The following is a 102,485-nucleotide window of genomic DNA, read 5'->3' on the forward strand; positions in this document are numbered from 1 at the left end:
CTTTAAAAATTAGCCTTAGCGAGAACTGAGACGGCCGACTGGCTTCCACCCTTCCTCGACCAGCCCCTGTGCGGTGAGGACGATGAACCCTGAGCTGTTTTCACATTCTGTTTTGAGATTTGCCTCCAAACTCGCATTTGTTTGTTTGGTCCCTTTGTGGAGTCCAGGTGTGTCAACCATCTGGAGTGAGTTAACTTCTGGCTGAGTTACCTAAAGCAACACATTTAGCTTTCATGATTTCGTCACAATCTCTTGCCTCTAATCCCTGAGTCAACATAATTAATGATGCCCAGTATGAAATTAAAATATCTCTGCCAGGATAAAGGATAAAGTCAACAACTCCTATGTGCAAGGTGCCAGGCTAGGGATAGAAACAAATAAGTTAGGTAGAATCTATCATTTCCAAAGGGCAAAGTTACAAGGAGAAAGACCTGGACACGAAGGAGAGATGGCATCTTCACACAAAGAATTCTTGGGACACCAAGGTCAAGTAAAATAACAACATGTCAACATTTTGCAAGGGAACTGTCACTGTCACTGTCCTCCCATTGTTCATCGATTTGCTCGAGCGGGCCCAGTAACATCTCCACTGGAGACTTCTTGTTACTGTGTTTGGCATATCGAATACATCACGGGGAGCTTGCCAGGCTTTGCCATGCGGGCGAGATGCTCTCAGTAGCTTGCCGGGCTAGGAAACTTTAAACACTGACCTGGATTCTCTCAAGCATATGCAGGGAGCCTTGGCTGGCTTCCCGAGCCCCATCCCTGCCCCTCAGCCAGGATGCAGTAGAGATGGTCATGACTTGTCACCAACTCTGAATCCTGAGTTTGTGCCCCACCCGGGCACTGAAAAAAATCCTAAAGACTAACACATGACCTTCCTGTCCTAGGCCTGTGTGCTAGTGGGAGACCAATAAAAACATTGCCATAAACACAGCTGTTATGGAGCTGGAGCAATAGCACAGCAGGTAGAGCGTTTGCCTTGCACGCAGTCAACCCGGGTTCGATTTCCAGCATCCCATATGGTTCCCCTGAGCACAGCTAGGAGTAATTCCTGTGTGCAGAACCAGGAGTAACCCCTGTGCATCACCAGGTGTGACCCAAAAAGCAAAAACAAATAAAACAAAATATAATAAAATTAAATTAAATTTAAATTTAAAAAAAAACACAGCTGTTATGAACGAAGTAACTAGGACCAAGGAACCTGAGATGTTGCACTAAGGAGCAAGAGATCACCTCCATCTGGAGGAGATCAGGTGGGCCTCTCTGAGCAGTGGGCGTTTCAGCAGAGACCTAACGCTGTGACTCAGCACCAATTTTAAATGACATTTGGGAGGGAAACTGGGGCCATTGGTGGTGGGAAATGTACACTGGTGAAGGGATGTGGGTTGGAACATTGTATGACTGAACAACTTTGTATTTGTGTATCTCATGGTGATTCAAAAAAAATTAAAATTAAAAATAAATTTTAAAATAAACAAAATTAAAATGACATTCCTGTGAGAAAACTTTAAACAAATACCTAGTCTGGACACCCAGAAATTCTCTTTTCACTCAGCTGGTCTGGGCCCAGGCATACACAAACGGTCCTTTGGTTATTCTAACATGCTGCCAAGTACTTTAAATGATGAGAAAAAGGAGTCAGGGAGGCAGGGATGGGGGAATCACACTAAGCAGAACCAAAGGGGACAAGGATGTGGCTCAGGGATGGAACTTTGCAGATGTAAGGCCCCAGATTCCATTCCCAGCACCACAAGCTAAACATAAACCCAATACATCAAAAGTGTATGCAAAAGCCTGATGGGTGAACTTGGTATGTTCAAGGGAGTGGAAAAGGACGCAGGGCTATAGTGGTGGCCGAAATGGATGATCCAAGAGGAGCGATCTGAGAGATGGGCCATGATTACTAAGACCCCAGGAGACCCTGGCATGACCCAAGGGTCCTTTTGTGAATGTAGGTGAGACCCTTGAGTCCTCTCTGAGCACATTGCCTTCTAGAACATTCTCTGTGGGAAGCCAGATCCTGCTGTGATATTACTGGGTGAGTGGAACAGATGGCTTGTGGAGACTTTATTTATCTCCGAATTGGATCACCGAAAGATAAAGAGCAGCTTGACAGAGGAAACATTAAAAACGAGAAGTATAAAAAATGAGAATAATAGAAATGAAGATAAAAATAAAGCTAAAAGGAGGGAAGGGGGAAGAGAAGAATTAAGAGGAAGACTAGAAAAAACACAAGGACACTGGTGGAGGGTATTGAGCACTTAGGTGGTAGTGAGTGTATTAACTATACACCAAGACCATAAACATTAAGACACGTTAACAAAAATTAACATGTGGTAAAGTAAACATGTTACCTTAACATCAGCAATATAAAATTAATTAGAAATTTTAAAGGGGGCTGGAGAGACAGTACAGCAGGTAAGATGCTTGTCTTGCATATGTCCAGCCTGGGTTTAATCCCCAGCACCCCATATGGTCCCCTGAGCCCTGCTAGGAGTGAACCCTGAGCTAGAGTCAAGAGTCAGAATTGAACACCATTGGATGTAGCCAAAATAAAATAAAATAAAATTTCACCAAGAAATTAAGTGAAAGGCAAAGATAATATTGACAATCATTAAAAAAAAAAAAGACATTATCATGTGTCTCTAAGGTTGTTGCTACCCAGCATGGAGCAGAAGACAGTCTAAATGAAGCTGATAAAATGCTCCTGGCTTCTCAGGGCTGAGACCAAAGAGAAAATCCTCCCCTCGATTTTCATCCAGAAGAGAGCATGACCCAAATGGAACACCAATCTGACATTAAACACAAGAGACGGATCTTACATTTTTTTCTCACTGTAGAATTTTTTACAATTTTTCTCATTTTTCTTTCAAGAGAAGAAATTTTATTTCAAGGGGAGAGAGAAAAGTTAACACATACAAGAGGGAATACAGGCTTTCCCGGCAAGAGAAGAGCATACTATGGTATTAATGAAAGGACACACACCACAATGGGATGCAGGGGTCTCCAGAGAGGAAGGTGCCCTGCTGGCTGACTGCAGTTCACAGAAGAGCCGATTCCAAGCAGGACAGAGTGGAATGCGCCAGGAATCAAGTCAGTACCAGCGACCCCGAGATGTGCCTTTGATGTATCAATTCAATGCGGAGATGAAAATTGATTTCAAGAATACTTCAGGAAATTCAGGAGGACAGAATTTTTTTTTTAATTGAATCACCATGAAGTAGAAACCATAAGGTAGAAACCATCAGGGTTCTTAAATCTGAATTTTGAAGAAATTTGGGGCAAGCTACCGAGAGTATCTTGCGCGCAAGGCAAAGCCTGGCAAGCTACCCATGACATATTCAATATGCAAAACACAGTAACAACAAGTCTCAAAATGGAGACATTACTGGGCCCACTCGAGCAAATCGATGAACAACAGGAGGACAGTGTTTGTTGTGTTTGTTTGGGGGCAGCAAAGAATTAAAAACTGAACTTCCAGCAAAGCAGTTGGTAGTTTTCTCAATGTCCTGGTGATCCTTAAGAAAGCAAAGGAGGGCCAGAGAAATAGTACAGCGGACATTTACCTTGCATGTGACCAACCCTGGTTCGATCCCCAGCACTGCATAGACCACCCCACCACCAACAACAAAACCAGAACTTACTCCAAAAATAACCCCTGAACACCATTCAGTGTAGCCCTAAATTCCATCACCCCCCCCAAAAAAAAAGAAAGCAGAAGTGCGGTTGGGAGAGTAGTTGGAGGTTGGGGGCATATCCTGAAGGTGGGAGGCCCGGGTTTAATGGCTAGCACCACAACAAAAGCAGAAGAATGGGGTGAGGAGGGTGTCCCTGTGCTCCTCTAGCAGGAGATACGATAAGATTGCTCTTTGGGACTTACAGCAAGGGGCCCCACAAACTCAATTTATGAAGCTCAGGGCCTCATGCCTTGTCTCTTTTCTCTACACAAGGTGATACACACCCCAGGGCAGGAGATGAGGGGTGCATTCCCAGGCCCAAACCCTCCCTCCCCATCCTGAAGGAGCCTGGGAAGGGTTGGAGTCCCCCCCCCACCACCACCACCAACCCCGCTGCTTCTCCTGGGGGACTTGCTCTCTCTGCAGCTTTGGCTGTAGTTTCCGACACTCACATGGTCAGGCCTCTGTGCTGCCTCTGTTCCTGCCCATAAAACATTTTTTTCCCGTGGCCTCCTGCAAGCTCTAAACATCCAGAGTTTCACTTCAGAGGGGGCTTTCTTAGAGGATGGGGGTGCTATGAACCCCTCTTTCTCTTCCTTTGGCTCTTCTACTCCCCACCCCCCCCCCCCACTTCCATTCTCTTAACAGACAGAGGTAGTGGTGAGGGGAGGAAGTAAATGACTTAAAATACATGTGCACACCAGCTGCCTATAGAAACACACACACCTCAGACCTCTCCACATGTCGGTTTTGATGTGTACAGTCTAGGCTTGGGGCAGAGGTGGGAGAAATACGGTCGTTCAATATCGGGGTAAAGGAAGAGACTCCGGATATGGTGTTCTGGGTAGGAACCTGGCCTCACTGTCAATCGTGTTCTGGAAAGTCTTCCACTGCCTATCACCCACGCTGCCCACGGCAAACCTGACTGGGTGCCCTCCTCATGACTGCCACAGTAGCCAACTCTGGTGCTCCCTGCACAGGTCTGAAAGACCCAGCTGGGAGGCCTGGAGCAGACAGTCATGCAGCATCGTGGGCTGAGCCACAGGTTGAGTCTCTTACCTAATGTTTGTACCTAAGACTCTACTAATGTTCACACGATAATCCGGGGCAGCAAGTGTTTTTCATTGTATTTTACAATCAAGGAGGCCTCAGTTGGTTGGTGACTTGCATGAAAGCCAGAAAAAGCAGGACAAAGATTCACCCCCCTCCCTCAGTCGGTCTGTCCCAGAGCTCACAGCCCCGTGCAGAGGGGAGCCTGGAGCACTAGGGGATGACTTAGCCGAAACCCAGAGTCTGAATTCTGTTTCCCAAACGCCCCTGCTCTGGGATCCAGGGCAAACACCATCCCCTCAGGTGCAAGACGCTTCCTCACAGACCCCCTCATTTGAAATATTCAACTTACTTTCTCTTTAGGTCTTTCTCCTGAGAACAAAGACCTATTTTATTGGGGATTTTGAAACGTTGTCACTACAGTACATGGACCCAGAGCTCAGACACTGGTCACAGTGTTCTCACCCCTTCCAAACTTGCTCTGCCCTTTTCACCAGAGAAAACACTTAAAAACAACTGCTATTGCAGATCGCAGCAAATCTTGGAAATGCCGTGATATTGGTCATTTACTGAAGTATATCCTAACCCTGAGCAAACGTGTCCCTTCCCTTTTTTTACTTTTAGCATCTTAAGTGGGATGATTTAGATTTAGCACAGAGTTTCTTCATGTTTACACAGAGAGAGACTTGTTCGTTATGTGCCACCTACTAAAATAAAGTATTCCAGTGGGCTCCAAGACAGGGAATAGATCTTACCTGAATACTTTGAGATTTCAACCCGGGGCATTGGCGATACTGTCATTATTTTCACCCAGTCCACTACTCAATGACAAACCACTGTTTTAAACCAAAAGACACATACTGTTTGGGAGATCTCATGATGGGGATTATAAGGTGTAAATTCATAGTAAGAGAAAACTTCATCCTCCCATACCACTAGTAGTGTACCCATACATTTATATGTATACTAAACATATAAACTTCTAAACTTCTCAATCTTAAAATTTATTACAAATGCCACTAGCAAGAAATCATACGAATAGTTTCTTCCTTACACATTTTAATTCATTCTAGGCAACACCTGCCTAACTAGATCAGGATACTGTTTCGAACAACTTCTAGCTTTCCTCTTAAAGCCAAATTCATTTAAAAAAAAAATCATTTCCCCTACTGTTTTTCTCATTGTCTGTTGTCTCTTCAATTGGCCTGAGTGTAACTTAACATATTGCATTTCCTTCCCAAGGACTACAAGGCCCTCAGCATCTGAGCTGCCTTTCTACCCTGGCCTGGGGATCCTATGCAACTGTTTATCTCACAAACATTTGCATCCTGGTTCTGTTTTGAATTGCACACCTGTAAATCCCAACAGCACAAGGTCTTGTTACAGAAAATGACAGCACCAAAGCAATCAGTCCTTCAAGCCATGAGACTCAACTTTGTTCTTAACTGTCTAAGCACAGACAAGGTGACAAGTGAAGCCTTCCAAGTGTTGCCCTGGTTGTTCAGACATTTCTCCAACACTGCAGACATTAGCCAAAAACCCTTTTAGAAGCAGACACTATGTCATAAAGCACAAAAGAAAACCGGCATCACTGCATTCTGTTTCACAGCCTGGCATTGATGCAAATATCTAACATGATGTGACCACCCACCTTAGTCACTGGATGGAGCTTTCCAGAAAATGTCTCCCAAGATCAAATGTGCCCTTCGCATTCCAGGACTGGCTCTCGTGGCAGGCCCTTGCAGGAATGAGCCTTGAGCTCCCAGAGCAAGATCAGAGGATCAGTTGGGAATGTGACAGAAGTCAGAGCAGCAACCCTGGGCCAAGAACTGCCAAGGGACTTTAGCCTCACAAGCAGCATGGGCTCTGATGCAGACATTCGGACGGGTGCAAAAAAGAAAAAGGCCATTGCAGCTTCTTCATAAACTCACGTTTTGCTCCGTGTCTTGATAGGGATCTTGGGTTTAGACACAAACATCACGGGGTAACTGCAACTCTTGAGCACCTGCTCTCGGCAGGCGCCTGCAGATGTTTCAGTTAGAAGACTGGGCCAATGTTAACTTTCCAGCTTGTCAAAACAACAGAGCTCCCACACAGTTCTTGGGCGGGGGGGACACGGTGCAGCTTATCCCCAGAGGTAAACTGAAATTTAAAAGGAAGCATACATTTGGAGTTAGACAAAGCAAGATTCAAGCCCCAGCTCCACTTCTGAGAAAGAATGAGGCCCCGATCTTTTTATCGAATCATTCTTTCCTTGGAAGTATTTCATTATAAAGCGATATATTGCTTGGAATTTGGGAGATGGTCAGTGGTTATTGTCTGTTAAGGCCTGCATGGTGGTTATTGTCAGTGATTCCTGTCTCGTCTTTTGCTTTCAGGAGTTTTATCATTCACCTCTAGCCCCTCTTTAAGTAACAGCTACTGGATTTCAGTTGTGAGAAGTCTTGTCAGTGGCAACACGCTGGTTGAATCAAGTAAGGACTTATCCGTCACTGGGCTAAATAATACAGAGGCTAAAGTCTAATTCCCATACCCCATAGGGTCCCCTAAGCACCCCCAAGACTGACTCCTGAGCTCAAACTCAGAAGAAAGCCCTAAGTACCGCCAGGTGTGGCCTGAACACAAAGCAAAGTGAACTCGTCTATCATGCACAGGACTCTAACCTCAAAGGTTTATTTTCTTAACAAGATCTCAATGTTTTAAAATCAAGATGCTGGCTTGCTCTTCAAGCCCTTTATTCTGCCTTGAACAGGTATTCCACTTGCTTTTCTCCTTGCTAGCTTTTTTCACTTTGGAAAAGCCCATGTTCTCTCTTGAACATGTACTTATTCATTCTCTCCCCTCAACTCTTAGTAAGTTTGCTCAGTAAAAATTATCTTGCTTCACAGGGCTGGAGATAGTACAGCAGGCAGGGCACTTGCCTTGCATGTGATTCATCTAGGTTCAAACCCTGACACCCCATATGATCCTCTGAGAATCACCAGGAGTGGTTCCTCAGCACAGAGCCAGAAGTAACCCCTAAGCATCTCCAGGTATGGTCCAAAAACAAAAATTATATTGCTTTACACACACAAAATTTTTTAAATAAAATCAAGACGCTATTTTACTCCTTCCATATAATATGAACGACTTCAGAGCGACCTCTAAGACCGTCTTCCCGCTATCCCTGGAGAGAAATGAAAACTGGTCCTTTCTCTTTGCACCTACAAATATTGACATTTGATGTCACACTTATTGAGCACTGGACTAGGCAACAGGGAGATCACAGTGAATACTAATGACCCCAAACTGAAAAGCAGCCTGCAGAAACAAACTCTCAGATACAGAGAACAGAGCATGGTTATCCAAGAGGAAGGAGGTGGGAGTTACTGTGTTAGGAGGATAACTGCATGGGCACAGGTGACAGCTCCATCTTGGGAGGTGGACAGCATGTGGTATATATACTCACTGAGCTATTTAGCTGTACCCCGGAACTTAGGCAATGTTATAAGCCAATGTTGCCTTAGTAAAAAGTTGAGTAAGTAAATGTTTCAGTAGAGGTTAAAAAATAAAAATATTTTATTCCTTCAGGAGTTGCTTGTTCTAGAGAGATAATAACGAACAAACTTGGTGATTAAGTATTGTTACTGTACTGTATTGTTACTAAGGAGGAAAATAAAGTCAAGAGTCTTAGGAAACTTGGGTGGTTGGGTGGGGTGAAACCTCAAATAAGGCTGCCAGGCAAGTTCTTGAGAAGAGACGAGATGAGGGATACTCTCTCTCTCTCTCTCTCTCTCTCTCTCTCTCACTTGCTCACTTGCTTTCTCTCTCTCTTCTCTCTTCTCTCTTCTCTCTTCTCTCCTCTCTCTCTCTCTCTCTCTCTCTCTCTCTCTCTCTCTCTCTCTCTCTCTCTTTCTCTCATGCTAGGGATCCGACTTAGGGTCTCACACATGCAAAGCTACGAAGTCTGTACTATTGCTGAGCCATGCCTCTGGCCCTTTTTATTTGTTTTTTTTTTATGCTTTGTTTGAGGGTACACACCTAGCAGAACTGGGACTACTCCCAACTCTGTACTCGGAGTTGCTCCTGGTAGTGCTCAGGGGAGCTTACAGTGCCTAGAATGGAACCGGGTCTTCTGCAGGCAAGGTATGCACTCAGCCATTGAGCTCTCTGTCCAGCCCTCTCCTTTTCCCATCTTCTCCATCTCCATGCTCAGGTGGCCTTACCATCATCCAACTGCCTCAGTTTCACCATCCTCTGCTGCCTTCTTACTAGGGCAAGGCTCCCTCTCTCCTCTGCCTGCCCCTGAGCGAGCCATTTAACTCTGTCTTTCTGGTCCTTGCGGAGTGTCTTCTCTTTGAAAGTCATTGAGTCATTGTTATGGTGGAAAGCTGACACCTAGAGAGAAACACAGCCAGAGCTAGTGCATACTGGAAAATTCCACAGTGATTGGAGCATGTTTAGACAATGCCACAACCCCTGTTCTTCATCTTAGCTTTCTGGGTTCCCTAGATCTTCACAACCAAGAATATAAGAACAACAATAGCAGCCACACTGGCCCGGGACTTTCTGAGCGTTTCACATGTGTCAGGGCGAGATAAGGAGTCAGTGGTGGGACACTCATCTTGTGTGTGTGGAGCCCTGGGCTTGATGCCCAGCACTGCAAAAATAAAATAAAATAAAATGGTATGGGCCAACAAAACACTACATATTTATTTCCTTACCATCACAACAATAATGAGGAAGGCAAATTGTACATTTGCTAAGGAGGAAACAGAGGCCAGGGAGGTTCAGTGTCTTGCTCACGTTCATGCATAATAAATGGCATGACATGAGGCCAAACTTTTAATAAGTTTCGTCATAGCAATGAACAGGATTTGGCCACTATCTCTGGTGCCTTTGACTCTAGCATCATACATCTGCATCATTTAAGGAAAAGAGTCTATCCTTTCTGGAATTCCAGATGAGTGGCCCAACATACCTCCCCGCCCCCCAGCCACACACACACACACACACACACACACACACACACACACACACACACACCTGGTCCCTAATCCTACTTTCTACATGACTCACTGATAAAGGTGAATTTTAAACTTTGAAAAACTGCCCTGATTTTCATCCAAGACAACAAAAACATTTTCCATCCTGCCCATTCTGTCCTTGGAGCTTTTTCAAAAAAGTTCTTTCTTTGCCTTTTGTGTCTTTCTTTTCTCCCAAGATACCTTTGATTTCCTGCTTTAGCATGGAGGCTCGAATTTTCTACACATTCATCTTAGGTTCTATTTTGATTAACCATTGCCATGGTACAAATAGAAAAAGGAATTTCACCCACGGCTGCATAGAGCTGCTGACAATGTGAAGGGCATGTGGCTTGCATGAGCACTGCTCCTGAATAATGTTCTGGAAGCTGGTACAGGCAAGCACTGATCCACACAAGACACCACCATTCCTATGTCTTGGCAATTCATAATAGGAACAAGGTGGTCTCTGAAATGCATCTTATGGAAACATAAAACTCACACATGGAAGTCAGAGTACGTATGTTCTGGGAGGAAAGTAAGATGTCATTTGGTACTGTAGTTATGTAATAGCACAAATGCTATGTTTTTGCACAAATTCCCAGAATATGCGTAAATTTTTAGATTGGGTGTATGTGAATATTTTTTTTTAAATTCTGTTTACCATATCAAGAATGGACTGGAGCGATAGCACAGCGGGTAGGGCATTTGCCTTGCATGCAGCCAACAAGGCTGACCTGAGTTAGATTCCTCTGCCCCTCCCGGAGAGCCCGGCAAGCTACTGAGAGTATCTTGCCCGCATGACAAAGCGTGGCAAGCTACCCGTGATGTATTCGATATGCCAAACACAGTAACAAGTCTCACAATGTTACTGGGCCCGCTCAAGCAAATCGATGAACAATGGGAGGAAAGTGACAGTGATATCAAGAATAGTTGAGAGGAAAAAAATAAATTCATTGAGATTTGCTCGAGCGGGCCCAGTAACGTCTCCATTGGAGACTTTGTTGTTACTGTGTTTGGCATATCGAATACTCTTGGTAGCTTGCCGGGCTCTCCGAGAGGGGCAGAGGAATCGAACTCGGGTCAGCCATGTTGGCTGCTTGTAAGGCGAACGCCCTACCCGCTGTGCTATCGCTCCAGCGATAATTCAAGGGCTAGAACACATGCTTCTCATACAAAAAGTTCAACTTGATCCTCAGCACTGCCTGGTCCTCCAAGCACTACTGGGAGTGACCACATTTTCCCTCCACATCCAAAGCATCAAGTCAGGAGTAGCCTCTGGGCACTGATGGACATAGTGCAGAAAGTTTTAATAATTGAAAAATAAAGAGACCAGAGTGATAAAACAGTGGGTAGGGGCTTTGCCTCACGTGCAACTGACCCGGATTTGATCTCCAGTATCCCATGGGGTCTTCCAAGCACTGCCATGAAGAATTCCTGGGTGCAGAGACAGGAGTAACCCCTGAGCATCAGTGGGTGCCCCCCAAAAAATAATAAATAAAAATAAATTAAAAATAAAATAAGTGAGAAATTCAAATGGGGACACTTTGAATTCACCAGAAAGTATGATACTTCTTAAGCTGTTGTTTACTTCAATAGAAAATTTTTGTTTCACCAATTGGCAAATCTGTAATAATTTGGTCAGCCAGATTCAGATGAGCTTTGGCAAACCAGATTTAAATGAGCACATCTTTTATTCTTTATCCATTAACTTCTTGCCTTGGGTATTAACACTTGTTCAACTGACAAATATTGCCCCAACTAAATAATACTGTGGATTTTGTTCAGGTTATAACTGATACCTGGAGAGAATTAGCTTGGAACACCTGCATAAAAGTATATTGATGTTTATATATTGCAACTAGGCAAAAAAAATTTTTTTTAAGCAAAACAAAACCAAACGAGTCATACCATTCAGCTGAGACTGGACATGAGCTCTCTTGCTAGTCAGGAGAAATAGCCATAGACTAAATGAAAGAGACTCACATATTGACAAGGCAAACACCTTCTGAAAGGCACTGATTTCATTTCTTTGTGGTTGGTGACTCTGCACTAAGAAGCAGGCAATTTTGTTGAACTATAATTTTTTTTTAATTTTGACATAGGAAAAAGTAGTTCGCAATATACTGTTCAGTGTAAAAAAATTTAAAAAATAAAAAATAAAGAATACAAAACTTTCATTTGAATTCAACCAGCTGTTGTCTGCACAATGCAAATGCCAAAAGAGAAGTAGGTGACGACAGAACACAATGCTTATGTTTTCCATTTTCCTTATTTTTTTTATACCTTAACTTTTCCACAATGGGCATCTATTACTTATCTAAAACAGACTGAAAAAAATTGTTTCTATAATTGCATTGAGCAAGTCTGCCTTCTTCTCATGAATGTTTGTCACTGCTTCCGTCGAAATATGTTTTGTGTAAGAACAAATGTTCTTACAGCAATGGGTTCTCAGCGGAGAATCATTGGCCCACAGCTGAACCATGCAACATTTATCTCCCTGCCACTGAGTCTACATAAGTCACATTTAGATCATTGCAACCAGATGCAAATTCCAATTCCAGATAGAACACCCCCCACCACCACCACCACTTACACACACCCAAATAAGGAATTCCAAAAATTTCTCTGCACTAAGCCTCTTAGAAATCTTGTCTGAATATTCCCATAACATGAAAATCATAGCTGGGAAAGATATCCTAGGTTATTTTAGCTGTATCTTCTCATGGGAAAAATAAAGGCGTATTCAGAAATGAAAGAGTGAGGTTTCCGGGAAACTTATTCGGTGTCTCAGCTCAAAAAGAAAGAGGTAGTGGGAAATGCTTGATGCTTATTAGAGGAAAACATGTTTGTGACAAGTGCAGTCAACGATTACAAGATCTGGTTTCAAACCAAACCTGCCACTTTCTTCTTCTTATCATTATTGCATAACCTGTGCAATTTTTTTAAAGCACTTAGGAGAAAATTAAGCATTTAAAAAATTTTTCCTCATGAACATTTTCTGTTTACATAACATTCAAAATCATGAATTTTCAAGTTTAATTATAAATATGTATTTTTTCTATTATTTTAGCCACAAGGAACTTGAAAAAGCAAAACTTCTTTTTAAAAAAAACATTTTTTCCTTACTACAAATTTTAAGTTATCAAATGTTTATCAGAAATAAATGGTTTACTATATTTGCTATGCAAAATATGGGATTGATTTTGTTCTCTGTAATGCCTTCCTTTAATCATCTAAACTAGTGAGGTTTTGTAATGCTTTCAAATAAAAATATTGAATGACTATTCTATTTTTGTCTCTTATATTCAATTTACCTGTTTGATCCTTATGGGATTGTGTAAAATAGCAAAAAATAAAATTATTATTATCCTCCATGATCTCATTTTAAAATGAGAAATCTGAAGCTCAATAAATAACTTATACAAGACCACACAGCCAGTAAGTGATTAAGGAAAAAAAAAAATTGGCTCCTACAACACTCCCTTCCCAGAAAACAAATTACTTTTTAAAATTGATTTATAAAAGCATAAGTTGTATACATGCACTTAAAGATAAACATGTAAAAAAAGTATAGAAAACATGCTCTTTGCAAAAGGTCACTGATTTATTAAATACATGCACTTAAAGATAAACATGTAAAAAAAAGTACAGAAAACATGTTCTTTGCAAAAGGTCACTGATTTATTAAAATAAAAAATAGTACAACTAAATATCTGTATGGTAAAAAAGACTGAAAATTAATACAATTAAATCTGTCTGATAAATATTTGATATCTGATTTTAAAAAACAATTTTATCTTTGAAAGAGTTTCATATAAACCAAAGATAAATTAGTGGGAAAATTTTAGTTAAAGTCAAAAAAATAATTTTTAAATAGTTCATGTCTAAAAGACTAGATATAATTATGCCATTAGAGTAGCAGTGACATCTTTGAACAATGAAACTGAAGATAAACATCCACTTTTTTTTTCTGCAAACCTTCAATAATAGTAAGGATTAACTTCCTAATTAAAAAAATTAACATTAAAAGCAGTTTTTCATGAAGTACTAAGAAAGTAGTTAATTTTCCTCAGTGATGTCTTAATACATTTAGTTTCACTTCCATTTTTTTTTTTTTTTTTTGTAGAGGGTTAGGCTTTGCTGGGAATTTTTTGTCTAAAAGAAAGGCAGCTGTGGTTTCAATGTGAAAAAACTTTCAGTGAAATCACAGAGCTATAATTTGGAGGGTCAGCCCAGGTAGTAATACAGTAATACAGCTTTGAGAATTTACCTGGAAAAAACCGTTTCTGTGGTTTTTTTCTGTCTCTACAGTAAGTGTCCATGTCTATCTGCCAAACTGGAGAGCTACCTGCCCCATAGTCATTTCTTCCATACTCAAAAAGTCTGTGCTTGGCTGGGACCGGAGAGATGGTGCAAGGGGTTCAAGAACTTGCCTTATTTGGATGTGCCCAACCCATTAGATTCCCGGCACTGCATAGATATTCCACTGAGCACAGCCAGGGGTGAATCTTGAGCAGAGCCAGGAATAGGCCCTGAGCACTGCCAGATATGGTCCACCCCCACCAAAAACAGTAACAGCAAATTAAAGTCCTCTACTTTGGGACTGGAGCGATAGCACAGCGGTAGCAGCTGGCCAGGCTGGCCCGACTTTGATTCCTCCGCTCCTCTCGGAGAGCCCAGCAAGCTACCGAGAGTATCTCGCCCGCATGGCAGAGCCTGGCAAGCTCCCCGTGACGTATTCGATATGCCAAACACAGTAACAAGTCTCACAATGATGGAGACATTACTGGGCCTGCTTGAGCAAATAGATGAACACCGGGAGGACAGTGCTACAGTGCAGTGCTACTGGGATGGGCAAAGTATCCTGAGCCAGGAAAAGAGTCATGATGACTGGTCTAAGACAGTGAAAGAGGGCTGGAGTATTAGCACCGCAGGTAGGGTACTTGCCTTGCACACGGTCGACCCAGGATTCAACCCTCGGGACTCCATGTGCTTCTGCAAGCACTGCCAGGAGTAATTCCTAGGTACAGAGCCAGGAGTCAGCCCTGAGGATCACTGGGTGTGGCCCCAAAATAACAACAACAAAAATGTAAGATTTAAACTAAAATAAAAGGTGCATATGCTGCCCGAGCCCATGTACGGCTTGCGCCCACGTGGCCGAGCACATTTGGTGCCCGAGCACATGTGTCGCCTGCATCTCCACTCTTGAGATGTGTACTTTCGTGCTTTCGTGTCTAATGCTAGAATGTGTGTAGGGGCTCTCTCTCTCCGCCCTTGGAGAAGCCCGTGTTCTCTCTTGAGTATGTTACTCTCTCACTCTCACTCCCTCCATACCTAAAAATCCTCCAAATAAAATCTATTTACTTCACTGTTTGTCTACTCCTGAAATTCGTTTCTGCGAGGCAAGACAAGAACCCAGTAACCCTGGGTCCTGGCTGGCAGATGCGGGTGGGAAGAAAGTGACCGTCTTTCTCCTCCCCACTTCATGTAAGTCACCCATGGGGCCCACCGACATCAAAATGGCACATTGAGAGCCATAAAGGAGGCGGTGACTGGTTTCAAGAGAGGCAGGAAATGGGGTCAGAGAGCTAGTACTACAGGTTAGGCCTGGGGTGCAGTACCCAGTACCCCGAGCACTGCCAGGAGTGATCCCTGAGCATAGTGCCAGAAGTAGGTCGGAGCACAGATACAGGGGGACGGGGGACGGGGAGGGAGAAAAAAATATATTTTTTTAAACTTTCAAAAAGAAAAAAATAGATTTAAAAGAGGAGAAAAGCTAAACGGAGGATGGAGGGGCTGGAGTGATAGTATAGCAGGTAGGGCACTTGCCTTGCATTAAGCCGACCTGGGTTTGATCCCTGGCACCCCATACAGTCCCCCAATCCTGCCATGAGTGATACCTGAGCACAGAGCCAGGAGTAATCCCTGAGCACAGCTGGGTGTGACCCCCAAACCCAAAAATATATGAATCCAGGGTTGAGGCCAGAGACAGAATCCAGTTATGGAGTTGCATGTGCAAGGCCCTGGGTGCCATCATTTGTCACTAAAAACAGGAACAGAAAGAGTTTGGGGGCTGGGGAGGTGTCTCGGTGCCAAAGCACGTGTCTTACATGCTTGAGATCTGGGTTTGATCCCTGACACTACAAAATAAATAAATAAAATAAAATAAAAGATGATGAAAGAGAACCTACCAGTTCCCGGCTGCCCTGCCTCCCTTAAAGCAAAAGCAGCAATGGGTTTCAGACTAGGCCAATGAAATGTTCCAGAAACATTGCTTAGGCCTTTCTGAGGAAGCAGTTCCTCACCAGTTTGACCAGTATGACCAGGGCCGAGGCCTTCCTTTCCTGCTTTGCATTTTCCTATATGTAAATGCGATGCTCAGAAAACTTTGGCAGCCCTCCTGGGCCAAGCAGGAAAGCCAGGAAAGCCAGAAAAACTGCAGAGACAGAGGTCAAAACCTGATACCAATCCACTGGAAGGGTTTGACTTTCATTGAGCTCACTTAATGCCTGCGTTTTCTCAGTCCCAGTAAGTATAATATTGCCGCTGAATGGCTGCCAGCAATGCAGTAGCCAATAATAAAATCTGATGTTGAAGCAATCGATATTTTATAGAATGTAAAAAAATTTACTCAATACCCATCTCAGATACAGACCCACCCCATTCTACAACCATTCAGAATGTCAACAGGAAATGGTTGGCTACACTTAATACTGTGTCAAATATGTCTCAATAAAGCCCTCCCAAAAAATGAATGACTAGGGAAATTGTTTTATGGGGTTGTTGCACAGTATTAAATAATATTTGGAAAATATATTTAGGAAAATCATATGATCGGTGAAGAGATGCTCATGGCATAATAGTGTATTTGAAAATAAAAAACAAACAGGGGCCTAGAGAGATAGTACAGGGATACAAGGCACCTGCAAGTGGTCAACCCCAGTGGGTCTCCAGCACCCTATGGTTTCCCAAGCATTGCAGGGGCGGCCTTGGAAGTCCTGAAAAATCACCAGGTGTTCCAGGTAACACCCAGCACTGCGTCCTGCACTAGCACTGCATTCTCGGGCCCTCGCACTGAACTGTCAGCCTGGTTGGTGGAAAATTACAAGTATAGGTGTAGGGGCTCCTTCCTGGGAATCACATGAGAAGCCCCTCCAGAAAGGAGAAGACAAGGACCCATGATTGTATATACACCATCATGACAGCACTATTTTCAGACTGTGAAGAAATAAACCCAGACCACCAACAATTTGTTTTAGAGTTGTTATCTTGTCACAGAGTTGTGAGAGGATTGCCAATAACCAACTACCTTTAGAATAACCAATGGATTATGTATACATAGGTTCCTCTACTTGCTAAGTATTGGGATTCTAAGGTACAACAGATATGATTTACATGTGATATATAACGTATTATATGCCCCACAGCAATATATATTTTATTAGTATATGTACAGAGCAAATATAAGACTATGTGTTTGATATAAAATATAACAAATACTTTTGTGCATTGGTTTAACGACAGAATGTTTTACTATCTGATATGATACATAAATAAATTTTCCACAAGCGCATGCATTCCTTATTAATGGCCTCAACCTTTCTGCCATTGTATGGGTAAAAATGAAACTCTGTCACTGAAGTTAGAAACTGAAGACGACAAAGGAGGAGAAGAGACACGGAAAACCAAAGAGCAGGCCCAGCTGCACAGAGTCCCCAAATGGCAGCCAGTTGAAGAGCAGCTGGTAGGAATGAGTCTGGCCCTGAAGGCTCTCAAACAGCTGCTGCTACTCTGTCTCCTTCCCTCAAAGCCAAGTATGTCTTTCCACATTCAAAAGAAGTTCACTTTCTACACAGTGATCTGGTCCATTTATCATGTCTCATGAATGACTTTGGTTTCAATTCTTCCATAAGCTCTGTTTAGCCTTGGGCATCTTGACCATATTTTATCACATAGTCATCATGCCTTGTTTTTTAAAAATACAGTAATTTAAAAAAAAAAATTTTTTTATTGATAGAGGGATTTACAATACCATTAATTCTAGGGCTGGAGAGATAGGACAGCAGGTATAAGTGCTTGCCTTGCACGTGGCTGACCAGGATTTAATCTCCAGGATTCCATATGGTCCCCTGAGCACCGCTTAGAGTAATTCCTGAGTGCAAAGCCAGCAATTAACCCTGAGCACCACCTGGTGTGGAGCCTCCTCACCCAAAAAAACAGTTAAGTCTCTTTTTTGTGCGCCCATCATCCCAACACCATGCCTATCACCAAACAGCTGGCTTCCCTCTACCGTTATCCCAAGGGCCCTTCTCTCATGGAAGACCAGTTCTATAGACAAATCTCCAGTTCCAATTCCTTTGGCCATTTCTTGGGCCCTACTACGTGTTTTTTTATATTCCACATGAGAGAGATCTTCTTTTTATTTATTGTGGAGGTGTCTGACTCCATTTTTAAAAGCTTCACATGATGATGGTCCTTGCCCACTTTTTCACACATGCACAAAATAGTCATAAACTCTGTGATAATAATGGGATGAAATACACTAAGTGTTATCTAGAGGGCAAGATCATTCTTCTAGAGCTAGCTGTAGTTGGAAGACAAAGATGGTTCATTATTTTAACAGTGATAAAAATATGCCCATTTCTGCTAATAATCACTGAAATCTACCTGAGACATGCTATGAAACAACTGAAACTACTCGTAAGGAATGTGCTATCTGAAGACCACTAGTTTCTTTTATAAACTTTTTTATCTCATCTATATCTGAGTATGGTTTTCATGCATGAAGCTGATGGGTTTTTTTTAAGTTTTTTTTCTTTTCTTAGAGTCTTGTAAGACTTATAATATTTATATACCTTAAAGAAACAGCCCTTGGTTTTACTTATCAACTCATTACATTCTTATTTTCTAATTCACTCATTTCTTATTTTGTCTATTTCATTTGTGTGGACCTTGCCAGAGGAAGGAAAGATAAAGTCTGCTTTTATACTGTACTTATTTCTGAGCAAACAATCCATCCCTTTATGGCTTTGATTGATTTTGTTATTTTCTAGTTGCTTAAGTTAAAATGCTCGATCTTTTTTTTTTCTGTGACTCTTATTTCAATAAAAGCATTTAATTTGGAGCAATTTTGTTTTTAGTTTCAAAGGACAGGGTGACCCCAGCAGACATTCATGCCGCATATTCTTTATAAAAATAGAGTTGATCGTTTGACAAAAACAAAATGAAAGCCTGTTTGCTAAATGACTGCAGAGAAATGGTAGAACATTAGGGCCAAGAGCAGTCAAGAGGAGCAGACTCATCTGTACTCTCCAAATAAGACTCTGATGACAGATAATGAGCTAATCTGTCTGATATTAAAAACTCAGCTATCCTCATACAGTGGAACAAAAAGTCTAAAAGAGCAATGCAGCAAAGAGCCCTCCCATTCCCTCCTTCCTTCTCTGCCTAATACCAAATTACTGAACAAGTCCACGAAGAACGAGGATGACCGCTCCCTTTTATGAAAACCCAAGTCCAACATCTTCCATTGCTGGTGGGAATGGGGACTCAGTTTTAACTTTTTTTCTAAAACAATATGGACTTCTCAAAAAAAAAAAACCAAACAAACAGGAGTTTCTATATTCGTTGCAACTTTACTCACAATTGCCAAAATCTATAGACAACCTGTGTTCAAGAACAGACGACTAGGGGCTGGAGCAATAGCACAGCTAGTAGGGTGTTTGCCTTGCATACGGACGACCTGGGTTCAGTTCCCAGCATCCCATATGGTCCCCTGAGCACTGCCAGGAGTAATTCCTGAGTGAAGAGCCAGGAGTTTGTGCATTGTGGACCTGTGCATTGCCAGGTGTGACCCAAAAAAAAGCAAAAAAAAACAAAAAAAAAACCAGATGACTAGATAAGGAGATTATGGTAGATATACAATGAAATACTACTTGGCTATAAGAAGAAGTCAAGCAATTTTCTAATACAGGAATGGGTCTGGAGAGTATCAAGCTGAGTGAAGCCAGGTAGAAGAAGCACAGTAAGAGAAAGATGTCAGTCATATGTGGGAAATTAAAAAACAGAGTAGGGGGATATCCAAAAGCAAGAGCATTTGAGAACTGGTGGGAGGGGTGGTACTGTAATGCCTTTTGCATTATCACTAACTTGGAGACCTTATCACTAACAGTGTTGTAAATCACAGTGCCTAAAATTGTCTTTTAATTTTAATACTGTGTGAATTGTTTCAAAATTGAGCTTTAGCCAGGCACAGCCCTAGGCCTCCTTCTCCTGTAGGTTGGTAACTGGAAGCAAATTCTGGAAGGTCGAAGACAGGGCATTCCCCAATTTGCAGCAAAAACACTCTCAGTACCTGCTTTGACTGTGAATTCTAGAGGTAAGCACTGAGAGTTTAATGGAAGTTAATTCAGGAGTGAACATATGTTGTAATCATCTGGGCCTCTATGATGACTCTGATCCTTGCCTACTTTCTCCCAGACACCAAGAAATGATTTCAGAGTCTATTTAACCCTGTAGTTTTTTTGGGTTTTGTTTTTTTTTTTTTAACTTGTTTTTTGGAGGCTACATGCAGTGGTGTTGGGGCCTACTCCAAGCTCACAGCTCAAGAGTCATTATCAGTGATAATCGGGACATTATGGGGTTCCTGCATACAAAAAATGTGCCCAGGAACCCTTTCAGCTGTACCCCCAACCCCTTAATCCTATAGTCCTTAACCAGAGCTGGAATATGCCTGTCCAAATCACACTGGATGTCTTATGGGTCACAGTCATACACCCTCCACTCCTGGGATCAAAAACTCAAGGCCTCACACCTGCAAGGCAAGTGCCCTCCCTCTGAATCACTTTCCCAAGTTCTTCTCTACCTTTGTGCAACACTTTCCTAGTTGCTTCATGGGGGACTGCCCGTTTCCAAACCACTTTTTAAAAAGCCAATGCAATCTTTATAATTAACTTGGCTTGACTGATATTTGACTCTTGACAAGGGAAAGTCTTGCTGGAATTATCCTGTCTCTTTGCCCCTTTGGCTGATCCATCCCAAATGCACAGAACACATTTCCTCCCCCTTCTGTCAAAATCCTGCATCAGCTCCCGGCTTCCTTGAAGCTCTCCGTGTCCGATTCCCCAGACCACCCCACCCCGTATGTGGGATACTAAAAAACAAAGTAGGGGAATATCCAAAAGCAAGAGTGTTTGAGAACTGGTCTATAGAACTGATCTGAGCTGTAGAGGCCAGGGATTTTGTCTCCGCTGACCTTCCCAAGGCAAGAGCACATGTGCACCCTTCTGCAGCTCTGTGCAAAGCAAGGGCCCTCAGTGGTACCGGGCACTTCTGGAGAATGCCAACAGTCAGGGTACCCTGGAGCCCTTCACCTCGTGGAGCTGTGAGTTTGCTCACATTTATGGGACCTGGACAATGTCCTAAGGGAAAAGACCAATCTAGTTTCCCGAGACTGGTCCAGACACTCCAGCAAAGGTGGACCTGATTGTGGACCTGATTGCCAGAGATCAACCTTCTATTTGTGGTAAGCAAGAATGAGATGGCATGGGGGGTGAGGTTGAGGGGCTCTTGTGTCAGAGGAGGGGGTGTCAGGATAAGAATGGAGAGGGAGTTGGAGGAGAAAGTCACCTCTGGGAGAAATACCAGTAACACTAGGAGATGCTTTTACAGATAGCCCCGAAAGTCCTATTTGGGATCATTGCAGATTCAGTATAATGAACTTTTCCTGGAGAGCCAGAGAAATGTGGAAATGCAGGCAAACCTCAAAAAAGAGCTGGCTAGATCAAAATGTCTCTTACAAACGTTTCCCAGCATAAACCATAAAACCACCAAGCTGGACACTGCTATCTGTGCCAGTCTGCTCTCTCACCAAAGTATTGAAATTCACGTCAAGTTCTCTTAAAATAACTCTCCCCCCCAAAAAAATAAATAAAATAACTCTCCCCATTGTAAGCCTGCTAAAGATAATACTTCATGGGGGGTATGGTGCCACCAGCAGGTCAATCTGTACCTGTGAGGCGAGTGCATCAGCAGCCGCATGGCGCCTTCAGACTTCCAGATACCCCAAAATTGCTGCTGTGCCTTTGGCCAGACCCCAAAAACTTGGGGCAAAGTTTACCAAGAAAGTAAACGGCCAAAAGTTAGGTATGTGGGAAACACACCCACAAACCACCTCCGGCTCAGCTATATAATTGGAGGCAAGGTCTCTCTGGTTCTTGATCGAACTGCTTAACGGCCATGATCCCAGAGACTCGGAAAAAAATCTTGAAACCCAACGGCATTTGGCAGAAATGCATCCAGTCCCTGCAATAAGTTACAGGCACTGGGCCACCCCAGGTGGGAATAGGTTTCGTGCCTTGGCCTGTTCCCTCTGGCGGCTCAGTAGCCGCCATCCTTCAGAGGCCACTGGACAGTCAGGTTTGGGCCCACAGTGACGAGACACATGGGGCCTCATGGATGGCCTCTCTGGCTCCTGATCAAGCTGCTTAATGGCCATGATCCCAGAGACTTAGAAACAAATCTCGGAACCCAGTGGCTTTTGGCAGAAATGCATCTAGACCGTGCAGTAGATACTGTTGCAGGGCCATCCCAGTCTGGAAAGGGTGCTGTCCCTCCACCTGCTCCCCCTTGGCAGCTCCGTGGCCGCCATCCGCCAGAGGCCATTGGACAGTCAGGTTTGGGCCCACAGTGATGAGACACGTGGGGCCTCATGGGATGGGGGTGGAGCCGGCCCTTTCCTCCCCACCCCAAAGATACCCCGAATCGCTGCCCACGAATGGCCTCTCTGGCTCCTGATCAAGTCGTTTAATGGCTATGATCCCAGAGACTCAGAAACAAACCGCAGAACCCAGCGGCTTTTGGCAGAAATGTGTCCAGTCCCTGCAGTAGGTTACCAGTGATGCACCACTCCAGGTGGGAATAGGTTTCGTGCCTTGGCCTGTTCCCCCTGGTGGCCCGGTGGCCACCATCCTCCAGAGGTCATTGGAAAGTCAGGTTTGGGCCCATAGTGAAGAGACACACGGGGCCTCTCAGGATGCGGGTGGAGCTGGCCCGTTCCTCCCATCCCTATAAGACCCCGAGTTGCCACCCACAAATGGCCTCTCTGGCTCCTGATCAAGCTGCTCAACAGCTCAGACCCAGGTTTTTGCAGAAATCCCTCCAGATTTGTTAAAATTTCGGAATTTAAAAATCACGCAGCCACTACTGCAGCCATGCGACATCTTATGTTATTCATTACCAGCAATAGAAAACAAATTGTCTACTGTTGCCTTTTCAGCAGATCTGAGTGTTGGGGTAAAATCCCAAATAATAATGGTGAGTCTGGTGTCAAAATATTGAATGTAATCAAAGTAGAGATTAACGTGGAAATCATCTGGCCCACAGGTAGGGGGAGGGTGTGGGATGAGGGTATACTGGGGTTTTTGGTGGTGGAGAAGGGGCACTGGTGAAGGTATGGGTGTTGCATTGTATGGCTGAGACTTAAACCCAAAAGCTTTGTAACTGCTCTCATGGTGATTCAATAAATAAAATTATAAAAAATGAAAAAAAAAGGTGGAGTTTATGCCCAATTCAATCAGTCCTAGAGAATAAAATAGTTACTCCTACATAAAAATTTAAAAAATTAAATTAAAAAAAGATAACATTTCATGTCACTTATTCCCTCTCCTCAAACTCTCTCCAACACATTAAAAAGGAATTATAGTAGAAAGACATCATGAAATCAAATGAGGAAATTTGAAATATAGCTGCACTGTCTTAAATGGCCCATGACACATTAGCCCTATCATTTAGGTTAATGCATACTTGATATAGATTGAACAGGAAATGATCTCATTTGGTAGCAACTCTGAAAGATATGGCTAAAATAATATATATAATCAATAATTTCCAATTAGATACAAAAAATGGCTGAGGCTCACTAAGCTCATAGATGTAACCTTTCTAGAATCAACCTGTTCATACATGATCTTCAAATCTATTACCACAATAAATACTGACATTGAGATGTAACCCCCCCCCCCAAAAAATTGAGGCTAATGTTTGAGAATGGATTAAATAAACCAAGTAATTGCTACTAAAATTAAGTATTAAAATAAAAATAACAGGGTGGTCCCCCCTACCCCAGCACCCATATGGTTCAGAGGCCCACCAGGGGTGATCCCTGAGTTAATTGCCAGGGAGTCTTGAGCACTGCCTCGTGTGCACCCCCCACCCCGCCAAAAAAAAAGTATTAGAACAGAATTATTTATAATATTTTTTAATTTAACTACTTATAAAAATACATGTATTTTTTAAAATTTTATCATCGATTTTGTGGAATTCCAGATTAGTTCTATCATTTCCATGGTAGAGCCACCTCCACTTTTTTTAAGAAAGAGAGATCTATGCCATATATAAGATTTTAAAGAGAAAAAGGAACACGTAAGGGAACAACAAATGATCAAAGTCACTTAAGATTCTGTCTACAAAACTGAGCTTACATGCACTCGCGGGGAAGGGGCCCTTGGGACACTGATTGAGGGAGACAGAGTCTCTGGTAGTGGGTGCTGAAAAGATGGAGGCATGAAAAGTCTGACTAACAGTAATATCCCGGTACCTTAGCAAAACATGGTTTCAAAAAACAGATTAAAAAACAATAAAGATACAGGGGGAGGGGGACAGTGCAGGGGTAAGGCATTTGCCTTGCATGTGGCAAACTCAGGTTCAAACCCCAGCGCCCCACCAGGCGTGATCCCTGAGTGCAGAGCCAGGAAGAATCCTTGGGCACTGCCATGTTCATCATTCATCATTCATTCATCATCCTGTTATTCGTCGATTGCCTCGAGCAGGCCCCAGTAACGTCTCCTTCATCCTAGCCCTGAGATTATATTCAAGGCTCTTTAGGAGAATGGGACCCATCATTGTTACTGGTATTTGGCATATTTGGTACGCCACGGGGAGTTTGCCAGACTCTGCCCTGTGGGCAGGCTACATTCGATAGCCTGCAAGTTTGTTCAAAGTAGGAATGAGATAATAAGATGTCATAAAAAGATGTCCTGTGTCGGCCGCGCGACATCTTATCAGGGCACTGCCATGTGTGGACCAAAAATAAAAGATACAGGCCTCAGTCCTAGAGAACACCAAGGGACTAAGAGCAGGCTTTGCATGCACAATGTCTGGGTGCAATCCCTGGCACCCCAAGGTCCCTGAGCACCACTGGGTGGGGCCCCAAAACAAAACAAAAACTTAGAAGGACTCGAACCTCAACTATACCTGGTAAGTAACGTGAAGCTCCTCAGAAGGACCAAGTGAAAAGTGCCAGACTTCTATCTACCCAAGCATGGTGGAAGTTGTTCTAGATTTACAGGTTTGCTTCTGACCTCTGCTGGTAAAGTTATAATAGGTTCCTCACTAAGTCACTACTAACTCAAGGCCATCACTGGGGACCAAGCTTATCTATCAAGACAAAGAGGCACTCCGAGTTTCAGAGGGAACTGCTCTCTTTGCCCCATGCCCATGTAGTAACCATGGGTGGAGAGGTGTGGGTTTGGTTTTTGTTTCTTCTGTTTTGGTTATTGGGCCACACCGAGTGGTGCTCAGGTCCTACTCCTGCTGGGCTCAGAGGAACTCTATGGGATGTCAGGGATCGAACCCAGTTGGCTGCACACAAGGGAAGTGCCCTACCTGCTGTACTACTACCCTGGCCCCTCGAATTCTTATTTTTAAACCTCAGAAAGAACTTTCACTGAATCTTCTAAGGTTTAGTTATGTTGAATTTTCCTTCTGGGAGTTTATGACTTTAGCTTTAGTTACTCCTAGATCTGCCCTCAGGAATCACTCATGGCAGTGCTCAGGGGACCATATGGGATGCCAGGAACCCAACCGTGGTCAGCTGCATGCAAGGGACGCGTCTTACCCTGTACTATCGCTCCGGCCCCCAAAAGATATTATTCTTGTTTTTTTGGGGGGAAGTCACACCCAGCGATGCTCAGGGGTTACTCCTGGCTCTGCACTCAGGAATTACTCCTGTTGGTGCTTGACGGACCATATGGGATGCTGGCAATCGAACCCGGGTTGGCCGCATGCAAGGCAAATGCCCTACCCACTGTGTTATTACTCCAGCCCCAAAAGATATTATTCTTGTTTGTTTTTTGGGGGGGAGGTCACACCCAGCGATGCTCAGGGGTTACTCCTGGCTCTGCACTCAGGAATTACTCCTGTTGGTGCTTGAAGGACCATATGGGATGCTGGCAATCGAACCCGGGTCGGCCGCATGCAAGGCAAATGCCCTACCCACTGTGTTGTTACTCCAGCCCCAAAAGATATTATTCTTAATTTTGAAATTAGTCAAGAGACTGTGAAAAGAAAAAAATCTAGCTAATCTACTTATCTGGTTCAAAAGAGAATTCTTATTTAAAATGATAATGTAACTTAAACTAAAACCATTGTGGTACAGAAATGAAAATGTTATTACCCTTCCCCCTAAAACTACAAAATTATGTATAAAAATAATTCAAACCACTAAACTCAGATGACATCAAATAAAAGTTTCTCACAAAAGACTGTGGCTAAAGTATTTTATTTAATTATGTAATTTGCAAATGGTTTCATAAGAAATTTTAAAAGCAAAGTTATAAAACATTTCAATAAAAAAAGTACAGCGTTAACAGCAAAATTACATTTCTTTATAGTACAAATAAAAGCATTTTGTTTCTATATACTGTCTGAAAATGTTATAATATATTCACCAACAACAGATGAAATGTTTGTACTTGAATGAGAAATATCACAGTAATTCAATCATTTGTTAATAACAGGTTCATCATTTGGACTATAAAAGTCAAATGCTCAACTTCAAGGAAAATAACAAAACCTGTCAACATCTAACATGAAGTTATAAAAGACTGTTTAGAATGGAGATGTATTTCTAGCCTTGTTACACTATTAAATTCTGCAAAGAGGAATTAATACTGTAAACATGAATTACACTTTAAAAAAGCACCATTTAACATACATTCTACATAAACTTTCAAGTGAAAAACATTTAAATCTGTTTTGTTAATCACGTAAATAAAAATAAGTATTTTTAACCACTACACAGAAAAATTATCAAACTTCACCTCATTGCACAATGGAAAAGCACTTAGAAAAAGCACTTGGAAAAAACAGCACACTTTTTATATGGGCTTTATATATATATATATGTATATATGTATATACATATATATATATATGCACGCACACACACATTGTCATTTTTCTTAAATTGAGAGCAGTTAAAACATTGTCAGAGCAATTTCCTGAGTTTCAAAGTTTTCCAATTCCCAGCGCAGAAATAACCAACCTCACTAATATAGTGTCCTTTTTCTAAACATAATCCCCGTCCCCCTGAAAAGAAACAAAACACACTTAAATTTAGAAAGAAAAAGAAAAACGACTGGAAATAATCCAACAGAATCATTTAACTTTTCTTCTCAAAATGTGTTAAAATACACCAACACTTGTTAAGTCAGGACTTCTACTGTATAATATATTCTTTATTTTAAAGGCCAGAGAATAGCAAATTAAAATGAAAACACTAACACAATGGGGGAATGGATGGGGAACTCAACTTAAAAACTGTCGATAGATATATGAACAACCAGTAAAGTTAAGACAACATCCTTTCATTTCTCACCGCAAATTAAAAGGAAGAATGGATGCAAAGTACTGTCAAGAAGTGACTGCCATGGGGGCGAGGGAGGAAGGGGAGAGTGGAGGGGAATCGGGGCAGGGAGAGAAACTGGAGACAGTGGTGGTGGGAAACATACACTGGTGGAGGGATGAGTCTTGGAACATTGTATGACTGAAACCCCAGCATGAAAGTTTTGTAAACTGTCTATCTCACTGTGATGTGTGTGTGTGTGTATGTGTGTGTGTGTGTGTGTGTGTGAGAGAGAGAGAGAGAGAGAGAGAGAGAGAGAGGGAGAGAGGAGAAAGGGAGAGGGAGAGCAAGAGAGAGCGAGAGAGCGAGAGAGAGAGGAGAAAGGGAGAGGGAGAGCAAGAGAGAGCGAGAGAGCGAGAGAGAGAGGAGAAAGGGAGAGGGATAGAGAGAGAGAAAGAGAGAGAGAAGAGAAAGAGAGAGCGCCCTGGGATTCAATCCTACTTGCCCCAGTTACCACATTAGTTCTCTTTCTCCCTCTGATAGAAAATGGTAAAGAATTATTGAAAGAAAGTAATCATCACTAAAACTTTCCACACATCAAAAGTGTTGTACTTGTACAATAGTAATACTTTTGCAATTCTAATGAGGCATATATTATCTCATTACCAACACATGGAAACTTTGATAATTTCCATAGTCTTCACTTTTATCAGAGAATTTAGATATGAACAGGAGAAAAAAAAATGATGATTCCCAAACAATCTTTGATATATATGGTCTAGAAGGAGTCACAACAGAAGAGATTATAAAATTCTCTTTCATAATTTTGTGTTGTTTAAACTAAGCAAAATAGCAGGGGGGGGGAGGCAGTTTCAAATTATATAACTTCATAAAAACAAATGTGATGCTCAAAATTCACCTATATATGTATGAATAACAATTAAGAAAAAAATAGCAATAGATCTACAAAACTAAGGCATAAATTTAAATTGATATAATATGGAACATAGCTTCTTTCCTTTGGTTTCTTCCCTAAAAATACCTCACCTCTTGTTCTTTTTGAATGTTCCCACCTTAATTCTAATAATACTGAAATAAGTCTAGCTGAAGTACTCAGGTGATGTCCTTTTAAACTGGATAAGAGAATACAAAAAGAGAACATGAGTACACACTTGCATATACTCTGTAACTTCAGATTTTAGTACTATTATTCAAAGCTCTTAAGTCATATTAAGTTATGCATGGAAATTATTTTATTATATCAATTATGGTTTTAGATAATTTCTAGAAATGAACTGCTTTACTTTTAATGTCTGTAATTCATATAAACATCACAAAAGTAAATGCAAAACTATTGGCTTTTCTTCTTTTCAAAAAAAATAATCACAAAATGTGAATACGTAACACAGCAACTAACCATTTTTAAATAATAAATATCTGTGTGTAAATACAAATTACTAATATAGCTCTTTTTTTGCAGCATGCTTTTGTATACATAAAACATCTTTTTGAATTTTACTTTCATTAAAATGTTTGATCTTTGGGGAAAATTATTCTATAACTCAAAATTCTTTCCGTAATAATCAACCTATAAATCCTGACAGAAGTGATTTCTTAGGCCTATCAAAAGAACTGTTTGCTGAAGTTATGTATGTTGAAAGTATTATTCATTTCAAAATCAAAACTGGATCACTGTTGTACACTAGAAATTACAGTTTACAGCATTAAATCTACATTAAAAAATTTAATTGACATACTAAGAATACTTTTTCTTCAACAAAAAAACACAAATTAGTGAAGGATTCCTTTTATAAAGGTGACTCCTTATAATTATTTCAAAAATGGTTTCTATATTTAATAGAATTCTAACCTGTTGCAATTTAAAAATTACACATTTATATAATAGCATCACTTGGTATCTATCTAACCAATTCTATTTCTTTGATGCCTTTTCAGCCCATGGAAGGATAAAACTACAATATAATCTCAGACCCCAACTCTGTTTCCAGAAAATGCAGACACACCAAAGGAAGAAATACCAAAAAAAGGTCAAGATCAAATAGAAAGCATAAGAAAGTACAACAGCAAGCCTTTTTTCCTGTAAGATAAGGCAAAATAAAAGGATTTTGCATGTTCGGTTTCAAAATAAAAGAAACATTCAAGTGTTACTGTTAAATCTTTCTTTCATTACTACTACCTTTTCTTCTGTTTTCAATACAAGCTTCTGAAGGGCATGAACCAGGTCTCCAAGCAAGTTAAATGTCTTTTATAAACACCTTCAGAACTTTGCTGAATGTCAAACAACAATTAATACAAAGGTACAATTTCCTCTGAAAAAGAATCAGAGTAATTCAAGCTTTAAAATGGCAGCTGATCATTTTCTTAAACATCTGTAATCAATAAAAATCTCTTTAATAACAGGCAACATATTTGGCATGTGATTCAGTAAAAAATTAAACTCTTAAATTCTGAAAAACATCATAATGCTTTTCTGTTTTATAACCAGACATTAGTTCTAATACAACACGTTTACAGTAAAGCTGAATTTACTACAAAAACTAATTTTAACCTACAAACCTTTACACTTCTAAATCGAATACATTTATTTTACTTTAGCATGACTTTCAAGCACCCTGGTTTGATTTCAGAGAACCTGCAAAAAGGATTGAAAAAAAAAAGTTATTTTTAAAGATAAAATGTTAAAGCAGTAAAGCAATAAGATTATAACCAATTCCAGGAATCTGATAAATATACTATTTACTAGCCTCTATTTAATATCTCAAACCAATTATCTATGCTTATATTACTTCTAACCTATTGTCAAAATAAGCACAATACTAAAGCTGGGGTTTACTTCTAACTTTAGTAGTTACTCAAGATGCTACAAAACTGTAAAGCTTGAATTTGACCTTCATGAAACAGAAAGAGCTGTGTGAAGAGTAAATATCTGCATTACATTATTTCTGTGCACTACATCAGTACCAAGGCTAACAATCTCTAGTAATACACAGTTATGCATGATTCAAGTTATGACTCCCTCAGTTTGAAATTTAAGAGATACTAGTCTCTAAAATAGATCATTAACCCCAAAATGATATTTTGGTCAAAATACATTACTTAAAAAAATTAATTCTAAAAATGTAATCTGTTTTCCTGCTCAAATAAATACTATTATTTTCAATACAGAAGCCAAACATTTTACATACAACAGAAAATAAGCTACAACAATTAAGATTAGAAGTAGGGGAAGGGGGTTCTTAATGATATAAATCCTCAGAGAATTTATGTATCATCGGACAGGTTAGGGATCACGTCCTCTAGTGCTGGAGGGGTTTACTATTCTTTGTTGGGGGTTACTCTCAGCAGTGCTCAGGGAACCATGGTGATCAAACCGGGCCGGCAGTGCACCAGGCAAATGCCTTTACCCCTCTACTACCTCTCTGGCCTTCAGGTCTTTATTCTCGGAATTCTCTTGTCATTTCCTGTTACTAAATAATAAGTAATGAATAAGGAGATTTCATATTTGTCAGCTAAGATCATTCAATGGCATTCAACTTGATGATGTATAAATTCAGACTGACGAGAGTACTTCAGCTAAAGTTTTAACAAATTCAAAGTAGAACCACATATAAGCTCCCAATTCCTCCAAAAATCTCAAAAGAATAATCTTGCAAAGGAATCAACGACCATGAACTATGATATCTATAACCTAGTTATCTTAAGTAATAGTTAACAAATATATTATCAAAGAAACCTAATATATTCACTTTGAGAATTTAAAACTTAAACAAACTGATTTTTTCAGATTACTTTCATCATGAGACTGACGTGCTGCCTACTGTACTGAGGGCTGCGCTAAGAGGGCTTCCTTCATGGGCTGGAGTGATAGCACAGCGGGTAGGGCATTTGACTTGCACACGGCCAACCTGGGTTCGATTCCTCCATCCCTCTCGGAGAGACCAGCAAGCTACCGAGAGTATTCCTCCTGCAAGGCAGAGCCTGGCAAGCTACTGTGCTCGATATGCCAAAAACAGTAACAAGAGGTCTCACAATGGAGACGGTACTAGTGCCCGCTCAAGCAAAATCGATGAACAACGGGAGGGCAGTGACAGTGACTTTCATCATAAACACATTTTCTTCCACTTCCAGTTTAAAAACCATCATAAATCCAAAAGAGAACGTTTCACCATGCAGGCATGAATTAAACGCTTCATTAAGTGAAAGCATGAATTACATTGTAGCTAAGACCAGGCATTAGGGTTAAATGATTATCTTAACAAATTATTCTATGCAAACTTCCAGACTTTACTGGTTCTATATGGTTGACTGTCATTACTAAGAACAGGACAATTATACCCACCTGAAACTATGGCTTGTGAGGTATTTAATGACAGCTGGTTTGATGCGAGCAACTCCTCCCTGGCTGTGGTTTCCTCTCCCCGTAATCACAGACAGATAGGGCTTCCCACCATTCTGCTTAAATTCTGTTACAACAGGAATCAGATCTGTCATAATCAATTCATTGTACATTCTCAATAGAAAAAAATTCTTGACTACTCAAACACAATGAATGGGCCAAAGAGGTGGTACAGTGGATAAGGTATTTGCCTGGCGTGTGCACAACCCACATTCATCCCCCAGCACCCTATATGGTCCCCAAATGCTGCCGGTAGTGATCCCTGAGCACAGAGCCAAGAGTAAGCCCCGAGCATCACTGGGTATAACCAACCCCCCCACAAAAGAAAAGGAAAAGAAAAAAAAGAAATCAAACACGATGTAAAACTATTTTCATAGGGATTTACAGATTTAAAACTTCAAAAAAGAAAAGTCCCATTAAAAATGTATGTTTTGGGGGCTAGAGAGATCATACATGGGTCACGGTGCTTGCCTTGCACTCAGCCGACTGTGGTTCAATCTCTGGCACATCAAGCACTGCCTGGAGTGAACCCTGAGCACAGAACCAAGAGTAAGGCCTAAGAACTCAGGGTGTGGTCCAAATCCCCACCACCAAAATGTATGTTTTGGGGGCCAGAGACATAGTTCAGTGGGCAAAGTGCATGCTTTGTATGCAGAAGGTCCAGATTCAATCCCCAGCACCACATACAGTTCGTGGAGGAACAAGAGCCCCTGAGAACTGCCAGTGTAACCCAAAAGACAAAAACAATTTTAATCTATATTTCATTTGTACTCACTCCAGTCTTCTACCTAAAGACTACAAAAAAGAACTTCTGTCGAGTGGGAGATTCTGTATGCTATCAGAAGTTCTCTCTGAAACAGTGATAACAATAAGGTAATAGTGATGACACCTAACAATTATCACATACACGGAGTCAGCATTGCTTCGCTGACATGTATTAACTAAGACTCACAACAACCCTATTAATTATTCTGAATGCAGCCAGCTTTGGTCTGAAAAGCAGAATGGGCCAGTTGAGGATCATGCGACATGACCACAGATGGACAAGTTACTTACCCTACCTGTACCTATGCCTTTCCTCATCAAGAAGCTGTAATAGGATATAAAGTTCCCTCTAGGTATAGGTTTTAGCAAATTCACTAAATTCAAGATGGACTGCAGGCCCATTTACAAAACCAATCTGCTCGGGCCGGAGAGACAGTATGAGGGCAGGGTCCTTGCCTTGCATGCAGCCAACCCAGGTTTAATCCCTGGCACCCCAAAGCCAAAGACATAGTTTCAGTTAAAATGTTCTCACTGCTACAGTCCTACCTTCAGTTTTCTGCTGTAAAACTGCCGTCAAGTGTTCAATTGCTTCATCCACATGTAATCCATGGAGGTCTAAAACATTCTGGGGTAACAGGGAGGCATTGACTTTCTCAAAGATCTCCACAGCAGCAAGGTGATTGGCTTCTCTCATCTTCTGCTCATGGAGACTCCCCTTTAATTACAAACATAGTCTCAGCAAAGACTTTTGTTACTTTCTACTTAGAAGGTAATGAGGAAACAAAGAGTGCTCACCCAAAAGTGAGGGCCAAGAAAAAAAGGAAAGACAATCTGAAAGTTTAAATGATACAATTCAAGAATGCACAGAAATTTCCCTTGGATTTCAGTGCATTAAAATACAGACAGAGCTTCCGTAGAGCTCTCCCTTGGCCAGAGAGCTCAAAGGACTGAGCACATTCATGCAGGAGGAGGCCCAGGTTCACTTCCCAGCATCAAATGCTCCCAAGTGCTGCCACGAACAACCCCCAAGCACGGAACAACACTAGAATGACCTCAAAACCAAAATAATAGGGGCCGGAGCGAAAGCACACGAGGTAGGGTGTTTGCCTTGCACACGGTCGACTTGGGTTCAATGATCGGCATCCCATATGGTCCCCTGAGCATCATCAGGAGTAATTCCTGAGTGCAGAGCCAGGAGTAACACCTGAGCATCTCCGGGTATGACCCAAAAAGCAAAAAACAAAACAAAACAAAACAAAAAAACAAAATAATAAAAAGGTTCTTAAACTATAGAATCATTTCTAATATATTTTCTAAATTAAAAATCATAAAGAAGAAACTGGAATAAACACCTCCCATATAATAATCTAGGGCTTAACTCCTGCTAACACCTCTAGTTGCCACTGCAGTTGTCTACATGCTTTACAGGGTTCTGAAGATAATATCAATCTGATACTGGCTGGCACTATCAAGAAAAAGAAAGATGTGGAATCACAAAAATAAAAACTAATTTAGGGGGCTGGAGCGATAGTACAGCAAGTAGGGCATTTGCCTTACATGCAGTAGACCAGAGTTCGATCCCCGGCATCCCATAAGGTCTCCCCAGCAGTGCCAGGAGTAATTCCTGAGTGCAGAGCCAGAAATAACCCCTGAGCATTGTTGGGTGTGACTCAAAATGCAAAAAAAAAAAAAAAAAAAAAAAAAAAAAAAAAACAACTAAATTGTGTTTCATTTACTACAATGCTAAATGGGGCCTAACAAATTTCACTTCCGTAAAATACATTACTGTAATTATCTTTTTCACAAATTTATATTTTTGGGTATTTTATTTTCTCTCAGGCCAACTTGGCAGGCCAACCATGTGGTGTCAAGAATAGAATCCGGGGCTCCCACAGCAAAGCAAGCTCTTCAGGCCTTTGAGACATGTCCCACATCCCCATTTAATTTTCCTTCTCAGCTATAAAGGGACTGAAGACATAGTACATCCAAGAAAGTCCCTGCCCAAGTTCAATCCTCAACATCACATATGGTCCCCTGAGCATTGCCAGGAGTCACTCCTGAGTACAGAGCCAGGAGCAAGCCCTGAACACAGCCAAGTATAGTTCAAACCTCTCCCCACCCCCCAACCAAAAGAAAAGGAGACATATTATTAAAATTTCAAACATGAAAGAAAACACAAGGTCAAGTATAATCCCAATCTGAAGTGATCTGGTAGTCTATACTAACACTACTGTATTTCCACCAGAAAATCTGTACTGGATAGAATGTACCCAAATGAAAAAATGACCTGCAAGAATAACCTACAACTTAAAATGTAAGCCATACGGAAAGCAACCACAGAAAAAGCTCCCTCTAGCTATTTCACAGATATCAAGTTCTTAGATCCAAACAATTCTTATGTATTTAGATATCTTATTTAGTCCACCATGGCAGAGTCTGGCAAGCTACCTGTGGCGTATGTGATATGCCAAAAACAGTAACAGTAACAGGTCTCATTCCCCTGACCCTGAAAGAGCCTCTACTATGGCAGCATTGGGAAAGACATGTAAGGAGAGGCTGCTAAAATCTCAGGACTGGGACGGATAGCAACATTACTGGCGCCCACTCGAGAAAACTGATGAACAACGAGAGACAGTGCTATTTAGTCCATGTTCCCGAAACCCAATCTAACAACAATCCAAATATTATCTGCTTCAAGATTATTCAAACACTGTAAGTTAGAAAAGTAGTATAGGCTCCCCACTTACCTGCTGAGCATAAAATGTAGCAACATTTTTTTTCCCCATCCGATAGGCTTCTTTTGCTTTGCTGTAGCACTCTATCCGCTTCTGTTGGTGCAGGAAAGCCTCTGCCCTGTAGTCATCATACTCTGGGTACTCAAAGTCCTGGAAAGACGGTTCCCCTGGCATATCTTCAGTCTCCTTCGATTTCTTTGTCTGAAAGATATTATACAACAAAACATGGTAAAAGTAAAAAGTGCTTATGGAAAAAAATGGATCCTATTATTTTCATCTTTCTTGTCAAGAAACCAATTCTTGGGGGCTGGAGCCATAACACAGCGGGTAGGGTGTGTGCCTTGCATGCTACCAACCCGGGTTCGATTCCCAGTATCCCATATGTTCCCCTGAGCACCGCCACGAGTAATTCCTGAGTGCAGAGCCAGGAGTAACCCCTGTGCATTGCCAGGTATGACCCAAAAAGAAAAAAAAAAAAAAAAAGAAACCAATTCTTCCCAGTGTTTACCTAATAATTCAGGTATGTTACTAATAATTCTCATGAACTCTTTCATGCAATAAAAATCCCAAAATCACTATTACCTTAAAAGATGTGAAAAACGTATTGATATTTATCAAGATTTAATTAGACAACAAAAATCAAGCTGGAGAGAAAGCTGCATGCATAAGTGGGTATTGGGATCACTCTTAGTTTCCTATCAGACTTCTGTGATTAACAGATGAGGATAGTGACCGTATGAGTGAGTCTGTGGAAGAAGTCACTGGGATAGGGTCAGTTCAATCACAGAAGAGCATACAGTCCCCTACTACATGCACCAAGCATGTAGTAGCCTCTGCCACCCCTGGATGTGGATCAGCCTAACCACCCAAAACAGGACTGTATATTCAGTTACATAGCAAAGACAACACTATTCTGCTTATAAATCTTGAGATATTTTCTATCAGTATTGTGAAACTGTCAACATTTTATGAGAAAGACTCAAGAATAATATACAGAATACATACAATAATTTAAAACTAGTATCTTTTCACGATTTTATGATGTAACTCAAAATTTCCTTTTTAGGTTGCAACATCTTTCCATCATTTTCACTTTTAGCATTTGGTTGCACACACCAAATCCCCATTAACCTCTCCTGTCACCAGAACGAAACACAGTGCCTGAATTATTGGGAGAAAAACATAATCTTTACTCCCAATCTAATACTTGCGAGTAATCTTTATTCCAAATCTAATTTGGAATGAAATGACCTCCATCGTCTTCTACACTCTGCATCTTGAAATACTGTCCCTATCAAGCCATGATTAGCACCGGCCTCAGCGCCATCACCTGGACCCTGCTCTGTGCACAGCGCCTTATCTAAGCCCTATGTATCCACTAAATAACCATGAAGGATACCAAAAAATAAAGGAAAGGAAACGAAACGAAGAGATAGCTCAAAGGGCTGAGCACACACTCAGGGGCCCGGGTACAACCCTTAGCAAAGCACGGTCCCCTGAGCACCACTGAGAGTGACCCTGCAAAGAAGCAAGTCAGAAGTTGCCCCTGCACAAAGAGGTGCAGCCCCAAAACCAAAGAAGGATAAAAAGGTTATTCATATGTTAATTTATTAATAAATAAGACTAGCAGAATGATAAAGGCCTCTATTTTTTTTTTTAAAAAAAGTAACTAAAACTAATAAGACTAATCACTGTCACTGTCCTCCCGTTGTTCATCGATTTGCTCGAGGGGGCCCAGTAACGTCTCCATTGTGACACCTGTTACTGTGTTTGGCATATCAAATACGTCACGGGGAGCTTGCCAGGCTCTGCCATGCAGGTGAGATACTCTCGGTAGCTTGCTGGGCTCTCCGAGACTAGTATATAAAATATGACTAGTATATAAAATAATTTGAATCCCAAGATACTTTAAAAAAAGTAAGTCTATTTATAACAGCACGGAAAAGAGGTGCTGGAGTGACAGTACAGCCTTGTGCAGTCAACCTGGGTTCAATCCCCGGCATCCCACAAGGTACTCCGAGAACCTCTAGGAGTGATCCCTGACTGCACAGTCGGGAGTAACCACTAAGCACTCTTAAATGTAGCTGAAAAAACAAAATACAGTAATAGTAATAATAGCACTGGAAATAATAAACATAAATGTAAATCAAAACCACAATGAGATATCACTTCTGCATTCATCATTTTATTTCTTATACTGTTGGTCCTTTGGTATCTGGAATCTTGTTAACCCCTACAGGCATTGAACCCCCACCATGGAGTTAGCTAATTCCTAAAAGCTAGCAAAAAGTAAGCCCGCCAGCTTGCTTCACATACGTACATACCCCATCCATAGACCATACCCCAATCACTTCCTCCACAGACTCACTCATATGGTCACTATCCTCATGTCATAATCACACAGAGGCCTGATAGCAGGATACTAAGAAGGATCCCTACACCCCCAAGCAAACTGAAATCATTCAAACTAGCCAATCCTAAAACTACTTACCCTTTCCCATCTAGTATATCCAACAGAAAATCTAAGAAATCAATGAAACAACTTTCAATTGCCAATTTTCCCCCTTAAATCCAATTCTGCCCACCTGAGCAACCCTCAGTGTGGTCCATCTAATGGGCAGATCTTGCCTCTGATTTCTAGGGGATGGTGAACAGCATGAAATTCCTTCTTTAGATTAGAAAACGAATTCAAAGACCAGGAAAACAGCACAGTGCTGATGGCACCTGCCACATACCCCACCGACTGAAACTGGGATCCCAGGCACTGCACATGGCTGCCCGAGCACCATCAGGGCTCACTCCTCACCCAGGTGTGGCCTAAAAAACATATTTTTCAAAGCCCCTGATACTTTACAACAACTTCATATATCCCCAGATGGCTATAAATCTGACAGGCAATAATATAAATCAGAGAGGATATGAACAAACTAACACACTGCTAACAAAAACATAAAATGGTAAATTGAGAAACAAAGTTTTTTGTTTTTTGGGTTTTTTTTTTGCTTTTTGGGTCACACCCGGCGATGCTCAGGGGTTACTCCTGGCTCATGAACTCAGGAATCACTCCTGGCGGTGCTCAGGGGACCATATGGGATGCTGGGAATCAAAGCTGTATCGGCCATCTTGGCTGCGTGCAAGGCAAACGCCCTACCCGCTGTGCTGTCGCTCCAGCCCCGAGAAACAAAGTTTTATAAAGAGGTTAAACATACCTGCCAACACAGTTATGCCCAAAAATCACATCTTATTACCAGCCCACTGATATTCAATTAAGCCTCATACTATTACTGTACACTCTAAAGAGAAAAAGTTACAGAAATTCAAATATTTCTCAGGCACAATGACATCAGAAGGGGCAAAAAAGTCGGCTTATAAATGTGTTGTTTGAGACCTTAATTCAATACTAAGTTCCTCCCACATGTGGGGAGTTTGTTTTCCTTTCTCTTCTACTTTACAATAAACTTTTCTACTTACTGAAACAAAACAATTTTATTATGTGAGTAAGCAAGTATTCTTGGTGGGGGGTTGGGGAGGCACACCCAGTGCTTCTCAGGGCTTACTCCTCACTCTGTGCTCAGGAGACCATATGTGGTGGAGGGATCAAACCCAGGTTGGCTGCATGCAAAGCCAATACCCGAACCGCTATACTATCACTCCAGCATCTAAATGAATATTCTAAACCAAGCACGATATTGGTGGTTCAAGTTACAACCTATTCAAAAGGGGAAAAATAATCATAAAATTATCCCAATAAACCATTCATATTCTGCCCCCTTCTCACTTTGCCAACTGGACTTATGTCTTAAATGGCCATTCAAGTGAGGCAAAGGAAGTGTCCTTTTCAAACTCAAGCCAAGCAAACTAGGTTTTTGTCTTGTATCCTGTCAGAGGAAGCAACTTAAAGAAAAAATTCATATTTTCACGTACAATTTTTTACAAATTATAGTGAAAAAAGTAAGTAACCATACCTTTTTCTCCTTAGACTTCGGTGCAGTATGAGAAATGACACTCTCATTTTGATGAACAAACTCTGGTGCTACCACTGTTTTTACAGGGTCTCCTTCAAGAACACAATTTAGAAATTGTACTGTGTGTTCTAATGAATAGCTGTAGAGTTAAACACAAATATGTCAAATAAAAACAAAAGCTAAGTGAAAACGTAAGCACAGGTAAATCCTTCAAATATTTTAAATGAATATGATCAACTGGCTAACTTTTAAACATTAAGATCCAATGCTGAATGAAGAAAAGAATGACCAGAAGAAAATGTCAAATACTGGGTTCTCAAAAAGGAGTTTTTTAAAAAAGATGATCAGAATGATAGTACAGTGGATAAGGCGTGCAAGTACTTTAAATCCCCAACACCACCTATGGTCCCCCAAGCACTATCAGAAGTCATTCCTGAGACACAATCAGGGAAAAGTCCTTGAGCACCTCCAAACCTTCCCCCCAAAATACCAGAGGTAACATTAAGAATTCATTTCCTAGCCTTTCATTTTAGAAGATTACCTACGACAAATCCTCCATCTTATCACCTAGACCTCGTAAGCCTGGCTTCAGTTTTCTTAAAATTTCTCCAAATACTCTGTAAATAATACATCTTTAAACTGATGTTTTCGTGTTTATAAAAAAAAAAGGAGAGGGGGAACCTGGTGGTGTGCACGACTTACTCCTGGCTCTACACTCAGAGAACAGAGTTCACTCCTGGTGGGGCCGGGGAGCATATGGGCACTGGGGATCAAACCCAAGCAATTGCTCGCAAGGCAAACACCTACCTGCTGTACTATTAATCCGGCCCCTGTGTGAATTTTTAGTTTTTATTTATATTATAGTCTGTTCAAAGAAAATTCTAAGTAGAAATAGCAAAAAAACTAAGACACTATCCTACCTCTCTCCCCTACATTATCCAAGCATATTCACATGGATTACTTGCAGTACAAATTTCTAAAATTTCACAAAACACTTAGCATGACTGCCTCAGTATCTAAAGATACTTGGAAGTACATACTGTATTACTAAGATAAGAAAACAATACTGTAAGTCAGGGAAATGAGTCAAAAGGGCTTACAATATTGTAAAATTCAATATTACCAAATTCAATCCCTGCTACCAAATGGTCACTAAGCATTTCTGGGAGAAGTTCCCAAGATCAGCTGATGTGGTCCCAAAATAAAAGAGTAGATAAGAAAAAAATTTACACTTGAAAATACAGCAAATATTATTGTAAATGATTATTCCATAACTCAAATTATGTATGAACCAGAGAGGTAGTACAAGGGAGTTTAAAGTACTTTTCCTTGGTGGATGATGGGCACTGGTGGAGGGATGGGTACTTGATCAATGTTTAACTGAAACCCAAGCACAAAATTTGTAAGTCTATAACTGTACCTCATGGTGTTTCACTAATAAAAAAAGGAAAAAAAAAGTACTTTTCTTCCACTCTGCCAGCCCTAGTTCAAAACCCCAGCGTAGCATATGGTCCCCTAATCATCTCCACGTGTCATTCCTGAGCACAGAGGTAGGAATAGGCTCTGGGCACTGCTGGATGTGGGCCAACCCACACCCCTGCAAAAAAAACATACTTCTAGACATACTTTGACTACGAGTGGGTCCTGATCATAGCCAGGAGTAGCCCCTGAGCACCAATGGATATAAATCCCCCCACATAAACAAACACATATACAAAAACAAGTAAATATGGGCCAGAGCGATTATACAACGGGTAAGGCATTTTGTCTTGCATGTGGCTGACCTGGGTTCAATCCCCAGCATCCCACAAGGTCAGTCGCCTGAGCACCACCAGGAATAATTTCTGAGTGCAGAGACAGGAGTAACCCCTGAGCACTGCCAGGTGTGGCCCAAAAACAAAACCAAAAAAATAGTAAGAAGCGATAGCACAGCGGTAGGGCGTTTGCCTTGCACGCAGCCAACATGGCCGACCCGAGTTCAATTCCTCTGCCCCTCTCGGAGAGCCCGACAAGCTACCGAGAGTATCTCGCCTGCACGGCAGAGCCTGGCAAGCTCCCCGTGACGTATTCGATATGCCAAACACAGTAACAACAAAGTCTCCAGTGGAGACGTTACTGGGCCCGCTCGAGCAAGCAAATAAATAATCAAAGAAATAATACTATGGCAGGAGAGAGATAGAACCTCAGGCAGGGCGTCTGTCCTGTATATGGCTAATCCAGGTTTGTTCTCCGGAACCCCATATCGTCCCCTAAGCCCCATCACGACAAAGAGTCAGGACTAAGTGGTATTGCCACAAAAGCACAAAAGAAAAAAAAGAAACGGGCTTGCTCTTCAAGCCCATGTTCTTCCTTGAACACGTGTTCACTGGTCTGTCTCAATGCTTCCACTCTGCCTGTTCTCTTGTTCTCTCTCCTCACATCTTTCTAAATAAGTTTCAGGGCGCATATGCTGCCCCGAGCCCATGTGCTGCTTGCACCCACACGGCCGACCACATGTGGTGCCCGAGCACCTGTGTCGCCCGCATCGTCCCTCTTGAGATGTGTACTTTCATGCTTTCATGTCTAATGTTACGATGTGTGTAGGGGCTCCCTCTGCCCTTGGAGAAGCCTGTGTTCTCTCTTGAGTACATTACTCTCTCACTCTCTCCCCCCTCCACACCTTAAAAATCCTCCAACTAAAATCTACTTATTTCAAAAAAATAAATAAATAAAAATAAAAAAATAAAAAAGTTTCAGTAAAAACAATCTTGCTTCCCCCAAAAAAGAAATACTAGGTTAAAAAGACACACATCAAAGCAAGAAGATAACAATCAAGTCAGACTCCTACACAATATGCAACCCTGTCCTTTAACCGATTTCCTCAGTTCCTATCTATAAAATATTTTAATGCACATTCTGAACTAGCAATTTCACTTTTAGGAAGTAGTCTGCAAATAGCATTCATTCATGTGCTCAAATAATATATTCAATGATATTCTGTGCAACATGATTTCCAACATGGTTTCCAACTTTTCTTACAGTCAAAGATGACAATAAAATCAATAGGGATCTATTTAAATAAATCACAGCACTTAAGAAATCACTTTAAGAATACTATGGAGGGTCCGAAGAGATAGCACAACAGATAGGGCACTAGCTTTGCAGGCGTTGACCTGGGTTCTACTCCTGACACCACACATGGTCCCCTGGAACCTCCCCAGGAGTGATTCTTGAGCAGAGAGCTAGGAGTCAGGTCTGAGCACTGCCAGCTGTGGCTCCGCCAAAAAAAAAAACAAACCCTACTGAATACTGTGTAGATTTTGTTAAAAGAACAGATCTATAATATGGAGAGGAAAAATAAATGCCAGTAAAACTACAAAAAGTACATAAAAAAACTTTTTCTTGGTGAAATATATATATTTATGCATAGACACACAAACAGACACATGTATGCAAACACACATAACTATATATAAGAAAACAATTTTAAGGATAGTATGAACCAATTGCTAGAAAAATGCTCTATTTCTACATTGTGTTTTTGCACTGGAATAGTTTATAATTATCTAATTTATTTCTAATATCAGAATAGTAAAAAAAAAAAGCGTAAGATGCAGGATACATGATTTGAATGACATCACACTAGAAACTACAGACAATACTTCCACCACTCACTTGTGGTCCTTGAAAATGTCCACCAGAAAATTTTGATTAATGGCTGGAAATATCTTAAAGAGCTGCTTCTCTTTTAGTTTAGTGGCACAATCTTTTTCAAACATAAGTGGATCCCTTTTCTAAAACAAAACAAAACAAAATCATCCTTAAGATGAAATTTTAAATACTAATTATGCTGATCCGAAAGCATGGTTATTTTGTTGCAAAAATACTAGTAATTTAAAAGCAATCAAATTCCTTCACTGTTTAATGTTAAAATTAGTAATGTAAGTATTCTTGCATTTATTTATATCCGATTTATTTATATCTATTTATTTCCGATTTTTTGTAAAGTATTTGAAGCTCCTCATAATACATATACAAACACAATTACGTACACATGTGTGCCTGTGCACATATATACAAACTCACACATATACACTCAACACATTTAATCATATATATTGATTGTATATATTATACAACATATTTTAAAAAGGATAAAGATTTAAGTAATATGTATAAAATTCAAATATATATAAACAATATATATAAATATATATACATGCACGTGCATATATATATGAACAGGATATAAATAATAAAGTCAGAGTAGAGAAAATAAAGGTAAGAATATAAGTTAGCAAGTAAAATTAGCATATAAAAGCATGACACAAAATTCTGTACAATTACTAATGGGTCAAAAATTCAGTTACAAGCTTCTTAGTGGCCAAAGCAAAGAGAGAAACAAAGATTTTCAATGTCAAAAACAAAAATGAAAAAAAAACAACAAGTTGCTCAGGAAAGGTTCAGCATTTCCTGGGATCTGAGAGAAATTTCTCACCTGAGTCCTCTTAAAAAGGACACTGTGATGCTGGGAACAGCATCTTCAAAAACATAGTCTCCTCAATGGGCAGAAACTATAATGTACAAATAAATTGCAAATTCAGACTGACAGGAAATCTTAAACTCTGCAATTTAAGCTCTGAAACCACTGGGTGTCGCCCAAAAACCCGACAGGGAAAAAGATATGAAAATTGTTACTGTTGTTATTTTTTAATAAATCATACATAGGTAAGTTTAAATTGCCAAACCAAAAATATATTATTATTTTAATTCTAACTTATGCTTATAATTTTTTTTCCTTTTTTTTTTTTAGCTTTTGGGCCATACCCAGCACTGCTCAGTACTTACTCCTGGCTCTGCATTCAGGATAAACACCTGGCGGTGCTCTGGGACCATATGGTGTGTTGGGCATTGAATCCCAGTCAGCTGTGTCAAGGCAATGACTTACCTTCTATATCTCTCCAAGCCCTCTATGATAAATATTCTTAATGTGATTTCTAATTCTAAGGCAATTTGTTGGCACTGCAAGAGAGCTAAAAAAAATTTTTTGACTTGCTACCAAGATCTTACTGCCCGAAAATTGTGACATTTCAGTGGCTAAAATAATTCTTAATTTTAAAAAAATTACATATTATTTTGAAGCTTAGCCATATTTAGGTCATTTATGACATAAAAAATAATAGATAAGTCATAATGTGAAAATATGGCAAAAAAAGGAATGGATAAAAATTAAATATAGCACAAGAATGATGAAAACAGATCATCTCAAAAATCCTTAGGCCCACAGATTCAACTGGGTGAGTACATGATTTGCATATGGAAGGCCCCAGTTCTTAGCACCACCAAGTCCCCTAAGTTCTGCCAGAAATGACCCCCAAACACATAGCCAGGTGTGGTCCAAAATAAAAATAAGAAAAAGTAAAAAGAGAGAGAGATGTTCTTCTTGTAGCTCTACCCAAAATCACTGATAAAAAAAAAAATGGTCCAGAGCAATAGTACAGTGAGTAGGGCATTTGCCTTGCATGTGGCCGATCAGAGTTCAAGCCCCAGCATCCCAGATGGTCCCCTGAGCACCACCTGAAATAATTCCTGAGTGCAGAGCCAAGAGTAAGTCCTGAGCATCACCAGTTGTGACTCTCTGCCCCCAAGCTCCCCTGCAAAACAGCATTTAGTTGGGATGTCTGAGACGCTCCTTTGTTTACTATCATACTGAGAGTTTAGTTAGAATTATAAAGATGAGTTTCAAGAGAGAACAAAAGAAGGTCATGCTATTTAGCCATAACGTTTTCCCTTTTTATTAAAGATAATCCACTTCTCTAATAGTATTACATATATATTAAAGAAGATGTCTGAAACAACACTGAACTGTAAGATCCTACTCCAGGGGGTATTCTAGGATCATGTAAATATACAAACATTTGAGCAGTAGCATATTTTCAATTTGATTAACAAGGTTTCTTTCTTTCTTTTTTTTTTTCTTTATTTGGCTTTTTGAGTTACACCTGGCTCTGCACTCAGGAATTACTCCTGATAGTGCTCCAGGTGGCAACATATGGGTCCCCAGGGATCAAACCCAGGTCAAGCCCGTGCAAAGCAAACACGCTCCCCTCCTCAATGGACTACTGCTTCAGCCCTAACAAGGCATCTTGAGAAATATTAAGATGAAAAACATGTCATTCATCCAATGTCCCAATTCAATATATTTCTTCTAAATATAATGGTGCTCCTTTGAGTAATCAAATATTAAGAGTATTGTAAAATTTTAAGATTACAATCTAAGAATTTTGGGGGGGGGCTGGAGTGATAGTACAGAGGGTAGGGCATTTGCCTTGCAAGAGGTCGACCCGGGTTCAATTCCCAGCATCCCATAATGGTCCCCTGAACACCGCCAGGAGCAATTCCTGAGTGCAAAGCCAGGAGTAAACCCTGTGTATTGCCAGGTGTGACCCAAAAAGAAAAAAAAAAAATTCCCCTTGATAACTAGACAAAATAACGGCTAAGGGGGTCCAGGAAAAGAGTTAATAGGAATAGAGCATATGCTTTGCATGCAGAGGACCTGAGTGCTTTCCCCTGTACCTCAGTTTCCAAGCATCACCAGGAATGACCCCCAAGAACCAGGCCAGTAAAAGGCTCTGAGCACTGCCAGGGAATAATATATAACCAAAATAATAACCTCCAAGGTCTTTCCCCTTTGTTTAAAATTCTCTAAAATTTATTTTCAAAATTTCCAAAAGCACTAAGAAGAAATACAAAACATTCATTTAATAAGGAACAAAAATAAGACTCAAAGTGAAGCTTCTGTTGGAGCTTGAGGCTAGATAGAAAACAGAACAGAATTTGATTTTTTTTATTATAATTAAGTTTCTAAAATTTTTATCTTTAGAATTTATTTCAGGGCCTTGGGCCCCAGTGATAATACAGCTGGTAGGACATTTGCCTTGCACAGGGTCAACCAGGTTCAATCACAGGCATCCCATAGGGCCCTCCAAACACCACCACTAGGAGTGATTCCTGAGTGCAGAGCCAGGACTAACCACTGAGCATTGCCAGGTGTGGCCCAATAACAAAATACAAAAAAAAAAAAAACCAAAAAACCTCAACATTTATTCCAGAGGCGAGAGATAGCACAAATGAAATGGATTAGGCACTAGCCTTGCAGGCAGCTACCTCTGTTCGATTCCCAGCACTACAAATGAACACCAAGAATAATCCCCGAGCACAGTCAGAGTAAATCCTGAGCACAGCTAGGGCTGCCCCAGACAAAAAGATGAATACTTCCTGGACCAGAGAGGCATTACAGAACTTAAGTATTTCTCTGGCCAATCACGGTTCAATTGGCACCACGCGGTCCCTTGGTAGTTAGTCCCTTAAGCACCACCAAAAATTTTGAAAGATGGACACTTTTAGGGGGAATTAAAAGAAAAAAATTAACCACTTCCTTAGGAAGTGTTTGGAATTTTTATTACAAATTTCCAGATAACTTGACAGATTTTAACTTGACAGATTTCTTTCATATCTTTCTAGAATTAAAACATTTATATCAGTCAATATTAAAAACTAAGAAATACGAGGATGAAAGGGTAGGGTAAGGCGTCTGCTTTGCACATGGCCAGTCAGGGTTCAATGCCTGAGTGCAGAATCAGGAGTAAGCCCTGAACACAGGTGTGCCACCCTCCCCCCCAAAAAAATATTTTTAAACGTAAATTCCCAAGAAATATGCAGTCAAGTCACCTAAAAAATTAAGGCAATAGAAATAATACAGTTAGCTTCTGTAACAGAAGAATAAACAAAAACCTCCAGCTTTAAACTGTATTTAAAATGTTTCGATTTGGGGCTGGAGATAGCACAGCCAGTAGAGGAGTTTGCCTTGCACTCCGCCGACGGGGTTGATTCCCAGCAACCCATATGGTCCCCCCGCACCTCTAGGAGTAATTCCTGAATGCATGAGCCAGGGTCTTTTTTTTTTTTTTTTTTTTTTTTTTTTTTTGCTTTTTGGGTCACACCAGGCGATGCACAGGGGTTACTCCTGGCTCTGCACTCAGGAATCACTTCTGGCAGTACTGGGGGCACCATACGGGATGCTGGGAATCAAACCCGGGTTGGCTGCGTGCAAGACAAACGCCCTACCCGCTGTGCTATTGTTCTAGCCCCTTTAGTTTCAATTCTACTGGTGGGACTGGTGCTGGAACATTTTATGTCTAAAGCCCAACTACGGATAACTTAGTAAATCAAAATGCTTAAATAAATGTTTCATTTCATGGGGCTGGAAAGATATAGTACAGCAGGTAGGGGGGTTGCTTTCCAAACTGCAGACCCAGGTTTGCTCCCTGGCACCCCACATGTTCCCCAGAGCTCCGCCAGGAGTGATCCCTGAATGTAGTGCTAGCAGTAAGTCCTGAGCACAGACAACTGTATGTGGCCCAAAATGCAAAACATACACAAATAAGAAAAGAAAATTAAATGTTAAATTCTAACAGTAATTTCTGTACATTCAAATAGAAATTCCAGAATAGTATAGAATCATATGAAAAATTACATAGTAAACACAATCAACCTGGAGTCACAGACAAGAACTTAACACTTATATTAACCATACCAAACCATGCTTTTCCTGTAAGGCAATTTCTTCTGACATTATTTCTCTGAGTGAAACTTTTTTAGTTTGAGTGTTCCAATGATCCAATAAGGGTAGCATTTCGGATGCTGCTAAAGTCTTTAGCAATTTTTTGCCTGTTTTCTGAGGTGTTTTTTGTTCAGCATTATCAAAACCACAATGTTCAACCAGGGAAGGATCTACAAAAGCAGTATGAATAATGTCAAGTCACCAACAATATATGTAAAATTTAAGAATTATTCACTTTGTCACAAATATCTCGATAAGAGATAATTCCAGAAACAAAGTTTTTACTTTTAAATTATAAATATATCATGTATTACAGAGTTAAAAGAAATGCTATGTTTAAGCAGGAATATTTCAAGTGAAAAATAATCTGAGTATTATTCAGTATCTTTTCCATTTCACATCAACACTCAGAAGACATAAAGACACACACACACACACACACACACACACACACACACACACACACACACACGGGGCAAGTTTGTAAGCTGGAAGTGGCCAGAAGGCACAGCTCCTATTATATAGAGTCGCTGAAAAGATACTGAATCAATGAAATTCAACATGAAAAAGGAACTGAGTATTCTAAGAAGTTCACAACAGGATTTAATGTGTAACAGTTCAGCATCTTCAGCATTTCTAAGGGATATCAATAATATTTCTTTTTTTTTTTCTTTCTTTTTGGGTCACACCCAGTGATGCACAGGGGTTACTCCTGGCTTTGCACTCAGGAATTACTCCTGGAGGTGCTCAGGGGGCCATCTGGGATGCTGGGAATTGAACCCGGGTCAGGCGCGTGCAAGGCAAATGCACTCCCCACTGAACTATCGCTCCAGCCCCGATATCAATACATTCTGACAGAAACCTTTGCTTTTATGGAGTGAGTTAACAGCACACAGAATCATTGACACAATTCTGATATACTTGAGGTCCTCTAAATCTCAAACAGTTTTAACTGTTGAAGCTACAGCACAACTATTGGTTTGAACGTAAGCTAAAGCAGTGTGAAGAACAAGAAAAAGGCATGTAGAGGAACTCATGAACAAAAGGAGGGTCCTATTAACAGGCCTACCACCCTACACTGATAATTAAGAACAACATTATCCAAGAGAACTCTGGAATCAAGTATTTTTCATTGAGGGGCAGTAAAGATAAGACAATAGGTAGGGTGCTTGCCTTGCAAGTGGCCAACTTGGTTTTGATCCCCAGCACCCCATACAGTCCCCTGAGCCCTGCCAGGAGTGATTCCTGAGTAGAGTCAGGAGCAAGCCCTGAGCACTGTCAGGTGTTGCCCCAAAACAAACTAATTTCATTTTAGCCTATTTTAAAATAGGCTAAAGGCAAACTTTCTTTTGTGCCTCATATTGTAATTTTATAACCAAGTAATATTTCAACCATGTTCCCAAACACACGAACACGTATCTTAAGAATTATCTTGGTCATATGTACAAAAACAACATACATATCCCACAGAACTGATGAAACTTAATGTAAGAACTTCTTTAAGTTTTATCTATTTATCGTTATTAAATGTTAAATATTATCTAACAAATTTTACCTGCAAGCCAACATTTCTGGATAATGTATTTGGGGGAATTATACTTTAAAATGAGTTAAGACTCTCGCATATGCTACCCGAGCCCATGTGCTGCTTTCGAACACAGGAGTCGCCCGCATGTCCCTTTTGAGATGTGTACTTTCATGCTTTCCTGACTAATGCTGGGATGCGTGTAGGGGCTCTTTTCACCCTTGGAGAAGCCCAGGTTCTCTCTTGAGCTTGTTACTCTCCACTCTCTCCCACTTTCTCTTCCTCCTTCCTTCCAAAAACTCCAAATAAAATGTTTTACTTCAATAAATAAATAGATAAATAAAATAATGTGTCTACTGATCCACATACACCAAGTCAAAATCAAGACAAGAACATGAACAAGAAAGACTGTTTTACCTGGTGTAAGTTTGCCCAAGGATACCTCTTCCTGTCGCTGTCGTTCCTACACATAAATGCAGAATAGGGCATGGCAAAGGAAGGGTACATTAGTAAACAAGGTTATATAATTATTCTCTAGTAGTTCTAGAGTTTATCTATCTAGAAATAGTTCTTGTTAAATTTATCTAGTTATTTACAAGTATATAGTCTTTTATTTTTCTATAAATAGTTCTTGCTAAATATAATACAATAAAATCATAAAGTATGGGTCAGAGAGACAGTACAGGTATCTAAGAGCTTGGCTGACCCCAATTCAATCCCTGGCACCAGCAAATCATCCCCGAGAACTACCAGGAATGATCCCTGACAACAGAGCTAAGAGTAAGCCCCAAGAACAGATAAGTATGGTCAAAAAAATGCTAAAAAATGAAGCATGACTACATTTGTTTACATATTATAAACTTATAAACTTGTGGGGGGATTTGGTTTTCAGCTCAGGGACTATTCACACCTCACATGATGTCAGGATCAAACCAAGTCCTCCTGTGTTCAGAGGATGCCCTCAGACTGTTGCATTCTCTCTCCAGCCCCTCAAAGTGAGGATGCTACATCTTATCAAATTATTTTTCAGGAGTAGTCACGGAGCACTGTAGGCATGGCCCAGAAACAAAACTTTTATAGTAAATCAAATATTTAACTTAGAGAATAAAAACTTACAATTATTGATTAAAAAAAAAATCACAATGACCTTCATCATAAGTTATATTAATTTGACCAGTCTGAAAATAATCTAAAACATTGGAAAGAGAAAAAAAGAAAATCTACAATTTGTTAACTGGTAAAAATTAACCTCTTCTCACTCCCTCCCCTAAAAAGAGGGTGCATAGACATTGTACAGAGGTTAAGACACTTGACTTGCACGCAAGTTAGACACTTGACTTGCATGCAGTCTATCCCTGGCACCACAGAAAAACTGCTGAGCTCTGCCAGAGGTAGACCCCTGAGCATCAATCCAGGTATAAGACCCAAGCACTGCTGAGTGTGGACCAAAATAACAAAACCAAGGGGGAGGGGTAAAGACATCATTCTCACAGTCAAAATTCCAAAGAACTCTAATAGCATATTATGCTTTTGGAGGCTTGGTTTTTTTTTTTGTTTGCTTGTTTGTTTGGGGGTAGGGGAAAAGGGAGGTTATAGTTTTCTTGGTTTGGGGGCCATACCCAGCAGTGCTCAGGGCTTAAACCTGGCTCTGTGCTCAGGGGTCACTCCTGGTGGTGCTTGGGAACCATATGAAATGCTAGTGATCAAATCTGAGTGGGCTGCACAAATACCCTATCTGCTGTACTGTCACTCTGGCCTGAATAATAATAATAATAATAACAATAATAATAATGTTATACATACTGAAAAGCAATGATAACAAAACAGACAAAAGTACTTTATAAAAAAGTCTACCAACCATTACAGACTCTTTCCATTTCTCATGAATCACTTTAGCTAGATTGAGATCTATATGAACCACACAATCCTCAACTGTTAGAGATCCTTATGAGGAAAAATGAAAAAAGGAAAAAAGGAAGTCAGTTGTTACTCTTTATACATTTGCAGAAAATACTCAACCATACTCAACCACCCTAGACATTACAAAACTAATCTGTAATATTAATTACTAACATGCTTCCAGTTACCAATTCTCTTGGAAAATTTTTGAGTCTGTCTTCAGTTATGTACACAATACACAAAGCTTAAAACACAAGTTATTTGTCCCATTGTTCAAATATTTTTAATTGATTCATTCCCATTAGTCAAGGCTTCAGTAATTGTGCTGTAAGAAATCAATCTCCCATAAGAATGAAAAGGAGGTCCCTCTGCCTCCGGAAAATTAATACTTTTCTCCCCTGACTATAGATTCCCAATCTCCAGAATGGTGAAAAAATAAAAATATCTCTTGTTCAAGTCTCAAAAAATTTTTTAAAAAAAGCGAGAAAGAAAAAAGTTCATCTCTGGTACCTCAATTCATTTTTAAAAACCTCAGCAAACACACTGTGTGAAAAGTAGGGTAGGCTTGGGGTAGGAGCAATAGTAGTGAGCCTTGAATTCAGTCAATCTTCAGCACTCCACATGGAGTGATTCCTGAGTGCAGAGGCAGGAGTAAGCCCTGCACACTGCTGGGTGTGTGATCCCCAAAACAAAATGCACACACAGGAAAAAAAAGCAGGGCAATCAACACAAATTACTTTTCTAATTCAGTTAACATCTGAAATAATTTAAAAAGTGAAATACGACCCTAAATCTATATTCTCTAGTCAAACAATGACACACGAGATAATTAATCTTTCCTTACCTGAGTCAATACCAACAGGACCAAATAATTCACTGAGTTGAAAAGCCAGTTCAGGGGGTAATGCCAATTCCAGACAGTCTATGGTCAGAGACTTGGCCGTCACTGGCGTGGCACTCAACATCTCTGTTTTACCTTCTTCACCACCACCAGCTGACAAAGTACTCCCTGTCATTAAAAGTTTCTCCATTTCCTGTTCAACTTCATTCATAAATTCTTCTGTATTTGTAAATTTCCCATGATCCTTTGGAACTTTTTCATTTTTCCTCATTTCAAAAGAGTCGGTGAAATAAGTTGGTTCATTTAGTGCAAGGTTTGATGTGCTCAATATAGAATTTAAGTTATTAGACAAATTCAAAGAACATCTACTATCTCCAATCTCTCTGACTTCTAGATTCTCAAGTTCACTTTTGTCTTTATCAGCAGTAGCTTTGAGAATACCTGAAAATGACTGCTTAGCATTATATAATCCTGAAAGTTCAGCATGACTGTCAGCTAGGGCTTCCTTAGTGTTCTTCAGATCTGCATTGCCATTAGGAAATATACTTGCTGTTAATACAGGTTTGTCAGTGGTTGTGACTCTTGTTTCGGCCTGTTCTAAGTTTCCTTTTTCTGAATCATAAATAGATTGCATATTAGTGTCACTGATACCAATTCCATGACTATACTCTGGCACAGAAAAATTAGAATCCTCAAAGGATCCTCTTTGGCTAATAATTTCCTTCAAATTCAGTCCCAGAGAAAATGGTCCAATTTGTCCTTCATCATAGGAATTTTTATTATTCTCAAATTCCGTATCCTCACATAATTTTGTTTCAGAATCCAACAAAAGGCTTGTGGCCCATATAATATCTTTATTACATCTTTCATATAAGTCTTTAAGGGCTTCTAATGAAAAAGAACCAAATAGTTTACAAAGAATGTTAAGATTTTCAGATTCATCAGCACTGGTAAGCTCACTTTCTTCAACATACGTGCTTTTATCATACATTACCCTATACGGAATTGTTTCTTGAACATCTAATTTTGTGTTAATATTAAAAGCTTTTGGTTTAAATCCATCTAATCTTCCTGTTAATACTCTTACAGAATCTGAAACACTAATTTTATTCTTTTCTATTTTCCAAAGAAGAGCAAAATCTTGTGGCTCAGTCTGAGAAGACACGCCCACTTCCATTCCAAGGAACTCATTAGGTTTCCCTTCTGAAAATTCACCTGAAATTTGTGCTCGTATTGCTCCAGAAGTAGCTGGAACACTACCAGGAAAAGTAAGCGACAGTGAATGTTGCCCGTGAATCGTTTGACTTAAACAGGTCTTATTGTTGCGGGTCATTTCACTGGAAAGCAATTCTGAACGTCCGAGAGGGGAACAACCCAGTGATTTCAGTTCTTCAGGGCTTGTGCCCCAACAGGCCTCATGTGCTGGATATAAAGATACTTCGTTCACACTGTCATTAGCTCTAAATTCTAGGTTAGGTTCATTTAAACCTGTCTTTGGCATTCTTGATCTGTTCTCTCTTTGACCTAAAGACTCAGAGCAAGGCCAGTCACCCACAGCACTGAATGTGGCATTTTCGGTATTTTTGTAAGTATCAAACTTACAACTATTGAAAGCGTCTGAATCATCACACTTGGCTTCTTCTATACTTTCTTGCAGAGGTCCTTGTTGCTGGTAATGATCCAAATTCACAGGCTGACTATTCTCTTTGTGTGATGGAGGGTGATTATGCTTCTTGTCACTTTGTACAGATGAAGCTTTTTCAGCTTTTCGGTTTCTTTTTATCCTCTGACCAATAGTCTTATCAACTGGCCAGTCACCAACAAAATTTGATAGTTCATGTCTCGGGAGCTTTTCTAAAGCTGATTTACTTTTTTGTTTTCCAAAGGCTTTTTTCTTTACTGTTACTCTTTCTTCTGCTATTTCACCTGAAGAAGGTTTTTCCATTTGAAGTGGTACAATATTTGAAAGGTCGCGGTTTTCTTGATGATTTTCACTGTAACAAATACTTGGTGACACTCTCTCAACAAAATCCGGTTTGCTACCCTCTATCTTAGAAGCGTTTTCCACATGCTCCTCTTTTTCAGTTTTGTCTCTTACTTGAACTGGGTTTTCAGAATCAGAAAAAGACATGTCTGGGGCTTCCTGAATTAAAGCGCTCTGAATGTTAAGATCCATACCACTCATTTCTTCTGTTCCTTTATTTAAATCTGCATGAGGAAGATATGTAACATTCTCAGATAACACAGCTTCTTTGGTCACTTCAAGTTTCCTCTCTTCAATTAACTCTAGGTGCTTCAAAGATGATGATAAAACATTTTCTTCTTTTTCAAAGGTGGCGTCTTCTTGGTCTCCTGGGCTGCAAAATTTTTTTATTATTGAGAAAAACCTCTTAATGTTAATGCTGGACAGAAGTATTCAACTGAAATGCAAGATACTTCAAATTCTGAAAATTCAAGAAATAAACTCAATCTGCAAAAGCTTATTTTTAACTGTCCCTATACATTATGCACACATCCCTTTGTTGTACCCCAACACCTAGCACAGTATTTGGAATGGGAAGTTTTCAACCCTTTTTCAAATTGAACAGTAAACACTGAGAATAGTATTCTCACCAAGCATTACAGTAAGGTTCTAAATTTGTTTCCACACTTTCCTTGCTTCTTTACAACTGTTTAAGATTAAAAAATGTGTAATAGCTTGGCCTCAATATCACCCACTTGCTACAAAGGAAATGCTTAAGCTTCACTTTGGGAGAACATCTCTCTCTCTCCCTCTCACTTTCTCTCTCTCTCTTAGGTATTCCTTGTTAAACTGTTTATAACTAGCCTCAACATTAACTTCAGACTCAGCACTCTTGCCAAATTATTTACTCACATTTCAAGGCTTTTCTCATAGTCAATTTGCCTTCCTTCCTCCCTCCCTTTCTTCCCTTTATGCTGGGGGAACAATCTGCTGTGTTCATGGCTTACTCCTGACTCTGCACTCAGGAATCGCTCCTGGAGATGACGAAGATCAAACCTGAGTCGACTGCATGCAAGCTCAGTGCCTTACTTCTCTCCAGTCCCATCCTTTCTTTGTTCCAGCAGCTCTCAAAGTGCTAACATTCCAGGAAGTTTTCCTAAATTAAATCATATCTAACAGTTTTCTAAATGCTAGATTGTAATCTAAATTGTATAAACATATTAAACCATAATCTTTTTAAGGTCCTTATAAACAAAGTAATTATACATATTTGGAGAAAGAGCTGGAATATAAAGAGATTTTATAACCTGTCAAAGACTAAAAATCTGAGTTCTGAAGCCAAAAAATACTACCCAAAACTCCTATTCTTAGGGCCAGAGAGATAGTACAGCAAGTAGGGAGCTTGCTTTGCACACAGCTGATCCAGGTTCAATTCCAGGCACACTAGATAGCCCCCTGAAACCCCCAGTAATGATCCATGAGCACAGAGTCAGGAGTAAGCACTGAGCATCACTGGGATGCCAAAAAATTAAGAAGCCCTGCTCTTAAACACTTCACAGCATTGTGCCTCTATAAAAGAACATTTCCGAACAATCTTTTCCCAACTCTCTGCTCCCTTTGAGAAAGTCTATCAAGGCTTTCCATCAAAAAATAAGGGTGAAAAGTGATAGTTCTTTTTCACTCATTTATTTATCCAAAATTTATGCATCCTAAATATTTAGAGTCAGTACTATCTTGGATTATAAGCTTTCAAAAGCCTTATACAAGTAGAACATTAAGAATTAATTTGGGGGGCTGGAGCAATAGCACAGCGGGTAGGGCATTTGCCTTGCACGCGGCCAACCCAGGTTCAATTCCCAGCATTCCATATGGTCCCCTAAGCACCGCCAGGGATGATTCCTGGGTGCAGAGCCAGGAGTAGTACCCCTGTGCATCGCCGGGTGTGACCCAAAAAGCAAAAAAAAAAAGAATTAACTTGGGGGGGCCGGAGCCATAGTACAGAGAGTAGGGCATTTGCCTTGCACGCAGCTGACCCGGGTTCAATGCCCAGCATACCATATGGTTCCCTGAGCACTGCCTGGAGTAATACTGAGTGCAAAGCCAGGAATAAACCCTGAGCATCGCCAGGTCTGGCCCAAAAACAACAACAACAAAACAACAAAAATAACATTCAAATTTGGGTGCCAGAGAACTAGTACAATGGGTAAGGCATTTTCCTTGCTCGTATCAATCAGATTTCCATCCCCAAGATGGTCCCTCATGCCCTACCAGACGTAACCCCTGAGTAGAGACAGGAATAAGCCCTGAGCATAGCCTAGCAGCTTAAAACCACCCACCTCTCAAAAAATTAATTTTTATACTATCTTAAAAGAGTATTTTTACTAATTTCTAAGGAAATTATAAGGTGATATAACAACATATAAAAGAACAGATAAAAAAGTAACAAATGATACTCAAGTAACAATAAGTGTTAGTAAAGGCCAGAATCTTCATACTACATAGTAAGTCATCACAAGCCCTGCAAACAATGAAAACAAAACTCGTTATGGCTTGTATAAACTTTCCATTTTTTTGGTTTTGGGGCTACACCAGGCTGTCTTCAGGGATAACTCCTGGCTCTCCACTCAGGGGTCACTCCTGGCGGGTTCAGTGGATATGTGGTGCCTGGATTTAACCCAGGTAGGCTGCATGCAAGATATGTGCCCTCGTCACTGTACTATCTCTCTGACCCCAAACTTTACTTTTCTTACTAACTCTATACAACCATCTATATACAGATATATCCTTCACCAGGCAAGATATATATATATATACATATATACATATATATATATATATATACTCTCAAAAAAATGTCTACCTTATTTTAATAGATGGTTGTTAGTGATTTCACAAATTTTAAAACTCTGGTATTTTAAAAAATCATGCTTCACAATGAGTATTTCACACAGAAATGTTAACCTACCTAGTATTTCTGTCCTCAGAAGAATATGCACACAACTCAATACGTTCAATTTTCTCTGGAACTGAAGAACTCATTATGATTGGCACTGAAACAAAACGCTGATAGTGCTCCAACATTCTTGATATCTTTTCTTTGCTTACCCCATGAATATTACGCCTGAAAATTTCAGAAGGGTAAAAGAAATATTCATAATTTAAGGGTTTTTTTAGCCATAAACATCATCAAGAAAAACAAATATATTTCAAACACATAAACCATATTGGCTTGTTATAATTTAATATATACTACATAATTCTTATTTTCCATTTACTTGAGATGTTTTAAATTACCATTTAATTCATAATTTCATACAATCTTTAACAAACTTGAAAAAACCACCTAGTCCTGATTACCAATTAACTAAAAAAAAAAAAAAGAAACACAAAAATTCTCAAATTCTGCAAAATATTTTTTTATCCTTGGGGCTTTGATAACTCAAACGGTTAGAATGCATGAGTAAAATGCACAAAATCCATGGTTCAATTCCAGCTACCAATGGCCTCCTGAGAACATGCTGGGCATAGCCTAATGGCCACCCATAATGCTTGGGAAGCCTAAGTATTAAACAATAGATTATGACCATCATTTCAAGGAGTTTCATTGGATTTTTGCATTGTGGGAATCAAACCCAGGGCTTCACACATACAAGCAAATGTTCTGCCACTGAACTCCATTCCTGGACCCATTTTCAAGTTTCAATTATTAACTAGTCTGTTAAAAAAAAAAATCACCACAGAAATTTCTATTTTATGCAGACTAGATAAAAATAAGGTTATTATAAAACTAGATTCCAAACAAATTACAACAAATGTACATCTTAATATTTTAAGCTCAACCAAAGAAAAAGTCTTAGTATTAGAAGTCTTTGGACAATTAAATATGAAGTTTGTTAGTTTTTTGTTTTCATTCGGGTGGCTCATTCCTTTGTGAGTTTTTGTTTATAAACTTGTATTTAGTTAAGTGCACGGGAATTCTCAGGTTCCAAACTGAGGGCGCTATCACTCAAACCCATATTCTGGATTTGCAGTGGCCAGAATGCCAGCTGGTATGTTTAAGGGTCATTTCTTGAAAACATATCAACTGCCACTGTCTTCTATCAGATTGGATCCAAGGGCTGATATGAACTTTTGGCACCTGGGCAAAGCTGGCTTTCATATTTACCTACCTCGATCTTGTCTGGTTTCAGATCACAGAGAAGCAAAGAGATAGAAAATATGAGAGAGAGGTTAAGAGACATAGATACAGGGGACAGAGCAAAAAGGTCTCATATATGTTTAATCCATGTCCCAGAAAGAGCAAAGAGAGTACGTGGGACAGAAGCAATTTAAAGAAAAATATCTAACAATTTTTCGAAACTGATGAGAGACATCAATCCCCAACCTCAGAAGCCCAACAGATTCCAAACAAGGTAAATTACAAGGAATTCACAACTTGAAGCACAGCACTAAAACTGTCATTTACCAAAGACAAAGAGAAGACATTAAAAGCAACTGGAATCTTTTAACTAGTTCTATCTGTTCTAACTAGTTCAGCTAACAATAACAATAGAAGTCAGAAGAGTTAAATGTTATCTTCAGTAACAGAACTTGACTACTTTAGTAAAAGAATTTGTACTACCAGCCAAAATATCTTACAAGAATGAAGGCAATAAAAAAGATTTTCAGATGTTAAAAAAAAAGTTTAATATGAAGCAGACCTATACTATAAAGAAAATCATAAAAGATAAGTATCAAGCAGAAGGAAATTCCCAGATGAAAGATCTATGATTAAAGAAAAATTAATCAGAAAGTGCCAACTACATGATTGGAAAACAAATAAGTTGTGCACATTTTGATCATAGTATATAAGGTAGAAGGGAGGCAATGGATGTGACCCAGTGGTAGAAAGGAGGTAAGTATCAGTGTTCGTGTTTCAAAGTCTTTTTATTTGTAGAAAGGCTAAGAAAACGACTTAAATTTAAATTTTGAACAGTGAAAATTTAAATGTAAAATTTCTTTTAAAATTGTCATTTAAAGGAAGAATAAAAATAATGTTGACGGGGCCAGAGAAATAGCTCAAAGGGCTGAGCACAGGCTTTGCGTCTGAGAGACTTGCAAGATTCTTTCTCCAGCACCAAACCCTGAGCACCCCAGGAGAGACTGTAAGCACCACCAGGGTTGTGGTCCAAAAGCCCCACCTCTCTAAAAAAGGTTAAGTAATTTCCCAATTAGTAGAGTAAAAATAACAAGAAATGTTCATCATTCAAAAAATAAATAAAAACCCAAATAAGGCATGAGAGAAAATAATTCAAATATGTAATTTTCTGTGCTAGGATGAGATAGTCTAACAAAAGATAAGTAGAAAGCACACAGGGAACAGTAAGAAATAAGACCAATGTTGTTTAACTATAAAAATTAAGCTTATCAGTTCAATGACAAAGACAGAGTGGGTTTTACAAAAAAAAATACAACCATACTGGTTGCAAGAAGTACATTACAGTAAATTTAAATGAAATCATTCATTTCATAAAAATCTAAAGAAGAAAATAAAACTTAAGTACTAACTAAAAGGAACCTGTATTGTACCATTAATACTAAATAAATTAGATCGTCTAAGAAAAATTAATTTTCAGGATTGAGGAAAATTATTAGACATGGATAAGAGGCCAGCTAAATGGTAAGTTTCATGATTTTCAAAAAACAAGTCCAAAATACATAAACTGAAAATAGGCAAAAATCATAAGACATATTTAACTTGAGAGATCTCTTTATGTCCCTTTTTAAAATTTCTTTGGTTTTTGGGCCACATCTGGCAGTTCTGAAGTACTAGTCTGAGCTCAGCAATCACTCCAGGCTGTCATTGGGCAACCATAGAAGGTGCTAAGCTAGAGCCAGGGTCTGCTGCATGAAGTCAAGAGCTGTACTATTGCTCCGAACCCCCCTTTATTGCTCTCTTAACCTATCAAGCAAATTTAAAGGGAGGAAGGGGCCTCTCAGCAGGGCTCAGGGGATGCAGGCACTCCCAATGTGCTTGGCCAAACTGGGCCAAATGGTTCTAAGCTAAGGCACAAGGATGCAGCACCCTGATGGTGATCCAGGGTCATCAGGGGCCATACCCAACCGAGGTCAGAGGTTTCAAGAGGTAAAGCTGGGCAGTACCAAGGTGCTGAGGATTGAACATGATTCTAAACATAGTGCTATCTCCCAAACTCAAGCAAAAACTTGGGGTGAGAGGGTCTGGGCAACATCCAGTGGTACTCAGGACTTAAGCTCTGTGTTCAAGAGTGACTCCTGGCAGAGTCGGGGGTCTAACCATGATTGGTTGCATATAAGTCAAGTGCCTATCTCCCCAAGCAAAAATTTTCAGTAAGTGCCAACCATCAATCAGTGCCAGGGGAAGTAGGTATCAAGGTGGGGATACTAAGACCACACCCAGCAGTGCTTATGGGGTCCTGCAGTCCTAGAATGGAAATCAAGATCTCATACATGTTAGACATGTGCTCCACAACTTGTGCTGTATCTCTGGCCCATCAAGCAAATATTTTTAAAGTAAAGCAACAGGGGCTGGAGCGATAGCACAGCAGGTTGGGCGTATGCCTTGCACGCAGCCAACATGGCCAACCCAGGTTCGATTCCCAGCATCCCATATGGTTTCCCGAGCACCGCCAGGAGTAATTCCTGAGTGCATGAGCCAGGAGTAACCCCTGAGCATCGCCGGGTGTGACCCAAAAAGCAAAAGTAAATAAATAAATAAATAAAGTAAAGCTACAGATCTGATCAACAGAGTAAGCATGATATACTGATTTGAATACTACAACCAATACATATTCTTACCACGTAAATATGTAACCTTTACAATAAATTCAGTCATAAACTGATTATCTTGGGGGCCAGAGAGATAAAACTATGGATAGGTGCTTTCCATGCATGTGGCTGAATCAGTTCAATTCCTAGTTCCCCTAAGCACCATTAGGAGTAACTCCTAGGCATCAAGCCAGGAATAAGACCTGAATACAGCCCAGTTGGGGGAGGGGGAATGGGAGAGAGTAGGGAGAAACATCAAAAGCACGTGGGACCCCATTTAATTCCTGGCACCAGATCACCAACTGAGTATCAGGGCATATAACCATAGCTGTGGGTCTGAGAGTCCCCAGTATCCAAATAGCAATGCATGGTCAGAGCCTAGCATTCAGATATCTGGCCTAGCATGCTGAGTCCAGGGCACCAGAGCACTTCTCTTTTAAAATTCTGAAGCTCTGAAGGTATGAGATGTGGCTATGTGCTAAAGCTCATAACCTGAGGCCCTGGGATCAAACCCTAGTAATATAAGAACAACAGAAAATAAACCTAGTCTGGGATTAAAGATATAATTCAGTAATAGAGCACCAACTTGTATTTGTTTTTGTTTTTTTGGGAGGTCACACCCGGCAATGCACAGGGGTTACTCCTGGTTCTGTACTCAGGAGTTACTCCTGGCACTGCTCAGGGGACCATATGGGATGCTGGGATTCAAACCCGGGTCAGCCATGTACAAAGCAAAGGCCCTACCTGCTGTGCTATTGCTCCAGCCCCTTGAGCACCTACTTGTACATGTATATGCATAGGCATGTATCATAGACTTATTATCACAAAAAAATTTTTTAACACTGAAGCTGAAATCTTTTTTTGAAAGATAAATTTTTAAGCCATCTGCTTAAAAAACTTATAAACACAGTTTTATATGACAAAATTGAAGAATAAAACTAGGGAGCTGGAGAGATATATAGCAGGTAGGCTGTTTGTCTTGCACGTGGCCGACCCAGGTTCAATCCCTGGCACCCATATGGTCAAGACTGCCAGGAGTGATCTCCGAGCACAAGAGCAAGCACTGCCGGGTGTAGTACACAAAAACAAACAAAAATTTTAATTAAAAATAAAGAATAAACCAAGGTTGGAGAGATAATACAAGTAGGTAGGGAGCTTGTCATGCACACAGCCAAACTGGGTTTAATTCCCAATACTCTATCATATGATTCCCCAACCCCTATCAGGAGTGATTCACAGACCTAGGCGTAAGACCTGAGTACTGCCAGGTGTAGCCTAAAAAATGAAAAAAAAAAAAAATAGAAGAATTAAAAAAAGGGATGGGACTGACAGTGCAGCAAGTAGGGTACCTGCCTTGCACACGGCTGACCAAGGTTTAGTCCCCAGCACCCCAGACGGTCCTCAGAGACTCTCCAGGAGAGATCCCTGAGTGCAGAGCCAGGAGCGGGCCCTAAGCAATTTCTAATTACAAATAAATTTGTAATTTCTAATCACAAGTAAAATTAGAAAATAAACAATAAGAGAAAATATTTACATTAAATTCTGGGAACAGTTTATATAGTCCTAAGGGAAATCTATACCATCAAAACTCATATATATTTAAAAAAAAAAGACTTGTATGAAAAAAATTAATCTTAGAAATTTTTTTCAAAATAACAGAGTAACAAAGCAAAGCACACTTAAAACATAAAATAAAAGAATTTTTCTAATGATTTGAACATAAAATAATACTTTTTTTTTTTTTGCGTTTTGGGTCACACCCAGCAATGCTCAGGGGTTACTCCTGGCTCATGCACTTAGGAATTGCTCCTGGCAGTGCTCGGGGGACCATATGGGATGCTGGGAATCGAACCTGTGTTGGCCATGCTGGCTGCGTGCAAGGCAAATGCCCTACCCACTGTGCTATTGCTCCAGCCCCCAAAATATACTTTTTAGTAGAAAAATCTACCATGTAAAGAATTGTTTACTTGAAAAGCTAACTTTAAAACCCATGGTGAAAATAATCAAGAAAAAAGGGAAGAAACACATAAATGCATTATAGTTGAAAAGAACTTAATTACAGATGCAGCAGAGATTTAACTGGCAAGAAAATCAGGTCTTAGTAAGTTTTAAATCTTTTATATAAGACAAATCACAACTAAACCTTCTCACAAGAAACACCAGATCCAGACAATTTCATAAATGAAGTTATCAAACATTACCGCTCACATAAATTTCTGGAGAAAAAAAAAAACAAACTTCTAACCAAACCTAAAACCATGACACCAAAGCTATGAAAGGCAGGACAAAGAAGAAAATACTGCACACCGAATCTCTCATTTATGATATGAAAATCCTGAAAACAGTGGAAAAGCAAATCTAGAGAAGTGTCAAAAGAATAACAAGAAATAAAGTGTGATGCATGCTACAATAGGGATGAACCTTGAAACGTTATGCTAAGCGAAAGATGACAGACACAAAAGGCCACTTAAATAATTCCACTCGTACACAATGTTCAGAATAGGCAAGTCCATACAGACAAGAGAGCAGACTAGTAATTGCCAAGGGGAGGGAATAATAGGGAGCAAATATACCCTTTAATTTGAAGTGACGGAATGTTCTCTAACTAGGCAGTGGTTACAAGTATAACCACTACCTAGTTAGCATTATAGAAATAGTTACTAACAATAAGATGTCCTTTAGTTAGTATTGAATTTGGCTAATAACACAATATCCTAATGAAAATTAAATCAGAGCTATCTCTAAAGGACTACACTGCACACAGCAAAACAAGCTGTGTCCATGTCTCATTTTCTCCCATCAGCCTTCTGCATGGGGCAGAGTTATGTTATCCTTTCCACCAGTGCCTCCTCATTTCCTTCCAATGCTCTAAAAGGTATTACACACATACATCTGTCCACGTGGTAAACTAGTTCAGGAATGCCAAATCCAAGGTTCTATTCTAGTCTCTGATTATTGAGATTTTATGACTAGTAAGTGATAAAGCACTGAATGACACCATTGGAATTTTAGCTTACATTAGGAAAGGATAAAAGTTCTTCACAAACTGAAAAGCAAAACTCCTATAGATAATACAAAATTTGTAAATGATTTTTAAGTGATGAAGCTGCAGTCTGACCCATCTGTTTCAATATTTATAAAATGATAAGTTTGAGGTAGACTTAATATGATCTGCAAACAAAAAAGAAGTCAGTCTCCGACTTTTACCTTGCCAGTTCCTTTGGTTTGAACTTCCACCATGTGTCTGGTTCCCGAAAAAGCACTTTATATTTAAATTTTTGAGACTATATAAAACAAAGACAAAAACATTTAAAAATAATTATTCCCATGAAACTAAGTGTACTTGCTCCCACATTAAAAGCATTTTAGGGCTGACAAAAGAGCTCAACAGGTCCCATGGTTTACATGCAGGAGGCCCAGAACCTCACAGTCCCCTCCCCCCACCAAACATCACTGGAAGCAAACCCTGAGCACTGCCAGGGTGTGACTCAAAAGACAAAAACACACAAAAACACAAACCTGGAAAGGACCTAAATATTTATCCTGTATTAAAAGAATAAAATGCACAATGGCTCTGACTCTGTAAATAACTCCTAGTAACCTCAGCACCCGCTCGAAAAAATCGAATAAATCGATGAATAACGGGGATTAAGTGATTAAGTGATTAACCTCAGCTATTACTTTATATATGCATGTAAGGCACATGCACATATATATATATACATATATATATACGTACACACACACAGAGAGGATATATAGTTCATCATTATTTTGATGTATAAATCACTGCAGAAAAAGAATGCAAACAAGTCAATGATATAATGTGAGCCTGAATATAAGTTCAACTATACAATGAAAATCAAAGTTGTTTATGAGATTGGCCCAACCTCTGCTGCCAACAATCTCTCCATTTCTCCTGTCTGATGTGCAGGAAAACACTCCAAAAAATTATTATATTCTGTCTCCAATTCCTCTGCTTCAAGCCTCTCTTAAACCCACATCAGCAGACGTTTCTACTATACCTGGACCAAGATGACAAATTCATTAAACACTAAAAAATGTTGTTATGGGGTCAGACAGGGGAGCCAGCCCCTCAAATTATATCTCTTTACTCCAGAATTTGCTCCTGAACTCAAAACTCACAGGTTCTATTACCCACTGAACAAAACAACTTATTAAAATCTACAACCCCAATGGGGCTGGAGGAAGCGTAGCAAGTTTGGCACTTATCTTACAGGTGGCAGACCCGGGTTCAATTCCTGATACCTAATATGGTCCCGTACGTGATCACTAAGAATAAAGCCAGGATTAAGCCCTGAGCACTGTGGCCACCCCCATCACCACCAAATCCTGCAGTCCTGAAATCCATCCCCACTCACTCTTCCACAAATTATTTTACCTGTACTCTTCTCCACTCTAGCTGACAACAACCCCTGGTTATAATTTCCAACTATACAGGTCAAGCAAAAACCTTGAAATCATATTTACCTCTAGATCAAATCATCGTTTTCACTTTCATTGCCACTGTTGGCCTGAGCCTTTTTGTTTGTTGGCCACATCAGGTGGTACACAAGGGTGACTCCTGATTACATTGCTCAGGGACTGCTCCCAGTGGTGCCCAAGGAACCATGCTGTACTAGAGATTGAGCCCAGATTCCCTGCATGGAAAGCAGGCACTCTACTCCACTGAGCTCTCTCTCCAGCACACAATCTCTTCTTTTAATAACTGCTATAGTCCTCTAATCTACTTCCATCCTTGTTCCCACTATGTCTAGTCTCAACCATGTATTGCAGTGATCCTGTCAAGAGTGACTTCTCTGTTCAAACCCCTTTACCAGGTCTTTAGGTAAGTGACTATGGCCAAATGAGGTTACAGATCTGGTAAGATCACTGTGCTTTCCAAAGATATGGCTCTCCACCACTGCTCTTCACTACTGCTCCATGAGAGCACAAAAAGACGACAACCACCTGGGCCTGGAGTGATAGCAGAGCGGGCAGGGCATTCGCCTTGCACGCGACCAGCCCAAGTTCGATTCCCCACATCCCATATGGTCCCCCAAGCACTGTCAGGAGTAATTCCTGAGTGCAGAGCCAGGAGTAACCACCCCTATGCACTGCTGGGTGTGACCCCCAAAAAAAAAAAAGAAGAAGAAGAAGAAGACATCTACTAGCTAAGCAGATTCCTCACCAGAAAATGATCCTGCCAGGCCTTGACTACCAGACTAAGGCTAGCCCCCAAAACAAGGAAAAATTTCTTTCCGTTCATTAAGGCACCCAATCTAAGGGATCATGTTATGGTAGTATGAGCAGAGTAATGTATCATCCAAGTAATTCAATGTAAAATCTAAATTCCCTGTAGTGATCTATGAACCTTAATCAGCCAAACCATTTCCCATTACTTCTCTGACCTTTTTTCCACTATGATTCCCTCTCAGTTTTATAAAAATGCCAAGTGATCACTGCTACTTTCTCTCACTGCTCACAGACAAACACGAAAGCAAATACAGACCACTTCAAGGTTAGCAGTGATATGATGCCCTATCATGAAATTATGCTATTACTCACTTCTACCTCATCACTCAAGTACCAAATTAAACACAATCTATTCAGAGCCAGACAGTGGGTTCCTCAATAACCTAAATGGGTAATAAATAAATAGCTCAAATTCTTCCCATCAATCAGTATTCATAGTCTGCAAGCAAATAACTGATTTCTAGCTTTAAAGGGTAGTTTATAAAAGAAAAGAAAATACAATGAAGACAATGTGTGCCCCACAAAATATAAAATATGTACTATCTGAAACACAGTAAATAAAGCCAGCTGAAAAAAAAAAAGGCCTATTAAATGATATAAACATTGTGCATAAGTCAAAAAGACAGTACAGCCAGATCAGGCCTTGCACGCACAAACCAAGTTTAATACCCAGCAACTCATGTGGTCTCCCAAACAACTGCCAAGAGGCTGGAGTGATAGCACAGTGGGTAGGGTATTTGCCTTGAAAAGGGCCAACCCGGGTTCAATTCCCAGCATCCCATATGGTCCCCCAAGCACTGCCAGGAGTAATTCCTGAGTGCAGAGCCAGGAGTAACCCCTGTGCAATACCGGGTGTGACCCCCCCAAAAAAAAAATAAAACAAACCAAACAACTGCCAAGAATGACCATTCAGCACAGAGCCAGGAGTAAACCCTGAACACTAACAGATGTCACCACCAAGACAAAAATAAACAGAAGAAAAATATTTTGCATAATACTATGAAAGAAATAAGCCACAGATGGGACCAAAGAGCTACTAAAGGCATTAAAGAGTTTGCCTTGCATATAGCTGATCCCAGTCTGAATATGTGGAAGCATATACAGTCCCCCAAGTACTGCCAGGTAAGACCCCCACCACGGGGGGGAAAAAAAGTAAGAAACTACTGCTCAATAAAAGCGAAAAAGAATAGCCAGACGGTTTTTGAGTAATCTGAGCACTAATTTCCTGAAAAAGAATACAACAATGCTAGGAAATAAAAGGAAACTGGCAGTAGTAAAGTCAATAAAATTTTATATTCACAAAATGTCACTTTATAGCACTATCTTTTCATAGCACTGTAGCACTGTCCTCCTGTTGTTCATGGATTTTCTCGAGCGGGCACCAGTAACGTCTCCATTCTGAGACTTGCTGTTACTGTGTTCGGCATATCAAATATGTCACGGGGAGCTTGCCAGGCTCTGCCGTGCAGGCGGAATACTCTCGGTAGCTTGCCGGGCTCTCCGAGAGAAGCGGAGGAATCGAACCTGGATTGGCTGCATACAAGGCAAACACCCTACCCGCTGTGCTATCGCTCTGGCCCATCTTCTCATAAGGGCCCTCCCGTTGATCGTCGATTTGCTCGAGCGGGCCCAGTAACGTCTCCATTGGAGACTTTGTTGTTACTGTGTCTGGCATATCGAATACTCTCGGTAGCTTGCCGGGCTCTCCGAGAGGGGCGGAGGAATCGAACTTGGGTCGGCCATGTTGGCCACTTGTAAGGCAAACGCCCTACCTGCTGTGCTATCGCTCCAGCCCCTGTGCTATCTTCTCATAAGACACCTAAAACAAGGTATTTGTGAAAGTGCAATTACCCCTGGTGGTGCTCAGGACTTACTCCTGGCTCTGTCTCGGGGTTACTCCTGGCAGTGCTCACGGGACTGTATGTGATGGCAGAGAATAAACCCAGGTCAAATGCATGTAAGACAGAAACCGAAAACCCACTGTATTATCTCTCTGCCCAAAACTGAAAAAAAAAAATCTTTTTCACTGATTCCGCACCTGGCAGTGCTCTGACTCCTCGCTCTGTGCTCAGGGATCACTCCTGAAGTAGCTCAGGGGACCATATTACCAAGGATCAAATCCGGGTTGGCCATGTGCAAGGCAACTGTCCTACCCTCTGTATACTGCTCAGGTCTCCAAAACTCAGATTTAAAACAACTGAATTTCACTGAATAAACTTCGTTTAAGGAAAAAACTTATTTTGCAAAGACTAGAGAATGCTCTATGATACAGTTGAAGGACTTAGAATACTTAAGAAACACTTGTTTAATTAACATCCCTGTAAAATTTTAAACCCATTATTAAGAATTCAACAATTCATAGTACAAACCAAAGCAACATATGGCTTCATTTCCCATGCCTGTAGGTTTGTATTATCTATTATTATAGGAGACACTTTCTTCTCGAAAGCTTCTTTTGCTGCAAAACACAAAGAAAGAATTTTAATATTACCTGCACATTTTAAAAATGGAACAATAAGTATGTACAAATTTACTCTTCTATTTTGTTTTGTTTTGTTTTGGGACCACACCCAGCGATGATGTTACTCTTGGCTATGTACTCAGGAATTACTCCTGGGAGCATACAGGGGACAATATGGAATGCTGGGATTAAAATCAGATAGAATACATACTAAGCAAACGCCCTACCTGCTGTTCCATCTCTCCAGTCCCTTACTACTCTATTTTCATATGGAGGTATATACAAACTACAAGGTACTAGTTTCCAATACACAAGAAAATAATTCAATACTTAATCATCTTGTACATCAAACAACATATATAATAGCCAGTTAACACCTATCATCATACAAAATTAGACTACTTTGCTTTGGGATTTTCTGACTTCCTGATATGTCTATACTGCTATGAACTTCCCTCTTAGTACTATTCTTCCTATGTTCCATATGGTTCCAATATGTCATTTCATTTTTATCTGTTTCCATTTGATTTCCTCATTGTTTTGCAGTGGCATGGTATGCACTGCAGTCTAAATAGCAAAATTTTGCATTTTTTGTTCCCCCCAGATCTGGCCACTGTGCCTTTTGGTGTTTTTAGACCACTGATGTTTAGTAAAATTATTGATGAAAATCATTGCCATTTCGGGGGTGGTTTTTTGGTTTTCTTTTGGTTGGGATTTTTTGGGGTTTTTTTTTTTTTTTGAGGCAGGTCTGAGAAATTTGGGGCCACACCTGGAGATGCTCAGGGCTAACTGCTGACCCTGCACTCAGGGATCACGCCTGGCAGAGCTCAGGGGACCTTCTGGGCCCAGAGATCTAATCATGCAAGGTAAATGCCCTACCCACTGTATCTTGTTTCTTCTAGATATTTTTTGCTTTGAAATTGTCATTGTGTTTAGACAGAGTTAAAGGTAAAAGGTAAAGGCCCTCCCGTTGATCATCGATTTGCTCGAGCAGGCCCAGTAACGTCTCCATTGGAGACTTTGTTGTTACTGTGTCTGGCATATCGAATACTCTCGGTAGCTTGCCGGGCTCTCCGAGAGGGGCGGAGGAATCGAACTCGGGTCAGCCATGTTGGCCGCTTGTAAGGCGAACGCCCTACCCGCTGTGCTATCGCTCCAGCCCCAGAGTTAAAGCAAGTAAATTTCAGATCATTCTAAGAGTCCCAAATACTACTATTCCCCACATTTTGTTTTGAGGTCTCTTGCTATTTCCAACTGTAATTTCTTTTTCCTGTTATAGAAGATCCTTCAGCATTTCATGCAGAGTGGGATTAGTGATGAGCTGTTCTAACTACCCTGTCTGGAAAGTGATTTATCACTCTGGAAAGTGATTTATCACTCTTTTAAACCTCAGCAAAAGCATAATTGGGCAGAGTACCCTTGGTGGAGGTCTTTTTCATTCAGCACTTTTGTATACCTTGCCATGCCATCCTGGTCTGCTGGGTTTCTGTTCAGAAATTGGCAAAAGTCTAATGAGAGTTCCCGTACATGTGCTACCTTGCTGTTTGGGGGAATTCTCTGGCTTTGATTTTTGCTATTTTAATTAAAACATGTTTTGGTATGCATCTGTTTGGGTTTCTCTTATTTGGAATACTCTGAGCTTCCAGGAGCTGAGTGTGTTTTCTCCCTCAAAACGGAGTTCTCGGTTATTACTTTTTAACATTAGAATTCAGCCCCTTTCTCCCTTCTTCGCCTATGATGTAAATACTATTTCTTTCAAATTGTCCCATTAATCTCTTAGGATATTTTTTTATTTTATTATTTACTCTTTCTTTTTTCAGAGTCAGAATTAAGCCCACAATTAAGCCTCAAACATTAAAGGCAAGTGCTGTAACACAGAGCAGAACCCTAGAGCCCAATCCTTTTTCCTTTCTGCTGTTTTTCTTTTATCATTTCCTCGACTCATATCCTTGGGCTCACTTATTCAATCATCAGCTTCTATATCATGAAGTTAACCCCATACACTGCATTTTTCAGTACTACTTGTTTAGTTACTATTTTTCTTTTGTTTTGGTATTTGGACCACACCAGGAGATGCCTGGGGAACCATGTGGATCTGAGCATTGAACCCAGGGCATAAACACGTCTGCCCTTTGTGCTATCTCCCTAGCCCACTTACTACATTCTTTAGCTCTATGTTTCTTTTTAGACTTTTTATGCTTTGTCCTTGATGACTATGACTATTATTAAAATAATATTACAGTATTATTAGGAGCAATGCTCTGGACTCTTCAGGAAGTTTATTTAACTCTGTTGTACTCAGGGCTCTTCTCACTTTTGTCTTGACACATGAGTGCAAGTGAGTTGCTCTGCCTCCTCATGACATCTGGTGCTACTCAAGAGCTTAGGCTTGGGACCTATAGTAGAAGAGGGTTGGGCATAAGTTCACGGTAATGAGGACCAGGCAGCAGCCGAGACTCTGGTTTAGTACCAGCTTAGGTGAACACCAGGAATTTGTGGTAATGAGTGCCTGAGAGCAGCAATAACATCAAAATCAAGCAGGCAAACATGTCAACCAAGGATACCTAGACACAAGTACTTGGCAAGGCCTGTGGCACCAACTTCAAGAGATCTGGACAGTAAACAAGAATCAAGGTCAAAAGTACTCAGAGGTAGGTAAGTTTAAGTGAAAATTGGGGATCACAATTTTAAATAACCAGCAGTCTTTGTATTCCAAGTTCAAGTGGACCTAGGTGGGAACAAGTGGTTCAAGATTGTGTTACCCAGGGATATAGGCTCTAGAGGGTTTGAATGGCCATGAGAGGTGCATGTAAGTGTCAGTGGTGGCAATTCTAGAGGACTTAAGCAAAAATCAGGAGAGTGCAATCACAAGTGCCCTAGGCAGCTGCGGTGCCAAGTTCATAATCTATTAATGAAGCACTAATGTTCATTTCACTGTGATCTATTAAAAAAAAAAAAATTAAAACCAGGGCTGGGACTAGAGGATAGTTTAACAGATAAGGTGCTTGCCTTGCAAACCACCAACCCAGGTTCAATCCCGGGTATCCCATGTGGTCCCCAAGTACTTTCAGGAGTGATTCCTAAATGCAGAGCCAAGAGTAATTCCTGAGCATCACTGGGTATGGAAAAAATAAATAAATTAAATAAACCAGGACTGAAGACAACACATCAGGCAGAGCACTGCACTAGCCTTGCACACAGCTGTCCAAGTTCAATCCCCAGCACTCTATGTAGTCCCCCACATTCCATCAGGAGTGATTTCTGAGTGCAGAACCAGGAGCAAGCCCTGAGCACAGCCACATGTGGGCCTCCCCACCAAAAAAAGTCATGCATACTATATATAGTAGAATTAAACTGTGGCCAGAGCAACAGCAAAGTGGGTCAGGAACTTGCCTTGCAAGCAGCTGAACCAAGTTTAATCCCCAGCACCCCACATTTCCCCAAGCCTGCCAGGAGTGATCCCTAAGTGCAGAGCCAGGAGGAAGCCTGAGAACAGCCAGATGTGACCCATAAGCAAAAAAAAAAAAAAATTAAACTTTAATAACTTTTTAAAGTTACCTGTCTCAAATTGCAAATGGATATTTTCCCTTTAAATATGACTTTTAATATTACACAAAATCTGATATTTGTTCTTACCACGATTCTGGTTCCATTCATGTGCTTCTCCTAAGTACTTTACATCAAATTGGTACTGTCCATTTATAAAAAAATAATCATCAGTACTAAGAATCACACCATTCGGATTATCTTCTTGCAAAGTTCTGTAAATAATAAAATAATGTTCATAAATTTTATTTTCTTCTAATATCTTTATTTATAAATTAAATTAAAATTTTAAGAATAATTATGTAAATTATATTCTAACAAATCATATTGAAAATTCTCTAAGTAAAATTATGTACTCCCAAGAAAACTAATCTACAGCAAGACTTTTGTTCATGTAAAAAATTTTTTTTCAGTGCCAGAGATCCAAACCAGGGGCTCACCTGTGGATAATAATTGAAAATGCTTCATATTATGAGTCACAACACCTCCCTGATCTGATCACTTCATATAAACTGATCTACTTCCTCCACTCAAAGTGTAAGGACACCTTTTTAAAAGTAGTGACCTTAACGAGCTTAAAAAAATAAAATTAAATTAAAAAATCTTAAAAAAAAAAATAAATTTTAAAAATCTTAAAAAATAATCTAAGAATATATGGAGTTCTTTGAGGAAAGTTTTAGTTGCTAGCTACAAAGTTAAAAATTGGGGCTGGAGAGATAGTACAGCAGGTAGGGCGTTTGCCTTGCACGCGGCCGACCGGGGTTCAATTCCCAGCATCCCATATGGTCCCCTGAGCACCGCCAGTAGTAACTCCTGAATGCAGAGCCAGGTGTGACCAAAAAGCATAAAAAATAAATAAAAATAAAGGCAAATATTAAAAAAAAATTATCAGTGAAAGCATTTTACTGATTACTCAACATCTCTATTAAACAAAAGCATAGTAATATTCATACCCTCTATCTGCTATGAATATTTATATATTACTTTTATATATTACTTTTTTATATATTACTTTTATATATTTATATATTACTTTATATATTACTTTTTCCAAATTCAATTAAACTTTATTACCTTGCCAAAACAGATTTTCCTGACCCCGGAAGTCCTCTGAGAAGCACAAGAACTAGTCCAACGTAAGATGAGGTCTTCTTTCTTACAACCTGAGGTACCGGAGCTTCTTGTACTTGATAAGCACTTGTTCCCTCTTTATTCCTCCAAACCTTCGTTGGGGAAGTGTGAGAAATAACTGGGGATGGAAACGTATAGTTGACAGGTCTCCAGTGAGCAGCTGTGGTCACAACAGGAGCTACAAAGCCACGGTTCCCTTGGAAGAGGTCAAAAGCAGGAATCATTGGATTCCAAAGTGGTGGCGGCGGAGGCGGCGGCAGCAGCAGAGGGAGAGGGGCGATTATTGGGCAGTAATTCACATCCTTCCCCTTCGGCGCCAGATCATGCTTGTGTGGCTTGAAACTGAATTCTTCAGAAGGTACAAACACATCAGAGGCAGCAGAATTTTGATCACCACCTGTATCTTGTAAACCGACTCCTGGATTTTGCACAGGAAGATTTAAAGCCTGAGGTTCGTGGATATCCAAATTTACAGGGTCTTGGGAGAACTGAGCCTCAGCACTCTCAGATTCTGAACACTCTTTGTGACTTTGACTGAGATTGCTACAACCCACCATAGTATTGTTTCCCACACTTAGAGGATTAGTGACAAGAGTCTCTTCCAATGTCAATGAATTGTTATCACTTACAAAGCCTTCACACTCATTTGAGACTGAATGTAAAGTTAAGAGGTTTGAACATGACACAGAGGCAGAATTCTCTGAATCTTCACTGTTCAAATCCACATTTTGTGTAGGAAGAATGGGAACCACACTTGACTCTGAACTAACAAATGTATTCGGGTCACTAAACCCATTAACATCTTGTAAAGGCAAAAATGAATATGACTGGTCATCAGAAGAGTTCAATTTTTCAAAAGCATTCTGTATTAAGGAATCCAAGTCTTCAGTTAGCTGCATGTCCAAAAATGAATCCATTTTTGACTCTTCACTATCTTCTTCAGGAGTATACTTTTCCATTATTTCACATTCCAGTGCACTTACGTCACTCTCAGGAACAAGGAGGTTTTCTGAAGATGCTTTTATCTTAGCATCAGTGGCAGATAATTCTAACAGACAATCCATGGCATTTTCAACTGTATGACAATAAGGATAACAATAATAACAACAAAAACATGTATTCATTAAAAATGCTGAAACTTTATTTGGCTAAAATCCATGTTAAGTGATACTGGCTTGTGCAGTTTCGAACACAATGTAAAAGTATTTTCAGTCATTTTTAAATATTTTATAAGCATGCCAGATTGTATTAGTCAAAGGTATGAATGACAGAGACATGCAATTATTTCTTTCAGATGATACTAATAAACCAAGCTAATAAACAGCCATCAGATAGTTAGCCTTGAATTTGCTCAGTTCAATTTATTTAATTTATAAAAGCATTTCTAGGGCTGGAGAGATAGCACAGCAGGTAGGGCGTTTGCCTTGCACGTGACTGACCCAGGTTCGATTCCCAGCATCCCATATGGTCCCCTGAGCACCGCCAGGAGTAACTCCTGAGTGCAGAGCCAGGAGTAACCCCTGTGCATCGCTGGGTATGACCCAAAAACAAAAAGCAAAAAAAAAAAAAAAAAAAAAGCATTTCTATTTTGTAAATATAAAATTATTTATAATGGTACATTATTAGGATTTATTTGAGCTTAAAAAATCAATTGTTTATTCAGGGCTGGAGCAATAATATAGCAAGTAGGGTGCTTGTTTTGCATCACAAGGAGTAATTCCAGAGTACAGAGATAGGAGTTAACTTTGAGCACTATTAGGTATGGTAGAACCCAACCAAAAAATTATTTATTCCGGGGCTGGTACAATAGAACAGAGGATAGGGAGTTTGTCTTGCACACAAGTGACCAAGGTTCAATCCCTGGTATCCCATATGATCCCACAAGCAATGCCAGGAGTAATTTCTGAATGCAGAGTCAGGAGTAAACCCTAAGCATCTCCAGGTATGACCCAAAAAAAAAACAACTTTTTTTTGCTTACTCCATAATACTCACCTATTATGTCCTTTTAACTCTTATTTCAAGTACTCTCCAAAAAATCTGATTTTTGTTGTTATTGTTGTTCTGGGGCCACATCCAGCATGCTCACGGCTTACACCTGGCTCCTGCTCAAGAATCACTCCAGGGCCGGAGTAATAGTATAGCGGGTAGGGCGTTTACCTTGCATGTGGCTGACCTGGGTTCGATCCCCGGCATTCCATATGATCGCCCAAGCACTGCCAGGAGTAATTCCTGAGTGCAGAGCCAGGAGCAACCCCTTAGCATTTCACTTCAGCCAAAATAAATCTAATTTGCTACTATAATCCAATCTTAATACCAAAAAGAGTCTGAGCAAATACTACATTATTAGATATATTTTGTTCTGCTTTCTTTTTACACAGTTCCCTGCTATCTCAAATCACATGGACAAGTTTTCCATTTTGGGGGCCAGAGCAATGGTACAAGTACGGTGTTTCCTTGAACATGGCCTACCTGGATTTGATTCCTGGCATTCCATATGGTCACCCAAGCCCATACAGAGTGATCCCTGAGCAAAGAACCAGGCTCAAATAAGCCTTGAGCACTACCAGGTGTGGCCCCAAAACAAACAAAACAAAAATGTTGCCAGCATATCCCAAGTGCAAAGAATAAGCCTTGCTCTGGGACCATTTTCCCCACCAGGTAAGTATTTAGACATATTTTAGACAAAGTTCTTAATGTACTTAAAAGACCTCTACAGTCTAATAAAATCAATTAAAACAAATCCTTACTTGCTGTCTAAAACAAACCTGGACAAGTCACTAAATTTTCCAGAGCCCTTATTTCCTCATTTGCCAGAAAGAGGACAGTAGCTAAGGTACATACCTTGCATGCAGCCAACCCAGGTTCAATCCCAGCACCACGAATGGCCCACTGAGTTCTGGCAGTAGTGATCCCTGATCAAAGTTAGGAGTAAACCTTGAGCAGCACCAAGTGTGCCCCTCCCACCCTAGAAAAAGAACCTACCTTGTAGGGTTGTAAAGATCAAATGAAATTATCCATGAAAGGCAAAGGCCCTACCCACTGTACTATCGCTCTGACCCCCAAAATTATCCATGAAAAAGTGCTGTGCACAAAGCAAAGATTACCACCTAGGACATGCCCAATTACTGATCCCAAAAGAAGAAAAAACAGGGATTGGGAGAGGCAAGCCTGACAGATAAGTTAGAAGATTATAGCAATAAAATAAAAGCCAGAAGTCCTAATACAAGGTCCTGGAGCAACAGAAGAGCGGGTAGGGCATTTACCTTAGCCAACCTGGATTCAATTCCTGGCACCCCATATGGTGTCCAAGCCCACCATTACTCAGGAGTAATTCCTGAGTGCAGAGTCAGGAGTAAACCCTAAGTACCATTGGTTGTCAGCCAAAAACAAAAAAATAAGTCCTAATAAAGAGGAAAAGCAAGCAAATATAAGCAGTATTTTTTTTAAAAATGTATGGTAGGTCAGAGAGAAAATAAAGCAGGTAGAGTGCTTGCCTTGCACAGGGTGAACCAAAGTTCTATCCCAGTCACCCCATATGATCGCAACAGGCCCACCCCTAAGCACAGAGCCAGGAGTAACCTTGAGCATTGCTGGGTGTGGCACACACCCCTTTAAAAAAAAAAAACCTACAACAGAAAAAAATCATTTTAAAATATGTATATAGGGACTATATATATATAGGGACTAGAGTGATAGTGCAAGGGGCAGGGCATTTATTTCACACACAGCCAAACTGGGTCCAATCCCCAGCATCCCATATGGTCCCTGAGTACCACCAGGAGTTATTTCTGATTGCAGAGCCAGGAGTAACCCCTGAGCATCACCAGGTGTAGACCCCACAAAAAGGTGTGTGTAAATATATATATACATATATATATATAGCAAAACACATATGTATAATAAAAACAGCATTAAATCCAAGTAAGTGAAAGATAAAGACTGACTGCTACATTTCCCACCAGTGTGGGAAATGTATACCAGTGAAGGGATGGGTGTTGGAACATTGTATGGCTGAAACCCAATCATGAACAACTTTGTAACTGTGTATATCACAGTGATTCAATTTTTTAAAAAAGATTAAAAAAAAGATTGGTTACTCAGTGGACAGGTAAATAATCACAGAGGGAAGCCCCCGCACTGGAAAGATTGCTCAAGTGCTAAAGTGCATGCCTTACATATTCAAGCCCTGAGACTCAAGCATCGCATAACTACACCAAAGCAACACGAGCTATGGCACTGGTGGCCCCCAACATCATTGGGAGTGCTCTAGGGCATTCCTTTTCACCATCTGGTCCAGAAGACAGAGGCACTGAAGAGATGGTACAGGCATTAAAATGCTGCTATATATGCAATCCACCCAGGTTCAACTTCCAAAACTGCATATGGTGCAGTGAGAACCACCTGAGAATCATCAGGAGTGAACCCTGAGCACAGCCCAGAATAGCCCCCTAAGCACTGCTGGATGTGGCCTGAACCCTCTTTGGCCCCTACATTAAAAATTTTTAAAAAAGGAAAACTGTTAGACCTAAGAGATAATGTCGAGAGCCTCAGGGCAAGCATATAGAAGCGCCAGATTCCCCATAATCGATACCTAGCACCACATGACGTCACACACCCCCCAAAAAAAAAGTTTTAACATATTGTTAGATATACTAAAATAGGTGCTCACTTCGGCAGCACATATACTAAAAGTGGAAGAATACAGAGAAGATTAGCATGGCCCCTGTGCAAGGATGACACGCAAATTCATGAAGTGTTCCATATTTTTGAAACCCAAGCACAAAAACTTGTAATGTCCACAACTGTACATCATGGTGTTTCACTAATAAAAAAATTTTTTAATTGTTTTGAAAATTTACAAAAAAGAGGAATACTAAAATAGAGCTGAAGCAATAGTAGGGGGTAGGCATCTGCCTTGCAAGCGTTACCCATGTTCAATCCCTGACATCCCATATGGTCCCCCAAGCCCCACCAGGTGTCCTGAGTGGAGAGACAGCAGGAGTAACCCCTGAGCATTGTCAGGTATGGCCCCCAAAAGCAAGAAAGACAAAATTAAAAAAAAAAACTAAAATAATAGTATAAAACAATAAAAAGTTATGAATTCATACAAGAATCAACATTAAGGGCTAGAGAGATAACAAGCTAGTGCCATGCGCTACACGCAGCCAACACTGAATGGTTTCTAAACACCACAGGCAGTGACTTTCCAGAAGAGCCAGGAGTACTAGGTATGAACCAAAAATAAGACAAAAAATATTTAATGAACCCAAAATACCTGTACCCAAAATATTCAATTTTGGCTATTCCTATTCAATATTCAAAATATTCAAAAATATTCAAAATATTCCATTTTGGGTATTCCTATTCAATCAAAAGATAAATCAGGGGCTGGAGTGATAGCGCAGCAGTAGGGCGTTTGCCTTGCATGCAACCAACCCGGGTTGATTCCCAGCATCCCATATGGTCCCCTGAGCACCGCCAGGAGTAATTCGTGAGTGCAGTGCCAGGAGTAACACCTGAGCACCGCTGGGTGTGACCCAAAAAAAAAAAAAGGTAAACCAGGGGCTAAACAAATAGTACAGGAGGTAGGGTGCTGCCTTACACACAACCTGGGTTCGATTCCCAATATCCTATACGGTCCCTTGTTGCACCACCAAGAGTAGTGCACCATCTGAGTGCAGACATAAGAATAAAGTTAGTAAACCCTGAGCATTACTGGGTGTGGCGAAAAAGATAAAACCAAAAAAAGTACAATTTCATTTTCATTAAAATACACTACACAAAGACCACAGTGAAAATGAAAACACTACATTTATACAATACATTTATACAAATCAGCAAACCCCTTCGGTAAACAATTTAGCAGGGTACTTACAAGAGCCATTAACTGTTTTTGTCTGATGACACCAGAAAATAAAGCTTTGAACAAAAGAAAAACACCAAAAGAAGGAAAGGCTATTTATATGAAGCTACTCTCTAGAACATTAATTATTCAAGAAAAACGGAATTAAATAAATTACAGCTAAATTACAACTAACTGAATTAGAAAACAACTGAAAAGCAGGAGCCAGAGAGATGTACAGAAAGTAGGGTGCCTGCTTGCCTCACACCCAGCCAACATGCATTCATCGCTGGCACCCCATATGGTCCCGAGAGATCCCTGAAGAGAGTCAGGAGGAAGCCCAGAGGACTGCAGGATGTATTCCCCCACCCCAAAAGAAAGAAAGAAAACTACTAGGGGGTGGAGAGAGAGTACAGTGAGTAGGGCCCTTGCCTTACATAAAGCAAACCGAGCTTGATGCCTGGCATTCCATATGGTTCCTCAAGCACCATCAAGAGTGATCCCTAATCGAAGAGGCAGGAAGGAATAAACCCTGGGCATAGCTGGATGTGGTCCACCCACTCCCCCCAAAAGAAACAAAGATAAGAGAGCCACTAAAAAAATAAAGATTAGAGCAACATGCAAAAAACATTAAATTTAAGATAAAAGGCGAAATTTTTTTATCAAATCTATCATTTAAGCTCCTCAAAAACAGTACTTATGAACAAGGCATAGAGAAAAATCCTAGAAAAGATCATTTTTTGTTAGGATATAAAGGCGATTTATTTTTCTCATAACTCCCAACTGTTATGCCAGTGTACATACACCAAATAAGTTCTAAAGACATCAAGAAAGAAAACAGATCTGTTGGGGCTGGAGCAACAGTACAGTGGGTAGGGCATTTGCTTTGCACACAGCTAACCCAGGTTCAATTCCCAGCATCCCAAACGGTCCCCCAAACACCGCCAGGAGTAATTCCTGAGTGCAAAGCCAGGAGTAACTCCTGTGCATTGCCTGGTGTGACCCAAAAAGTAAAAAAATAAGAAAAAGAAAAAAGACCTGGAAAGATAACTCAAAGAGCTAATGCTGGAGACCCAGGAGGCCCTGGTTCAATCCCATGCACTGCTTAGTACCCTGAGCACTACCAGGAACTTGCCAAGCACCACTAATGTCTAAAAACAAAACAAAGCAAAACAAAAAATTAAAAACTGGGAAATAAATGTCAAGATCACTGTTACGAAAGCCTACAAACAATTATTTCTAAACACATACAGTGCTGAAAAAAAATGTTTCCTAGAGAGGCCCTACTACCATGATATATATGTTCATATCACAGAGATAGGATGAATAAAAATGGAAATTTTGGGGATCTGAGCAATAAAAAATACAGCAGGTAGGCCTTTGTGTGGGTTCGATTCCCAGCCCCTGAGTACTGTTGGGTGTAGCCAAAAAGTAAATAAATAAAGGTGGGGGGGGCTCTGGAGTGATGGTACAGCAGGTAGGGCTGCTGCACGCAGCCAATCCAGGTTCGATCCCCGGCATCCCAGATGGTCCCCCCGAACAATGCCAGGAGTAGTTCCTGAGTGCAGAGCCAGGAGTAACCCCTGAGCATTGCTGGGTATGACCCAAAAAGCACACCGCCACCCCAAAAAAGAGTGAAAAAAGTTTTATCACACAATACCAAAACTTCCCAAATCTAGAATAATTCTACCTCATAGTAAGTATAATCAATAAGCATCAACGTTTAATATATTCATCCTGTCAACTATGAGTTTTACTTCTGAATTACAATTTATTAATATCTTATTATTAATAAAACTTTACCAAAAGAGGAAAAACTCAATCCTCAACTGAAAAGTCCTATGAAGTATATACTGTTATTTTTCTTATTAACAGACAAGAAAATTGATGGCAGTTAGGACAGTGATACAGTACTATACCCACTGGGGTATAGTACATTCATCTTGCATATGGTCAACTACAATTTAATGCCTGGCATCCCATACAGCCAAACTCGCAAGCTCACCAGGAAAGATTTCTGAGTGCAGAGCAAGGAATGTTCCCTCCTGAGCACTGCCAGGCGAGGTCCAAAAAAAAATTAAAAAACAAAACAAAATCGAGGGGCTGGAGTGATAGCACAGCGGGTAGGACGTTTGCCTTGCACACGGCCCAACCTGGGTTTGATTCCCAGCATCCATATGGTCCCCCAAGCATGGCCAGGAGTAATTCCTGAGTGCATGAACCAGGAGTAACCCCTGTGTATCGCTGGATGTGACCCAAAAAGAAAAAAAACAAAAACAAAACAAAATCGAGACCCAGAGAGGTTAAGTAGCAAAGCTGAAAATCTAAACGTTTCTTGACCAGAAAGCTGATATTTTAAAATCATATATTTCTTCTAACCTGATCTTTTAAATTCCCAGTCCCACAAATCTAAGAAGATTTTTATTCAAATATTTACTGAGTTTCAACTTTGAGTGATCTATTTTAGAAGCTGACAATATAGCAGTAAAACAAAGCAATTTTTAAGATCTGTCTTTGCAGGGGCTGGAGAGATAGCACAGCAGGTAGGACGTTTGCCTTGCACGCGGCTGACCTGGGTTCGATTCCCAGCATCCCATATGGTCCCCTGAGCAACACCAGGAGTAATTCCTGAGTGCAGAGCCAGGAGTAATCCCTATGCATCCCCAGGTGTGACCCAATAAGGAAAAAAAAAATTTGTCTTTGCAGACTTTAAATTCTTAGGGGAATGGTCCTCACCTGGGGAGCCCACCCCAAAGGACACATGACAACACAGTGAGGCAATTTTAATTGTCACGGTAGGGGGAGGGGAATACTATTGTCATCTTTGAGTACCAGCCAGAATTGCTTCCAAACACCCTACAATGCAGTTGAGGCACTCACAACAAAGAATTATCTGGTCCAAAACATCAACAGTGCCCACCTGTTCTAAAGGAAAGATAAAAAATAAAATGAAATAAAACATACGACACATCCACATATACATATCTTTATCTTACACCTAGAACTACACATTTCTTGAAAGCAGAACTATGTTTTATTCTTCTTCATATTCCTCAATATTCCTTGCCCAAAGCAGGTGCTCTAGCAAATAATAAAACAAAAATAAGTCGTTTCTATATTACTAGCGGACGTGGCATATACATGAAGTCTTATAAGAGGGTTCAAACTAGACTTTTTTCTCACCTTTGAAATCACATTCAGAAAGCATCAAATATACTACATCGGGATCCAGATCAGAAAACATCTCTGAGATACTGGTGAAGAGTTCTTCCTGATCAAGTTTTGTCTCACATATGGCAGGGACAGTAGTGGCTGGCTCCTCATGACTAGCAACACTGGATCCAACAACTTTCTGAGAGTTTGCAGTCTTCCGAAAAGGACTTCCCCCAACATTTTTCCTTCGCCTTGGCATTCTGACTTCCACAACTAAAGGGTTTCCCTTTTCTTATTTAAGATGCTTGATATTTAAGTCATACCTCAAATAAAACAGGGTTAAATATCTTGCACAATCCAGAAGAAATAGGACCTAAAATAGAAAGCAAGTAGAAACACTCAGACTATATAGTTATATTTCTATTCCTAAAATTGGAATGTCTTTATCTGACGTCTTTAATGACGCCTTTATGTAAGTTGATAGTTGAAAGCACTATCAACTGTGGGAAAAGCAAAAAAGTAGTGACAGTGAATCAATTTCTCTCTCACCGGCAAAGTTTAACATTTGCCAGTTTGCCAGGACTGAGCATGGAGCATACTAAAAGTACTAAAATACTAAATATTTGCTAAATACTAAAATACTGAATACTAAATATTTGGGGCCGGAGCAATAGTACAGCGGGTAGGGTGCTTGCCGGGTACGATCAGCGGCATCCCCTATGGCCCCTTGTGCACCTAGGAGTAATTCCAGAGTGCAAAGCAGCAGTAACCCCTGAGGACCACAAAGCGTGGACCAAAATGAGAAAAAAATAGCAAAAAAAAAAAAAAAAACTAAGATATTTAGAAATGCAGATGCACTCCATCCAATCTGGAATCCAGCTCAAAGTATGTTAAGTTCTCTTCCTTTGCTTTATGGTATGGGTATCTCCACCTCTATCTCACTCAAATCTCCTCAATAAAACTATTTCCAAGTCTGGAAAGATAGTACAAGGAGCAGGGTGCTTACCAGGTGTCATCCCTGATCATGGAGCCAGGAGTAAACCCTGAGCATGGCTAGGTGTGCCCCACATGAGAAAAAAAAAAAAAAATATATATATATATATACACACACATATATATATTCCTCTTTTAAAAAGTTACATAGTTTCAAACAGTGAGTACACTGTTATTAGGAACAGAGCAATGGTTCAAATGGCTGAAGCACTGGTTTTGCATGCAGGAGGCCCAGATTCACTCTCTGGAACCACCAGAAGTGACCCCAGAGCCCTAAATTTTTCAGTGTGTTCCCACTCAAAGAGTAAAAAAATAAATAAATAAATAAAACAAAGATTAAAAAGATACAGGGCACTTGCCTTGCATGCTACCAACCCATCTATGGTCCTCCAAGCAAATCTATGGTCACAAAGTCACTCCTGAACACAAAGACAGGAATAACCACTAGGCACTGGCATGTGTGGCCCAAAATAACAAATAAAACAATATTCATAATTTAAATGCATAAGGGTCCAGAGAGATGGTACAAAGATTAAGGCTGTGGCCTAGCATGCAGCTGCAGCCGTAACTGGTTTGCATCCTAGCACATGTGGCCTTTCAACATTGCCAGGAGTGGCCCCTGAACACAGAGGTAGGCCCCTAAGCACCACTGAGTTATGCACCCTATAAAGAACTTTGTAATTCCAAATGCCTCAAAAACTTCTATATCTGGATATCTAAGAGAAACTAGAATCTTATCATGTTCCAAACTGGGCTCCTGGGCTGAAGCTAAAATACAGCAGGTAAGGCACTTGCCTTGCACACGGCCAACACAGGTTTGGTCCCCAGCACCACATGTTGGTGTCAAGCCTTGCCAGGAATGATTCCCTGAGAATAGAGCCAGGTGTTAAGTCCTGAGCACCACCAGTTGTGGCCCAAAAACAAAAACAAAAAACTGAGTTCATGACCACCTCCTTCAAACCTGTTTCATCCATCTCAATGAATGAGACTACATCCTTCTAGGGTCACAAACTACTCAGGTCACAAAACTTGGAATAATTCCTGACTCCTCTCATTCACATCCAACCAATAAGCTAATTTTGTCAGTGCCACTCTCAAAATGCATCCAAAATGCAATCATTCCTCACCATCACCTCTTACCTGCATTATGTTCAGTCTCCTAACCAATCTCCCTGCTTCTACACTTGCCCCCTCCAGTCTTCAGGTACTCAAAAAGATTCAATTCAATGACAATTCATGTCATGCCTCTCTTTTGTAAAGCTATACATCACCTTCCAGTGTTCATTCAGGGTAAAAGCCAGATCCTTAAAATGGTCTGCACTGCTCAAGTTTTTACAAGGGCCTTCCTCTCTGCTATGTTCCAAACACACATTTTCATGACTGCAGAGCTGGCACCCCTGCTTTCCCTTGTTCATGTCACTCCAGTCCCATTTTGCCTCCTCTCTCCTGTGAGAGTTCTTTACTTAAACTACTATTCTCCCCTGCATCTATAACTATTTTCTCTTTATAAGATCTTTCTATCATTACTCAAATAAGACATCAAGAAGTCAGTCCCACAACACCAAAATTGACTTTTTTTTCCATAAGGCTTACCATTTTCTAACAGTATAGGTATTATTCTTCTGTTTTGCTTATTGTATTTGTTACACATACTCCAGAAAAGTGTAAGCTCCACAAAGACAGGGGCTCAGATACATATGGAGAATAAGTCGTTTTCTGCTTGCATATGTCTAAATAAGCATTTCAAATATATCCCAAAAGTATCAAATTTTCAGTCCCAAATTTGGTCTGGCTACTACATATTTCAACTTATATTTCTGTCCTGTAAACGACCTACCTGCTTTCAACCCTTGACTTAGTCAATTTTCAACACACCAGCCAAATGACCTTCAAAGTCACTTTAAATGTCAGAATGAATCAGAATCTGTCCTAAATCTTCATGTGGCTCTCGCTGTTACCGATAGTAAATGCTAAAGTTCTCACAAGGGTCTTCCTCTCTGCTATGTTCCAAATACACATTTTCCAAACCTTGGTGCAAATGTCACACGATTCCTCCACGTTTTTTGTTTTTCTTTTATATGTTTGGCAAACCAAGAGTCTCACACCTGTAAAACATATGTTCTATTTATTGCCAGCACAACCCCAGCCCAGTAATTTTGTTTGTCCATTTAAAATCGTATCCCCAGTTTCCTCTGCCCCAATCTCCCTTTTCCTGCTTACATCTCTCTTAATATCTCTAACATACTATAAAATTTACCTTTTAATTAAATTTATTGTGTCAAAGCTTTCTCCATCTTCCAGAACTGCACTCTCAATATGGCAGCCACCAGTCAAATGTGCCTATTTAAATTTAAATTAAATAAATTACATTTTATATATTAATAGCAGAAAAAGTAAAATTTAAAGCAAAGAAAAATGATCAGAGACGGAGGATTTTTTTATAATCATAAAAGATTGGGCCACCAAGAAGGCACAAGAATATTAAAAGCGGATGCACCAAATAACAGACTAATAAATGAAACGAAAGCTGACAGAAATGAAAGGACAAAGTAGAGAAATATAAAGTTAAATTCACAGACTTCAATAACCCTTTCTCAACAATTGATTCTAACTAGACAGAACAGCAGGGACAGAGAAAAACTCAACAGGATCAGTTAGGGGAATGGTATTTACAGAACACTACACCCAGCACGGGCTGGAGCGATAGTACAGCGGTAGGGCATTCGCCTTACAAGCGGCCAACATGGCCGACCCGAGTTCGATTCCTCCGCCCCACTCGGAGAACCCGGCAAGCTACCGAGCGTATCTCACCCGCACGGCAGAGTCTGGCAAGCTACCCGCGATGTATTCGATAAGCCAAACACAGTAACAACAAGTCTCATGATGGAGACGTTACTGGGCCCGCTCGAGCAAATTGATGAACAACGGGAGGGCTGTGACTGTGACTGTGACACCCAGCAAGAGACTATTCATTCTTCCAAATATCCACAAACCATAAGCCAGGCAGTCTATGTTGATAGATCATTTTCTAGGCTACAAAATGAAACTTCAACAAATTTGAAAGAACTGAAATCATATGACGTAGGTTCTCAACTACAATAAAACTGAACTTGCTAGCTTCCGGGACTGCTGGGGAGTCCCACTCCACCATAAACAAAAGAAAAAAAGAAAAAGAAGATAGGGGCTGGAGATACAGGACAGCAGGTAGGACTCCACAGCAAACCAGGTTCAATTCCACACACCCTGCCAAGAGCGATCTCTGAGCAGAGCCAGGAGTAAGCCCTGAGCACAGATAGATGTGGAGCGAATCACGAATCACGACCATCCTGTTATTCGTCGATTGCCTCGAGCAGGCCCCAGTAACGTCTCCTTCATCCTAGCCCTGAGATTTTTAAGAAAGTGCTATACTCAAGGCTCTTTAGGAGAATGAGACCCATCATTGTTACTGGTATTTGGCATATTGGGTACACCATAGGGAGTTTGCCAGAGTTTGTGGGCAGGTTACATTTGGTAGCCTTCTAGTTTGTCCAAAGTAGGAATGAGATAATAAGATGTCATAATAAGATGTCATAATAAGATTCTATAAAAAAAAAAAAAAAACCAGATGTGGAGCAGGGGAAAAAAAAAAGAAGAAAACAGGTTATTACAGGCAGAAAATTTGTCTTGTACAAGGTCAACTCCCGTTCTATCCTCAATTCCTCATATGGTCCCCCTAACACCACCAGGAGTGATCTCTGAACATGACATGGTGTGCCCCAAATTCCCAGCTCCCACACCCCACTCCCAAAAAAGGGAAAACAAAAGTTTTTAAATATACTGAGGTAAAAACATGATTGCCACTCAATGCTTCTTTTGCAAACCACAACACCCAAAAGGAGAGAGAGAACAAAAGGCAATACCCTGTCACAGAAGCAGGGTGGGATGGGGGGATGGGAGGTGGGAGGGATACTAGGACCCGTGGTGGTGGAAAATAGGCACTGGTGGAGGGATGGGTGTTTGATCATTGTACAATTGAAACCCAAGCACAAAAATTTGTAAATCTACAACTGTACCTCATGGTGTTTCATTAACAATAATTTTAAAAAAAAAATGTAAATGATGGCGAATGGGCACTGGTTGAAACCCAAGCACAAAAATTTGTAAGTCTACAACTGTACCTCATGGTGTTTCACTAATAAAAATTGAAAAAAAAAATACTGAGGTCAGAGAGATGGCTCAAAGGGCTTGAATGCATAATTTTCAGAGGGTCTGGGTTCAATCCCCAGTACTGCAAGGCCCCTCAAGCACCAATAGATATGGTCCAAATATTAAAATTTAATTAAAGGGGCCGGAGCAATAGCATAACGGGTAGGACGTTTGCCTTGCACGTGGCCGACCCGGGTTCAATCCCCAGCATCCCATATGGTCCCCTGAGCACTGTCAGGAGTAATTCCTGAGTGCAAAGCCAGGAGTAACCCTTGAGCATTGCTGGGTGTGTCCCAAAAAGGAAAAAAAAATTAAATTAAATTAAATTAAATTAAATACAGAGGGCAAGGAACTAGCCTAACACTAGAGCACTTGCCTGGAAAATATGAAGCCGTGGATTCAATACACAAAACCATAAATATTTTTCCTAAATGTCAAAATTTATACAATCAGCTAAAGTAGCCATGATATAAATTTATAGCACTAAATGCATACATTATTTTAAAAAATGAAGTTTTATAATCACCGGAGTCCCCTCCTCAACTCAAGAAACCAGCAAAAAAGCAAAATAAACCAAAAGCAGCAAAAAGGCATATTAAAGAAAAACAAAGAAATGAGAACCAGAGAGTGTAGGGCCTTGCCTTGCATTTGACGGAGCCCAAATCAACGCCCAGCACCACATTTCCCTGGTCACAACCAAGACAGAACCCCTGCTCACCCCATACAGAGCCAGGAACAGCCCCCCAACTCCCAAATCTCCCAGTAAAAAGACAAAGCTGAAATGAATGAAGTTTGAAATAGCAAGACTAGGGCTGGGGGATAAGGGAATCAATGAAACAACTGATGGTCATCTTATAATATCAAGAAAACTGACAAATCAATGACAACATTAGCCCAAAAAGAGCATTCATTATCAAAATTAAAGAGTCAGACAGATAGTACAGTGGGTAGGGCCTTGCTTTGCATGCTGCATACCCAGGTCCTATCCCCAGACGATGTAAGATCCCTCTAGCAACACCAGGAGTGATTTCCCAAGTATAAAGCCAAAAGCCCTGAGCACCAAAGGGAGGGAGGGAAGAGAGGGAGGAAGGGAAGGGGGAAGGGATGGGAGGGAAGGGAGGGAAAGGAAGGAAAGGAAGGGGGGGAGGGAAAGAGGGGAGGGAGGAAAGGAAGGAAGGGAAGGGAGAGAAAGGAGAGGAAGGAAGGAAGGAAGGAAGGAAGGAAGGAAGGAAGGAAGGAAGGAAGGAAGAGGGGAGGGAGGGATTAAGTTATTTGTTCTTCAAGCCTGTGCTTATTTCCACTCTGGAGAAGCCTGTGTTCTCTCTCAAACATGTACTTCTCCCTTTCTCTCCCCTCACATTTTCCAAAGACCAGAGCAATAGTACAGCGAATAGGGCACTTGCCTTGTATGCAGGGTTTAATTCCAGGTCCCCCAAGCCCCGCCAAGAGAGATAGATCCCCAAGTACAGAAACAGGAGTCAGCCCTTAGTACTGCCAGTTGATAGGGAGGGGAGGGGAAGGCAAGAAAGACAATAGAAGGAATCAATCAACCTGATTTCGATACTTAAGGAATTAAAATCACCTTTCGAACAACCGGTTAATAGAGAGAGGACAGGTGTGGGTTGAGGAGGTGTACACTCTGGTAAGGGTTTGGTGTTGGAATGTTGTATGCAAGAAAGTATCATTAGTAGTAGTATAAACCACAATGACCTCCCACCAAAAAAAAAAAAATTTTTTTTTTGTTTTTGAACCACACTGGCTCTGATCAGGATTTACTCCAGGCTCCTCTTGCTCAGGGATCACTCTTGGCAAGGCTCGGGGAACTGTACTACCTCTCAAGCATAACCAGCTCCAAAAAAAATTGTTAATGCTACTGAATGAAGAAAGCTGGAGCGATAGCACAGCGGGTAGGGCGTTTGCCTTGCATGTGGACAACCTGGGTTCGACTCCTCCATCCTTCTCGGAGAGCCCGGCAAGCTACCGAGAGTATTCCACCCGCATGGCAGAGCCTGGCAAGCTCCCCGTGGCGTATTCAATATGCCAAAAACAGTAACAAGTCTCACCATGGAGATGTTACTGGTGCCCGTCCAAGCAAATCGATGAACAACAGGAGGACAGTGCTACAGTGCTACTGAATGAAGAGTATATCCATTAACTAGAGTAAACCAGGGTAGGGGGAAGAGGCAGAGGGGCGGGGATCAGTGGTAGAACACCTAGTTGGCAACAGACTATAAGGTTGATCCCTTGCACTGCCCGTTATCACCAGGACAGCAATGTCAGATCTCCAGCACCTCAAACCAGTGAGAACCCAGCATCCTAACCAAATGTGTGATTTCAGCATACCACAAACCAAGTCTGTAATTCCAGAAACCATAGTAAAACTCCAAGTTTCATATGTAATAGAAAAATTAACTCAAAATTACTGGTTTTGATTATTGTGATTAAAAGTTTAGGACCACACCCAGCAATGTTCCAGGGTTACTCCTGGTTCTGCATTCAAGAAATACTCCTAGCAGTGCATCAAAGACCATACACAGTACTTGATACTGAACCCAGGTGGGATGCATGCAAGTCTAGAGCCCTACCCATTATATTATCTCTCAAGCCCCAAAACTATGAAATTAATTTTAGAGTGGGGGGGTGGGGGACCAACAGCAGGAGGCCAGAGCAACAGTACAGCAGGTAGGGCACTTGCCTTGCTCATTTCCAACCTGGGTTCAACCCCTGGAACCACATATGACCTCCCAAGCCCCACCAGGAAAGATCCCTAAACACAGAGTCAGAACACAGAACACTGACAGTTGTAGCCAAAAAAAATTAAAAAAAAAAAAAAAGATTAAAGAAAAAGAGTATAGAGGTTAACAGGCGTAAAGGCTCTTGTCTTATATACAGCTGATCTCAGTTTGATCCTGGCATCACATATAATCACCTGAGCAATACCAGGAGTGATTCCACAGTAATCAGGAATGGACTGCAAAGCAAGCGCCTTAACCCCATACCATCTCTTCGAACCCCCCAGCCCAACCTCCTTTAGCAGGTGCAGGGGGATGAGCAAGACTCATAATGGTTGGATCTAAGGTACAAAGGCATGAAGGACATAGACACCCACGAGTGTTCTAGAAGGCACTGCAACAACTGGTATCCAGTCAAAGCCCTCCCACGACAACAGCATGTGCTCTCCCCTGGAGAAACAGCCCCCAATTCAACAGATTAAAGTATATCTGTCCTAAGGGATACTAATAGAGGCTGGAGAGATAGTACAAGAATAATAGACAGATTCTGCCAAAGAATTACAGAAAGATACACTGTATCGCCATTGTTCCTTTACCCTTTACTGCCAACAGCAATGGCAGCCTTGCTTATTCTCTCAGTCTTCTAATACCAGACCCCTCAGACAAGAATTCCTTGTCTCCTCTTCCTCTATCTCCTTTTGGGGGTAGTCTACTCTCCTGAAACAGGAAAATTACCTGTTTTCCACACAAAATAAGCCATTACAGGAGCCAGAAAGATAGTACAGTGGGTAGGGTATGTGCCTTGCACACACAGTTAACTCGGGTTCAATTCCCAGGACCCGATATGGTCCCTGAGCTTTGCCAAGACTGAACCTGAGATCAGAGTCAGGAGTAAGCCCCGAGCACTTTTTGGGTCAGATGTGGCCCAAAAAACTAAAAAATAAATAAGCCACTTTAGATTTCTTTGCCTCCAAGGGGCTCTGTCCTAAACTTCCTTTTACCCCATCCCAGTCACCCTATACTTTTCAGTTGCATTAAATTTCCTTCAGTAAAGTTTGATTTAGACTGACTGAGACACTGTTCCCACCATACCCTGAATACACTGCTATCATACCGGTACAGTGTGGTAGAGTGGTATTGTATAGTGGTACAATACCACTCAAAGCCATTTAGACTCAATCTATAAGCTTCAAGTAGACAGTGAGTCTTATTCAGCAAACAAGAACTCAATAATGCTATGCTAGCACCAAAAAAGCCTAGTTCCTTGAAATATCAGACTATCTTAATTTTCAATTTTTTCAAAAATTTTAAATATGTTTATTTACAGGAATTTTCTCAGAGAAATGTTAAGGAAAAACAGAGAGCGAGAGCGCGCGCGAGAGAGAGAGAGAAAGAGAGAGAGAGAGAGAGAGAGAGAGAGAGAGAGAGATGTTCAAGAGAGAACACAGGCTTCTCCAGAGGGGAAAAAGCCTGAAATATCTTCTTTTAAATATAACTTACCAATTCAGTACCTGGAATACTCGGGTCCATAATAGAGAACATCTCTTTTCACAAAAAATGTACCTAGGAAAATAAATTTAATAATGAGAAAAGACCCTAGTTCAATCCATGGCATCATACACAGTGCACCCTGCAAAAATAAGCCATTAGTGATCCCTAAGCACAAAGCCAGGAGTGAGCACTGCCGGGAGCGTGAGCTGTAAGGGGGAGGGGACAGGAGGGAAGAGGAGGGTCAGGGAGGAGAAAAATGGGGAGGGGTAGGGAGTGGACAGAAGGGGAGGGAAAAAGAAAAAGAACTGTAAGGGATATATTTTGGGCCTGACCGTAGTCATTTTTTCACCAGATTAGGTTTTCTGCTAATGACCTCAGTCATTATAAAGGAGCAGCTTCACTGTGATGAAAGAACTTAAAAGCTCTTTGCCTCTGAGCAGGCAGTACAAGCTGCAGCTTGTATGCCTTCACAGCCAAGATTAAGACCAGGGAACTCTGTGACAAGGAGTTGCTGAGACAGCTGCACAACTAAAGGTGAAACTGTCCCAGGCTGTGCGTGGCCACTGCCGGGCTGGTGTGGCATCAGCTGTCCGCAAATCCATCACTGGGATTTTCCTGGTCATTAATGAAATACAGACAGAGACGCTTAAGTCTACAAAGGCAAGAGTGTTGGAGCAGTACAGCAAATAGAGCTTTGCACACCAGCTATCCAGGGTTCAATCCCTGACACTACGTGGTCCCTCAAGTACTGCCAGGAGTGATCCCTGAGCGCAGAGCTAGAATAAGCCCTGAGCACCACCAGGTGTGCCCCCCCTCCTACACACACACACACACACACACACACACACACACACAATCTACAATGGCAAGATATGAAGTTCCTGTTCCTACCAAGAAAACTCACACCACATCCAAGTGCAAGCAAGCATGAGGAGAACCTGAGAACCAAGAAGTCACTGCAAAGAACAGCTCTTCCCACCATCAAGACCTGCGCATCGCAGGGTCAATAAAACACAAACTGGCTCGCAAAACAAGAAAAAGAAGATATAACGCACTAGGAAGATGTAGGTAACCACCCCAGCCTTCAAGTTCCAAAGAGGGCCACCCATCATGTCCACTGAAACCAGAAGGCCGGTATGAGTTACCAGAACTGAAGCCAAGGGAAGCAGGAAACTAAAGAAGACAGTAAGGAAGGAAGGGAGCTTCTGTATTCAGGCGTAGATTCAACGACCTGGACAGAAGGCAGTACCTGACATAAGGTAGAAATGAAAGCAACAAAAAAAAAATGGTTAGCACTCTGAGGGAAGTGAGAGGGTAGGAGAAGTAAACAGAGTCACATCAGGAAGATCCTAAAAGTCAACAAGTACAAAGCTATTAATAAAAAAAAGTTCAAGGCTTTGAACTTCTGGGCTGGGAGATGATACAGAGGTAGGGTGCATGCCTTAAATGTGTGGGATCGTGGGTTCCATTTGATTCTGGCACTACTGAGGAAAAAAGACAATTTCAAAAGTCACACACACACACAAAGAAGTTCTTAGAGGAATTGCATGCTCAATTTTTTTTTCCGATTTGAGGTAACACAGGCAGTGTTCAAAGGTTATTTCTGTCTCTGTTTTCATGAGTTACTTCTGGTAGTGCTCAGGGAAAAGAAAAAAAAAAAAACCATGCTCTTTTAGGCCATGTTTTTCCCTTGCTTGCTTGTCTCAATGTTTCTTTGTTTGCCTATTTCCACTCTGGAGAAGCCTGTGTTCTCTCTTGAACACTCACTTCTCCTTTCTCTCCTCTAACATCTTTCTAAATAAGTTTCAATGAAAACCTTCGTGCTTCAAAATAATAATAATAATGATGAGGCCAGAGAGATAACAGTTGGTAAGGTGCCTGCCTTTAATACAGCTGACCCATGTTTTAAGCCAAGAAAGATACTTCATTTTTTTTTTTCTTTTTGGGTCACACCTGGCGATGCTCAGGGCTGACTCCTGGCTCTGCACTCAGAATCACTCCTGGCGATGCTCAGGGGACCATATGGGATGCTGGGAATCGAACAGGGGTCGGCCGCGTGCAAGGCAAACGCCCTACCCACTGTGCTGTCGCTCCAGCCCGAGCCAAGAAAGATACTTCAATTGGCAAGAGTACAAGCTTTGCACACAGGAGGCCCAGGTTCAATAACTCTGGCATTACATGGTCCCCTAAATACCTCAAGAACAATCTGGAGTACTGAACCAAGTAGACCCTGAGGACATCCAGGTGTGACCCAAAATGTAAATTTTTTTTTAAGTCTGTAAAGATAGCACAATGTAGGCCAGAGAGATAGCACAACGAATACGGTGCCTGCCTTGCACAAGGAAGACCCAGCACCACCATCAGGAGTGATATCTGAGCACAGGGTCAAGAATAAACTCTGAGCAGTCAGGTACCATCCAAAAACTGAATAAATAAAATTAAATCTGTGATATGTAGCAATCGGGGACTGAGAGAAAGCTCAACTGGCCCTGAGTTTGATCCCGTATAGCACACTGCTAGGTATAGTCCCAGAACCCTTGATAGCAAGAAGCACTGCCAACAAGTCACAGTCGGAGGACTGAATGGTGAGGCCACACAACTGAGTATTACTGCAATGATCCCCGAGTCTGATTACTGCTGGAAAGTCCTCCCACAGAAATAAAAATAAAATTTAAAGTAATAGTAATCTGTTGTGATTCCATACTTGGTCAGAAAAAATGATACTTTAAAAAAAAATTACCTTATATATTTTCTTGGTTTCTTAATTGTTTTTTCAGCCGCACCCAGTGGTACTCAGGGTTACCAGAGATCACTCCTAGAGTACTCAGGGAACCATACGGGATGCCGGGGATCAAACCTGGGTCAAATGTGTGGAAGGCAAGAGCCTTACCTGTTGTGTTATCTCTCTAGCCCAACCATGTAAATTTTCAAATAAAAAACTGAAGGAAAGAAGGTAAAGATGGTTTTAAATTCACAGTAAAACCTGGTTACAGGTTTGCAAATGTCTAACCATCAGTAATCACAAAAAAAGCAAAGATACTAAAAGAAAGAAACCCCTCATATGGTTTTACCCCCAACCCCCCATATGGACCCAGAGGGAAAACCAGGAGTGATTCCTGAGCACAATCTGAGCAACACCAGGTATGGTTCCAAAAATAATTTGGGGGGGGGGGCGCTATGCTAATAGGTAGTTTCTACAGTATGCAAAATATTACGCCAACTTAAATCAAGAAAAAAATCATTAAGGTAATGTGAGGGCACATTTTCCATGAAATCCCTTCCCCTTACACTCTCCTCTGAAAGCAACTGAAGTCAACAGGTACAAAAATTGACATCCTCAGTACTCCACGATTTGCAATGAGCATTTTTCAAATCACGATTTCAAAAATTAGCTTTTTCTTTATGAACAAAAACTGCAGCCTCCTTGTAGGAGGGCGATCATTCCTTTCTTTAACCCTCTACACCACCGCAGCCCACCACCACCCCCCCCCAAAAAAAAACTACTAGCAAAGGTTCTGAAAAATGGATGTTAATCTCTGACCTTTAACAAAGGAAACTGAATCTGGCTTCTCCAAACCACGGAACACTGGATGCTGACACGGAGACAATCTCAAAAGCTTGTGCGGGTTCTTACACTACAACGTTTTTAAGGCTGCGGGCTGCTTTACCACGAGTTACAAAGCAAGCACAGGGTGTTGGAAAGAAAACCAATGTCAATAATGAAACGGAACGGAAAGGCTAAGGAATGACACGGTAAGATTTTTTCTTTTTTAAAGAAGAAAAGAAAAGGGGGAGGGGGGTAAGGCCAAAAAAAAAAAAAAGGTGGGAGAAGTGAAGCAGCAGCAAATCAGTTTTCAGAGAGGCCAGGAGGAGCGCCGGGATTTTCTTCCCAACGTTCCACCAATCCCCTGCGAGTCTGGGTTAACCAGTCTCCGGGCAAGCCGCGCCTCCTGATTGGCTCCGACGCGGCGAGTAGCAGCACCAGCCAATCAGGGCCCCGAGTCAGCACTGTGCCATGGAGACAACTACAACCACTGCATGGCGAGAAATGTGTACAAACCTGCCCGTGCCCAAGGCAGCGGGTCGACTTCTAAAGCGACTCAAAACCAGGCCCGAGCCGGAGCTGGCGCCAACACTTGCTTACGAGTATTACTCCAGCTGCCTCGGAGCAGGCCAAACACTGTTTGGATAACCGCCCCCCACCCACCCCCCAAAAAGGAAAAAAAAAAAAAAGCGCGCGTACGAGAAATCCACGGTGCCCCCTCCGGATAAAACGACTCACTCTCTAAGATCCATTTCCAACCCGGCATCCCCGAGAAGGGGGTCCGGCTCGGCGGCCCGGGGGGTGGGCCCCTGGGAGGACAAGGGTTCAAGTGAGGTCGCGGTGAAGATCCAAAGTTCCGAGGCGGGGTGGGGGGGAGGGGAACTCGGAGGGAGCAACGTGGACGAGGGTCACAGTGCAAGCGGCGAGAGCGCGGGCTCACGGCCGCGTCTCTCGCTCCCCCGCGGTCTCCCGGGGAGAGGGGGAGGGGGCCCGGAGAGTGACCACCGTGCTTTTGCAGCCCGCGGGAGTGAACAAATAAACAGCTCCGGCGGGACGACGACGGGCGGGGAGAGGGGTGGCCCGGAGTTTGCGCGGCTCCGCAGGCGCGCTGCGGGGCGCGAGGTCCCGTCCCGGCGGGAAGCGAGCAGAAGGCCGAGCCGAGGCTCGCGAGGGGGGCGGGAGGGGTGTGTCCCGGGGGCCTGGAGGCCCGCCAGGGACCCGGAGACCGGGGGGGAGCGGCGGCCGCCCGCGGCCGGCCTCGGGCTCCGCGCCAGGGCCCGCCTCCCGCCGGCGCCTCACTTCCCTTCCGTCCGCGCGGCCGGGCCCGCGGGCCGGACTCTCGGCTCGACCCACCTCCGGGGGTCCCCGGGCCGGGGTCCCCGCCGCGTCCTGCGCACGCCGCCGCGCCGGGGCCTCGGTTCCCAGCGGGCGCCGCCGGGGGGTGGTGGGGGGAACCCCGGAGCAGCCCACCGATTACACACGCACGCACGTACACGCACCCCCCGGGCCGCGCCAACGCCGCCCGTTACCTGCTCCGCGGCGCGGGCACCGGGGCGGCGCGGCCGCGTCGTCGAGGGCGCGGCGCGGCGCCGCCGGGTCCGCAGCCCTTTCCCGCCGCCGCCGCCGCCACTGCGCTCTCCGGCGCGGCGCCGCGCGGCCGAGCAGCGGGGGCCGCGGGAGGGGATGCGGGGGGGAGGCCGGGCGGGGGGCCGGCTGGCGGGCTGGCTGTGCGCGCGGGGCCGCCCGCGGGGAGACACTGCCGCTCTCCGTCCGCCCGCGGAAGAGCAGCCTCTGGCCCGGCCGCCGCAGCAACGCGGCCGCCGCGAGAGGGCGGGTGGGCGGCCGGCCGGCCGGCCGGCCGCGGAGGCGGGGTGGCGGCGTCGGGAACGGCTGCCACGTCGCCCAGGTGGGTCGCCGCCCTCCCCCGCCCCGGGCCGCGACCTCTGGCTCGTCCTCCCCGAGCCGCGCCGGGGACGCGGGCCGCGGCCTCGCCCGCCTCGCCCTCAGGGCCCCGCCGGGAACCCGACGGGAGCCGCCGCGGCCGGCCGGGCGCGAGGGTCGCCTGCGGGGACGAGCCCCTCTGGGGGGTTTTGTTTGATTCCAACGTGTTGGGGGGTGGGGGGGAAGGGGGGAAGAGCCCGAGGCGGGGACACGCACGGGCTGACCGGAGCGGCCACTCGCCGCTCCGGCCCCAACTAAGCCAGCGCGAGGCGGCCCCCGCCGCCGCCGCCGCCCGGGAGCAGCGCGCGAACGCCCCCTCCGCGGGGCCCCGCGCCGCTGCCGCCGGCTTCCGGGCGCGTGGCCGGCGCCTCGGCGCGCTCGGGAGCGGGAGACAAAGGCCCGCGGCGCGGTCTTGACGCGGCCGCCCCGGCCGGCGCGCCCCACGTGCGCGCAGGCTGCGGGCCCGGACCCGCAGCGCTCGGCTGCTGGCGCCCGCGGCCCGGCCTGGACCTCGCTCAGAGGATCGGGGGAGCGAGTAGAAAGATGCCCTGTTTTAACACACACGCGCGTGCGCGCGCCTGCTGCGTTTCCCCTACGCGCACACACACACGCCTGCTCCGTTCCCCTCTACACACACACACACACGCGTGCGCGCGCCTGCTGCGTTTCCCCTACGCACACAAACACACGCCTGCTCCGTTTCCCCCCTACACACGCACACACACACACACACGCGTGCGCGCGCCTGCTGCGTTCCCCCTACGCACACGAACACACACGCCTGCTCCGTTTCCCCCTACACACACACACACACACGCCTGCTCCGTTCCCCCTACACACACACACCCACACGCCTGCTCCGTTTCCCCCCTACACATACATACACACGCGCCTGCTGCGTTCCCCCTACACACACACGCCTGCTGCGTTCCCCCACACACACGCACCTGCTTCGTTTCCCCCATACACATACACGCAAGCCTGCTGCGTTCCCCCCTACACACACACGCTTACTGCGTTCCCCCACACACACACACGCCTGCTGCGTTCCCCCTACACACACACACACGCCTGCTCCGTTTCCCCCATACACAGACACACAAGCCTGCTGCGTTCCCCCCTACACACACACACACACGCCTGCTCCGTTTCCCCCTACACACACACACACGCCTGCTGTGTTCCCCCTACACACGAACACACACGCCTGCTCCGTTTCCCCCCTACACATACACGCCTGCTCCGTTCTCCCCCCCTACACACACACCCACACGCCTGCTCCGTTTCCCCCTACACACATACACGCACACACACCTGCTTCGTTTCCCCCCATACACATACACGCAAGCCTGCTGCGTTCCCCCTACACACACGCGCGCGCACGCTGCGTTCCCCCTACGCACACAAACACACACGCCTGCTCCGTTTCCCCCCCTACACACACACACGCCTGCTGCATTCCCCCTACACACACACGCACACACACCTGCTTCGTTTCCCCCCATACACATACACGCAAGCCTGTTGCGTTCCCCTCTACACACACACGCTTGCTGCGTTCCCCCTACACACACGCGCGTGCACGCTGCGTTCCCCTTACGCACACAAACACACACGCCTGCTCCGTTCCCCCCCACACACACACACGCCTGCTGCGTTCCCCCTACACACACGCCTGCTCCGTTTCCCCCCCTACACACACGCCTGCTCCGTTTCCTCCCTACACACACCCCTGCTGCGTTCCCCCCTACACACGCACACACACGCCTGCTCCGTTTCCCCCCATACCCATACATACAATCCTGCTGTTCCCCCCTACACACACACACGCCTGCTCCGTTTCCCCCCTACACACACACGCGCGCACGCTGCGTTCCCTCTACACACGAAAATGCACACGCCTGCTCCATTTCTCCCCCTACACACACACACACGCGTGCGCGCGCCTGCTGCGTTCCCCCTACGCACACGAACACACACGCCTGCTCCGTTTCTCCCCCTACACACACACACACACACACACAAGGCTGCTCCGTTTCCCCCTACACACGCGCGCGTGCCTGCTTCGTTTCCCCCTACACACACACACTTGCTGCAAACCCCCCTACACACACACACACACCTGCTGCGATCCCCCTACACACACATATACCTGCTCCGTGTTCCCCCTACACACACACACCTGATGCGTTCCCCCTACACACACGTGAGCTTGCTGCGCTCCCCCCACATACACACACACAACCCTCTACATTTCCCCATACACACATGCCTGTGTTCTGCCGACACACACATGCCTGCTGCATTCCCCCTACACATACACACACCTGCTGTGTCCCCCACACACACGTGCGTCTGCTGCGTTTCCCCTACACACGCCTGCTGCATTCCCCCTACACACATACGCCTGCTGTGTTCCCCCCATACATACACGCCTTTTATGTTACTCCCTACACATGCGCGCGCGCAAACACACACACACACACACACACACTGCTGCATTCCTCTCTACACACAGTTTTGCTCCCCCTGGGCAACTGCTGGAGGAAGGGCCTGATTTACACACACACACACACACACTGCTGCGTTTCTCCCTACACACACTGCTTGCTCCCCCTGGGTGATTGCTGGAGGATGGGCCCTGTTTACACATACACACACTCACACACACACACACAGCCCTTCCTGCTGCTTTCCCCCTCCCCCCACTCCTCTCCCCTTGGCGGGTTTCTGGCTGCAGATGCGAAATACCGAGTCCATATTCTCGGGCGCAGGGGATTTTATTTCACCCTTGCTTTCTGGCGGGGCTCTGGCGCTTTCTTCGTCCAGGAGCATCTCCCACCACCACCACCGCCTCCTCTTCTCAGTTTCTATTGCTCCCTCGGTATTTGGAGTGGGGAAATGAATCTTGCAAACTATTCCTTTGCCTCCTCGAGACAGTCAAATGTTGTTACAATATTTGTTTCCGAGTGGGAATTTGGTGAGAGCACAAGTGGAATTTTATCTGCCTCTAGGTCTCAACTGGAACACCCACTCAGAGAAAACATGCTAGAGGTTTTCCCAGAACCCAGTAATGTTTTTAGCAGAGACTTCAGAAGAATAATTTTTCTAACTAAATCTATCGCAAATACAAAGGAAGTTGGTTTTGTTTCTGTTTTTTTTTTCCTTTTGAATGATTGTGGGGGTTAGGGGGGGCTAATTCTTGAAAGTGCTCAGGGTAACTAACATGCAGGTGCCAGGGATCCTGAACCCTGGTGTCCAGCACGCAGAGGGTCCTGGAGTCTCAGTGTTCAGAAAGTACAACTGGGACCAGAGCGATAGGGTGGATAGGGCGCTTGCCTTGCACGCTGCAGACATCTGTTTGATCCCCCTGCACCCCATATGACCCGGGAGTCCCACTAGAAGTGATCCCTGAGCACACAGCCAGGATAACGGCCAGGTGCAGCCCAAAACGAAAGAGGAAAGAAAGAAAATGCACTACCAGGCAGAGAGTACAGAGATTAAGGAGCTTGCCTTGAGTGTGGCTGCAGCCGAGAACTATATTCGAATCCAAATCCATCACCACGTGACCCCTGAGTGCTTCGGAATGTGAAGAAACTACACTACCAACATCATTAGTAGTGTTTTTATTAAATTTCAAAAACAAAAATTTTAATAAATGATGAGAACCTCGTGATATAAATAGCTTTTGCTGAGAACCTAACATTAACTCTGCCCCTTAACAACCATTAAAAGAGACTAATAACAGTAATATGTGCCACTTTAGAAATGAAAGAACCCTAGTAATTATGAACTTCAAACAAATCTAGCAAATTTATATTAATTTTGTTCAGGTGAAAATACTCAGCATGAAAAACTGGCTCTTAAATTCTTGATTCTTCTTTGGATTTTTTTTTTTAATAGACCACACCCTGTGGTACTCAGAGCTAACTCCTGGCTCTGTACTCAGGGACCCCTCCTGTCAGGTTCAGGGGATCACAGACTGCTGAGAATCAAACCTGCTTGGCAACGTGGAAGGCAAGTGCCCTTGCCTACTGTACTATCACTCTGGACTGAAGATTATTTATATGTTCATTTAGAAGAAGTTTAAGAATCTTTAAATTTTTTTTCTTTTTGGGTCACACCCAGCGATGCTCAGGGGTTACTCCTGGCTTTGCACTCAGGAATCACTCCTGGCAGTTCTCGGGGGACCATATGGGATGCTGGGAATCGAACCTGGGTTGGCCACGTGCAAGGCAAATGCCCTACCCGCTGTGCTATTGCTCCAGCCCCAGAATCTTTATTGGGTGTCATTGATATACATTGGAGACCAGATGCCAGTACTGATCAATCTAGTTATCAATTGGTTCTATTACAATGGGCTGTTACAGTACTTAACTATTTTTTTTTATTTTTATTAGTGAAACACCATGAGGCACAGTTGTAGACTTACAAATTTTTGTGCTTGGGTTTCAATTATACAATGATCAAATACCCATCCCTCCACCAGTGCCCATTTTCCACCACCACGGGTCCCAGTATCCCTCCCACCCCCCATTCCCCCATCCCACCCTGTCTCTGTGGCAGGGCATTCCCTTTTGTTCTCTCTTTCCTTTTGGGTGTTGTGGTTTGCAAAAGAGGCACTGAATGGCAATCATGTTTGGTCTATAGTCTACTTTAAGCATGCTTCTCCCATCCTGGGAGAATCCTTTTTTTTGGTGCTCCCTTCTCTATCTCAGTTGCGTTTTCCTTTAGCATACAGTATTTAACTCTTAAAAATGCCAAATGATGGGGCTGGAACAATAGTTCACCAGGTAGGGCATTTGCCCTGTATGCTGTTAACCCAGGTTCAATCCCCAACATCCCATATGGTCCCCCGAGCACTTCCAGGAGTAATTCCTGAGTACAGAGCTAGGAGTAACCCCTGAGCATCGCAGTGTGTGACCCGAAAACAAAATTAAATTTAAAAAAAAATTCAAATGACGGGGCTGGAGCGATAGCATAGCGGGTAGGGCTTTTGCCTTGCACGCGGCCGACCCGGATTCGATTTCCAGCATCCCATATGGTCCCCCGAGCACCGCCAGGAGTAATTCCTGAGTGCAGAGCCAGGAGTAACCCCTGTGCATCGCCGGGTGTGACCCAAAAAGCAAAAAAAAAAAAAAAAAAAAAATTCAAATGACTCTGTGAAATGACAAAATGCCTACTATTTACCCTTGAAGATGAACCTAAGTGTTTCATTAGATGACAAAAAAACTGGCCTTTAAGGCAAGGATGTGCCTCAGTAGGAGGCCCTCAGTTCAATACAAGGGACAATTTTTTTTTTTAATTCTTTTATAGAAATAGTAAGTTTGGGCTTTGGAAAATATCTTGGAT

General features: G+C 41.8%; 1 protein-coding gene and 2 non-coding genes across 3 annotated transcripts; 2 read left to right on the forward strand and 1 right to left on the reverse strand.

The window, feature by feature from the left end:
* Positions 1-26,278: 26,278 nt before the first annotated feature.
* N4BP2 (NEDD4 binding protein 2) lies at positions 26,279-96,817 on the reverse strand. The gene is made up of 20 exons (XM_056125580.1): positions 96,722-96,817; positions 91,658-91,720; positions 85,498-85,580; positions 85,078-85,345; positions 82,278-82,620; positions 73,195-74,326; positions 72,211-72,335; positions 68,483-68,571; positions 64,065-64,141; positions 57,037-57,192; positions 52,112-54,465; positions 51,227-51,312; positions 49,786-49,831; positions 47,817-48,013; positions 42,896-43,014; positions 39,242-39,380; positions 35,289-35,477; positions 33,088-33,256; positions 31,720-31,843; positions 26,279-30,012 (listed from the first exon to the last, which is right to left on the reverse strand). Exons 5-20 carry the CDS (start codon positions 82,504-82,506, stop codon positions 29,967-29,969), a joined length of 5,277 nt encoding a protein of 1,758 aa, XP_055981555.1. The 5' UTR covers positions 82,507-82,620; positions 85,078-85,345; positions 85,498-85,580; positions 91,658-91,720; positions 96,722-96,817; the 3' UTR covers positions 26,279-29,966.
* On the forward strand, positions 39,041-39,172 carry LOC130034058 (small nucleolar RNA SNORA27). The gene has a single exon (XR_008794054.1). It is a non-coding gene; the product is annotated as a small nucleolar RNA SNORA27 (small nucleolar RNA).
* On the forward strand, positions 77,914-78,020 carry LOC130034039 (U6 spliceosomal RNA). Its single transcript, XR_008794040.1, has one exon. It is a non-coding gene; the product is annotated as a U6 spliceosomal RNA (small nuclear RNA).
* Positions 96,818-102,485: the final 5,668 nt, after the last annotated feature.

Source organism: Sorex fumeus, unplaced genomic scaffold (assembly GCF_029834395.1).
Source record: "Sorex fumeus unplaced genomic scaffold, SorFum_2.1 ptg000055l, whole genome shotgun sequence".
Classification (NCBI taxonomy): domain Eukaryota; kingdom Metazoa; phylum Chordata; class Mammalia; order Eulipotyphla; family Soricidae; genus Sorex; species Sorex fumeus.

What these genes read in the sequence shown, in the direction of transcription:
- N4BP2 (XM_056125580.1), bottom strand. Translation starts at nt 82,506, where the DNA reads ATGCCAAGGCGAAGGAAAAATGTTGGGGGAAGTCCTTTTCGGAAGACT. An exon ending in AAACCAAAGGAACTGGCAAG is followed by an intron (nt 57,193 to 64,064) that starts GTAAAAGTCGGA and finishes TGAAATTTTCAG; the next exon opens with GCGTAATATTCATGGGGTAA. An exon ending in CGAAGTCTAAGGAGAAAAAG is followed by an intron (nt 35,478 to 39,241) that starts GTATGGTTACTT and finishes AATATCTTTCAG; the next exon opens with ACAAAGAAATCGAAGGAGAC.